This window comes from Notolepis coatsorum, assembly GCF_963971535.1.
Source record: "Notolepis coatsorum genome assembly, chromosome: 2".
Taxonomy (NCBI): domain Eukaryota; kingdom Metazoa; phylum Chordata; class Actinopteri; order Aulopiformes; family Paralepididae; genus Notolepis; species Notolepis coatsorum.
In genome coordinates this window covers 203,209,980-203,354,158 of record NC_140166.1, presented here as the reverse complement: position 1 = coordinate 203,354,158, position 144,179 = coordinate 203,209,980, and the positions used below count along the sequence as shown (strand labels likewise).

The window sequence follows — 144,179 nt, the reverse complement described above, 5'->3', positions numbered from 1 at the left end:
TTTCTTAGATTCTTATCAGTTACTGTGCTGAGGTAGTCTGCCACAGTATACTGTCTGTTTAGGGCCAAATATGTTTCTAATTTGTGTTGTGATTGTGTGAGTTGATTCCAATACGTAATGTATTTATCTTTTTCTTTGGTTATAATTTGGTTAGGTCTTCTGAGGCTGGCTAGGGTTTGTGATGTCAGAGTGTGAGATGTCAGCCAGTTTCATTATGAGTTGACAAAAGGGGCTCTTTGTAAGTCTATCTCTCTCTCTCTATAATTGACAGTTGACTGTATCATGCCCAGCCTCGGGCAGCGCTATTATTTAAGAATATGTTGACTGTAAAAAATATATATATATATATATATATATATATATATATATATATATATATATATATATATATATATATATATATATATATATATATATATATAAATATAATTTTTTATTTTTATTTTTTTACTTTTAGGGGGGGGGGGCCCCGGGGGGGGCTCGCGTTTAAATCTCGCACAGGGCCTCGCATTTCTCTCAGGCGGCCCTGTGTGTGTGTGTGTGTGTGTGTGTGTGTGCGTGTGTGTGTGTGTGTGTGTGTGTGTGTGTGTGTGTGTGTGTGTGTGTGTGTGTGTGTGTGTGTGTGTGTGTGTGTGTGTGTGTGTGTGTGTGTGTGTGTGTGAGAGAGAGTGTGTGTCATAAAAGTGTTCTGCCCAGGAACCCGCTCAACCAGCTCAGGCAGAGACCAGCAGTGCCCCCTGTAGGCAGCCAATGGCACCTGTTGCTGCAGGTGAAGCTTCTGTCTGCAGCCTGGTTCTCCTGAACCTTTTTCTTTATTAATTCATCCAAAAAAGAAATGGGGGGGGCTCTCAAAACACAGAACACATTGCTAAGATGTATGCCCGATTATCACATGTCCTCCTCACAACAGGACGATAGGATTCAGGTAAAAAGAGTAGTCAAAATGCCCCTTAATCAAATGCATCCGTCTCGAGGTCAAACTATTACGCATCCCTTCTCATCTAACGTTGATTAATCCATGCATCCTGCCTGCGTCACCCAAACGAGGGTCTGTCACCTGCTGATGCCAAGCCCCCGGCCGCTCACGTCAGAGCTGGCGCGGCTGGAATGAGAGTGGCCAAAGAAGGCGTGTGCCGGAGCCGTGGGTCTAGATAATGAGCACTGAGAGACGTTACATAAGGAGATTAGGCTGAACGCATGGCAGCATCCAGATACAGTCAGCCTGGGCAGAGCATCTGACATGGAGAGAGGAGGCGCTGCAGGGCCAAGGCTAAGAGAATAGTCAAAGACTCTATAGCCACCCAAACAACTGCCTCTTTGCACTGCTGCCGTCGAGATTTGCACTATATCTCTACCTCATTTGAGCATTTTGGTTGGATTCTGTACTTTAGTTTGTACTTCAGTTTGTATATTGTACATTGTATATTTTGTTTGGTCTTTATTATTTTTTTTGTATGAAGCACAATCTTCAGAGGCTCAACCAAGCATTTCACTGTAATGTACATGGACCTTATATGTGACAAATAAAACAAAACTTGAACTTGAACTTGAGGTCCATGGAGGCAACATTGTTTTTCTGCTCTGCTCTGTGCGTGTGTGTGTGTGTGTGTGTGTGTGTGTGTGTGTGTGTGTGTGTGTGTGTGTGTGTGTGTATCTCTGTGTGTATCTCTGTGTGTATCCCTGTGTGTATCTCTGTGTGTATCCCTGTTTGTATCTCTGTGTATCTCTGTGTGTATCTCTGTGTGTATCCCTGTGTGTATCCCTGTGTGTATCCCTGTGTGTATCCCTGTGTGTATCCCTGTGGGTATCTCTGTGTGTATCTCTGTGCGTATCTCTGTGCGTATCCCTGTGCGTATCTCTGTGTGTATCCCTGTGTGTATCCCTGTGTGTATCTCTGTGTGTATCCCTGTGTGTATCCCTGTGTGTATCTCGGTGTGTATCTCGGTGTGTATCTCTGTGTGTATCTCTGTTTGTATCTCTGTGCGTATCCCTGTGTGTATCTCTGTTTGTATCCCTGTGTGTATCCCTGTGTGTATCTCTGTGTGTATCTCTGTGTGTATCCCTGTGTGTATCTCTGTGTGTATCTCTGTGCGTATCCCTGTGTGTATCTCTGTGTGTATCTCTGTGTGTTTGAACTTGAACATGGTTGTGATGTGAAGGTGGGAGTGTACAGCGTGATGGTGGACCAGTGGGATCTCCATCAGTGATGTGTGGCAGACAAGGCTCAACTAGCACTAAAAGCGGCACCAGGCTGTGTGTGTGTGTGTGTGTGTGTGTGTGTGTGTGTGTGTGTGTGTGTGTGTGTGTGTGTGTGTGTGTGTGTGTGTGTGTGTGTGTGTGTGTATGTGGGCGGCACCGGCTGTTGGACGGGCCCCGTGCCCAGGAGGGCCTGGCACCGCTCCTGGGGCAGACGGAGGAAGTGGCACTGAGGAGGGAGGAGGGGGGCAAGACCATATGCCCCAGAAATGCCCCCCTGATCACAGATGTGCACGGTTGAGATTCCTAATGTAAGGCGCTATATAAAATTAATTTATTATTATTATTATTGATTATGTGCCCGGAGCAACGCATGCGTTTGTGTCATCAGTCTCGTACTTTAGAACAGTGGCTTATCGACCCTTGAAGCGACTCTGTTACTGTGCTGTCTTCCTCATCTTCTTGCATGTGTCAACCTGATCAGTGTTAACCCTTTGTAGTGTGGTAGTGAAAGGGTTCATCTTATGTAGTGTGGTAGTGAAAGTGTTAACCTTCTGTAGTGTGGTAGTGTAAGGGTTAACCTTCTGTAGTGTGGTAGTGAAAGGTTAACCTTCTGTAGTGTGGTAGTGAAAGGGTTAACATTCTGTAGTATGGTAGTGTAAGGGTTAACCTTCTGTAGTGTGGTAGTGAAAGTGTTAACCTTCCTTAGTGTGGTAGTGAAAGTGTTAACCTTCTGTAGTGTGGTAGTGAAAGGGTTAACCTCCTGTAGTGTGGTAGTGAAAGGGTTAACCTCATGTAGTGTGGTAGTGTAAGGGTTAACCCTCTGTAGTGTGGTAGTGTAAGGGTTAACCCTCTGTAGTGTGGTAGTGTAAGGGTTAACCCTCTGTAGTGTGGCAGTGTAAGGGTTAACCCTCTGTAGTGTGGTAGTGTAAGGGTTAACCTTCTGTAGTGTGGTAGTGAAAGGGTTAACCCTCTGTAGTGTGGTCGTGTAAGGGTTGACCTCATGTAGTGTGGTAGTGTAAGGGTTAACCCTATGTAGTGTGGTAGTGTAAGGGTTAACCCTCTGTAGTGTGGTAGTGTAAGGGTTAACCCTCTGTAGTGTGGTAGTGTAAGGGTTAACCCTCTGTAGTGTGGTAGTGTAAGGGTTAACCCTCTGTAGTGTGGCAGTGTAAGGGTTAACCCTCTGTAGTGTGGTAGTGTAAGGGTTAACCCTCTGTAGTGTGGCAGTGTAAGGGTTAACCCTCTGTAGTGTGGTAGTGTAAGGGTTAACCCTCTGTAGTGTGGTAGTGTAAGGGTTAACCCTCTGTAGTGTGGCAGTGTAAGGGTTAACCCTCTGTAGTGTGGTAGTGTAAGGGTTAACCCTCTGTAGTGTGGCAGTGTAAGGGTTAACCCTCTGTAGTGTGGTAGTGTAAGGGTTAACCCTCTGTAGTGTGGCAGTGAAATGGGAATTCGTTTTCTGCAGTCAGGAAAGAAAGTTTATTAGAAATAATGCGAGTTCTGCAGGACATTGATGTTGTACAGCACAGCTTTTAGTGAGAATGTATGTAGGTAGGAGAGATGGAGAGATGGAGAGAGAGAGAGAGAGAGAGAGAGAGAGAGAGAGAGAGAGAGAGAGAGAGAGAGAGAGAGAGAGAGAGAGAGAGAGAGAGAGAGAGAGAGAGAGAGAGAGAGAGAGAGAGAGAGAGAGAGAGTGTGCAGGCCTGCTCTATCGTATGAAACCTCTGTCCTCTGGTCCTCGGCCACAATCACAACACTTGTCCTCGAAGCCTCCAGCAGACAGCGGACACTTTCTGAAGAGCCGCCCACCTCCCACTCGTACGGCTGAGTGACAGGCCTGACGGGGGTAAGCATACATACGCTGCCCACGTGCAATTATCAGCTGATGATCAGCACACTCGCCTGGCGCACGAGACGGGCACAACACTGTCCTGAACACCTGTGGCTCCTGGTGGCGTTTCATCCCTGTGCCGTTGAAAAGGACTGGATGATGCCGGGAACGAAAAGGTCAGCGTGAGACAAGCTGCGGACAGAACGCCACAGTGGGCCGCCGGCTTAGGCAAATTGTTCTTTGCTATTCTGGTATTTCTGCACACTGTCTCGATCATAATGCCAGCGCCGGTGCCACTCCTCGTAACGAGAGCGCGGTGAGCACGTGCAGGCTGTGAGCACGTGGAGGTCAGCGGCGAGCGCTAAACCTGACGAGGAAGGTGACCGCTCGCTGTGACAAGTAGCTTGGAACATGACCGGAGAGGAGACGTGTGTGTGTGACGTGAATGCTCGGTAAATGGTAAATGGTAAATGGTAAATGGTAAATGGCTGCATTAATATAGCAGCTTTTATCCAAAGAGCTTTACAATTTGTTCCTCACATTTGACCCATTCACTCATACATTCACACGCCGACAGTGGAGGCAACCATGCAAGGTGCCAACCTGCTCATCAGGAGTGTTGCTCAAGGACACTTCGACACGCTGCTCGGTCTGACGCGTGGTGTGTGTGTGCGTGTGTGTCTGTGATCTTAAGAAAATGTAGAAGAACACCGGGTCTGGTCACTATGGCAACACACAGGGACACATGCAAATGAGCCCTAAATATACACACACACACACACACACACACACCGCGCGTCAGTCGTCAGACCGAGCAGACTCAAACCTTTATAATCAGCACAGCGATAAAAGACAATCAAACTGACTGACTGGTTCTCAAACTGTCTCCTCCGGAAACCCTGTCCTTTTAATCACCCGCATCAGATGGGCCAAGATAATAGTCTCGTCTACAGTTGTCTTTGCAGTTGAACCGGAATGCAGATTTTCTTTCTTTTTTGGAGGAAAAACTCACTAAAAACCTAGCAATAGGAAAAAAGCACCACAGGCAATGTGGAGGAGAGAAACCTTAGAAGGGATCCCCCTTCTTGGATGTCGGTGATAGTAGTGTTGCTATTGATGATCGATGGGTGGGGAATAAAACAGGCGAAATAGTTGGTATATATGTACATATACGTGTAATAAAACACAAATATATACATGCAATAGCAACTGGGGTACATAAGATTTTTTTTTGAAATATTTAAATAGAGCCAAGAACAACAACAAAAGAGAAAGCATAGGGAAGGGAGCGCTAGTATGAAAATAGCATAAAGGCTAAATGTCAAGGCTCGGAGCTCAAAATATCAGAGTCATCATCAGAGAGGTCAGAGTGCAGAAGTGACTGCAGTGCAGAATGCCTGGAGCAGTTTGGAATTCTTGCACGTAGGCAAAGAAGATGCAATACCAGGCACCCCTCAGAGCACCAACTCACAGCTGGCATACACCCTCCTCCTGTCAGTGCCAGGGATCAGGAGTCTAATTTAGTGTACCCTGGTACAATCCTGCACAATTAGCCCTGTCCTATACTATATTCTATTTTTATTCAAATTTTGTTTATATATTCCATTTTATTTTATTCCACTTTAATTGTCTGTTAATGTTGATGCACCAAAAGACCAAAACAAATTCCTTGTATGTGCAAGCTTACCTGGCACTAAAGACATTTCTGATTTCTGATTTTCTGATTTCTGATTCTGATTCGGTCACTGATTGGCCTTTTTCCTTATCCTTCATGTGCTATTCCCTGTTGCCACCACCACACGCATTATTTCAACCGGCACCAAGTTGATACATCCTCTACATGGGGCGACAACATGACCTCAGAGGTCAACTGTACAGTAGCATAACATTTAGGAGGGTTGTCACTGATATGTCTGACACTTCGCTGGCTTCTCTCGTCTGAGTGGGAGGGAGAGGACTTGGCATTGGTCACGCTGTTTCTTCACCAGGATCTGCGAGGAAGTAAGAGGAATGGAAGAGGAGAAGGGCCGGGCGTGGGGGCGTGGGTGAGATTGGAACAGTGGGAGAGCACTTGACTGTCATCTGGGGGCAGAATGTGGGTCAGACTGGAGGAGGACACACTGGCTGGTTTGTTTAGTGTTGTTAAATCTGCTCCTTCGCCTGCTGAGGTAGCAGTGTCTCGCTGTTACTCCCTGTTACATCTGCCCTGACCTGACATTTTGACATCTCTGCGTTCGTGTGCGAGTGTGTCTGTGTGTGTGGGTGTACTCTGTGTGCATTTGTGTCCCCTCAGCATGTCTATGAAAGACTTTAATCAGTAATTTCCCTTCCCTGTTATGCACTGTTCTTCCCTTGTAAAGGGTCAGTATGTTAAAACGCAGACCTCGTAAGATAAGAGCAAAAACCTTAAGTGAGCTACAGTACGTGACGTACATCATTGTGTACTGCAAACTTTCCTTGAACCACATTCCTATGTGATCCCCTGATGAAGACGTTTGATGAAATTAAAGGTGCACTATGCAGTAGTGCAGTATATTCTTAGAATTGTTCTATCTTGTGTTATCATAAATGAAAACTAACAATTTTTTAAGCACTATTTCAAATGACAGCAATAATATGGTAACTTTTCAGGTAGCTTTCTAGCTTCAAACAGTGTTCCAGGGATCCAATTTTCCTCTGAACCCAATTTGTTTATTCAGTTATAAAAATATATAACATAGAAATGATTCACTTCTCTGACTCATAAAACGACCTATCATCTTCGTGATTGAGAAATGTTTTTGTTTTGTTTTTGTTTTAGCTTGGAGTCACATTGAGCCATAAACAAGTATGAGTCAGCCAATGATTAGCCCTGTAACCAAAACAGCATGCCTCGCAGGGCGCAGGCTGAATTATAAGGGATATTGTGAACAAATTGCGGACACGCCATGTTTATTGGTTTTACATTAGGGCTGTTTCTATTCCTGATGCCTTCCAGGTGAGAGGTGAAAAGAAAGATTTGAGAGTCAACGTGACTACAAATTCTGAGGGACCGGCATATCCTTGGCAGGAAGTTGTGCTTTCACTCCTGTGTGTGTGTTCTCTTGGTGGATTGCCATGAAATTTCCCATGACCCCATGATCCTGTGGATTTAGGTGATTCAAGACCATAGAACTATATTTCCTCTAGTTTGTTGATGAACGTTTAACACCTACATTTTGTTGATGGACTTTTAACGTTATAGAATCCACGCACATTAATCATTGCCTACTTGGGTGAATATAAGGGTTATTACAGTGAGAGGGTGAATATAAGAGTTATTACAGTGAGAGAGTGAATATAAGAGTTATTACAGTGAGATAGTGAATATAAGAGTTACTTATTACAGTTAGAGAGAGAATATAAGAGTTATTACAATGAGAGAGTGAACCCTTATGGCAGGAAATTGGGCCGCCAGCAATAATATCTGGCCCCTCCGATTATTTTCAAATTTTATAGTTTTTAAATTTTTTTTACCAACTAGGCTAGGCTATATGTTAGCTATAACGTCCAAATAGAGAAACTACCACCACCTAAAGAATGCTTATTATACTTTGTTTTATCCATGTTGAGAGTGAATAACAGGTAGGCAGCGAGGTACAATGTAGCGCTTGCTCAACATGAAAAAAGACGGTGGACAGCGCCTGGTGCTGAAATAACAAACAAGCAGTGTGGTGTGAAATTAAAACACCAGTTCAGTAAGTCATTCAAACTTTATCTTTACTTATATGACTGATGGCACCACACATGTGAACAGTAACAATGCAATTAAACTGAAGTCAAATCAGAGCAAAAAAAGCTGAATCTGCTTCAAGAAGATGCGCTACATTATGTATATAAGGAATTACAACAAGACATTTATTAACTAAATAAAAAATACAATTAGGCTTTTAACCCTCTAAAGCCGGGCGCAACACTAGACATGTTTTGTAAAACATTAAATATCTTTGTTTGTGATAAAGACTTGCTTTATTGTATCGATTGTCATCTAAAAATTGTGTGCATCTCTCAGAGAATCTTGAAATATCTAGATTGGTTGTTTTCTCTGGACTGCATCTAATCCGCTGTATCTATCCATTTATCATATATCTATGTCTGTCACTATAGCCAATGGAAATGCTAGAATTGGTCACGTGGACTGGGAGAACCAATGGAAGATTCCTATTGTTTCTCAATAGTCCAGTGCGCTCCACAGAAAGGGCTGTCAGATAGACGGGCTGGTTGTGCGTAATGTAATGTAAGGTATAATGTTCAGTGCAAATGTGTATGTCGTTTACAGTTTATTATGCCACCTATGCAGCTAGTTTATTTTGCTTCTGCCACAAATGTATGTCTTATAAGGTGGTTAGTCACAGAGTTAAAATCTTTTCACTATCAATATATTAAATTAGCAATTGTTTTTGTTTCCGGCCCCCCATACAATGGCTTGGAAAAAATTTGGCCCTCGGCCAAACTTAATTGAAGACCCCTGCCTTATGGCATAGCGGTGAAAACCAATTGACTGTTTGTTAATTGTATTTATGTTGATGGCAGTGAGTGCTGCTCAGGAAGCACTATTTACTCTATTTTAATTATTTTATTTTAATACTTTATACTAATAACAATATCTTGTACAATATCATCCTTAACTGAGGATGAGATTGTTAATTATGTTGATGATGATGTAATTGATGATGTAATTGATGTTGATAATGATGTAATGTATTGAATATTGTTGTATTGTTGTAAGTGCCGGACCCCAGGAAGAATAGCTTTTGTCAAGTGCAAAAGGGATCCTAAATAAACATAAACATAAGAGTTATTATAGTGAGAGAGTGAATATAAGAGTTATTCAATTCAATTCAAACCTTTATTTATTCTCCAAATGACAATTGAGGTCACCCTCATTTTCGTTGAGACTTACAAATGCATAATTTATTTTTTACAATAATAAATATGAATACGTTTATCTATAGAGCACTTTTCATACATGGACCGCAGTCCAGAGTGCCTCACAGCAATTAGTATAAAGTGAACATATAGGCATAAAATCTGCATATAGTTGACAGAATAATAAGAAACTATGCATAAATTGCAGACATAAGAATAGGTATAAAAGACAATAAAAGTAGTGCAACGTAAACGTGCAGACATAAGAATAGGTATAAAATAAGTACAACAGTTGTGGAATTCTAGATTAAATCATGGGGGTCCCTGGGACATAATCCTACTGTATTTAAACCGCTGCATAAAATACACCTTTTCTCCCTGGCCTTTGATCACAGTTAGCCACCTGTCAACTATGTTTGCGGTAACTTTTTAATCTATTTTATGACTTCTTGTCTCTTTTTATATTGCACTTTGCTCTTGTTTCTTAGTGTACTATACTTATTTACTGTAATTTAGTGTATTTTATTTGTTAATGTACTGTACGTGTTTTTTTTTATTGTGTTCTACCTGTAAAGCACTTTGGGTGGCTTTTAGTCATTGTAAATGTGCTAATAAAGCTGACTTGACAGGAAAAGGTTTGAGAACCACTGTTATTATCCTATGGTATGATTTAATTAAATTTTTATTTAGTACATACAATTTATACAAAAGTATAAAAACAAGGGGTACAAAGATAACATGTGAAAGTCTGTCGACTTGTTTCCAACATGGTCCCAAGAAGAATACAATAAATCACAAAGAAAGAGTTAAGAAGATAAGATAAATACAACAAGTAGATAAAATAGACAACATCATTTTCTGAAAGAGCCTCATTACAGCATGTCATGTTCCTGTTCTTCAAGAGTGGTGGCCAAGCACCCACTGCAACCTATTGTTGCAGATGTCGCTTCACACCCCTCTTGAAGACAGCAATACTGGGGGAGTTTTGGATGGCCCTGGGCAGAGAGTTCCACAGCCGGCAGGCTGTAGACAGAAAGCCATTCTGTGAATAGGAACCCTTTCTAGGCTCATAAACTGAGAACTGTCCAGACCGTAACTGTCGTCCGTGGACCTGGCCACGCAGGACAATGTGAGAGCATAAATAACTGGGGGCAGATCCATTTGACATTTTATACATATGTCCCAATTTCAGAAAGGAGACCCTCTGCTCCACAGTCATGGCTCAATATGGGTTCGAGGTAGCAGATTTAGGACCAATCGTATGGTCTTATTTTGGCTGGTTTGTAGCCCGTGTTTACTTTCCACTGTAACACTATACCAGTACGTACATGCATAATCATATTGGCTGAGGATCATGTAGTTGGCAAGCAATATCAATATAGCTTGAGTCAAACTGTATGACCCCAACAAAGATTCACCCAGTATAATGTTTGAGTAAGATAAGATAAGATAAGATGATCCTTTATTAATCCCCTTGGGGAAATTCAAGTGTCAAAGCAGCATGAAGGGGGGATACAGAGCTTCACAGTCCTATACAGTCCAGTATCTATAATACACTATAGATACAATATAAAATATAAATAAAAATACAATATAAAAGTATAAAATACAAAAAAGTGGATATGAGTTCTCACATCCTGAGTTCTGACAGCGATAGTTCTGTGTGCTATTACAGTAACAGCAAAGTGGGACATTGCTAGGCTTTGGTGGAGAAAGAAAGTTGCGTGTTTATGTGAGTGAGTGAGTGAGTGAGTGAGTGAGTGAGTGAGTGAGTGAGTGAGTGAGTGAGTGAGTGAGTGAGTGAGTGAGTGAGTGAGTGAGTGAGTGAGTGAGTGAGTGAGTGAGTGAGTGAGTGAGTGAGTGAGTGAGTGAGTGAGTGAGTGTGTGCACGTGTGTGTGTGTGCGTGTGTGTGTGTATGGGTTATATAGGGTTTCAGATGACCAGACAACCACTCTACCTCCTGAGCCACTGTCACCACAACATCTCAGGCATCTGTGGGTCTATGCTAAACTGTGCCACAAAGAGAGAGTGAGAGAGTGAGAACGTCAACATCAGTCAATGTCTTTTGATATTACGTAGGTTAGGATCCTCATAAACCTCCCATCATAATTACGTCTAATCAGTGTATCATTGATTCTTTTCACATTCAATTGAGAATGAAAGAACTATTTGTTAATTTGTTATTCGTTTATGAGTCCTGTTTCTCGTACTTTCGATTTTATGCTAAAGTCAAAAAGAAATTGGGCCGATACGTTTTGTTAGCCCTGACGACCAATCAGTTCAGAGGAAATAAACGTCCAGGGAAGACGACACAACAACTCAAAGAACCGGCAGGATCTTCCAGGTATTGTAGTTTAGTCAAATAAAAGATGTCATTTATTGCATATTTATTGCACATTATTATTATTATTATTATTATTATTATTATTATTATTATTATTATTATTATTATTATTATTATTATTATTATTATTATATTATATTATATATTATTATTATTATCGCATTTATTGCAAAATTGCACAGACGTTATATTGTGGTGAAGCCCTTCCTTCACTGTTCAGGTTCCATTTGAAAAGGTATCAGTCTCTACATCGACGGCCACTGTAGCCCTTTCGACCTCACAGTAAGGGGGCGTCATGAGTTGCCTGGCCAGAGGATCAGTGGTTGTCCACCAGCACCTGCTCACGGGTCTGACCATTTTGCTCAGCTGGTTATTGCAGCCGCCTGTGGATCCTATGGTCCCAGGTTCAAATCCACTCGGTTACATTAGTGTGTAACACACAGCCTTACCCGCCTTTACTTCCACCATCCACCCAGTGCTGCTGTGGGTTCTGCTGCCACCTCAAGGGCTTCTGTAGTTCCAAGAGCCACCACCCATCATGGCCAAAACATTCAAAAGGAGACCAAATAAACCTTCCAAACTCATTTACTTTCAATAACTGTCAAAATAAATTAATGTGTACAAAATAAGAGCTTTTGGACGTGTGTGAGATTATGTGGCGGGAACGTGTGGCTCAGGAGGTAGAGCGGTCTGTAATCAGAAGGTTCAATTCCGGTCTTCCGGGGCAGTGCGTTGAAGTGTCCTTGAGCGAGACACTTAACCCCTAACGTGAGCAGGTTGGCACCTTGCATTGTTGCCCCCGTCGGTGTGGGTGAATGTGAGGCATAAGTTGCAAAGCGCTTTGGATAAAAGTGCTATATACTGTAAATGCAGTCCATTTACCGTTATGTGCATATACATATATATTTTAATTAAGGCTGTCAAAGTTAACGCGGCAACGCACAATTCTGTTAACGCCCCAATTTTTTTAACGCACAATTACAATTTGTAATTCTTTATTTACATTTTTTTTAGACTTAACTCAGGTGTATTATTGATACTCTCATTGATACTATGTTTGTTTCTGACTCGAAGTGTGTGTGTGTGTGTGTGTGTGTGTGTGTGTGTGTGTGTGTGTGTGTGTGTGTGTGTGTGTGTGTGTGTGTGTGTGTGTGTGTGTGTGTGTGTGTGTGTGTGTGTGTGTGTGTGTGTGTGTGTGTGTGTGTGTGTGTGTGTGTGTGTGTGTGTGAGAGAGATAGAGAAAGAGAGGGAGGGGCAAGAGAGAAAGAGAGCTGGGAGAGTGTGTGTGAGAGAGAGAGAGAGAGAGAGAGAGAGAGAGAGAGAGAGAGAGAGAGAGAGAGAGAGAGAGATGGGGGGGTGAGTCCTCAGCCCTTGTGTGGGTGAATGTAACAACTTCCTAACGTTTTCTTTCCCCTATTATTTCATACACACTTTATTCATTGTTTTAAATTATTATTTTCTTTTAAGTTATTTTGTGCATCACTCTGTTTTGAATTTGACGCAAATTTGCAATGCATGAGGGTCATCCTTTTGTGTTAAATGGCTGCATAAAGCAAGCATTTGTTGACTCATGTTGATGAGAGTATTAAAACTTGAAAAAGATCCGTTTAAGGTAGAAATTTAGAAAAGAAAAATAATTCGATTAATTTGCGATTAATCGCGAGTTAACTCTTTCAGTGCCACTCACGAGATTTCTCGTGTTTTTTTATAGGTGGTTGCTAGCCACTCACGAGATTTCTCGGTTTTTTTTTTTTTTTTTTTTGCGATCCGAAAAATTATTGCATCACCCGAGCCTACCCGAGTATAGCCGAGGGGCGCCGACGATCACTGTGGAAAAAAGCGCCCCCTGTCGTCTCCCAGATGACATAAGTGATTTTGGAATGGACTCAATGAAAATGAATGGGGGAAAAAATCCGGTACTCCACATTTTCCAGTTCACTGATCCAGCCGGGGTTACCACAGTTCATTCTGGAGCCTCAGATCCCCGCGGATCATAGAGATCTACTGTGTCGCGTTGGATCCATACACTTATCGATTTTTTCGAATGGTGATCAGGAATTGGAATATACCAGTTGGATACCATCTGATGTCAGGTAAGGACTCTGTGTTATCAGTGGTAGGATAATCGGAGTAAGTTTGATGAAGTTATAAGCTGTTTTGTGAAATGTCTTCTTTCGGTTTCATTGTAAAAGTCCGAGAGGAAATCAACGGGGCGATTATCAGTGCGCGGCTGTAATGTGCGTGCGTGCACGTATAATATTGATCATCTAGCGTTTATTTGAAAACGATTCATAAAAAGGCCGACGAATATCAACGTTGTAGAATATTCCACTAAAAGACGATTTTCATAGAATGCTCCAGAATGAGCTGTTTTTTATATCAAAACGGGGGCTTTTCTAACTGCTCTGAAACGGAAACGACGCGATAAAAAAATAATCTGCCTTCACAGCACTGACTGGAAAATAGTATTTGATAATGCGATGGGCAGATTAGACACATAGCCATAATTTAAAACATAGATTAGGCGATATTAACGTTAACATTGGCGCCGATGGTGGCAATCAAGCGGTAAAACGGAAAACCAGGCATGGCATTGAAAGAGTTAACTATGGACAATCATGCGATTAATCAGATTAAATATTTTAATCGATTGACAGCACCTTCTCAGTGAACCCAACGAACTGCTCCTCCCAGAAAGCAAACCTCACCCACGGAGTCCCACAGGGTTCGATCCTGGCTCCCCTTCTCTTCAACCTCTACCTGCTCCCCCTCAGTCAGATCATCACTCGACACAACATCTCATTCCACTGCTATGCCGATGATACACAGATCTACTTACCACTCACCACAGATGACCCCTCTGGATTAACCCGACTAAAAGACTGTCTGGGAGATATCAAAGAGTGGATGTCACAAAACTGCATGCAGTTGAATGAGAGCAAAACTGAAATAATACTGTTTGGCACACCCACCTCTGTCACCAACAACATGGGCACTCTGTCCACCCTGATAAAACCCCAGGTCAAAAACCTGGGGGTCTTTTTTCACTCTGAGCTGAAACTCGACAGACAAGTGCGAGCAGTGGCTCAGTCCTGCTTCCTCCAGCTGCGCACCGTCGCAAAAATAAAAACATTCCTCTGCCCCAGCGACCTTCAAAGGGTCATCCTCACTCTCATATTCTCAAGACTGGACTACTGCAATGCCCTCTACTCTGGTGTCGCAGACAAATACTTAAACCGCCTCCAACTTGTCCAGAACGCAGCCGCCAGGCTCGTGACGGGCACCAAGATGAGGGACCACATCTCCCCAGTCCTTGTACCCCTACACTGGCTCCCGGTAAAACAACGAATACATTTCAAAATCCTCATGTTCACATACAAAGCCATAAACGGTCTCGCCCCAGCCTACATAAAATAACTCCTGGTCCAATCAACCAGCTCCAGATTCCTCCGTTCAAACAACCAAATCTGCCTAAAAATCCCCCACACAAGACTGGTGATGAAGGGAAACAGGGCTTTCGCAATCGCAGCACCGAACATCTGGAACAAGCTCCCACTCAACCTGAAATCTGCAAGCACTCTACGGACCTTTAAGGCCATGCTCAAAACCTACCTTTTCGCCATTAAACAATCCATGAGCTAGTTTTTTGTATTGTTGTATGTGTGGTGTATTATGTCTGTCTGTGTTTTCTGTTTTTCGTATTGTTCCTGTCTTTTTTGTTTCTCTTTCTCTCCCGAGATGCGCCCCAGGCCGATGTAACTATTATAATATATGCGCAATATAAATAAATGTCTCATATCATATCACTATTTTTTTTTCTTATTATCTTTTCCCCCCTTCTTTTTTCGTTTTTCTCCCCTCCCAATGTTAGTCGTTATGCCAATTCCCAATCCCCTTCCTGGTCGTTGCGCACTCTACCCCCTACCGTCGGTCTGGGAGGGCGGAGACTATCACATGCTTCCTCCGACACATGTGTAGCCAGCCCACCACTTCTTTTCACCTGGCAGCACGGACTCTCACTGGGAGAGTGTAACGTGTGGAAGGTCACACTACCTCCCTCCAGATCCTTCCCTCGCTGTGCAGGCGCCCCGACCGAACTGTAGGAGTCGCTGTTTACAACAACCCGGACCCACCCACCGGCTTCCCTCCCGCTGACTCTGCCAATCGAGCCAGTATGTTTTTAGCTGCAGGGGTCTCCAAACGTTGGCCGGAAGGCAATAATTGATACTCCAGATTTAGGGGGTGAGAGCTGTCCGCTCTAATCGATGACGCCTTCCTGAGCACCTGCTCGTCATATGACCCAGACAGCTGAATTGTACCCCTACAATTTTGCTTGCCCCCCTCACAATCCTGTTAAGGGCATTCTTCTGTTTAATGCCAAGGTTTCCGTACCAACTAATGGCAGCAAAGGAAACAACAGACTCTATGAAGGCCCTATAGAACAAGATCATCAAGGACTTATCCACCTGAAATTTGGCTAGCTTCCTTAGACAGAAGAGGCGCTGCTGATCTTTCTTACAGACCATTTCAGTGTTAAAATCAAATTTCAGACAATTGTCAATAATGGAACAGATATATATAAGTGGTCACCAAATCCACTGTCTGGCCATTAATGACACCATGGTTACCATGGTTATGTGCTGCTTTGTTGAAAGAAAGATTCCAAACTATGAAAGGTTGACAGACAAACTACACCTCAAGTAAGAAAGTAAAATTTTAGATAAGTTCTACTAAAGTGAAATATCCCTTTAACACTGTCCTTCCTGGCACAGCCAGCCCACAACACATCTCAACCTGCAACAAAACTTGTGAATGAAAAGCATCATCCTCGGAGGCCGATCTGTTTCCAACACCTCTGTTGAGCAATAGCCTTATTGTGTGTCCAACCACTTCAGTCTTATAGGAAATGCATTAGCATGGCCTGACTGACTGATTGCTACGTGGGATTTTCCACTGCCGTCCTGTTGCACGTAACACACTGACCTACTTCCAGGGCCGACGGAGAGAGAGGCTGCGGTCTCCTGTGACGTGTCTTATCTACGCGAGCCTGAAATGGACTGTAGTAATGGTCTGCAGCTATAGGCGACGGGATATGGTGTATAGATGGATATACAGGGACGTCATGATTACACATAGGAGGAGACAGCTATCCTCCTCCTGTTTTTTTTTTTTCTTTTGTGTGTGTGTGTGTGTGTGTGCGTGTGTGTGTGTGTGTGTGTGCGTGTGTGTGTGTGTGCGCACAAGCGGGAATGTGTATGCTGTTATATGTGTCAGTATGTCAGGAGAGAGAGAGAAGTTTGTATGCCGTTATGTGTCTGTGTGTCAAGAGAGAGAGCAGCGTTTATGCTGTTGTGTGTCAGTGTCAGGAGAGAGAGAGAGAGCAGTGCCAGTGTATATAATGTTATGTGTCAGTGCGTCAGAGAAGCCCCCCCCCCCCCCACACACAAAGTTCCTTCAAATTAAAGTACCCATATACCTCATAACAGTAGTTGAGAACAGCACTTGAGCAAAGGTAGCCAACATAGTGACTTGCTGCCCCTGATCCTTTGTAAGAGACGGTAAACCCAGCCTGGTTCTTCAAGGAAAACGTCACACCTACTCAAAAAGCAGGGCCTCTCCTCTGGCCTGATTCTCCTGGACCTGTCGGCCGCCTTCGACACGGTCAACCATCAGATTCTCCTCGCATCCCTCGCAGGAATGGGAGTGGACGGCTCTGCGCTGGCATGGCTGACATCCTACCTCGACAACCGCTCCTACCGAGTATCATGTAGAGGGACCCTGTTGGCACCACAGCCCCTTCAGACGGGCCGCGTCCCCCAGGGCTCGGTCCTTGGACCCCTCCTCTTCTCCCTCTACAAAAGATATCTGGGTAACATTATCACAGATACAGAGTAACAGGTGGGGATGGCTGGCTAACGACTCAGGCAGACAGACAGATACAGAGTAACAGGTGGGGATGGCTGGCTGACGACTCAGGCAGACAGACAGATACAGAGTAACAGGCGGGGATGGCTGGCTGACGACTCAGGCAGACAGACAGATACAGAGTAACAGGTGGGGATGGCTGGCTGACGACTCTGGCAGACAGACAGATACAGAGTAACAGGTGGGGATGGCTGGCTGACGACTCAGGCAGACAGACAGATACAGAGTAACAGGTGGGGATGGCTGGCTGACGACTCTGGCAGACAGACAGATACAGAGTAACAGGTGGGGATGGCTGGCTGACGACTCAGGCAGACAGACAGATACAGAGTAACAGGCGGGAATGGCTGGCTGACGACTCAGGCAGGAACAGACAGAAGACAGCTAACTAGCAACTAACGAGTAGCCGCTAGAAACCATACAGACTACAGAGACAGACGTACGAGCACTGGCCGACTGGGGGGGGAAGGAACACGAATACACAGGGGAGTAATGACTAATAGATAACAGCCAGGGATGATGACAGATGACGAACAGCTGGTGAAGGACTGGGACACAAGGAACATACTGAGGACTTCAATCTGCTGGATCTACAGGGGGGAGAGGGGGACGCAGGTTCAATACTGGAGCTGGACTCCATGAACAGCCGTGACACGCAGAGGCACAATCCACTGGAAAAGTAGGTCAACTCAGTTCCGGCGCAGACATATAGACCACTACACTTCCGCGTTACATTGAAATCGGGGAGGAGATAACGGGGGGAGCAAATTAATGAATGTGGATGAGAGCCGTGATGTAAGTGGTTGAGGATACGGCTGTGGGGGTGCTAGAGACATGATCGAATAGACGTTTATGCGCCTCAATCTCCTCAAACACGGCGCGACCCATTCCTAATCGATCAGAACTAAATCGGCAGAGAAAAAGCCCATTTTAAAGCACCTATTCCGCATGCACATGCGCAGATTGCCCATGGAGTCTGGACGACGCGAGATGACGCACGAATGAATGTGGACTGTTCCATCAGAGGGGGGAGCTTCGGTGGCCAGTGTCCTTTCAGCCGAACAGGATAATGAAAAAATGATCCCACTAAATGGCCAGACGCGTCTTATGGCGACATTTACAATTACCTCATTGAGTCTCCAGATAGACTAATGTTTATATTTAAGTGCAGCGGTCTGTAGCCACTCACACTGGCCACCGAAGCTCCCCCCTCTGATGGAACAGTCCACATTCATTCGTGCGTCATCTCGCGTCGTCCAGACTCCATGGGCAATCTGCGCATGTGCATGCGGAATAGGTGCTTTAAAATGGGCTTTTTCTCTGCCGATTTAGTTCTGATCGATTAGGAATGGGTCGCGCCGTGTTCAGGAGATTGAGGCGCATAAACGTCTATTCGATCATGTCTCTAGCACCCCCACAGCCGTATCCTCAACCACTTACATCACGGCTCTCATCCACATTCATTCATATGCTCCCCCCGCTATCTCCTCCCCGATTTCAGAATCCCGGAAGTGTTGCGGTGGTCTATCTACTGTGACTCATCCGTTACGGTCTTATCTCTCGTTTTCACGAAGGAAGTCGGTTAAAAAAAATCAATTATCATCAGAATTGTTTTTAATCACGAGTCACTTGAAGTTGTTTATTTTTTCACATGTCAATATTTTGATCAATATCTAGACGTTGGAAAAAGCCTCAACTCACCTTGGTACATCCGGTGCAAACCGGCCTCAATGAACACAACGCTGAACGCAATGGCTTCAATGAACTGAATCACGGAAGTGAGATGACACACAGACTTAATTGACAGAGAGAGAGAGAGAGAGAGAGAGAGAGAGAGGCAATGGCTTCAATGAACTGAATCACGGAAGTGAGATGACACAGACTTAATTGACAGAGAGAGAGAGAGAGAGAGAGAGAGAGAGAGAGAGAGAGAGAGAGGAGAGAGAGAGAGAGAGATTATATATATCTGGGTCAGCGTCCCAATAGACCAGTATCATTATGTCCTCACAGAGAGGGAGCACCAGAATTATATCCTTTCAAGAGACATATTGTACTGCGATGTGTCTTAAAGGAACACGCCAACTTTTGGGAAATTTGCTTATTTGCCATCTACCCTGGAGTTAGACACGCAGATAGATACCCTTTTCTTCTCTGTGCATGCATTAGGCTTAGGGAACAGCCACACCATTAGCCTAGCTTAGCGTCATTCTCTGGAAGTAGGTGTGCCATAGTTGACGTTTTTTGAAAAACGAGGCAGCAGTGGTTCGGCAAAAAATTGTTCAGAGTACCTATATATCTGCGTAGAAAATGAAAATGTCTAATACATTTTTTTTTTTTATTGTATTTGGAGTGTATTTTGTGACTGTTGGGAACTAGGCTACACTGGCACACCTACTTCCAGCGAAGTATGCCCGACTATGTGGGAGCCTTGGGTGTAGACAGAGACGGTCTGCTGGTATATCTCGCTGTTTGTTCATTATGAGTCGACAGGCTTCCCGTAGCTTCAGATGGACCTCCTACAGTAAATCCATATTACATTTTCATCTTCTCTCGCACGGCCGGCCTCATGTCGCTCACATGATTGAAAACCTGGCATATGTACAAAGAAAGCGGGTCAAGACGTTTTGTGGTTGCATGTTTCTTGTGTCTGAACTGCTGGCAGTCGTACCTTTGTACTGGGTTCAAATTCAATTATATTTTTTCAACATTTAAGACCCGTCAACCTATCATCTAGGTTAGGTGTTCTTTTTCTTTTAACCACCTTTGCAAAGAGCGCAAATAAAAGTCTCCATTCACTAAAACAAGAGTCAATTAAAAAATTATCCCACTTTCCACCCCCGACCATGCCTTCTCAGTGGTCCTCATCAATAACGAACTGAAGGCTAACCTCCCTGTCATCCCTTTATTTTGCGGTTATCGTTGGTCAATATCAGATCCCTCCCGTCGCCAAGTCCCAGCCAAACCAAGGAGGATTGGACCTGTGGGGTTGTTTACCTGTGAACTGACGGGGGCCATTGAGATGCTGTTGACATTCTGTGCTCCAGTCATAAATGGGGTAATTTCTATCTAGACATTTTTGTGTCACAAAACCCTTGGTAATCAATTACAGCAGCACAGACAGAGCTGAGATTGTGTGTGTCTATGTACATGTTCTGTTAATATTAATCTGTTTATGTGCAGTGTGCACATAAACACATGTTAGTTACCACACAAACAGCACAGGCCAGAGCCTCAAATTATGACGTGTATGTGTGCATGTGTTTATGGTGAGTCTGGCTCCTCCAAACGCTGAGCTCGCTTTTGATTTATCTAGCATAATGATTTATTTAGCATAGTAGGTATATAGACATATTAGCATAGTAGGTAGTAATATAGACATATTAGCATAGGAGGTAATATAGGTATTACCACAGTGAGCTGTGGTGTTCCACAAGGAAGCATACTAGGACCACTACTGTTCCTAATTTATGCAAATGACATGTCGTCAGCTTGTGACTGCAACTTGTTCTTGTTCGCGGACGACTCAGCCCTGCTGGTCTCTGACAAGAACAAGTTACAGGTTGAAAAAAAACCTCAGCTCAGAACTAGGCAGAATCTGCACCTGGCTCGCTGATAACAAACTAGCATTACACATGGGCAAAACAGAGTCCATTCTCTTCGGTTCAAATAACAAACTCAGCAAGACCGACGGCTTCTCAGTTACAGTGGGTGACAATATTGTCACAAGGAAAGATGAAATTACATACCTAGGTTCCATCCTAGAGGCAAATCTTTCCTGTGACAAAATGGCATCCAAGGTAATAAAAAAAAGTCAACCAACGAACTAGATTCTTGTACCGGATCTCCTCTCTGGTAAACAAGAATACCCTGAAGACTCTGGCAGGAGCACTCATTCAAGGGTACTACGACTATGCTTGCACCTCATGGTACCAAAGCACCTCAAAGGCGCTAAAAACAAGATTACAAACATCACAAAACAAACTGGTCAGACTACTACTTGACCTTACTCCTAGAACCCACCTCACCCCTGCCCACTTTGACTACCTAAGATGGCTTAGAGTAGATGACAAGAGTACAGCAACTCGCAAAGGGGCCTGGTCTACAAGATACACTATACGACTAAGGTACCCATGTACATGTCAAAATAATTCCCAAAGGTCAGTGAATACCACGACCACAACACCAGAGGAAGCTCAACAAATCATGTTAAACCCAGATTCGGCTCAAACAAGGGACTAAACACATTTCGCAATTATGCCACATCAACGTGGAACGCCCTACCCAAAGCTGTAAAGGAATGTGAATCCCTACCCACATTCAAAACCGCTCAAGCACCTACGGGAGGCTGCAATTCGAAACTGGCCACCGTAAATGTCCAAACCCCCCCACCTAATAGACAGTCTCCTCCCCACCGTATATTCTCTCCCCACCGTATGTATATTTCTCTCCCACCCACCCACCCCCTCCTAATGTACAGTCTCCTCCCCACCGTATGTATATTTCTCTCCCACCCCCTCCTAATGTACAGTCTCCTCCCCATCATATGTATATACTCTGTCAGGATCTATGGGTAACAGTACTGTATATTTGCATAAATGTCATGATGTCATGTATGTTGTGTATGTCATAAATGTCACTATGAATTGAAAATGGGGGACCCTGATGTGAACAAGACAAACGTCTTTCTCTGGTCTGCAACCCCTTAACAATAATGTATTGAGCCGTACTGTATTGTACCCATCTGTTAAAGTTTTCATTCATTCATTCATTCATTCATTCATTCATTCATTCAGTAGCCTTCTGCTTTTACACTGGTTTTAACAGTCAGTCTTATCTTTGACTAGTTTTTTTTGTACTTTGAATTTGATGTATTGTCCTGGAGTCTAAGAAAGGCACTTTTAGATTGAATATTATTATTCCCTCCTGCCAGTTCCCCTCTTCACAATAGAAGTTCTCAGATATATCCGAGAACTTGTGACAGTTCTATAATTCAATAGCACCGTAAGAGTGTCTACTTTACCTGAAAACGGTGCACCTCATTGTGTTTCAAAGAGTTTGAAAGTATTTCAATTGCCAACAACAATTGTGCCTGGTGAACCCAGAGAAGTAGGTCAGTCTGTAGGCCGAGATACGCAGTCTTCCCACACGTCGCTCGGAACAGTATTCAGGGTGTTTGTTTTGTTCAAAATTTGGACAAAACTTTCAATGGTTGATTTGAATTCGGGCGGCTAGGTAGCGCAGTGGGCAAGGCGCTCGCCACCAACGCAGGAGATGCTGGGTTCGAGCCCAGCTCTCGGCGTTGCTACCAGCTTGGCTGGTCGTTCATACTAATACAATTGGCAGTATTAGGGGGTGGGAAGCTGGTGGGTGGGGATCGGATGTTGTGGACAGCGACTCCTACAGGTCGGTTGGTGCGCCTGCGCAGTAGAATCAGGAAGTGACGAGGGCGGCGTGTCCCTCCCACGCAGACCCTCGCCGCTGAGAGATTGCGCTGTGCAGGTGAAAAGATGCGACTGCTGCCTTCTCGAGTACCGTAGGGGACACGTGATGCAAGGCTTCGTCCACATTGCAGCCGGCTTGTGGGAGGCATGGCCTAACAGCGTTCGAGACAGATTGGGGACGGGAGAAAAATAGAAAAATGGGGAGAAAAAGTAGATAAAAAAAAATTGTTGATTTGAATTCCAAGGACTTTTTAAGCACATTGTTAAAAAGTTTGCCGTTTCCAAGGAATTCCAGGCCTCGACTTCTTTTAGTAAAAAATCAAGCACTTTAAGCACATCAAGGACCTTGTGCCAACCCTGGAGCGCAGTTCAAAGCTGGCTTTTCCTGATGCATACTGACTGCATGTCTGAGATGTTCATGCATACTGACTGCTAGGGTTGCACGATACACCGGCACTAGAAAAGAGAAAGAGATAGAAAGAGAGATCAATATGGAACGCCACGACAGGTGGAAAAAGAAGGCTATCCGCCAATACTGTGTCGACATGAATCTGTGTGCTCTGGAGGTTAGATCTTTTCTACTTCACAGAAATGTAAGACAAAAGACACACAAGCCGGAGGCCCCAGGATTTGAATTCTTGGTCTCTGCGGTGGAAGTGATTGCTTAGTCCACGACACTGAGCCTCCCCATGACAAGAGAAAGTTACCAGTTAGTAACTGAGAGACAGGGTATGTGTTATTTTATCCAGGATTATATACATATAATAAATCCACACCATTAAGAGTACAATCAATACTGTTGTATTTCATATAATTTATTTAGCAAATATGACAAATATACCTTTTCACGGCGAACACAAATATAACAAAAACAATTTCAAATAATATATAAAAGTATTCTCTGAATACAAAAAGGCAGGTGTACTGAATCTGCCTCAGAAAGGGGTGACACATAGATGTCACTTGTTTTGAAGGTCGTCGTCGAGTTTGAGCTCAAAAGAAACGGCTCGCAAGTGCATGTTGGTAAATATGGAGAGCTGCTTTCAAGTGACTTGCTTAGTCTTGAGGAAAACATGATGCCGCGGAGTCCTTCGGTTGACTGGAGGAGCACTCTCGTCTATTCGACCGTCTCTGAATGCAGCCATGCGCCGGGACAAGCAGCTATTGATCTCGCGGAACAAGCATTGTACATTACCACCGATACCGCAGAAGACCGCCTTATCAACACCCAAGAGAACACCGCAGACACAACCGCGAGACTTGTGAACTCGTTCTCAGCCACGTGATTACGAAACCTAGCCGCATTTCTCGGAGACGCTTTCTGATTGGCCGACGCCTGTTTCTACACTGGTTAAGCTTAGGCACTCTTCGAAGTTGGTTAAGGTTAGAGTTTGTCTTAGAGCGTGATGGCAAGTTCTTTCGACGGTTAAGCTTAGGCACTCTTTCGAAGTTGGTTAAGGTTAGAGTTTGTCTTAGAGCATGGCGATAGAACGCCAGGTAGTTTGCAGGCTGTTTGACGTGGAAATGGGCAAAGACACAGCTCGTCACGGATTGGGCAAACGCGTCAGTGGCCAATCAGAGAGCGTCTCCGAGAAATGCGGCTAGGTTTCGTAATCAGGTGTTCTCAGCCACCTTGCATCTGTGGAGTGCACTGGGGTAATAGGAGTGGATGGTAACTAATCGTGGTGGTAGAACTCGGGAGTATCCCAGTGTCCATCTCTTATTACTGGATTCAGTAACTCCCCATCTGCCCTAGAAAATATTAGTTGAATTATTATCAATGGAAAGTACACCGACATGAGAGTGCTTTCGTAATCACACGATCCGCACGTAAATGTGCAAGGGGTCGGGGATATTGTCATCACTCGTTTGTGTGCGATCGCTGCACGCAACCGTGATCACTAGTGCATTTCTTATCCGATTTGGATCCAACTTGGGATGACGGGTTGACCGGAGGCCAACGACCCGCGGTATCTTCCTTCTAAACGGATTGTAAAAGACCGACGGCGCTGCTCGAGGTGAAGGTTCTAGCTCTAGCGCACATAGTGCTGGAGTCGACTCGGACCAGGCGGTCCACTTCTAGATACCCATGAGGCCGTGGGGACGGTTTACAAGGTGGACGCGTAACGAGGTCGTTGCGTTGGCTCTTTTGAGCTCCAATAGCTTTCAAATGGTTTGCCCGACGACCAGATCGCAGCAGACGACTGCGTCTCGCCCTCGGTCCGTGGAGTTTATTGCTAGCGGAGTGTTAAGTGTTGAGCGCTCATTCCAAGAACTTATCGCTCCATTTCCCGGTAAATGAGATGTACGGGAAGTAGAGTCTCGTGCTTCTCTGATCTGAAAAGGTGTGTGTGTCTGTGTGTGTGGGTGTGTGTTGTAAAGAAATACACAGTAGGATTCAATATTACGTTTCACTGCCCTTTCCAGATTCCTTCAATGGTGCAGCAGATTCAAGCTCTTTGTTTTTATTCTGTGTGTGTGTGTGTGTGTTTCACCTCAGATCCATTCTCCCCATCGCCCAATGATGAATATTGACGTTCGCTTTGAACAGTCCGTCAGTTCAGTGAGCACAGTAAGAGAACTCAAAAAGTGGGTCATATTGTGTGCAGACAAGGCTCCTGTGTGTGTACGTCAATGCTTTGGCCTTGGGCTGTGAATAACTGCCATTATCATTAATACTAACCATTCTCTAACCTACTTTGCACTACTTTTATACCTATTCTTATGCAATTTATACAGTATTTTTTATTCTGTCAATCTGTGTGCTGATTTTCTCATTTTATACTATATAGATAGTTATTAACATTTATTGTTATATTGTGCATTGAAATGTCTGTAAAGTCTCGACTACATTGAAAATGAGGGTGACCTCAATTGTCTTTTCGAGAATAAATAAAGGTTGATGATGAACCATTCTCTAGCCATTCTCTAGCTGTTCTCTAACCATTCTCTAGCTGTTCTCTAACCGTTCTCTAACCATTCTCTAGCTGTTCTCTAACCATTCTCTAGCCGTTCTCTAACCATTCTCTAACCATTCTCTAACCATTCTCTAACCATTCTCTAACCATTCTCTAACCATTCTCTAACCATTCTCTAGCCGTTCTCTAACCATTCTCTAACCGTTCTCTAGCCATTCTCTCAACACCTTTCTTCTTTTTCCTTATCTATTTTATTTCCCTTCGCTTCTCTCGGTAGAACAGGTCTGAATTGGACCAGCGCCGGTCTGTCAGGCGGACTGGTGGAGTGCAGCCCAGCAGAGGTAAACGAAAGCCTGCAGGGTTAGGAGCGGCCACAGTTTAACATAAACCAACGGCGAGGAGAACCTGGAGCAGCAACAGGAGTTCTACTCCCCGTAGTGTGTGAGAGCGGTGCCGTTTGAGGTTACGATGCATCATCGAAGGGTGGCAATGAATAAACGTTAGCCCCTAATCAATACAGCGTCGGTTGAGAGTGGCTACAGAAGCATCATCTACAAATCAATAGCTACATTTACGGTCCCGCAATGTCAGTTACATGTAATGTGTTTCTAGCAGTTATACGTTGGTCTTGAGATGGTTAGCTCTGGGAGCTAGGCTGCGGAGTAGAGCGCGAGGATTGTACAGTAGGAGGTTAGCCGTTTGTTGTTGAACTGGTCATACATGTGAGCCGCCACTAGGGGCAGAGCGGCTGACGAGTGAAGGAATTACTGAATGAATGCTGTGTATAGTCATCTATCTGCATATGAGCTTTAAAATAGTGCTACTTGGTAGTAGGAAAGTCAATGTCATTTTTTGTGCACTCTCTCCCCAAAAACTATTTTGTACCAAAGTCAATGAAAATGACAAGAAACAAACAAATACATGAGAAAAAAACAAACATTAATTCTCCATATAAGCTACATTCTTATAGTACATTACTTTCAGAAGGGAGTGTTGAGCATTGTCCTGCCTGGATGCGTGAAGATTTTCCCTAATGGGGTTGTACTTCCGCATTCGGTTTGCGCGATCTGATTGGCCACTGACGTTTCTGGTCATGTGACATGTGCGCCAATCGTGTGACGCCTAGTTCTATCACCGGTTAAGCTTAGGCACTCTTTCGAAGTTGGTTAAGGTTAGAGTTGGTCTTAGAGCAGGGTGATAGAACACCAGCCCTGATTCCAAACTCTAACCTTAACCAACTTTGAAAGAGTCGCCTAAGCTTAACCAGTGATAAACTAGGCGTTAGGTAGTTTGCAGGCTGTTAGAGCCGGAAATAGGCGCAGAACTAGGCGTCACACGATTGGCACACATGTCACATGACCGGGAAAGGTCAGTGGCCAATCAGATCGCGCAAACCGAACGCGGAAGTACAACCCCATTAGGGAAAATCTTCACGCTGCCTGGATGCATGAGAAGCGAAGCGACAGTTGCCCTCCTGGCCAGCAGGGGGCGAGAGAGGCTAGAGACTATAAGTGGTGTGGAGTGCAGTGGAGCAGGACAGCTGCCCTAAAAAACTGTCTGCACTGGACTTCCAATTCAAACAAGAATGATTCTCCAAGTACATTCTCTCCTAACCAAGCAGCAGCAGCGTCGCTTCCTGCACCGGAGTTCGAGCCGACAGGCAGCTCAGTCGTCCAGTATGGGGGTGTTACAGGCAGCTCAGTGGTCCAGTATGGGGGTTTTACAGGCAGCTCAGTCGTCCAGTATGGGGGTGTTACAGGCAGCTCAGTGGTCCAGTATGGGGGTGTTACAGGCAGCTCAGTCGTCCAGTATGGGGGTGTTACAGGCAGCTCAGTCGTCCAGTATGGGGGTGTTACAGGCAGCTCAGTCGTCCAGTATGGGGGTGTTACAGGCAGCTCAGTGGTCCAGTATGGGGGTGTTACAGGCAGCTCAGTGGTCCAGTATGGGGGTGTTACAGGCAGCTCAGTGGTCCAGTATGGGGGTGTTACAGGCAGCTCAGTCGTCCAGTATGGGGGTGTTACAGGCAGCTCAGTGGTCCAGTATGGGGGTGTTACAGGCAGCTCAGTCGTCCAGTATGGGGGTGTTACAGGCAGCTCAGTCGTCCAGTATGGGGGTGTTACAGGCAGCTCAGTCGTCCAGTATGGGGGTGTTACAGGCAGCTCAGTCGTCCAGTATGGGGGTGTTACAGGCAGCTCAGTCGTCCAGTATGGGGGTGTTACAGGCAGCTCAGTGGTCCAGTATGGGGGTGTTACAGGCAGCTCAGACGTCCAGTATGGGGGTGTTACAGGCAGCTCAGTGGTCCAGTATGGGGGTGTTACAGGCAGCTCAGTCGTCCAGTATGGGGGTGTTACAGGCAGCTCAGTGGTCCAGTATGGGGGTGTTACAGGCAGCTCAGTCGTCCAGTATGGGGGTGTTACAGGCAGCTCAGTGGTCCAGTATGGGGGTGTTACAGGCAGCTCATTCGTCCGGTATGGGGGTGTTACAGGCAGCTCAGTCGTCCGGGATGGGGGTGTTACAGTTCCCATGGTAGATGTACACGGGCCTGTCGCAGCGGAAGTACAGCTGGAACACGTCTCCGTAGCCGTGTTCCCGCCACCAGGTGCACAGCTGGCGGTTCCAGCCGCAGGCCAGGGGGTAGAACAGTCCGGGGTGCTCCATGCCGATCATGGTGAAGAAGTCCTGGTCCCCCAGGTGGCCCCGGAAGCGGTACTGGTCGGCCAGCTTGGCCACGTTGCTGGGCTCCAGCAGCTGGTTGTAGAGGGAGGAGGCCCGCATCGCCCCCAGGTCCAGGAGCATCACCCCGCTGTTGAACCCCGGAAGGCCGTCCGGCGGTGGCTCCCCGACCTTGGACTGGGGGTTTTCCTTCCGGTACTGCCAGAAGGTGTGTCTGCAGAGGAGGGACACACAGAGAAGTGGTTACCGTGAGATCCACTACAGTAAGTAGAATAGGGTCATTACTGGTGAAAACCTGGTCACCTTTAAGAAAAAAACAAACCTTATTTGAACACATTCCCCGCCAAAAACGAGTTTACTCGTTATTGGCCACCAATAGAATAACGCCAATAACGAGTTTACTCGTTTTTGGGATCGTTATATAGTTTATTCGCTATTCTATTTCATAATTCATAGCTGCAGCCTCTGGTATCTTCAGAACCTGTCTGAGCTGGCAGACGGTCAACACCGCCCTCTACTGCCAGGCGGAGCTATTGCATCTCATTGAAAATGGGCTTGTGTCTTTTAGGAGGCGATCTGAGCCGGGCGGGCGGGGTTTAAATATTCAAGCGAGCCACTTCTATACAACAATGGCATCAGTAACTCCGCCCACCCGCCCGTCATTGTGAAACGGTCGGTAGTGTGGTGCGGACCGCCACAAGCATTATTTGGAATTGCGATAAGATATTTGGACTATCTCTTTTGCATTACATCAGATACAAGGTAAGAACATCATATATGAATTTGATCGTTGATCTGACATTTATTTCTACCCCAATCACAGCTATCTGTGTGGACCGTGTATGCCTGTTTACCGTTGGCTGCAGTGGGGGGGGGGGGGGGGAGCGCCCCGCTACGACGGTAATTTCATGTATGGACGAGGAAACAGTGATAATCTAGCGTTGATTTCAGGATGATTAGATAATCAGCCGAAAAATTACAACATGATGACTGGATTACAGTAAAATGCATTTTTCTCGCCTTTTCCTAGAATTACTGAAAAAACGGAAATGTACAAATGAAAAAACAATCCGTCTCTGCAATGTTGACTAGAAGCAGCTCACTGAGACCCGACGGTGTTATTAGACCCATAGATATAATATAAGATATATTTTAAGCACTCGCAAATGTCACAGTCTAAAACTATATCCATTGAATAAAGACCTGGCAATGAATGGGGTATCAGCGCCCCCTGCTGTGGCGGTCAATGTGTTAAGATGGACAACCACTTATTTTTTAAAGACATCCAATTGATCATTAAGGGTTTCATTGGTCCTAGGCTTTAATGATGGAAACATTAGGGGGTGTAAGGGACACACATATGCAATTCTGAGGTTGATTCTTTATGCGTTAAAATGTATTCATACTACAAAGCTCTAATTGGTTGTTTGTTTGTTTGATGTGTGTTTTAACTATTTCCCTTACCCCTGATGTACTGTATCTTTTCCATTTTATTTTATTACATTCTTTGTCCCCTTTCCCTGTTACCTTTCGAGAGGACCTTTTGTCCACTCACCAGGCCGTCATTGTAAATAAGAATTTGTTGTTAATTGACCTGCCTGGTTAAAACAATTGTAGATTACATATTACAGCGCTTGGTTTGGCTCAGAAAAATACACATTTAATCTCAGTCATAAACAATGAAAACGAGCCTTGAACATCATGCTAATAGCAGTAGCCATACCACCAGTTCAACTGAGACAGAAATTAGACCTAGGGAAGCAAACAAGAGTTTTACATTTCAATACACTGTATCAAACCGTTAAACGTGCAACACTGCCAGCTTGCCAATTATGTCTGTCAACTCCCTATAAGCCTGTGACACTGTATCTAGAAAGGGATATATTAGCCTTTGAAGTCTCAATTTTGACTGAAAATCCGCCAAGCGCCTTATTCCCTTGCTTTACAAATACCTTCCTTATAGGGATAATGAGCTACCTGAACAGTTTGACAGATGCATTATTCATTTGGTTTAGAAATATCCACATTAGTAGCTAGAGTCTCTGTCATGAAGTACAGCCACTGGTAAACAGACAACACCAGAAGTCTCCAGACATTGCGGTAAACTTGTAGATCGGTAGCGAAATGTCTCATTCAGATGCATGTTTGGGCCGACCTGTGGTTAGTCGAGTGAAGGGCAGCTCTGTTCCAGTTCCCAGGTCTGCTGAACAAACAGCACTCTGGCCCAAAACAGGAAAAGAGCCCGTCCAGGAGCAGGACGGAGCGCCAGATGCCCGTGCCAACTCAGCATGCTGCGCTGCCAACATACCAACTCCCAAGTACATGTACCTACAAGACTGTGGGCGCAGTGCAAGGCTTTCCTTTACTGTCAGACAGACTACAGTAGAACTACACAAGTAGAATAGGGTCATTACTGGCGAAAACCTGGTCACCTTTTTAAGGAAAATAAAAAAAAATTATTTTAAGATGGACCACCATGCATTTTTAAAGTCATCATTGGTCCTAGGGTCCCATATTTTTACATCTACCCAGTGTTTTATTAAGTCTTGCTATCCACAAGAAGATATTTTTGTGGTTTTAAGTACCAAAAACGATAGTTTTACAATCTCCTCTCTTAAACTTCTCTCTGGAGCTCCACCAAGAACAGGCTGTTTTTGTGTCTGTTTTTAACCCTTTCACTACCACATTATAGAAGTAACCCTTTCACTACCACACTACAGTTAACCGTCTGTAGTGTGGTAGTGAAAGGGTTAACCTTCTGTAGTGTGGTAGTGAAAGCATTGAGAGGACTACCGCTCAAGCTACCGTGGACAGGGTGAGCAGCTTCAAGTACCTGGGGGTCCACATCTCAGAGGATCTGACATGGACAACACACATAGACTCAGTCGTAAAAAAGGCAAAGCAGCGCCTCCACCACCTGAGACAGTTAAGGAAGTTCAGAGTATCTGGGAAGATACTCCAGTCCTTCTACTCCGGAGCTGTAGAGAGCATCTTGACTGGAAACATCACTGCCTGGTTTGGAAACAGCACGGCACAGGACAAGAAGGCCCTACAGAGAGTGGTACGCTCAGCCGAGCGTACCACGGGTATTGCACTACCACCCCTGCAGGTCCTATATAACAAGAGGTGCAAATCCAGAGCCTGCAGAATAATGAAAGACCCTCACCACCCCAACAACAGCCTGTTCAAGCTGATGCGGTCAGGCAAACGCCTGCGAACACCAGCAACTAGGACAGAGAGACTTTGGCTCAGCTTCTTCCCCCAGGCCATCAGAGCCTTGAACACTGAACTCTCCACACACAACACACACTAGCAGCCACTTTAACATGAGCACACACACACACTCATGCTGCACACGCTCACACTTATGGTCACTTTACAAAAGGAAAGGTCACTTTAAGAATAGTATAGTATAACTTGAGATTGTATAATATAGAATTGTATAGCAGTGTACATAAAGACCCAGTGCCTCATCCGTAGCTAACAGTGTATTGCACTATCACAGGACCTAGCATGTCCTAGGCAAAATCTGCATATGGCTCGCTGATAACAAACTATCATTACACATGGGCAAAACAGAGTCCATTCTCTTCGGTTCAAATAACAAACTCAGCAAGACCGACGGCTTCTCAGTTACAGTGGGTGACAATATTGTCGCAAGGAAAGAAGATATTACCTACCTGGGTTCCATCCTAGAGGCAAATCTTTCCTGTGACAAAATGGCATCCAATGTAATAAAAAAAAGTCAACCAACAAACTCGATTCTTGTGCCGGATCTCCTCACTGGTAAACAAGAATACCCTGAAGACTCTAGCAGGAGCACTCATTCAAGGGTACTACGACTATGCTTGCACCTCATGGTACCAAAGCACCTCAAAGGCGCTAAAAACAAAATTACAAACATCTCAAAACAAACTGGTCAGACTACTGCTTGACCTTACTCCTAGAACCCACCTCACCCCTGCCCACTTTGACAACCTAGGATGGCTTAGAGTAAACTTGCAATGGGCCTGGTCTACAAGATACACTACATGACCAAGGTACCCATGTACATGTCAAAATACTTCCCAAAGGTCAGTGAATACCACGATCACAACACCAGAGGGAGCTCCACAAATCATGTTAAACCCAGATTCGGCTCAAACAAGGGACTAAACACGTTTCGCAATTATGCCACATCAATGTGGAACGCCCTACCCAAAGCTGTAAAGGAATGTGAATCACTACCCACTTTCAAAAACACTCTCAAAAAACACCTAAGGGAGACTGCAACTCGAAACTGGCCCCTGTAAATGTCCGAACACAACCCCCTCCAATGTACAGTAAATTACCAAGTATGGTCTTGTCAATAATCCAATGTACAGTTTTGTTTGTACAGTTATACAGTTTCCCCCACCCACCCAACCTCCCCCCCACTCCTACCCAACCCCCCCCCCCACCCACCCACCCAACCACCTCCAATGTACAGTCCCCCCCCACCCCCACCTACCCAATCCAATGTACAGTTTCTACATCAAATGTATATACTCTTTTTTCTGGACTCTTTTTTATCACAAACAGTACTGTAATTGCAAATCTGGTATGTCATAAATGTATAGATGTAGCAGTACTGTCTATCTGTATGTTATGTATGTCATATATGTTACGATGAATTGAAAATGGGGGACCCTGATGTAAACAAGACGAAAGTCTTTCTCTGGTCTGCATCCCCTTAACAATTGTATGTATTGAGCTGTACTGTACTGTACCCATTCTGCAATCTGTTAATAAAGTTTTCAATCAATCAATCAAACCATGCCCTGTAAAAACTCATGTACATATACCGATATGCCCTACTTTGATTACTTGTATTGTTGCACAATGTCGTTCTATTGGATTCTTATTATATTATTATTATTGTATTATGCACAATCGTTGCAGGCATGTCACTGTATACTTGTATGCCGTGACAAATAAAACTCTTGACTTGACATTAACCATTTGTAGTATGGTAGTGAAAGGGTTAACGGTCTGTAGTGTGGTAGTGAAAGGGTTAACCGTCTGTAGTGTGGCAGTGAAAGGTTAACCTTCTGTAGCCTGGTAGTGAAAGGGTTACCTTTGTAGTGTGGTAGTGAAAGGTTAACCCTTTGTAGTGTGGTAGTGAAAGGTTAACCCTCTGTAGTGTGGTAGTGAAAGGTTAACCCTCTGTAGTGTGGTAGTGAAAGGTTAACCCTTTGTAGTGTGGTAGTGAAATGTTAACCCTTTGTAGTGTGGTAGTGAAAGGGTTAAGGCTCATTCCTGACATCCAACAACTGTGCAGCATTTCCTCAAAATTGTCTTCCATCTTGTAGCTTACTAGCTCTGGGACGGAACGCCTGCTTGGTGTTTTCTTCTGCATACAAGGTTGGCCGCGCTGAGGGCCGACGTATGCAATGAGTGTTTGTATGAAAGTATTCTGTACTTCTGTATGACAACTATTAAAGAAACTTGAAACTTGAAACTTGAAACTTGAGTGTTTTGTTGTTATTATAGAGCGTAGGCCTCAGGCTTGGCAGTAAAGCCATCAGGGATTTCTTTCCGTCAATGTCTCCTTGGCTGAGATCTGAAGTTAGGGCACTTTCTTAGCATCCCATCTGACGTCTACAATACAGTCTCCCTGCTGGTTAGTATGATGTAAACTAAGGCTAACTTCAGGGACAGGCAAGATTTCAGATAAGTGGCCCAAATACAATACAATGAAAATTGAAAACCAATCTGGACATCCTGCAAATATTGGCTCCAGCATGTATTTGTGAAAAATATTACACTGTAATCATAACTACCTACCTCAACCAATAGTGTACCCATATTACTGTATGATAGCCATGCACAATAACACTGTATATACTGTATATACATTTATTTATATTTGTATGAATATATCTGCATATATTCCTGTTTACATACCTATATACAGTACATACCCACTCTGTGTACTGTACACATGGTATATACTATATCTGTATATATATCGATTACCTACTCTTATTTCGTTATACTACTGGTAGTATATCAGATATAATCACTTGTTACACTGTATGCACTTCAGTGTCACGTTGCACTCTGGTTAGATGCCAACTTATTTTCGTTGTACTGTATGTGTGCTGTACGATGTCAATACATTTGAATCTAATATGGTACACCATAAACTCTCTTAACTCATTCAGCGCCAAACACGAGATTTCTCATGTTTGAAATCCAAGCGCTGAGCGCCAAAAATGAGATATCTCGTTTTTAGTTCCCTTTACCTTTTTTTCAATTTTCTCATACTAAGCACTCGAGCGGGCCTTGTGAGTGTGGATTGGACCTGCAATGACGATTGAATCCTGCCATGTGGCAGTATCGCATACCTTATGAACATGCATGGGCCAGCTTAGTGTGGGTGGCCCCACAGCACCTACTAGTAGCGAGCGAGCAGCAGTGATCAGGACACGTTCGACAATGGCGATCGCCAAGACCCTAGAGCAGGGGTCTCAAACTCAATTTACCTGGGGGCCGCTGGAGGTAGAGTCTGGGCCGTATCAAATATTCCACACAAAAAAAAAGTACAACTGATCCAATCTTCTCACAAACTCACTAAAACCTCACAAACACCAGCAACTGAGCATTCTCTGTGGTGTCATTGGACTCATCCACTGCTATGGAAATGCACTGTGCATTTTCTTTTTATTCTATCACAAAGCTGTTTAATCAAATCATAAGCCAGTATTTCAGTTATTCTGGTTGCTGTGCTATGAGGAGGATTTGCTTTTGTTTGCCTTCAAACATGGTCTCCATCACTTCAGTCATACATTATTTTATTATTTATGCATCAGAGAATGGCTTCTTGCGTTTAGCCAACACCCATGCCACTGAGTGAGGACTTTGTTGCTTTTTCTCGTTGTGACATAGCTTTAACAATAATTCTGCGTGCAGCTTGATATGATGATTTCATTCCATTTATTTTGTGGTTCTTAGCACTGAATTTTGAGGAAAGGCTGCATCAAAATAACTGTGTTTTGTTTCGTAGTGGCGTTTCAAATTGCCACTCTTCACAAGAGCTACCGTTTATTGGCATATTAGGCACATTGGTTTGGTGCTGGGAGGATGCACGCATATTTTTCAGTCCATTCACCTTTGAATTGCAGCGATTGTCACGATCGACTTTTCTTTTACTGGCCATCTTTGAGCATGCCATATTTTTCTACTAACTGCCTGCTGGCGAAACTAGGCTACTAGCTACATTTATCTCATGGAGATAAAACTGGGAACGAGGCTACTAGTTACAGTACCTGCAGATTAGACTACCTGTCAATGCGCTGTCAACTCTCGCTCTGACTGACCCGTTGAAAGACAACACGCATTCCGTGAAGACCCGCCCTACTCTGCTCTGATTCGCAGACTATGGGTGGGGGGGGGGGGGGGGGGGGGGGGGGGACGCTGATGGGACGCTGAATGTGATTGGACCAGAGTAGCCAGACAGACACAGACAGGCAGAACACTGCTTGCAGAGGAGACAGCGGAGAATTTCGAGGATGCCTGCCATACGCACTGGATATATTTTCCTTCCACTTGGTATCACTCCGAAATCACGTTTCAACCAAGTCACTAACGTAACGTTGCTGTCATGAGCCTGCACAATGGTAGCCTACAAGTGATCAAATAAATAAAACATCCAACTCGCACAACGACGCGGCAAAAAGTTGCGAGCGGGCCGCACTAACACTAAACTTTGATGTCAAGTAGGGGGCCGCAAAATATCATCCAGCGGGCCGCAATTGGCCCACGGGCCGCGAGTTTGAGACCCCTGCCCTAGAGCGAACTATTGGATATTATGAATAAGACAAAATGGATTATATGGATGATGATTATGGACGATAAGGTGCATTTCCACCAGACTATGTTGGACTATGTTGGACTCAGCACTTCTGGTAAATCATAAAAATACTATAGTCAAACCGGCCGATGAGGAAACCTATTCGGCTCCGTCAGCAGACTATAGTATAGACGAAGAAGACAACGGATGAGGGCCACCTAACGTTATATGTATTGATCCTGTTCTGATTCAAGACACTTGGACTCGGAGCGAGAGTGGAGTACCTTCTAACAAAGGTAACGTCTATTTTACGTCTACTTTACTGAACCCCATCCTAAAACATGCTTTTGTAATGATCACAGCGTCGGAAAACGACCCCCCCCCCCCCCCCCCCCCCCCCCCCCCGATGCCTTTGTGAAGAAACATATGGTTGTGTACCTTTTTACAAAGGTAACGTCTATTTTACGTCTATCTTACCGAACCCCCATCCTAAAACATGCGTTTGTAATGATCGCAGCCTTGGAAAACGACCCCTCCCCCCCGGCTTTGTGAAGAAACAAGGTCATGTGTTTACCTTTGACCTGGCAATAATATAGGTTTCAGGTGAGCAGCCGCAAGATTTGCGCACTCACTGCACAAAGCACACTATATCTCACAATCTAGAAAACCAGCCTGGATTATTGTGAAACGGGGCGATGTTTAGCATGGTATAGCGCACAAACAAAGGTATGTAGAAATTAACTGTTTTGTCCCTGTTGGGACTATAAATAGTGCCTGTCAAATGAGCCATACTATTGTCTCCATAGCTATAATATAGAATATACGATGGGTCCGCAAACATCGTGAAAATGGTCAATAACGCTGGCGCCAGGGAGTAAAGATGGAAAAACAGGGTGGCAGTCAATGAGTTAATGACTCTAGTTTCAGGGTGTAAAGGTTCAATGAGGTCATTTTATACAGTGAGGCCAAATACCTCAGCTTGTTGTCAACACATTGAAGGGTCTAACAGGACTACTCACATCATTACACATAAATACTATTGCACTCATTCGATTCACAAGAGCCATGGCATCATAACTCAAATAAAAATATAATAAGAAAAACCTTTTTGTGACTTGTGGTTCCAGTGAGCCCGATTTCATTCAGATATCTTTTTTTTTTGAACAAATGATTTTTATTTTCCCTTTTTTAACATAAAACTAGACAAACAATACATTAATAGTAGAAATCTATGATAAATCACAGGACAATGATCGACATAATAATAGCAATAATGACAGTCCAGTAATTAAATAAAAATAAATGTAGATTAAGACATAAAAATAATAAATACAATACAATACATATGCTCTTGCTCGCTCTTCCTCACTCTTTCCTTCCCCTTCCCTCCCCCGCCACCCCCCCCCCCCCCCCCGCCCCCAGGACCCCTTTTGGACTATACATCCACTATTCCGTTTAACATCAGGGATTACAAGTTCATATGCTACCCTTTATCTTCTCCACCACATCTAACCAGATTGCTATGCTGGCTTCATTAACACCTAAAATTCGTGCGGTAGATATCTCTAGATAAATCACATCGAGATAGGTAAGAACCCATACCTTTCGGCACATTTTATCCGGTTTAATCCAGCGTGATGCTATACATTTTTTGGCAGCCGTAAGATCGGACAAAATTAGTCTCTTTACATGTACAGAGGTTGATAACTGAGAAACATCATTCAACAACAATACAGAAGGCAGTACAGGTATGGTCAGAGATAAAAATTCTGATAATTGAGTGGTTACTTCTTCCCAGAATATCTTAACAGGAGGGCATTCCCAATACATATGCATAAATGTACCAAGAGCACCGTTTAAACACAAGGAGCATCGAGGGTCTTGTCTGAGCCCCATTAGGTGCAACCGTCTAGGAGTCAGGTAAGTCCTATGAATAAAATTAAGATTAATCTGTTGATGATCCGGGTTGCGCGACGACAGCCGAACGTTTGCCCAGACTTCATCCCAATCAAAATCTACTTCCAAGTTTGGGATATCCTTCCTCCAAACTGAGTCTAGGGGAAGGACATCATATCTTCTTGCTGTCTTGTCGCACAGAACTTGTAAGTCGCTTTGGATAAAAGCGTCAGCTAAATGACTAAATGTAAATGTAAATGTAAATGAAGACGTAAGTAAGTGACGATAAAAGTCAGAGACGAAGCCTCTCGATGTCTCCTTTTCATAAAATAATTTGTAATATCTGTGGTGCTCAAGTGGAATCTGTAATGGGACTCCGTGAGCCTTTAAAGCTGCTCTTATTTGTAGATAGAAAATATGACTGGAGCTGGTGAGGTTAAATTTGTTAGATATATCTTGATAGCTGCAGATATCCCGGTCGTCGAAGATATCCCCCAATGTATGTATGCCCTTCTTTTCCCATTTAGGAAATCTGATAGGTTGTTGTGCAATAAGGAGTAAATTGTTATTAAATAGGGGAGAATGACTATGCCATTTATGGTGGTTAGTGCACTTTTTCTGTGTGTCACGCCATATCCGGATAACATGTGTAATAAGAGGGCCAAATTTCAAGTTGCATTGCTTAATTGATAAGTTGGTGTACACTATATCCTGCAGTCTATGTGGTGCCACTATGTTCTCCTCTAATGGTCTCCAGGATACAGATGCTTGAGAATCAAACCAGGTGATCAGTGGTCTTAAAGAGAACGCTTTAAAATAATAGTTGAAGTCTGGAAATGCTAAACCCCCTTCGGCTTTATTTCTCTGTGCAGTGGATCTTTTTATTCGTGGAGGTTTGTTGTTCCAAATAAATTTATATGCTGCGGAGTGTAATTTTTGCCAGTAACCAACAGGGGGGGGGGGGGGGGGGTGGTAGCGGCAACATCGAGCTGAAGAAGTTAATTCTGGGTAAAACATCCATCCTAACTATTGATGCTCGGGCCTGTACTGAGTTTTTTAGTTTTGACCACCTGCCGAAGTCATTTGTGATCCTATCTAGGGAGGGAGGTAGCCTTCGCAATCACATTGAGTGGAAGGAAGGCCGATTTTGGCCAGTTTATCTTAAATCCCGATAGATTGCCAAAATCATCTATTACTTTGAGAAGATGAGGTAGGGAGGTGGTAGGGTTTTGCATGAACAATATTACATCGTCCGCATATAAGCTAATATGATGCTGTGTGCCCTTAATTGAGATCGGCTCTATAGACTGGGATTGTCTTATGTACTGTGCCAAAGGCTCTAGGGATAGAGCAAATAGTCCGGGACTAAGAGGACAACCCTGTCTGGGCGAGCGCGACACAGGGAAGTGTGGGGAGATGAATTTACCTGTTAAAATCATGGCCAATGGATCTGTGTATAGTACTTTGATCATATTAATGAATCCATCTCCTAACACCATTCTTCTAAGTACTGCCCATAAATAAGACCATCCCAACCTGTCAAAGGCCTTCATCGCATCCAAGGATAATACAGCTGTAGGAGGCGCGGCATCCTTGCTGGAATCTATCACATGCAGTAACCGTCTAATATTATCCGTGATCAGGCGGCCTCTTATGCAGCCTGTCTGATCAGGGTGAACTAAAGATGTCATATGCTTTTGAAGTCGGATGGCTAGTACCTTAGCGTACAGCTTGAGATCGGATCCGAGGAGGCTTAAGGGTCTATAACTACACATTCAGATATCTTGAAGTTAGAGGTCAAGTGGCTCCGTTGTAAATGGCTGTACTGATTTATTTTCCCAATAAAATGGAGCAATTGGAGCTAATTATTTTCTGGTAAAGTAGCATGTAAGGGTTGATATCTACTAGGGTCGGGTACCGAACTTGGTACTTTTAAGGGTACAGACCGAATTACATCAGTACTACAGAGTACAGATCAATCGGTACCAGATTACGGTACCTTTATATGTTTAGTATACGAGTGTAATATACTAGACAAGAGGGAGCCTTTTCCACAAATATATATATTACTGTCTCGTCTCTTGGGTCTTTGGAAAGACCAGATGAGCTCAAAGGAGTTTGATAGTAATTACTGAGGATGGCCAGATAATGTTGATATTTAAACACAATACATGATCATGCAATTTATTTTGTGTGGTGTTACAACAACAAATAACAAAATGTTCTAAATAAATAACAATGTTGAAATTAAGAAGTTTGGACAAATTTCTTTACAACTGAAATTGTATTTGTTATTACAGAGAGATTCAAGATTCAAGAGTTTATTCATCACATACATACCAGGGCATACAGTGAAATGCGGTTTGCCATGCCCGCTACGATTGTGCAATAAAACAATAGTAATAGTAGAAATAATAATAAGATAACTAGAATAGACATGAACTAGAATAGACATAGGCCTGTTTGGCCTATGCCTAGAGCCGGTCCTGATTGATAATCTTACAGGGATTTCTACAGCATTCTCAGTGCCCAGTGCGTTCTCCACCTCTTACCGCTAACTTAGGAATGTGAGGCAAGACGACTGGTAGCCAGATTGTGTTTGCTCAGCTGTGGTTAGCCTGAGGGACCAGACCAGGCAGAGACTTTCTTCTGTTCAGCTCCACACTGTCCTCTCTACGTCAGAGAGCCTCTACGAGTTCTTTACCATCAGGACCCCACATAGGGTCCCCTCACAGTATGAGAATGGGATCCCTAGAACATTTCCGAATCAAACAAAAATTACTAATAACTGAACCCTTGCACTGAACAAACATATAACTTAAATTAAAAATACATTTTGGCCACACATGTATTTGCAATTGTAAAACGAATTAGAATAGATTCAAATGTATTATCATCGTACAGCACAAGTACAGTACAATAAAAAAAACTTGGCATCTAAACAGAGTGCTAGGTAACAGTAAGTGCATTAACAATATACAGTGTAATCAAATGTAAACAAGCGATTAAATGGAATATATATGATAAACTCCTGATGTATGTACACTACAGTATTAATTATGTACAGTGACGCAAATATAAATACATACCTGAGGGACCAGACCTCCTTCTGCTCATATCACTTGGAGTGTGAATGTGCTATATCATTGTATTTAACCTCAACTCTCTAACCATGAATGAACACAACACAACAAATGGAATTATAATGGTTCTTTGTCAATTTATGAAAGACCTTGCTAGCCTATACAAGGTCGACATTGACCAGCTCACAATAGCAGCTGGATCTTTGTCCCCAGCTGAGATACTGGTTATGCACAGGAATGTGTCACTGTCTATGCATTCAGTATGACAGGTAATCGGCACAATGTGAACATGTGATTTTCTTGTATATTAAATTCTTAGGTCAAAGGAGTTTTTTCCCACCTCATTACGGGGTCACCTTACTAGATTTGAAAGGGTAGGGTAGGGTTCACTAAATCGTCTTGTATGCTCTTGAGGAAGAGGCTCTGTCATCTTGAGAACTTAGGTTGGTAAACTCTGGTATGTTTACAGGGATGTTCACGCTGACAGAAGACACACATCAGCTCTGTCGCGTGTCGGCTGAGCTACAAATATTCTGAGGACCGTTATCAAAAGAAGGCTTTGTAAACACAGTGAAGAAGAAAAACAGCATGTTCCTCGTATGCTCTCGCTACGCTCTCCACCTTCCCTCCTTGCCAGGTCTCTCTTGCGAAAGAAATCCTTGACCTCAGCGAGACTAATCTGGTTAAATAAACACATTCTCTTGTCTGTGTTGTGAGCTCCCTCTCGTCACCAGAAAAAGGTTGTGAGGATGGAGCTTCAGAGCAGCGGTTAGGCTCTCAAGTGGGGGATGCACCGATCCAGAGTGCCGATACTGATACCTAGGTTTTGGGTATCAGTCGACATCGGGTAACGATCCGATTACTTTTAATGAACAGTGTAGCTAAGGGGCTACACAACCCTGACTGTATTTAAATGTTTAGATTAGACCACTACTAGAATATTAATTAGCCAGACAATATAGGTACACAAAATGGCGGACACTCCATTAACTGCGAGGGGACAGTGATACAAGTTAAACAATTACTTTAATATTAATGCCAGAACATACATAGCATATGAACACAGATCTCCTGTTATTACTTTAATATCAATGCCACAATGTCCGAGGTAACGATAGTTCCTATACTACGGGTACCTGACCGTTGGAGCTCTGAATGGAGTAAGGCGGAGCGAAGCAGCACAGGGAAAAGCAAGATGGTGGATGGAGACTGTAATTCTCTCTGGAGCTCCGACTCCAGAGAACTGAAGACTGGTGGGATAATCCTGTCGTCGCTGGGGAAGAGGGTCTCGTACGGACCGGTCCTTGTATTCCTAGCGCCCGATGGCAGGATTAATAGCTATTAGTCCAAAAGCCCGTTGGCATGGGTGATAGCTAGTTAGCCCCTTTGCTAGGCTAACCCGCAGGAAGTCTTCAATAAGTAGTTATATCCAGAACGTCGCTGGGTTCAACTATAAGTCTCTCCACGTTACTTCGCTTACACAAGTCACTATACTGTACCAATAGTGGCTCGACAATATTATGGTTGTATCTAATTAGCCGTTCGGCTCTCTATAACGATACGTTGCCTTGCCGTCTGTTTACAACTGCGCCAAACGTTACTTCTCTCTCACTCTGTGTTACCTGTGGACTGAGCCTGTTCACCCACACAGATCAATGCGCTCTCTCTGGGCTTGCCTGGGCATGTTCTGAACATGTCTAGAGGGGAGCGCGCTAGCGCCTACAGCGTTAAGAATGGGACATATACAAAAGGCGAATGATAAATACTGGCACGTAAAACAGATGACGTGAAGATATATATCTTATATATATAAACAATATATAAGTTATACAAAATAATAAACGCAGACTTTCAGTGTTAATCTGGACCTTCAGAACAAACAGTATAGACTTGGGCCGTCATTTTGGGGTCATTGGACAAAAATTGGGATATGATCATTTTTTCTCCATTAGAGAGAGTTAACGTGTCAAATTCAGCAAATCAAGTCACTTTGCTTAGATTTCTGGAACGTTAGACGTGTTTCTTGGTATCCGATTTAGTATCGCAGAAATCTTCAGATACCGATATTCTATCTTAGCCCGGTAACGGACTGATATCAACTACCAGTATCGGTATTGGTGCGTCCCTAGTTCCCTACTCTCAAGGATATTGGAGTTTTTAGTTGGGGAAACAAAAGCCTTCACAACATGGGGCTTTCACTGGGCCGCATGTGACATAAATTTTGCTTTAAGAGCTTGAGAGCCTATTTCAAAAGCAAAGATGTAGGAGATGAAAGCAGGGAGCCAAGAGCAATCCTCATGTCCAACCGCAGGTAGCACTTTGTAGCAACAACAGATAAACCTGCAATTTTCTCTTTGGTTTTCCGCTTCCACTCTCCTACCATCAAATCAAATGCCAACCTTACAGAGATGAAAGAGGAATACGTTGTTTTGGAGAAAGTCTGAAAACCTAGCGAGACTCATTTGAAATAATCGGCAGAGTAGTCTTTTTAATTCCGGTATCCGTCGGAATTGCCGATCAACTGGGGTCTTTGAAGTTTGTTTTTGCCAAACAGAACCGTGCAGACACCATCCACAGATGATGAGTGGTAACTACTGACGGTACAGAAAGAGACATAATGACTGTGTCAACATCATCTGCAAGCGTGAGGCAAGGCTCTACTATGAAGGAACGTAAACTAGCATGAACAGCCACGTCCCAGCAATACAACCGTCGGTCTCTGAGCGTAGACCAGCGTGAATTACCACGTTGTGAAAAAAAAAATGAGGACACAGATTTTAAGAAAAAGCAGGCCAAACACAACGTTGCCTAGGCCGGTGATTTTCACATCTTACTCGTGACAGTGAGTGTTCAGGATGTCTCTGGCGAGACCCTGGGGTGCGTAAATCACTGTGCTGTGGGTGTGACTTCAGCAGTTTTTTTCTAGACTAGTGTTCTTTTCAAGAAAGTACAAAATGCTCTGTTCCATGTGCTGACTGGCTAGCGGCCAATGCAGTATGATCTTTTTTTACCCCTTCAAAACTATGAATTGCTCAAGCACACACACACACACACACACACACACACACACACACACACACACACACACACACACACACACACACACACACACACACACACACACACACACACACACACACACACACACACACACACACACACACACACACACACACACACACACACACACACACACACACACACACACACACACACACACACACACACACAAAGTGTCTTCTTAGAATCACACACACAAAGTGTCTTCTTAGAATCACACACAAAGTGTCTTCATAGAATACCAGTAAATCAAAGCATAAGTCTCTGGAACTCCTTAAGAACTTCTACTCATGTACAATAGAGAGCATCCTGACTGGCAACATCACCTCCTGGTTTGGGAATAGCACTGCACAAGACCGAAGCAGACTACAAAGAGTGACACGTTCAGCAGAACGCACAATTGGAGGGGGGCTTCCCACCCTCCAGAACATTTACAACAAGCGGTGCAGGGGCAAGGCTAAGAGAATCATCAAGGACTCCAGCCACCCGAACAACTGCCTCTTTGAACTGCTGCGGTCAGGCAAGCGATACCGGAGTCTCAAGGCTAGCACAGAAAGACTCAGAAGAAGCTTCTATCCCCAGGCCATCAGGCTGCTCAACGAACAATAAACACTATGCAACAACCATCAAATGCACACAGCACACACATCCACACGCACACACTCACTTTAAACAAACAACACACTGCAGCACCCACTCTCCACACTTTAGATCACCTAAACACACTTTATATTTATTGGTAAAGGATTTGCACTACAACTCGTACACCTTACTGTAAATTGTACCTCATCCCATTTCTGCTTTGCACTATATAGTATTGCATATTAGTATATTGCATAGTATATTGTATGGTAACTCAGTTACTTCTAGTCTGCATCGAACATTGTACATATGTCTATACTGAACACTGTGACCTCTATTTTTACATGCTACTTTATTTTATTTCATACTTATCTTTGCCTAGCACAGTCTCTGGAGCGTAACAGTAAGAAGCATTTTGTATAAAAGTATTCTGTACTTCTGTATGACAACTATTAAAGAAACTTGAAACTTGAACTCCTTTGAGCATGTAAATGCTCAGCCTTGAAACACATGGGGATGGAAGACGGATTTTACGGTGCAGCCGAGGCTGGCAAAGCCTGTTAACGGTCAGCAACTTCCATAAAGAACCAATCACCACTTAGTCATCCTGGTGCTAAGGAGAAAAGCATGCAGATGCCCTGTTCTAAATGCTAATTAATTAGCCGGGACCCAAATAAACATTGATGAGAAGACAGTAGAGACAATGGCGATGATGATGATGATGATGATGATGATGATGATGATGATGATTGTATGCTCTTCCTCAGTCTGCAGCTCATTCAAATCTACTGGGTGTGACGGCCTTCTTTTGTCATGCTACTTTTTTCTTTTCTTTTTATTGCCGCTCTATAAATAGTAGCCATGAGCTCAACTACCTGTTCGCACAGCCTTGAGCGGCCTGTCGTAAGGTCGCTCGGTTTGCAAACTGGGGAGTTATGGTTATGGCACCTCATCGTTTGTCTCTCTTAAGTAAGGGTCTACGTGCGCAGAAACACATATTTAGGGCGAGCGCAGCCGCCGGCAAGGGTAACATTTACACAAGCCTTGTGTAAAGCCAGTCTCTTGGGATATGTGACTCCAATACACTATTTCTGAAGCACAAGTTAAAATGTAATGACATTCATTCAAATGTAACTACAAATCTTCACAGAACCTCAATCTGGTTAATACAATGAATACGTTTTGCATCTTTCACTACAACATTTAATTTATGGGATACAAATTATATATACGTTTATTATTATTAAGAAGGATGTTCCAATTTCCATGCAGTACCGTTGGAGAAATGAGACGCACTGAGAAACTTTGTACAGTTTCTGAATGAAAATATCCTATAGAGATGACTTGCTTTGATGTCAGACAGATCTACTCTCTTCTAGGCAATTGGATGAGGTGCGAGGGTCCCGATACAAAGAGAGCACAAAACGGACCGCGAGCTCTTTCCCTGAAATGTGAAAAGGTACAGTACATTTCACTCAAGAGTAGATTTAAGTAAAAGAGGAGAGAGGTTCTTTAAGCGTTCAAATCTCAAGACAATTAAGCAGGTCTGGATTTTAAATCTTGATGACATCATTATCATTACTCGTCTCTGGTCTCTGGCTTTGGGAAGAGAGTTGCCCATAATTATAGTTTGGATGTCTCTGATGAATTGAAAATGGGGGACCCTGATGTAAACAAGACGAAAGTCTTTCTCTGGTCTGCATCCCCTTAACAATTGTGTGTATTGAGCTGTACTGTATTGTACCCATTCTGCAATCTGTTAATAAAGTTTTCAATCAATCAATCAAAACCACTGGTAATAACTAACCGTCAGAAAACCTTCCTTGTGAATTGCACCCTTGAAGGGGCGACAGTGGCTCAGGAGGTAGAGCGCTGGTCTGGTAATCGGAAAGATCCCGGTGTCGAAGGGTCCTTGAGCAAGACACTTAACCCCTCATTGCTCCAGAGCAGGTTGGCACCTTGCATGGTCCGCCGTCGGTGTGTGAGTGAGTGAGTGAATGGGGGAATGTGAGGAACACAATTTAAAAGCACTTTGGAAAAAAAGCGGTTATATAAATGCACCATTTACCGTTTATTTACCATTTTTAAACAATGCAATGTAGCCATTATCGCAAGGCTGAAAGCGGTCTCCTCCTTTCCTCTCCTGAAGAGACCATATTAAATACTGTAGACCAGATCAGTAAAGGCTGCGCGCCTCTCGCCCCGGGTTCATCTGCTCAGTCTCTCTCGTGGAAAGAGCGGAAAAGCAGAAAGGGTAATATTCTTCGGGGTGCATCGCCAGCGCAAAAATGCACAGAAGGAATATTTCTAATAACTATTATATAAAGGAGCATAAGGAACCGCTTAAAGGAGTGACTGCGGGCCGGACGATGACGCATGTTTCACATCTACTGGCGTATCAGAAACACTGCGCGTCTCACTCCCCCCCCCCGCCCCTCCGCGCATCTCACCCAGCTGTGGTCAGAGACTAGAGAGATACAGAGATAACAGCTGTGGTCAGAGACTAGAGAGATACAGAGATAACAGCTGTGGTCAGAGACTAGAGAGATACAGAGATAACAGCTGTGGTCAGAGACTAGAGAGGTACAGAGATAACAGCTGTGGTCAGAGACTAGAGAGATACAGAGATAACAGCTGTGGTCAGAGACCAGAGACTAGAGAGATACAGAGATAACAGCTGTGGTCAGAGACTAGAGAGATACAGAGATAACAGCTGTGGTCAGAGACTAGAGAGATACAGAGATAACAGCTGTGGTCAGAGACTAGAGAGATACAGAGATAACAGCTGTGGTCAGAGACTAGAGAGATACAGAGATAACAGCTGTGGTCAGAGACTAGAGAGGTACAGAGATAACAGCTGTGGTCAGTCTAGAGAGATACAGAGATAACAGCTGTGGTCAGAGACTAGAGAGGTACAGAGATAACAGCTGTGGTCAGTCTAGAGAGATACAGAGATAACAGCTGTGGTCAGAGACTAGAGATGTACAGAGATAACAGCTGTGGTCAGAGACTAGAGAGGTACAGAGATAACAGCTGTGGTCAGTCTAGAGAGATACAGAGATAACAGCTGTGGTCAGAGACTAGAGATGTACAGAGATAACAGCTGTGGTCAGAGACTAGAGATGTACAGAGATAACAGCTGTGGTCAGAGACTAGAGAGGTACAGACAGGGAACAAACTTAACTTTTTGACTCACCAGCCATTTGGCTGGTAGATTTTTAAAAGTACCAGCCGGGCAGATTTTTTACTAGCCAAAAATTATAAATAGCTTTTTAGTATATCGCCATGTGTTATTATTACATATAATACTCTCATATGCTATTTTCAATTAATATCATAAACAACATAAGGAATATTAGCATAATTTTGAGTGAACTGAAGGAATGAGTCAGTGTTAATAGTTTTAAATGCAAATAATTTATTGAAACATAGAAGTGGGGTCGGGACACACATTTTATTTCTATTTTTTAACTGTTTTAACCATGTAGTGTAGCACTTTGGGATCCCAGTGAACAAAAAGTGCATTACAAATCCAATCTATTATTATTATTATTATTATTATGTGTGGCTGCCACCCTGGCGGACATCTGTGCAGCGCTCCGTGGGCATAGATGTCCGAGGGCTTGCAGCAAGCCAGAGTTTAACACAGTTTCAATCAATCAATCAATAACAACATTAACCAGACTCTCGTTGCGTCTATTCTGCCAACGCTAACGTTACCTCTCATTGTGTATTCTACCAAGCAAACCCGGGTTTAACGTTACCTCTCTATATCGGCTGACTGTAGTATTAGGCTAATAACAACAACAAACTTAACACATCAGCGATCTTGTTGTGACACTAAACTCTCCGCTCGTGGTAAATTGGGTTGATGTCGGTTGTTTCATCAATAAATAAGGCTTCTTTTTTGTTTATTGCACTTGGTTCTGTCGCAAACAAATCCTGAATGAAATGCATCCTTAGCGAGGCAGTAAAGATGGCGGCGCGGCGTTCTGTTCAGAGGCTACAAAGTGTGACGCGTCGAGTAGGGGGTATCTGCAGAGCCGCAGAGCCAGGCTGGACCAATAGGGTCGCTTGGAACCGAGTAGGGTATATCTGCAGAGCCGCAAGCCAACTTTATTATTATGATAAAAAACAGCGGTGACGCGGTATTCAGCCTAACTCTGCGGTGAGCGTGATGCAACAGCGATCGCGGCAGCTCTAGCCGACGCATGCAGTGGATTTTGTTGGCCGCCAGATGGCGCCCAGGCCTTAATTTATGACGGCCAAACATTAAATCTACAAGCCTGTGGCGGTCGGCGTGTGACTAATTTGTACCCTGGGTACAGAGATAACAGCTGTGGTCAGAGACTAGAGAGGTACAGAGATAACACTGTGGTCAGAGACTAGAGAGATAACAGCTGTGGTCAGAGACTATAGAGCTACAGAGATAACAGCTGTGGTCAGAGACTAGAGAGGTACAGAGATAACAGCTGTGGTCAGAGACTAGAGAGGTACAGAGATAACAGCTGTGGTCAGAGACGAGAGGTACAGAGATAACACTGTGGTCAGAGACTAGAGAGATAACAGCTGTGGTCAGAGACTAGAGAGATACAGAGATAACAGCTGTGGTCAGTTACTAGAGAGGTACAGAGATAACAGCTGTGGTCAGAGACGAGAGGTACAGAGATAACACTGTGGTCAGAGACTAGAGAGATAACAGCTGTGGTCAGAGACTAGAGAGATACAGAGATAACAGCTGTGGTCAGTTACTAGAGAGGTACAGAGATAACAGCTGTGGTCAGAGACTAGAGAGATACAGAGATAACAGCTGTGGTCAGAGACTAGAGAGATACAGAGATAACAGTTGTGGTCAGTCTAGAGAGATACAGAGATAACAGCTGTGGTCAGAGACTAGAGAGGTACAGAGATAACAGCTGTGGTCAGAGACTAGAGAGATACAGAGATAACAGCTGTGGTCAGAGACTAGAGAGATACAGAGATAACAGCTGTGGTCAGAGACTAGAGATGTACAGAGATAACAGCTGTGGTCAGAGACTAGAGAGGTACAGATATAACAGCTGTGGTCAGTCTAGAGAGATACAGAGATAACAGCTGTGGTCAGAGACTAGAGAGATACAGAGATAACAGCTGTGGTCAGAGACTAGAGAGGTACAGAGATAACAGCTGTGGTCAGTCTAGAGAGATACAGAGATAACAGCTGTGGTCAGAGACTAGAGATGTACAGAGATAACAGCTGTGGTCAGAGACTAGAGAGGTACAGAGATAACAGCTGTGGTCAGAGACTAGAGAGATACAGAGATAACAGCTATGGTCAGAGACTAGAGAGGTACAGAGATAACACTGTGGTCAGAGACTAGAGAGATAACAGCTGTGGTCAGAGACTATAGAGCTACAGAGATAACAGCTGTGGTCAGAGACTAGAGAGATACAGAGATAACAGCTGTGGTCAGTTACTAGAGAGGTACAGAGATAACAGCTGTGGTCAGAGACGAGAGGTACAGAGATAACACTGTGGTCAGAGACTAGAGAGATACAGAGATAACAGCTGTGGTCAGAGACTAGAGAGATACAGAGATAACAGCTGTGGTCAGAGACTAGAGAGACATTATATCGGGTGAAACTACCCTCTCTTGTGTTGCTTGTTCTGTTTGTCGAGTAGATTAAGCCGATTAATAGTGCATTGGGTTATCAATTAATTCACTACAATACAAAAATGTGTCAATATAATCATTCATTTGTTGGCGTTATATGATAACATCATAGCATTATTCATGTAAAATCGTCATAAAATATGAAATTATTCAAATGGAATATGATCATCAAAAGAAGTAGCTTGTGTACCCTATTTTTATCATATGTTATCAATAGAGAGGTCTAAATCATATCACAGTGTACAGGTTGTTCCATGTCATATTGCCCGTTGGTCATGTCCTTGTAACTAGGTTTGGGACAAAGCATCTGAGGCGCGACTGTAGAACTGGCCATCCCAACCTTCTGAGTACTAATGACATTTCGGCAGTTGGGAAACGATGGAGCACTGTTCCCTTCAGTTCGCCGTCTTCATACAATTTACTTTTCTCTCCCTTCGTCGACACGACTACAGCCATAACGTTTCTTAGATTAGTATTCCTCCACATATCTCTCCCTCCGGGCTTCCAGTTCAAAGAGCGGCCACCGCCTGCTTCCTCTCATGCTTTCGTCTGGCAACCACTCAAATGAAGTGTCTCCCAGACACTTGAGAGGAGAACAGCGAGCATTAGCAGGTCGTCAGGGACAGTCTGTATCGCTACCCTGTCCAAAGCTGTCCCCCTGTTCCTGTTTTCAGAACAAGGAACAGCCTGGTCTGAGAAAGATGCATCGACACGAGCCCCTTTCACGCTTCCCAGGGAATCTTACCCCATTATGCGTGCATGTCGTGCTGTGTGAAAGGTAGGGGGGGGGGGGACGCAAAACATTACGTCGTCTTCAGGTATGGTGAAATTGCCAGGGTGGTTTCGCACCAGCATCTGTGTGAAAGGGACTGCCCCGCATTGTGGGATAGGGGGTGGGGTTTTTACGATGTGGTTAATTTTGTAGTGGTTAGCTTGTAGGTCATATCGTAAGTAACCACAACTGTTTTCACAGGGTGGAGCACCACCACCACGCATCACCAACCTGCGGGAATATTGCTTTGTCCATGATCGGTGGGATAGAATAAAGGCTGACACTGCATCATCTACTTAGGGATAAAGCAATTTTTGAGACATTGAAATGTAGGGTTTGTGAAATAATATGTAATGAGGGCAGGTGTAATGCCTGGTATGCACTAGAAAATGCAAATCCTAATTATTGACATGGTGGTGGACCCCACACATAACGTTAGAATGCATTGGACAATTTTGCCAAAACGGAGCACCATGCACTTGAAGATTACACGCAGGTCTCTATAATCTTTCTTCTATAATCTTTTAAAGCAGACTACATTTTCAAAAGCCCAGAGAAAGCTTGTCTTAACTAATCACCATGAGTTATGCATGTCAAATTGAGAATATTTTTTATCTAATGCATACGCCTTTGGAGACCTATTTCATAACGCACTACGTTACTCGGGAACACGGCATCACTGCATTCTGTCTGAACACACACGATGATGGGGGCAACAGTGGCTCGGGAGGTAGAGCAGTCGTCTGGTAATCCAGAGGTTCCCGGTTCGATTCCCGCTCCTCCCGGGCAGTGTGTCGAAGTGTCCTTGATGAGCAGGTTGGCACCTTGCATGGTTGCCTCTGCCGTCGGTGTGTGAATGTGTGAGTGAATGGGTCAAATGTGAGGAACAAATTGTAAAGCGCTTTGGATAAAAGCGCTATAGTATAAATGCAGCCATTTACCATTTACCATTTATGATGGCATAATGCCGTCTTTGCTAGGTTCAGTGTGGACAAACCAAAGCCGCCAGATTAGGGGTAAAGGGAGATTCTCCATTGTGGCATTATGACAGGATTTCTGTGTGAAAAGGGCTAACAATTGGGCCTGTGTTACATAGGTAAGTTGACCATTATTATTGTTGTATTTATAATACCATGTTAAACATCAGGTTAGTATAGGTAAGTCATTTTGTATTTTTATATAGTATGGTGCTAGCCACCTCCTGCACTCAACGGTAAACAGCCACACACACACAGACAGCTTCGATTGCGGTAGAAAGAAATATCAGATCAACGCAAGATTTTATATATAGAGTCCTTACCTGGTCTCTGATGTAATGCAAAAGAAATAATCCAATTATCTGATTGCCATTCCAAGTACTGCTCGTGGAGGTCCGTCCCACATTGCCCGGCATTGCATATGAAGGGGGGGGGGGTGGGGGGGGGGGCGCCAGCATCGCAGATGTAACGTTGTAAAGGCTAGTCCTGCCGGAGTATTTAAACCCCGCCCGCACAGCTCAGATCGGCCCAGAAAAGAAACTACACCATTTCTAATAGAGTGCAATACCGGCTGGAAGGCGTAGACAGCAGTATTTGCCCTTTTGCGAGCTCAGACCCATTCCCAATGATAACATCAGGCTGGATGGATGAAAAATTAATTCATATAGCTAATAAAAGAAATACAGATTAAAACCCGACTTTACTCGTGATTGGCGCTGACCGGTTGGCGAGTTAACCCGACTGTACTCATGACTGCCGCTGAATGAGTTAAGGGGCGAGTGGATAAAACCTGATATTCCACAAACATTCAGAAAATCTCAAAGTCTTCGGCAGAGAGAAGAGGGGGGGGGGGGGGGGGGGTGGAGGGAGTGAGGAGGGAGGACATGGTGCCGTGCAGTTACTTGAGACTACTTGACCCCTTCCTCTGGGGTACGTTTACACAGTATCATATAATAATGATATGAAAGATTAAGAGATTGAAAGATTGTTATTGCAGTGCAGAGTACACAAATATTTTATATTCCACGTCTGACACAGCTTTAAAAAGTCACGGGATGCTCAAAAGCAAACATGTGAAATCACAAGAAACGCAGGCCTGCCTCGGCCTATTGTCTCTCTCTCCTTGTGTGTCTGCATTTCTGGCTGCAGATACTGCTCTTATGTAAGCAGGCCATGTCTGTTCTGCTTCTCGGGTTTTAAAACATTAAGGACTCGAGTCACGCGACTGCAGGGAGGCAGCAGGAAGAGATTGGGCATCTTCTCGAATAATGGACTTTTCATTGGTGGAACATGTCCTGAATGCGGCCGGTGGGAGGATGCACTCCCCTGCATAACGCTCAACCCATTAACACCGAACAAGAAGCAGAGAGCCCTCTCTCCACTCGACACCACAGAAACTATCTCTCACACGCCGAGATTCATACTCAATAATATATTGCAAAATGTCAAGTAATTTCACATGTATTGGGAATGTTTCTTTTAAGATCCAATATTCATATTCAACATCTGCTGTAGAGGAAACGATATCTAAATTACACTTTATTGGATATATACCACTACACAAGGCATTCTCATTGATTTTACCACCAAGCTCCTAAATGTGCGTTACCATCAAACAACACAGTCCACTAATGTGTTTTCACATTCTGTGCAAACAGGCTGGCAAGGCTATCTGGGTCTCATGTACGATCGGGAACAGGGTCGTGACGTAGGGTGTCGTCGGGATCCCCGTAAGCGCTGACTAGCCGGTGAGTGGTAAGTGACGCGAGGTCGCATTTGGCTTCCGTGTGTATGTTTGTCGAGTATGTGTTTGTGTCTGGGCAGACGGAGTGAGTATCAGCAGGGGTTTCCCCTTTGGACGGTGGCCTACAGGACAAGTAGGCGTGCCCACATCACCCCCATTTTATCCACTCTACATTGGCTCCCCATTAATTATCGTGTCCATTTTAAAATTCTTGTTTTGTTTTTAGGACTGACATTTATGTTGCACTCATATTTAGTTATTGAATTTACTTATGTTATGCCTATGCTTACATTGTGTCAGAATTGTTTTATGTGTAGTGCGTTTATCTCTATGTAACTGCTATGTTTTACTTCTGTGAAGCACTTTGTGATTTTATCTGTGAAAAGGTACTTACTTACTTACTTACTTACTTACTTACTTACTTACTTACTTACTTACTTACTTACTTACTTACTTACTTACTTACTTACTTACTTACTTACTTACTTACTTACTTACTTACTTACTTACTTACTTACTTACTTACTTACTTACTTACTTACTTACTTACTTACTTACTTACTTACTTACTTACTTACTTACTTACTTACTTACTTACTTACTTACTTACTTACTTACTTACTTACTTACTTACTTACTTACTTACTTACTTACTTACTTACGTACGTACTTACTGAGCAGCTACAGTGGCAGGACCATGGAGGAGGCCGAGATAAGGATCTGTTTAGAGGGAAAACAGGAGCCCTCTGAGGCCAGCTAGGAAATCTCTGGCTATATCTCTGTCTCCGATCGCTTCTCCGAACATCCAACCTCACCGTCAAAACCGCATTCCGCTGTGTGCGTACGCACGCACGCTCAAAACAACAAGCACACGCCCTCACACACACACATACACGGGAAGTCTGGATATTAGGTGTGTAGACTAATCAAGCCGGTCAATTTACATTTAGTCATTTAGCTGAGGCTTTTATCCAAAGTGACAATTCAGCAGGAATGGTACAACTCTTTCAGCAGATTAACAATGTTCATCAAAAAGTGTTGAAACTTGGGTGTTGCAGTGTTGAGTGCATAGTAGTAGAGACATATTAGTAAGTAGTAATATAGGTAAGGCAGATTATTTAGTGGAAGAGTGCATGATAGTAGAAGATCGAACGAAGGTTAGTAGTTTCTTTTATTTCTAGTGTGTTTTTAGTCGACAGCGAAAGATTGGTCAGGTTTCCACTGTCCTTGACTGTGGACATACTAGACTAGTGACCATAGTGGCTCTAAAAAGAAAGATGTCTATCTCGCACGCCTACTAGTGTACACGCCCTCGAGTAACCGGCATAATGACTATCATGGGGATAGCGGTTGATTCCGAAGCGTGTCAAAGTCTCAGGAGACTTGAGAGTAAAGTGTTGAGCCTCGCAGGAAGTCTCAGGAGACTTGAGAGTAAAGTGTTCAGCCTCGCAGGAAAAAATAAATAAAACTTTCACTGCACTAATTTACATGAATGCATGCATCTCCATGCATTTGGGTCCCTTTTGAAAGTAAAGCTACTGAATAGCAGAGGGGGCTTGAAGAACATTCATCTTACCCACGCGGGCACCTTGGCCTTGGGAGGGGAGAGGGGAGAGGGGGGGGGGGGGGGGGGGTTGAATGCAAAAACAGAAACTGCTTTGAGAGCACTTGCAGAATTGATGATATGCAAGGCAGGCTAAATTGGATTCCGCCGCCCCCACACGCTCCTTCTCCTGCATTACGTTTGCATTACTTTCTGTCCCCGGGAAGAAGGTCCTCCTCGGGGGGAGATTTAGAACAAAAGGTTTAACACGGGCTGAAGGAGGTGCCCTCGCGACAGTGACTCCAGTCTCTCTTCCATTGCTAATTAGCCAACTGGAAGAGGCGGAGGTTTGTTTCCAAAATAGACAGAGCACACCCTGTCTCAAGGGTCAGCTAATACAATATTCGCACACCCACTACTAACTGAGCTGTGTGTGTGTGTGTGTGTGTGTGTGTTAGGGATGCACCGATCCGATATTGATATCGGCCCTGATATGACTAAAATAGCTGGATCGGGTATTGGCGAAACATTTTATTATTATAATTTTTTATATAATTAAAAATAATTGGTTATTTTATTTGAATAATAAATAACAATTCAGTACATTTATATCTATGTGTTAATTTGTTACATTTTGTTTCACTAAGTTAGGAAAGTAATGTTTTAAGTCAAGCCTGATGTTGCCTTGCACAAAATAATGATCCCAGTCTCTTCCACACAGTGAGGCATACAGTTTATTAAATCAAGAATGGGTATCGGATCGGTACTCGGTATCGGCCGATACCCAAAGACCAGGTATCGGTATTGGGACTGAAAAAGTTGGATCGGTGCATCCTTAGTGTGTGTGTGTGTGTGTGTGTGTGTGTGTGTGTGTGTGTGTGTGTGTGTGTGTGTGTGTGTGTGTGTGTGTGTGTGTGTGTGTGTGTGTGTGTGTGTGTGTGTGTGTGTGTGTGTGTGTAGTGGTAATGTCTTAAATGGTAAATGGACTGCATTTATATAGCTATTATTCACCCGTTCACTCGCACATTCACACACCGACGGCAGAGGTGACCATGCCAGGTGCCAACCTGCTCATCGGGAGCAGTTCAAGGTTAAGTGTCTTGCTCAAGGACACTTCGACACGCTGCCAGGAGGAGCTGGAATCGAACTGGGAACCCCTAGAAGAAAGTGGTTCCTAACCAGAAAAGCCAAAAGGTCTGAAACGACAAAGCAAGTGCCTCACAGGCGTTCATGTTCAATTAATATGTACCCCACCCCTCTTTTAAATACCATATATAGGCTCGGGCGATATGACGATGTAATTGTGCACATATTGTGCACTTGGCCACAATAATGGCCCTCACATGTCCCTGATAAAGGGATGATATTATGCAACGCCTGTTGTGAATCTTGCGTTATAGTCAGTGTTTCTCTTTCCCTTTCTCTCTCGTTTTCTGTACAAATCTCTGCTCCAATCTTAAAAAACAACCATCCAACAGAATCCGCATGACTGCCACAGAGAGTAAGTGGCCCAAAACTCCAAAAGCAACCAACCCTCAATTGTTGGGACTTTCACAAAGGCCACAACATATAAACATGACACTGGTGGTGAGACTGTACCCGGGCAGTTACTAGGTACATTGGGAAAGAAATGGTTTCCATCCATACAGTTGAAAAAGACAGTTTCAAGGAAATGGTAAATACATTGGATTCCCAATATGACTGAGCTGCAGTATGTACTGTATGTCATTTCAGATGTGAAAAAGGCAGTCAGGGTTGCAGAGTTCTATGCAGTGAAGTGTTAATTCACACAGCTATAATATCCATCACTAGGGTTGGGCATCGTTTGGATTTGAACGATTCCGGTTCCGATTCCGATTCTCCGTTTCGATTCCTGTTCTAAACGATTCTCAATTCCGATTCTTTGAGGTGCAGGTCAAAACAGGTCACAGCTTATTTCACAGGAGATTTAATTTTTTTGTGAAAAATCTTTAATTTTTTTCATACTATTCACACTGTCAGTTGACTTGATACAGTTTAATTTGGTTGCTGTACTGTAACTAGGATATTAATTAACATAGTAAGATTTTAATTTTTTTTTTAAGAATCAAAGAATCAAAATGCAAATATGTTACTTCCGGTTCCAGAACCGGTTATTAGAACCGGTTCTCGGTGCCCAACCCTCCGCCCACTTCTGATTGGAAGTTGGAATCAAAATGCTTGAATCTTTTGAGATGTGCAGGGGTTGCAACATTGTAGCAAAGGCCTGTGAGCAGCCTGCGTTCCACTAGCAACTACAACAATAAGACTTACACATTTTTCTAAATAAAAGCTGCAACATGAGTCTTTTAAGCTTTTTTTTGGGATGATAATATCTTATATTGTGGTCTTTCGTAAAGCATTATTGTCAGTACACATATTATAATATATATGAATTGCTGCTTTTTTAAATATGATGTGTATATAGTATTTTTTTAATTTAATTTTTTTTTGATTGAATTAATACATTTTTATTACAAACACACCAGCAGATTATTTGTCTTAATTACAAACAAATTAATTAAAGCCTGGAGTATACCACCTGGTTGTGTGTGTTTATAACTGCTCCACAAATCTTTTGTATTCACGCACACACACACAGAGAGACTGTCTACTCTAAACGCACCAGTCATGTTTGTGTTAATACCTCGGAGCAGAACATAACAGCTGTGGAACAAAAGAGACAGGTGCTCATGGAAAGGCCAGACACAAAGCAGATACTTAATAAACATACACACAAAAACAAAAACATGTACAAACACATTTACTTAGGACAAACCTGGGGACATTGCATCGACTTACATTCATACCCTAGCGTCTCGCCATAACCAGATGCAGCACATGCCTAACCTTAACCTTAAGCCATAAAAAGCATATTATGTTCTATTGGAAAAGCTATTTTATAATTAAGTCAGGAACACACACAATCAGGAAATGAAGATCCCTGCTATGGGCTGCAGTCCAAACCGATGTAAATGACTCAGTGGATGAGCATGTTTTTTTCAGGTATCTCCGCCAAGACCGGTCATTTACCAGAAGTCATTAAAGGTCTCCTCCACCTAGTTTTCTGGCATGCCTTTAACTGTATACAGATTGTTATTTGTGCAGAACCCAGGGGGGGGGGGGGGGGGTGAGCTGCCTGTGTGACGCAACTAATCCTGAGAAACTATCATGGACGCCCAGCTGGCCACATTATCATCCATGCTAACTAAGGTGGAACTTGTATTATTTATATTATGTATACTGTATATGTTACAACAAGATTGTTGTGTTTGGGTGAAACACATTTCTGACTAACCATTTAGGTGGAAAAAGATAAAGTTACCCAGCTTGGGGGACGTGAGGGAGGAAGGGCGGGGCTTCATAGATCCTTGCATTCTCAATGAGGGCAAAGGGAGGCTGCTAAGACATTGGCAGTAGTTTATTGAACACTTTTGGTGGAAAAACGATATCAAAGTAATTGTTATAAGTGTTATAACCAACAAACTGGGAGGCAGTCCAGCAGGTGGAGAGAGTAGATTAGTTTACTTTAGTAGATAGTTTTAAATGCCTTGGCAGTGGCACCACCCTTATGTGATCATATAAAGTGGGAAGTTAACACCAGCCACATAATCAGCAAGGCCCACCAGATGCTCCACTCTCTGCGCCAACTTAAAACGTTTGGTGTGTCCAGGGAGGCGATGCTCAACTTCTATAGAGCCACTGGAGAGCGTCCTCACCTTCTCAGTGATGGTGTGGTATGGAAACACAACCGTCCATGATAGGGGACAGCTAGAAATAACTCATCGACTGTGATCTTCCTTCTGTGACCTCTATATATGCCGCACACATCAGGCGGAAAGGGGAGAAGGTGATTGGTGACCCCTCTCACCCTGGTTACTACTACCTCTTTAACCCCCTTCCCTCTGGTAGAAGACTCCAAAGTCTCAGGTGTAGGACATCTCGTTTTAGGAATAGTAAATATTCCGAGGTTGTCCGTCATCTGAACTCAAGCCCTAATGCACAGGCATTTTGTACTAGAATGGCTAGCACTAGCCGACAGGCACTTTAAGGCAATATGCACTTTAAAGGAGCACTGAGCTTTTATGCACTGTAGCACTGTTGCATTTTTAGGAATCCGTGGGTCATATGAAATATTTCTTCTACTTCAGGGATTGCATTGTATGTATTCTTGTATGTTTTTTCTACTGTATGTTTTTTTTTTTACAGTTTTATGCTGAAATGAGCATTGCATCGAGACAAATCCCAATCAACCATGTGTTGAAATGGCAATAAAGTATCTATCTACTGTATCTATCTAAACTGATCACCCAACCAGAGGCACACATACTACAACTGTCAAGAGTATGAGGTCCGCAGAACCTTCAAGAAGGTGAAAGCAGGGAAGGCAGCTGGCCCAGATGGAATTTCACCCTGTGTCTTTAAGACCTGTGCGGTCAATGACTATCGTCCGGTGGCCCTAACACCCATAAAGTGCATGGAGAAGCTGGTCATGACGCACATAAACAGCATCATCCCAGACTGGCCTAGACCCACTGCAGTTTGCCTATTGACTACAGCTCGGCCTTTAACACCATCGTGCCTGCCAAACTGGTCCTGAAGCTGAAGGACCTGGGCCTGGACACCCCCACCTGCAACTGAATTATCGATTTTTTTTTACAGGCAGGCCACAGGTGGTGAGGATTGGTGACAACATCTCCGATGGCTGCTGTCTTAGCCCTGGGCTGTACCCTCTGTTCACATGACTGTACAGCCACACACAACAGCAACAGGATGATCAAGTTTGCAGACGACACCACAGTCATCGGACTGATAAACAGCAATGATGAGACGGAGTACAGAGATGAGCTGGTCCAGCTGAGGTGTCGGTGCAGGACAACAGCCTGGCACTGAATGCCAGCTCATCGTGCTTCCAGTTCCTAGGGCTCCAGATCTCCGATGACCTACAACACGGCGGTCATGCTCAAGAAGGCCCACCAATGCCTCTACCCCCTGCGGTGCCTCAGGAAGTGTGGCATAAGCACGCAATGGCTTGTGAACTTCTACCGAGGCACCGTAGAGAGCGTACCGACGAGCTGTATCACCGTGTGGTATGGCAACACCACCACTCGGGATAAGAAAGCCATCCAGAGGGTTGTGACTGTGAGGACGACAGAAAAGATCATCGGGTGTTCACTGCCGGCCATCGAGGAGATCCACAAGTTCAGGTGTCGGAACAAAGCCATCTCCCTCATCCAGGACCACAACCACCCGGGACACCAGCTGTTCTCCCCCTGCGATCCGGTCGCCGGTACCGCAGCATACAAACTAATACAAACCGGTACAAGAACAGTTTCTACCCACAGGCAGTACGCCTGATGAACAGTTAATCCACTCATTACTGGACTCAAATGCTGCTACAGTGCTCAGCCACTTTACTGCACCCTCGTGCATCAATATAATGTGCAATTATTTTAGCTTGTCTGTGTACTTGTTTTTATTTGATTGTTTATTTTTATTTACTTATTGTACTTATTTTATTGCACATACGGCAGACAATTGATTGTTTATTGTATATAAATACCTGCTGTTGTAGCCAATTTGATGATTTTACCGTGGTTACTTTATTGTATGAAGGTGCTGTGTTATTGTGAAGGTGTTATGAGATTATTGACTAATTAGCTGGGCAGAGGCGGGGCTCAGATGATCTCGGGCACAGCTTATTTGTATGTGTCACCAGGTGCACAGCGGGAGGGAATTGGGAAACGCCACAGGGGAGCCACACAGTTTTTCCACCGTGCGTGTTTTGTTTGTTTTCAGTTGTTTGTTGTTCACCTTACACCTGCTTTTTTATTCTGTAAATTATTTATTTTTTTATTCCTTGGTGCTGTGGAGCAAACGGAGAGTATGAATTCCATTGTACTTGTTGCATATGGCAAATAAACATATTATATTATACGAGACATAAAATATCTGAATCTGAATCGGTTAAAAACATGTGTGGAGGGGAACTTTAACACAGTGGTTGCCAACAATGAGATTTCTGTGTGTGTGTGTGTGTGTGTGTGTGTGTGTGTGTGTGTGTGTGTGTGTGTGTGTGTGTGTGTGTGTGTGTGTGTGTGTGTGTGTGTGTGTGTGTGTGTGTGTGTGTGTGTGTGTGTGTGTGTGTGTGTGTGTGTGTGTGTGTGTGTGTGTGTGTGTGTGTGTGTGTGTGTGTGTGTGTGTGTGTGTGTGTGTGTGTGTGTGTGTGTGTGTGTGTGTGTGTGTGGTGTTAGGCGCTGAGCGCGGCACGAATAAATGATTTTTCAGCCTGCTTTTGTATCGTGCATAAGAACACAAATACTCTCGATAATCTAGCGTTTATTTGAAAACTATTCATAAATCAGACGGAAAATGACAACGTGTTTTGTGTATTCCAGTAAATGGCTATTTTCGCGGAATTTCTCTGAAATTACTAGAACTCTCCGAAACTATACTCGTATTCAAAACAGTATAAAACGGAAATGTACTGATGAAAAAACAATCTGTTTCGTACATGTTGACTGCAAGCAAGTCATAGATAAGCGACGGGTGTATTAGACACATAGCCATAATTTAAGATATAGTTTAATCGCTCGCAAATGTGCTCGTCCTCCCATTGATTAACGTGGTGGCATCCAAGCGATAAATCGTCATATCCGGCTGGCAACCTATGTGTTAAGGGAAGGGGACATGGGCTGATACGCAAGCGTAAGAGGGTGGAGAAATACAGGAAGCTGATTGTTGCTCATTCTCAAAATCACTGACTCAAAAATGGTTGCCACCGATTTGTGGGCGGCGTCGAGTGGATCACAAGTTGATGTCGCTGAATATCATCACTGACCTCAAAACAAAGTGGACGGAATGCTCACCAAATATATAAATGATAAATGGAAACTGCTTGACCGACGTGAGAGACTGGCGAGCGTTCATAGCCCTTCAGGGCTAGAGGCTTCATTGTTGAAGTGTTGACGAACATGTCTTTCAAGGATAAAACAATGGTCTGAGACTCAAGTATGCTGTCTATTCTTCCTTCAGAGCTGGCGCCCTGCTGCAAGAGGGGAGAGAGGAGGGAGGGAGGGAGGGAGGGAGGGAGGGAGGGAGGGAGGGAGGGAGGGAGGGAGGGAGAATGAAAGAAGTATGGAAGAGGGGGAGGAGAAGGGGGGCGGTTGGAGAAGAAGAAAAAAAACACAGGAACTGCAGACAGAGAAATTGGTAGTCTCCAGCTATGTGCTGCCACCTAGGGTCTCCTCCTGTCTTGCAGGCAAAGAGGAATCAATGATAGGACTGGGTATCGCCACTGATTTCCCAAAATTATTCGATTCCGATTCACAAGGTCCCTCAAGGAACCCTCTAACATGTTGCATTGTTAAAAATATCAATCTTTACATTAAGAATTGACTCAAGCAGTTACATGAATGTACTTTTTATTGGAACATTGCCTTTTGCATTTGTCACGTCTGGGTGATGTCTCAGTAAGTGGTTTCGTAGATTTGTTGTATTTCCACAATCATTATCTAAGTCTGTCACTATAGCCAATGGAAATGCTAGAAATGGTCACCTGGGCTGGGAGAACCAATGGAAAATCAAAATTCCTATCCCGAGGCCAAACTTAATTGCCAACCCCTGGTCTACATCCTCCCCAGACTGACAGTGGGGCAATGCGTGCAACGACCAGGAAGAGAATTGGCATAATGATAAAATTGGGGTATGAAAAAAAAATATATATATATATATACGTATATATTATTATAATTATTATTATATATATATTTTTTATCGATCTTGGCATTATGAATTGATAATCGCGCATTCAAATGAAGATTGATTTGAACCCAGCCCTAATCAATGACTTGGCTTATTATTATTATTATTAAATTTGTCAATGAACTCCTTCAGACCAGAGTGACCGGACATGGAGAGTATACTGTAGCATGCAACCCAAGTGAGAAAATCACACAAATGCATCCACAAGTGTTGTCGGGGCCAACAGTGGCTCAGGAGGTAGAGCGGTCATCTGATAATCTGAAGGTTCCCGGTTCCGTCTCCCCCAGGCAGCGTGTCGGGGACAAGTATTTCCCGACTCTGAGCGTCTCGACTTAGTCAGAGCTCAGCCAAATCCTCAAATATTGATCTTGCTTAAGGCAACCTTACGAGCAAGCCTCATTCACACCAGCTACTCGCAAAACTAATCACATCACAAGTAATTTCACTCCCAGCTGGTGAGCTGCTTCCAAAAGACTTTTTCTTTTTAACCCTTTCACTACCACACTACCAAATGGTTAACCCTTTCACTGCGACAATACAGAAGGCACTGCCACATGACAAAGGGTTAACCCTTTCCCTACACTACAGACCTTTCACTACCAGACTACAGATTTGTGGTAGTGAAAGGTTAACCTTCTGTAGTGTGGTAGTGAAAAGGTTAATTGTTCAGCTAATTGAATAATGTATCATTATGTATGACGAGCACTGCCCATCTGCCGTCAATCACGTTGTTTTCCAGTGGCTTGCTGGGGGATTAACACGGAGGGGTAAACACACCTGAGGGCGGAAACAATGACGACTGGAAACTCAGTCAGCTGTGTGCGTTGATGCAGACACTCCGGGACAATATGACGATGCTTCAAGTGTTTTTTTTATATGGCGTTGACCTGGTTCTGGGCGAAGTGGAGGACATGACTAGCACAATACTATATATATATATAATTTTTTTTGGGTCAATGTTGGTTAGGGTTAGGGTTACAATACATAATTACGTATGCAAAGTCACATACTCAAATATTCCATAATTTTGTTATCACTCTAAATGGATTGTGTACCACAATATCTACCACAATATCACGACAAATAAGCCCCTGAAAGATGATAAAAAAAGGATAATATTATTATTGAACAATATAATATAATTAAATTACTGCCTAAACCAACTCTGACCAGGAGTTTTGGCAAATAAAAAATGCTTTGAAATACCTGGTTAGAAATCACCACCCTCACCTTCCAGGAGTCCAATATCACTATGAGACCCAAAAACTTTGTCAGCAGCCGACGGTACAAGATTGTGGTTGTACCTCTTGACTGTGTGTGTGTGTGTGTGTGTGTGTGTGTGTGTGTGTGTGTGTGTGTGTGTGTGTGTGTGTGTGCGTGTGTGTGCGTGTGTATGAGTGTACCCCTCTCCCTCTTCCTGAAATTACACCAAACACAATACTACTAACAAACGAATGTACTAATATTGTGTGAGACAGAGAGAGAGAGAGAGAACGAGAGAGCGAGAGAACGAGAGAACGAGAGAGAGAGAGAGAGGGGGGGGCAGAAACAGACACACAGGGAGCAGCTCTAAGCTTCCTGTTGTTGCAGTCCAAAAAAACACCATGACCTTCAGAATGTTGCAGTTTCCTCTCCAGCCAGCAGCCCCCCCCCCCCCCCCGCCCTCCACAACCTCTCCCCTGTGCTCATCACACCTCCTCCTCCTCTTGTTGCTCTCCCTGTCCACCACACCTTCTCCATCCATACCTCCCTCCAGACCCAAATATATGCTTTCAATTTTAGAAGGTCTAGCAGCACAGTTCATACAGCTCTCTCTCTTGGTTACGAACCAAAAAACAATGTGGCGCACGCACACACCCACGCACGCACCCACACACACAGAGAGAATGTCACTGTGACTTTGATGGAAGAACTGAAAGCATCGGGCTGTCGCAAATCAAAAGGTGCCATCTCCTCCTCTGGGCTTTTAGTGGTGCTCCTACGGGCACTGACAGGCTGCGCGGCTCATATCGACCACCAGACCATCTCCAGCACATTTACAAGCCCTGTCATGTTATGCCCTTTTATTAGTAGTTTTCTTTCAACTACATGGTTTCATTTTTGTTTAAGGTTAAGAAATTATACTGGAGCTCTACCCTTGATGTCCTTATATTGTAGCTCTATCGGTGATGTCCTTACTGTAGCTCTATCTGTGATGTCCTTACTGTAGCTCTATCTGTGATGTCCTTACTGTAGCTCTATCAGTGATGTCCTTACTGTAGCTCTATCAGTGATGTCCTTATTGTAGCTCTATCAGTGATGTCTTTACTGTAGCTCTATCAGTGATGTCCTTACTGTAGCTCTATCCTTGATGTCCTTACTGTAGCTCTATCAGTGATGTCTTTACTGTAGCTCTATCAGTGATGTCCTTACTGTAGCTCTATCCTTGATGTCCTTACTGTAGCTCTATCAGTGATGTCCTTACTGTAGCTCTATCAGTGATGTCCTTATTGTAGCTCTATCAGTGATGTCCTTACTGTAGCTCTATCTGTGATGTCCTTACTGTAGCTCTATCAGTGATGTCCTTACTGTAGCTCTATCAGTGATGTCCTTATTGTAGCTATATCTGTGATGTCCTTACTGTAGCTCTATCAGTGATGTCCTTACTGTAGCTCTATCAGTGATGTACTTACTGTAGCTCTATCAGTGATGTCCTTACTGTAGCTCTATCAGTGATGTCCTTACTGTAGCTCTATCAGTGATGTCCTTACTGTAGCTCTATCAGTGATGTCCTTACTGTAGCTCTATCAGTGATGTCCTTATTGTAGCTCTATCAGTGATGTCCTTATTGTAGCTCTATCATTGATGTACTTACTGTAGCTCTATCAGTGATGTCCTTATTGTAGCTCTATCCTTGATGTACTTACTGTAGCTCTATCAGTGATGTCCTTACTGTAGCTCTATCAGTGATGTCCTTACTGTAGCTCTATCAGTGATGTCCTTACTGTAGCTCTATCAGTGATGTCCTTACTGTAGCTCTATCAGTGATGTCCTTACTGTAGCTCTATCTGTGATGTCCTTACTGTAGCTCTATCAGTGATGTCCTTACTGTAGCTCTATCAGTGATGTCCTTATTGTAGCTCTATCAGTGATGTCCTTACTGTAGCTCTATCAGTGATGTCCTTATTGTAGCTATATCAGTGATGTCCTTATTGTAGCTCTATCAGTGATGTCCTTACTGTAGCTCTATCAGTGATGTCCTTACTGTAGCTCTATCAGTGATGTCCTTATTGTAGCTCTATCCTTGATGTCCTTACTGTAGCTCTATCAGTGATGTCCTTACTGTAGCTCTATCAGTGATGTCCTTATTGTAGCTCTATCAGTGATGTCCTTACTGTAGCTCTATCAGTGGTGTCCTTACTGTAGCTCTATCAGTGATGTCCTTACTGTAGCTCTATCAGTGATGTCCTTATTGTAGCTCTATCTGTGATGTCCTTACTGTAGCTCTATCTGTGATGCCCTTACTGTAGCTCTATCAGTGATGTCCTTATTGTAGCTCTATCAGTGATGTCCTTACTGTAGCTCTATCGGTGATGTCCTTACTGTAGCTCTATCAGTGATGTCCTTACTGTAGCTCTATATGTGATGTCCTTACTGTAGCTCTATCCTTGATGTCCTGACTTTGTCCTTCCCCAGAACTGTTGAATGCGTTGCAGCTGAGGAGAACAGTATGATACCTTTGCAGAGCTGTCTGGTTGTCAGCCTGGGAGAGACTTTGGTAAAAGTATCTATTGTTTGAACATTGAATACATTTTCATTTCAAAATAGAATTTGAATATCGACATCTTTTTTTTTGTGATCAAATTTTTTTGAATATCGACATCTTGATTAGAGCAAAAGATATATTTTTGTTTTCTCTTTCTCAGTCTAACTTGCTTTTTAGGGGTGTAAAGGTACACGTATCCGTACCAAACCGAACAGTTTCAGTGTGTACCGTACCGAACGGCTGTGTAGTGTACCGAACGAATACAACGGTATGTTAACCACTAACGACCGTCCACCGGGGGCTGTTTTTTTCACAATCTAATATAATTATTATTATTTAAAAAATATATATTTACAAGTCGATTATTAATTTCAATATAGAATATTCGTTGACAGCCCTACAAGTACAATTAGTTACTGCACACTACATCACCCGAGTGGAACATGGAAAGCCAAACTTTCCCCCACTGTACCGAAAACCTGTACCGAACAGTGACTTCAAAACCGAGGTACGTACCGAACCGTGGTTTTTGTGTACCGTTACACCCCTATTGCTTTTACATGCCAACCATATAGGAAAGCAAGCTGCTTAACTTTGCTTTGACATGTTATACCTTGCTCAGATTTTAGTAAAACGATATTCTGTTTTAGCCTCGTATCGGCCCGATATCCGATACTAGCATGGAAATCTGTGCATCCGGTGCATGTCCTGCATTGAGCTGCCTACCTGTAGACTGGCTGCATCTCTCTGGTGATGCCTATGACGGCTCCTGAAGGGAAGTGATCAAACTCCTGAAAGAGGTCCCTAATGTTGGTCCTGTACTTCAGGTCCAGGTCCAGCTGCACGATGCGTGTCAGACCTGAAAGAGAAAACATCCGCATCGTGATGATTTCATGATGAAAGGGCTTCCAAAACCATCCATAACCTCGCTCATTCTCAATTACAATAACAATGTATGAAAAGATAACCAACTAACTCAACCTTGCACAGCTCCCTAAATGAGGCAGTATTAAGTCCTATTGTTCTCATAACTCCCTAAAGGAGGCAGTATTAAGTTGTATTGTTCTCATAACTCCCTAAAGGAGGCAGTATTAAGTCCTATTGCTTTCATAACTCCCTATAAAATTATGGAATAACAACAGACTGGCTACTGGCGGGACAGGGTTGATTGAGTGGGACACCATGACTATGAGACCTTGTGATGACAGGAGGAAGAAGTTACTGCATAGCCTGCAGCATAACAACTTGGTCCAGTCAGCTATAGGGCCATTTCACTGTCACTTGCCCCCTCCTTCCGAGGCTCTTACCCCTCCACCTTGCGGGTAACATGCCTTCGATGTCAGGTCGTTTATATGACTTGACTTTTATATAAGGAATTTCAATGTAAATGAAAGAAGCACTACCGTTAAAGACAAACATGATTTTGAAGACAGTGGTGACAGTTCAGGAGGTAGAGCAGCCGTCTGGTAATCGGGTGGTTCCCGGTTCAATTCCCAATCTTCCGAAGTGTCCTTGAGCAAGACACTTAACCCCCAACTGCTCCCGATTAACCCTTTGGAGGCCAAACCCGAGATACGTCGGGTTAACTCGCCATGCTCTGGGCGCCAAACCCGAGAAATCTCGGGTTTTAATCGATATTTATTTTATTCACTATATCCATTCATTTTTCATCCATCCAGCATGACGTTATCATTGGGAATGGGTCTGAGCTCGCAAAGGGCAAATACAGTCGCCTTATGTCTCCCGGATGGTATTGCACATCATTGGAATCCCTCTGGCTGGGGCCGTGCATCAATCTAAGAAGTCCGGTCCAGGTTTTCCTTCTCGGGCATGCAGTATCGTTATAACACATTGACTGGGGACACTCGGAGCAGCGTGGAGTATATGTTTTGGATATATAACGTTGGATCAATAAACGCAATCAATATTTGGAATGGCGATCAGGAATAGGATTAATCTTTTTGCAGGACATCAGATGTGAGGTAAGGACTTTATGTTACGAATCTTGGGTTAATCAGATGTTCCTTTCACCGCCATCGGAGCGCGCGTGCGTGCGTGCGTGCGTGCGTGTGTGTGTGTGTGAGGTTCGCGCCGACCAAAGTACGGAGAAGCGATTTTTCAGATCCCGCTTCTGTTCGCCCATGATGACACATATAATATCGATAATCTAGCGTTTATTTGAAAACGATTCATAAATCAAGCGACAAATGGCACGATTTCTAACTAAATACATTGAAGCTCGATTTGCTGGAGTTTAGTGAGATGAGACAGAACGCTCTAGAAATATATTCATATTCATCACGGTATAAAACGGAAATGTATGTATGAAAAAAATTATCCGTTTCGTGCATGTTGACTGGAAGCAACTCATTGACGATCACCGTGTTATTTAGATCTATTGCTATTATAATTTTGATATATTTTAAGCACTCGCAAAAATAAGTCCTATCCTACATTGGATAAAGCACTGGCGCTGAAGGGCCACAGCGGCGGACGTGTTAACAGGTCGGCACCTTGCATGGTCGCCTCCGCCATCGGTGTGAGAATGTGCGAGTGAATGGGGGAATGTTTGACCTGTCTCAAACCCTGCCCTCTTTTCTTGATCCTCCAATCACAACTGTCGCTTACCTCGGACAAACTTGGTTTGTCCGAGGTAAGCGACAGTTGTGATTGGAGGATCAAGAAAAGAGGGCAGGGTTTGAGACAGGTCCATTGTAAAGAGAGTTGGATAAAAGCGCTATATAAATGCAAATTCACCATTTACCATGAAGAGGAGAGAGTTCAATTCAGCAGAAAGTCCACACATATCGGTGACTGGTGGTCATTTGTTTTTTTTTGCGGATACATCATCCATCCATACAGTACTAGTTTCCAGGAAATACAGACCCCTCATCTGTTCATTGTTCTGGCTTCCTGTGTTTTGCTGGTTGGCATGGCGCTTAAAGGAACGGGAAACGGTCAGGGTGCTGGACTTGTGTGCCAGGCATGGACACACCGCGACTACCGTATCGGTGGAGGCGCGGTTGCTATGCCGACTGGACACAGGCACCGTCCTCAGCTATGATAATTTTGTGTGCGACAGACTGCCAGCAGTCACTCACTTCGCAGGAGAGAATGCACGGTGGGAACACTGGCAGGCTGGCAGGACCAGTGTCTTCAGAATGTACAGCTCAATCTGATGGAAGTGACTTAGTCTGAAGGGGTAGTTGCATTGCAGGTGTGTGTGTTTGGGTGGGGTTACAGTATCGTAGTGCTATTTTTGGAAGTGGGGGGAGCGCACTGTGTCGATTGAAAATACAATGTCCTTGTTGCAAATCAAAATCACCATTTGAAAAGAAGTGGGGGGCGCGGCACCCCCCAGCCAACCTGAGGCAGAGCGTGTGATTTCAAGCAAGAGCACGTATAAACGATTAACCGGTTTCCACTTTTTCCCCAGAGTCGACTGATGGGACGCATGCCGAGACTGGAAGGGCAGAAAAGGCGACGTGATGAGGGCCTGGGCGCGGGACCCGGCTATAAAAAGGGGCCAGACATCACAGACAAAGGCCCGAAAAAAATAAATGAAAACAAGACCTTGGTCTAAACTAAGCTTGTTGAAACAAGAAACAATAAAAGGGTGACGACGGCGGAGAAAGGCGGCGAGACCAAAGGCTGGGGGAGATATTTCAGGGGCTGCTTTCTGTTCAAACAAGAAGGGGAAAAAAATAAAACCTCAGCGAGAGAACGTCAGCCCGTTTTCTGTCCTCCTCTCTAAACACGGAAGTGGCCCGTCGCACAAAGCCTGCCGTGTGCTACGCCAACAGAATGGAGCCCAGAGAGGAGTCGCCCCCGATCCGTCGGCGCCGTCCCGTTTGTTCTGACAGGGCTTAACTGCCGGCGGTGCGGCAGGAAGAGGGTCTTTGGCTGTTACAACACCGCGGCATGCTGCGTTTGATATTATGGTCCCGCAGAGGCGAAGGATCACATGTCTGTACATCGCTCTCTCTCTCTCTCTGCGATGGCTGCCGTGACAACACGTACTGTAATGCTGATGCAGACAAGCTGGATGTGCTTTAAACAGTTGCACTGTTTCGTAATCTTGATCAAACAGGCGAGCCACGTTCTGCATTAGTGTTGGCTAAATGGTGAATGACATTTTGACCTTAATGGCGGTGGGGGGGGGTTGGGGTGGGGTTTGAGTGGCGCTTGCGGTTGCCATGGGGACATGGACACCGAGAATACAACCACTGTGTATCCGTGTCTTTGTGCAAGGCAAAGTGATGCATAGAGAGAAAGATAGGGTAGTCTCTACTGTAGATGACAGATAACAAGGCAAAGTGATGCATAGAGAGAAAGAGATAGGGTAGTCTCTACTGTAGATGACAGATAAGGCAACGTGATGCATAGAGAGAAAAAGATAGAGTAGGCTCTACTGTAATGACATAACAAGGCAAAGTGATGCATAGAGAGAAATAGATAGGGTAGGCTCTACTATAGATGACAGATAACAAGGCAAAGTGATGCATAGAGAGAAAGAGAGAGTAGGCTCTACTGTAGATGACAGATAACAAGAGTCCTACTTTCAGTAGGACCAACGATGCTCTAATAAGGGAAGATGATGGATTAAAAGCTGCACCAATGAGATGAAAATGGAACAGTTCCCGTTTCCCACTGGCGCTATAGAGAAAAAAAAAGCCACATTCTGCCAAAACCTCTCCATCATTGGGCTGAATGGAGCCTGTGCCGGCTCTGATCTCCTGCACTGAGGGGGCAGTGAGCCCGCTGCCAAGGCCACACCTTGTGTAGCTCACATAACACAGGAAATGAGAAGGACTTGGTTAGTCTCCCTTTCAAATGTCTCTGCTCATAACTTAGGTAGTAGTCCATGTCTGGAGGGGTGGTCTGGTATTTTATACAGGATTTAGGGATAAAAAAAATTAAAAAATACATTTATGACCTCATTTGTTAAAATAGGAACAGGCTAATTGTTTTGCTTTTTCTGGTAATGTTCCAGTTTGGCCCGGGTTCTCAGCTCAAAAACCCTGATTACTACGGTTGGGTATTTTCATTTCGGTACTTAACTCTCTCTGTAATAACAAAAGAATTTATTCAAAATTGTTGAAAATAAATCCAAATAAATCGCATGATTTATGTTTTTAAATATCAACATTATCTGACCATCCTCAGTACATATTATCAAAATCCTCTGACCTTGTTTGGTCTTTCTAAAGACCCAAGAGATGGGACAGTAATATATATATATATTTGGGGAAAAGGCTCCCTCTTGTCTAGCATATCACACACAAACATGTAAAGGTACCGAAACCTGGTATCGATTGATCTAGCGTGAATCGGTACTCTGTAGTACCGGTGTAATTTGGTCGGTACCCTTAAGAGTTCAGTACCCAACCCTACTTATCACATTATAGAATTTGTGATCCAGTCTCACCATTACAATGACTCATTTAGGATACAAATGTGTCGTCTAGGGCAGGGGTTCCCAAACTTTTCAGGCCAGGGCCCAGAAAATAAGGCGTCAGAGAGCCGCGGCCCAATGGACATCGTCAGGCTTTTTTTTCTTTTTTTTTTTTTGCCAGGTGACCGATTTTTTAAGCCAAATATCACTTCAATCCTATTAAGTTAGTTCAAGTTAGTTATTCATTTATATGTGCTATTTATGAGAGGGCTAACTTGTTGCAAAATAATAATGATAATAATAATAGCCTCATTAAAATACTATTGTTGCTTCGGTTGTTTTCAGCGTTTTATGTGCATAATCTGTTATTTAGTTTTTTGTTTATTTATTAAGTTAATATAAAACCATATAGTCACATTTTAGAATACAATAGAATAGAATTTTAGAATACAACTAGAAACACTGTCCTGGCCTGCTTCTAAGTTCAGTGGCTTGACAAAAAAAAAAAAAAAGATATATATATTTTTATTTAATTTTTTTAAATCATCTCGCGGCCCACCCGTGGCTGCTCGCGGCCCACCTTTGGGTCGCGACCCCGACTTTGGGAACCACTGGTCTAGGGTACCGTTAGTGGGAGACTTAAGAATCAATAGTGTCTTTCTATCTGCTGTAGCAGCCACAGGCCATGTCATCTGTGGTAAAGAGGCATTGGGGGGGAATAACTGTGTTAAATAGCTATGAGGTAGCTGGAGGCAGTGAGCGGATTACGCTGTTGTTTTGTGTCCGTCCCGGAAGACACAGGCAGTGGAGCCGGCATTAACCTGACATCACAACAACACCTGGCAGGGAAAGTGGGTCAACCTCGTTAAGACCATTACACCCGTCATAAAGGCATTATATTGCCTACCTGTTAAGTGCGGTGAGAAAAACCTTGTGGAGCACTGAAGAGGTGGTGGGTTCAGTAACAAGGGCCTGAATGACAGGAGCCGGTATGAAGGTTTTAACGATTTCATCTACACTTTGACCGAACCTTATGCGCATTATGAAAACTAAAATTAAGAAAAGAGTTGTGGCTAATCAAAGCAAAACATTAAATTGTTTAAGTCCATATCTCTACAAATACAGAGAAGAAGTATTCTGTTAGCTCTTGTTCTTGGCATGCACAGTGTGTGGTACTCCAATCTGGAAATAAATGTGTGCCAATGCCATTTGTATGCAAATGCCAGTGATTTCTACTAAATGACAATGCAACAAACTTTAAATGCAATAGATTGAAGAGGTTAGACCACTGAGAGATCATGTTGTACCAGAATGCTCACTATGGGGGTGCTGGGGTCAAAGTGACTAGATATGATTAATGAACTAAGCTGGGGCCTAATTTATAAAAGGTTCTTACACATAGTTTTTGTCCCTATGACCAAATCTTTTAAAGATAATTTTTTTTAGCATTTATTGCTTTTTACTACCGGGCAGTCCGGTGTAGATAGATAGATAGATATAGAGATAGAGATAGAGAGAGAGAGAGAGAGAGAGAGAGAGAGAGAGAGAGAGATTTAGATTTTATAAAAAAAACTTTATTCTTTACTAAAAACACTCAAGATGCAACATAAACTTTCAACATTAAAATACTCGACAACTCAAAACAACAAAAAACAAAACAAACAAACAAACAAAACAAAGAAACAACAAAAAAAAAAAAAAAAAAAATCACAACAAACAAATCAATTAGGGACAACACTGCTTAAACTGAACCAAATTGTCACTTAGAACTTTTCCCCCATAAGGAGGGGGGGGGAAAAAACTCTAAACTATCTAAAAGTCTGGGTGTATCAACGAGAGACACACCGGAGAGGCACTGCAGAAACATTAGTCCTGAGAAGAGCGTCTCTGTCTTCACCTTTCCCCTTTTGGTACAACACAACAGGCCTTTGTGTCTGACAGACTCCAGTCAACACCCATCTCGTGGATAAAACGAGCCGCTTCGACAGCCGACCCTCCTCCTTCATCCTTATCACGTAAGCTCCTACCGTCCACCCGTCGTATATCATATGGCCTTGATGATGTCAGGGGCCAAAACCAGAGCAGGGGGACCGAGATGCACTCTGGACCGACATCCTCAGTAGACAGTTTGTAACCCTCGCCTCCCCGTCCGAGGCCGCCTTTTCCTTCCCGGTCCAGAAGCCGCTCCAACCTCACCTCCCACACCCCCGTGCGGAGACTGGCAGCCCCCAGTGACTTCCCATCGAGCAGTCCGAGTCGCGAGCTCACAACCCTGATGAAGCCCATTCCAACCATAAGGTAGAAAAAAGCCAGCAAAGTCCGCTTTTCCATCACCCTCCGAGACTGAGCCAGTAAAATGTCTATACCGCCGTAGAACGTGTCGAGCCCCACAGTCATACCTTCCAACCCTTGAACAAGGTAACGGTGCCGGTAGCATAAAAGGACGGCAGAGACAACATCCCCCATGACAACTCTGAAGAAAGGCTTGCCGAAGGAGTCTGACGTGGCCGTCCCATTGGGCATGAAAACTATACGCTCCGCTCCTGTCTCTGAATCCACCATACTCCCAGTTTTCACACAGTTCCACAAATGCATACGAGTACATGAGATGATCAACCAAAGTCTCAGCCTCCAGGCCTCAGCATCAGGACACCATGAAACGTCAAGTCCTAAGTGACAACACACCAGTCCCGTCAATACAAAAACTCTCATATGGAAGAAAACAAAAAAGTTAAACAAGAAAAACCAAACAAACACAAAAAAAAAAACACTACACTGATTCCACTCCGTCCCCCACCATACCGGGGCCCTTCAGTACTTTTTGCACAACCTTCCTCAACCTGTATAAATCTGTGTCAACAAAACGACCTTCTCCTTTAAACCTCATATGTTTCTTTGCATTCAAAACAAACAAATCCATATCTGAAAAAAAAATTTCCACCTCCACTCCCTTCCTGTTCTTTGTCACCTGTAAAAACAGTTTCATCGCACCCAAAGAATAGGCAGCACCCTCTGAAGAATCATCGCTCCCATATTCCTCGCTGTCATCAAAAACCGTCTCTCCCGCCCATAAACTCCCTTGTGTACTCTGTGTACTGCCGATTTCGTCCGACACACCTGGCTTCTTAGCTTGTGATCTTGACAACCCAATTACTCCACCCTTTCTCTTCTGCCTAAACACCTCTACCCCCCCGTCCCCTTCTTCCATATCAATATCCTCCACTCCCTCCACCCTGACCCCCACAACTGAGTCCTCTGACCCTGCTCCCTCAATAGCTACAGCCCCCCCAGGCACACTCCCCTCATCCGAAAAACTCCCTGCCACCACCCCCCCCCCCTCATCTTCATCCCCTTTTCCTGTCCCTTGCGTCTCAACAGAACCACCCTCCACCTCCGCAATCCTTCCTGCCACGACCCCCCCCCCCCCCCCCCCCCCCTCATTTCCATCCCCAGCAACTTTCCGCAGTACATCAACAGGACCACTTGCCCCATATATTACAACAGGTCCCCTTGCCACCTCTGCAATCCCTCCTTCCACGACCCCCCCCCCCCCCCCCCTCATTTTTATCCCCAGCATCTGGCCTCTGTTCTTCAACCGGTCCATCTGTCCCACTAACGTCAACAATTCCACCCCTCACCTGGCTAACCAACACATCTTGGTTTACACAAGCTCCTACTACTACCACCCCCCCCCCCCCCCCCCCCCACCGTACCATCTCCACCAGTCTTTCCCCGTGTTACAATCCCCGCCGAAACCACCCCCTCCATTCCCTTATCACCTCCATCTGGTACCAAAACCTTCTCAGAAACCTCCCCACCACCCCTCATCCCCTGCCCCCTCCCCCCCTCAACCCCTCGATTCCCACCCCAAGCTGTTCCTCCTTTCGGCCTCGCACTTTCCCCATCATTTCCCCCCCTGCTCGGCCCCTCCCCAGGGCACGCTCGTCTCTGATGCCCCTCCTTTCCACACCCAAAACAGCGCATGTTTTGTGTTGTCGCAAAGATAATGTACTCAAACCAGTCTATTACTACTTTAAAATTAAGATCTAACTCATCATCACGTCTGTTCATTACAATGAACGTCTGCCTCCGGTGAGAAACCACATGCTTCAATTCCGGTGCTCTGAAACCTGAAGAAATTTTTTTCAACGGGGCCACCACCTTTCCAAACCTTGCGAGTTCCCTCAATATCAGATCATCGCTCACCAACGGAGGAACGTTTGCCAATGACACCTTTTTTGCCGGAGTTGTGAGCGGCAACACAGATACAAAAGTACCATGTATGACTAAACCGTCCGTTACCAGTTGATTAACCTTAGTCAAATCATCCAGAAATATTATAATCCCCCCATTCATACGGGCCGCTGATTTAACGGCCGCAGCTCCCACTTTCCCCGCTACCGCTAGACTACAGTCTTCCACTGAACACGGAAAAGACGGCGCGACCTTAAACCCATGCTTCCTAGTCAATTTCGCGAAATCCATGCCGCCGCGACAGCAGTCAGCTGCCAAAGCGAACACTGACAACGCTATTAGCCCACCATTAACACACAACCAGTCGAATTAAAACCCAGTCTAATTCACGATTTTGACAAACAAACCACAAAGATAGGAAAAGTATAGAAAAGACTCACACGTTCCGCTCAGCAGCACCCACTCAAACCACCCGCTCCGCCATCCACACGCATGCGCACAGAGAGAGAGAGAGAGAGAGAGAGAGAGAGAGAGAGAGAGAGAGAGAGAGAGAGAGAGAGAGAGAGAGAGAGAGAGAGAGAGAGAGAGAGAGAGAGAGAGAGAGAGAGAGAGAGAGAACAGGAGACAGAGCGGGGGGAGACATTCGACAAAGGACGCCGGGTCCTGGGAATCGAACCCGGGTCGGCCGCTTCGCGACGCAGCGCGTTACATGGTTCGCCACTTGGGCGCCCCACCTATGATTAAATCTAAGCCAAATGTGTTATTTTTTTTTTTTTGCCTTTTATCATTTGCTCCCATCCTCCAATTTAGTCATTATGCCAATTCCCTTCCTGGTTGTTGCACTACCCTACTGTCGGTCTGGGGAGGGTGTACATTACACCGTATTTTATCTATGTATTCATACACATTTGCACTACCTCTTCATTTCTACCAAATATTTTTATTTAGCATGTTGTACATTTCAGTTTTGTATATTGTATATTTTGCATAGTGTTTGGTCTTTTACTGTATGAAGCACAATCTTAGAAGGGTCATACAGAACCAAGAAAACTTGTAACTTGAACTTGTGTAGACCACCACATGCCTCCTCCAATATGATGTCGCCAGCTGCTTCTTTTCACCGGACATCTAGGAGTTTCACTGGGAGAGGGTAACAGGCACCATCTCCCCCAGATCCCCTCCCTGCTGAACAGGTGCCCCGACCGACCAGTATAGGAGTCGCTTTCCAATTGTGTTAGTCGGGGGAACTAACCAAGCCAGAGGGTCTCTGTGGTGGTAAGCGAGTGCTTAACCTTTACACTACCCAGCCGCACCTTTATGGTGGCCAGTTTCGAATTGCAGCCTCCCGTAGGTGCTCTTTAAGAGCGGTTTTGAATGTGGGTAGTGATTCACATTATTTTACAGCTGTGGGTAGGGCATTCCACATTGTTGTGGCATAATTGCTAAACGCGTTTAGTCCCTTGTTTGTGCCGAATCTGGGTTGCACATGATTTGTGGAACTCCCTCTGGTGTTGTGGGTGTGGTATTCACTGACCTTTGGGAAGTATTTCGACATGTACATGGGTACCTGTGTGGTGTAGTGTATCTTGTAGACCAGGCTCATTGCAAGTTGCTCTACTCTGTCACCTACTCTAAGCCATCCTAGGTAGTCAAAGTGGGCAGGGGTGAGGTGGGTTCTAGGAGTAAGGTCAAGTAGTAGTCTGAGCAGTTTGTTTTGTGATGTTTGTAATCTTGTTTTTAGCGCCTTTGAGGTGCTTTGGTACCATGAGGTGCAAGCATAGTCGTAGTACCCTTGAATGAGTATTCCTGCCAGAGTCTTCAGGGTATTCTTGTTTACCAGAGGAGATCCAATACAAGAATCTAGTTCGTTGGTTGACTTTTTTGATTACATTGGATGCCATTTTGTCACAGGAAAGATTTGCCTCTAGGACGGAACCCAGGTTATGTAATTTCATCTTTCCTTGTGACAATATTGTCACCCACTGTAATTGAGAAGCCGTCGGCCTTGTTGAGTTTGTTATTTGATCCGAAGAGAATGGACTCCGTTTTACCCAGGTGTAATGATAGTTTGTTATCAGCGAGCCAGGTGCAGATTCTGCCGAGTTCTGAGCAAAGGGTTTTTTCAACCTGTAACTTGTTCTTGTCAGAGACCAGCAGGGCTGAGTCGTCCGCGAACAAGAACAAGCTCTCGCTCTCTCTGTGCCGAGCGGACAGACGGCTGTATGTAGGTCAGCAAATGTGACGTTTTTGACTGCATCGTCCACTCATTGTTCACGGTGATGGGAGGCTGAAGGGCCAATTTCTCACTCCCCTTTGTACGAGATGACAAGAACACTTAAAAAAATTGCCAAAGTCCATCCCGATCACGAATGCATCCATTCATATTGATATGGCTGGGCGGTCCCTTTCTGGTGGACCAGTGTGCTGTTTCATCTTCAAAAAAGGTGTCGGTGATGCCAAACCAGAAATTAAACAGGTATGACTTGCCAAACGATTCTTAAGTCCCGGCTGTACTTGACAGGATCTACACACAAGTAACAAATACAAAAATGTTAAAAGATTGGTGCCAAAGCAGAGGCAAGAGACCCAAATAGGCCTAAACGAGGCCTCCACTTGATTCAGAAAATACATTAAACAAAAACATTATGTTATTACATAATGGCTCGGGAGGTAGAGCAGTCGTCTGGCAATCCGGAGGTTCCCGGTCCGATTCCCGCTCCTCCCGGGCAGCGTGTCGATGTGTCCTTGAGCAAGACACTTTACCCCTAATTGCTCCCGATGAGCAGGTGAGGCACCTTGCATGGTCGCCTCCGCCGTCTGTGTGTGAATGCGTGAGTGAATGGGTAAAATGTGAGTAACAGCTAAGCTAATGACAGCCTGGCAAAGCTATTTATAGCCTCGTCCGGTCCACAAAGTCAGCCCAGTGCAGCCCTCTGGGATAAACCTCGGAAAGGGTTCAATAGCTGGAACAAGCCCTGAAGGGGAGAGGGGTGATATGGGCAGACGGCCCCCTCCAGGTACTGTATCTGTGAAAATGCCTGGTGAATGTGATTTCTATGAGGTTCTCCAGAGATGGTGCTTTTGCCCATGTTCTCGAAAAATGTGAGCTCATTTGTGGCACAATAAATTAAATGCACTTTGTACCAACAGCTAATCAGCGGATCTTTCCTCCTAAGCTTAGAGTTTCACCAGGCAGTGATGTGAAACATTATCAATCCCACTGTCACTTTTACAGATCAGGGGGCCACGAAAACTAGGACATAACAACTGCAGGCGGGGACCAGCCTGACACAAGTTCAGTTCATACACAGCCAGAGACCAGCTACTGACACAACTTCAGTTCATACAAAAAAGAAAGAAAAAAAGATTTAGTTTGACTTTTTTGTTTGTGCTTTATTAAAAAATTAAATAAAAATGTATATACATTTATTATTTGAATGGCTTATAATATATGTACTTGATGTTTCTTTGTTATGTTGCATATTTGAAATAAACTTCAATCAATCAATACACAGCCAGGGACCAGCTACTGGCAGTTTCAGTTCATACACAGCCAGGGACCAGCTACTGACAGTTTCAGTTCATACACAGCCAGGGACCAGCTACTGACACAACGTCTCATTCAAGGACACACAGGGTGACTACTAGACCCCGTTCTTCAAGCCATTATCTAAGAGCCAACTTCGATTATGGTCCCCATTCGTTTTATCCAAATGACTACAATGTATCAGGCTAATGATACTGCACATAATGCCAGCATTTCCATTTGGGTATGAAAGTCATATAAGCCAATCATTCTGATAATATACCTTTATCTTTGCATTAGGGATGGGACAAAAAATGTATTCACTTAAAAGGAACATGCCAACATTATGGGAAATTCACTTTTCCAGAGTCAGGCAATAAGATAGATACCAATTCCTCTCTGTAGGATACCATCCGGCTACAAGCTAGCCTAGCTTAGCACAAGATAATGGAAGCGGATACTGAACACTAGCCTAGCTTAAAACTCCGGGAGAGGTGTTTTTGGCCAACAGCTAGAATAGCTGGTCCATATCCGCTTCCATTCATTTGTGCTAAGCTAGGCTAGCTTTTTACTGAACGCAGAGAGAGGAAATTGGTATTCATCTTCTTGTCTGACTCTGGACTGTATGCAAATGTCCCATAATGTTGGCATGTTTCTTTAACCCTTTCTGCGCCAAACCCGAGAAAAGTCGGGGTTTCGCCGCCAGCGGTTGAGCGCCATACCCGAGAATTAGCGGGTTTTGATCCTTTGATCTTTTTCCTTTGATCCCCGTTCTAGACACTTAGCCGGATCTCCCTATGTCTCGCTGGCACATCTGCCTACGTTGGAATTGCAATGACGATCGAATCTCGCCAGGTGGCAGTATCGCCTACCTTTTGAACTGGGCATATCACTTGTCTTCCAGTACTGACTTACCTCCGGCTGTTTCTGCCTAGGAGTGGATCACAACATAGCAATCTGTGGAAGATTTGGTGCCTCAGAGCTATTCTTTCCCGTATGGTAGCCATGCCTAATATACACGAGTAATTGCAATCGCCATGGGATCGACTGGGATTTATTCATTTTGGAGTACTTTCTGACTGAGGTAAGGTCTATCGTAGGTAACCTGCTGGTATTTTTTTTTACATAAAACATGCTTCTGTACCGATCACAGTGTCGTATTTTACCGGACGTAAAACATGCGTTTGGTAACGATTGCAGTTTCTAATTTATGGTCCAGTGTTAATAAGTGAACAAAAGTTGTGATAGTATTGAAAACTCGCAGGTTCCTGCCAATTCCAATCCCTACTTTGTCCCTAGTTGTGTAGGGAGTTGACAATGGAGAAAATATACACACACACACACACACACACACACACACACACACACACACACACACACACACACACACACACACACACACACACACACACACACACACACACACACACACACACACACACACACACACACACACACACACACACACACACACACACACACACACACACACACACACACACACACACACACACACACACGGGAGGAAATTAGGCACTTTACTGGCCAAATGCTAGTATTTTTTACGTTTGGCTGGTAAAAAAAATCAGATACCCGCCAGTTGGCTGGTAAGCCAAAAAGTTAGTTTCCTCCCCTGCTGGCGAGTATACAAAAAAATAAAAAATTCTGCAATCACTGCACTGGCAAACGGTGCGCGTCTTCTGAGTGTTCGCTTTAGTTGACAGTGCCACGAGAGCACTGCACAAGACCACCCGCGGACATATAATGTTTAATAAACGTTTGCGCAGTACTGGCCAACCCGCGGACATATAATAATAAAAGTCCCGCGGTACTAGGCTAGCCATCAGCAGCACTCGCAAACAGATAACGTTAAACACAGCAGAAGATGGAAAACAGACAGACTGACCAACGGGGAACTGCATCCAACCCTAGTACAACCCTCGAGTATAAGTTACTAAGGACACATTTAAATCACAGAGGTGTAATGTTAGTCTACTGGAACTGTATACAGTGGTTAGCTTCTAGTTAGCGTTTTAGCTATAGCTGCTTGCTAGCTAACGTTAGCCCCGTGTGCTCAAAGCAGCCAGCTAGGTGTATCTGTTATGACTATAATGTTTCCAAAAAAGCACCGGACTACGACGTAAGGTTAGACATTTTATTTCATGCTCAAAAGCCCCTGGCTTGCACATCGCAGTCACGAAAGGGGCTAGCTCAACCAGTGCACTGTGCACAACAGCACACCAACCCAACTGACGTTACCACAACACTTGACGGTACTTCACAGCACTGTCGTAAGACCACCGTGCTGTCTTAAGGCACAGTGTGCCTACCCAGATGCATACACAACATTGACGCGGCTTGACATACAAAGAAGTAATTATCACATTTAGCGATTTTTTTTGTCTGGTAAAAAATCTGTTTGGCTGGTAAAAAAAATCAGATACTCGCCAGTTGGCTGGTAAGCCAAAAAGTTAGTTTCCTCCCCTGCACACACACACACACACACACACACACACACACACACACACACACACACACACACACACACACACACTCAGAGAGGTCTTAAATGGCAGCAGTAGATAGTCAATCGTTATCAACAAAAGGTGACTTGGTGACGTGGAGAAGAGGTTCACTCAATCGTTAAACTGGGTAAACATCTCAAAACACACACACCTGTCCAATCCATGCAATTTGAATGCTCAATTGAAAAATAAACACAAAGCTTCACAATGGGGAAAAGCATTTGATTTGCACTCAACGTTCAATTGCTATTTCAAGAGGCTAGAACAACTCACTAGATCACAGGGCTGTGTTCTGAGTCCCCTCCTCTACTCCCTGTACACACACGACTGTGTGGCTCAGCGGAGTAGCAATACAATCATCAAATTTGCTGACGACACAGTGGTGGTGGGCCTGATCTCTGCCAACGACGAGAGGGCCTACCTGGAAGAGGTCAAGGTCCTGGCGGGATGGTGCCAGGAAAACAGCCTCTCCCTGAACGTCAGCAAAACAAAGGAGATGATTGTGGACTTCAGGAGGTCGGGGGTCAAGGACTACAGCCCCCTCAGCATCGACGGGGCACCGGTTGAGAGAGTCAACAGCTTTAAGTACCTCGGAGCCTACATATCCGAGGACTTGACATGGACCACACACATTGACAATGTTGTGAAGAAGGCACGACAACGCCTCTACTTCCTCAGGCGCCTAAGGAAGTTCCAAGTCAGTCAGAAGATCCTTAAGAACTTCTACTCATGTACAATAGAGAGCATCTTGACCGGCAACATCACCTCCTGGTTTGGGAATAGCACTGCACAAGACCGAAGCAGACTACAAAGAGTGACACGTTCAGCCGAACGCACAATTGGAGGGGGGCTCCCCACCCTCCAGAACATTTACAACAAGCGTTGCAAGGGCAAGGCTAAGAGAATCATTAAAGACTCCAGTCACCCGAACAACTGCCTCTTTGAACTGCTGCGGTCAGGCAAGCGATACCGGAGTCTCAAGGCGAGCACAGAAAGACTCAGAAGAAGCTTCTATCCCCAGGCCATCAGGCTGCTAAACGAACAATGAACACTACACAACAACAACCACCAAACGCACATAGCACACACATCCACACGCACACACTCACTTTAAACAAACACACTGTAGCACCCACTCCACACACTTTATAGCACACACCCACTTTAAACAAACACACTGTAGCACCCACTCCCCACACTTTATATTTATTGATGAAGGATTGCACTACAACTCGTACACCTTACTGTAAATTGTACCTAAATTGTACCTCATCCCATTTCTGCTTTGCACTATATAGTACTGTACATTAGTACACTGCATAGTATTGTATATTATATGGTAACTCAGAACATTGTACATATGTCTATACCGAACACTGTGACCTCATTTTCTTCTTCTAAATTACATGCTATACTATGTTATTTGATACTATCTTGTCTAGCACAGTCTCTGGAGCGTAACAGTAAGAAGCATTTTGTATGAAAGTATTCTGTACTTCTGTATGACAACTATTAAAGAAACTTGAAAAGAAACTTGAAACATTGAAAAGGTTTGAAAATCCAGGGTGAAAAAAAAGTAGGCCCCATTCTGCCCTAAAATAACATCAAAGTTAGAATTCAACCTCTGTTCGCCGAGACGGATTCCCAGCCAAGGCGCACACACAAATGCTTTATTGTGGACTAATGCCCAAAGGAATCAGCAATGATGCCATGTTGACGCACCAGTCGGGAACAACTGCCTCGATCCTAATTGAGCTACGGGTCATTTGACTGCAGTGTGACAAAGCTAACTGCTTTAGAAGTGAGATAGAAACGGGTCAAACGACCAAAAAAGCTCTTGCAAGGAAATGGATGAGTCAGGTGGTGCCGACGGAGGGAGAATGGATGGACGACGTGATCTATGTGATGGAAAGGTTGACGCGTGATCCATGATTTTATTGTATTATCCATCTGTTAATGTCTGTCCGCTAATGTCGCACCAGTAACGTCCAAAGCAAATTCCTTGTATGTGAAAAATATACTTGGCAATAACTTGGCAAAAGACCTTTCTGATTCTGATTCTGATGAGATCTATGTGATGAAAAGGTTGACATGTGATCCATGAGATTTATGTGATGGAAAGGTTGACACGTGATCCATGAGATCTATGTGATGGAAAGGTTGACACATGCTCCATGAGATCTACAGTATGTGATAGAAAGGTTGACATGTGATCCATAAGATCTATCTGATAGAAAGGTTGATGTATGTATTGAGACAACAGAGGGGAGGTTTGAGGAGAGGTGGAGGATAGGTGGGAGGTGGTGAGGGTCACGAGGCAAGACTTGGTGTGACTGTGTGAAATATAGAGAGAAATATGTTTTATTTTTGTTTATTTTGTTTTCCTTTTTATGAGTTGTTTTTAGTTTTGTTTATTTGACAATTATTAAAATACAGTACATGCATCCTAAAATGGTCAAGGATGGCACAAAAAGGTCAGACTTATTTCCATTGTAGTCCTTGGTCTCAGCAGCACATAGTATTTACATAAACATTATTATAATCATCATCATCATCCTACTACGGTATATTGCTAAAAGTAAAGTCTCCCGAGTTTTCTCTGGGACATTTTCTAGGAGCCACTTCCTAACATTCACCTTGAAACTAACATACAAAAATATTGTTTGTATGTTTTGTGTCACAAATTAAATACTCTTACTGCAGGTATTGCGTTTTGCTGTATTCTATCTTTTTTTGTGAAGCTCAGCCACACGTCCAAGCGCTTGCTGCTGTTAGCCACTGACCGTTGTTAGCCATGGTCAGCACAAGTTAGCCACTGTTAGCCATGGTTCAGCACAGGTTAGCCACTGTTAGCCATGGTTCAGCACAGGTTAGCCACTGTTAGCCATGGTTCAGCACAGGTTAGCCGCTGTTAGCCATGGTTCAGCACAGGTTAGCCACTGTTAGCCATGGTTCAGCACAGGTTAGCCACTGTTAGCCATGGTTCAGCACAAGTTAGCCACTGTTAGCCATGGTCCAGCACAGGTTAGCCGCTGTTAGCCATGGTTCAGCACAGGTTAGCCGCTGTTAGCCATGGTTCAGCACAGGTTAGCCGCTGTTAGCCATGGTTCAGCACAGGTTAGCCACCGTTAGCCATGGTTCAGCACAGGTTAGCCACCGTTAGCCATGGTCCAGCACAGGTTAGCCGCTGTTAGCCATGGTTCAGCACAGGTTAGCCACCGTTAGCCATGGTTCAGCACAGGTTAGCCGCTGTTAGCCATGGTTCAGCACAGGTTAGCCGCTGTTAGCCATGGTTCAGCACAGGTTAGCCGCTGTTAGCCATGGTCCAGCACAAGTAAACAACAGCTTCTGCTCACACGCTTTGCTGACGCAACCATGTAACCAGTGAAATGACGTTGGTCCAAGCAACAGGTATTTTTTCACTCAATGCAGCCACTGACCTATACAAAACAAAATGTTTTCCCCCAGTTCGCACAAATCTACTTTTAGTAGCGAATGAGAGTGAAACGTTTGCACTGTCAAGCCCTGGACGGAGGAGACTTCTAAGAGGAGAAGCGTGCTCCGATATGGATCACAAACCATGTCCGACTCATACCCCCCGGAGCCCCGCCCTGGACTGGGAGTGCGTCACACTGTCCGGGGAGCATAGATTCAGGTCTCTGTGTGCGTAAGTGCAGCGGCTGGTGAGAGGTGTCCTGCGGCTAGTATTGATTCCACCCACAAGACCCGGTTGACTTGCTCCATTTGCTGTGTGCTGCCCCACGCTGCACATCCACTGTGGTGTGTGAAAAGTGCTGGACCGCAGAGGGGAGACAGCCCGGCCCTGTACCGGTCACCCTCAGCATACACTGAGGGGATGTGGGTGGCAGCAATCGAACTGGAACACGTCCTCCCCGGGGGCCCCTGAAATGTGCCCAGTGTCTGGTCAGGTACTACTGGCCCCACGCCGTCTTTCCAGCGATGCGCTACTACTACCCTCGCTAGGAACCGTGAGGGAGTAAAGCTAAATGTGGATCGTCTTGAGAAGAGACTGAATGTGAGAAAAGAGGTGCAAAAGTTCCCCTGCCATAGTTCACAATTGGCTTCCACCATAGAACTTGATTGATTAGGTCTCTAAATCAGGGGTTCCCAAACTTTTCAGGCCGCGACCCCCAAATAACGGTGTCAGAGAGCCGTGACCCCCACTATTATAGGAGGTAAAAAAAAAATAATAATAATTACATTTTTTATTTTTATTTTATTTTTTATAAATGGAAATGTATGGTTGAAACATGCACACGTTCAAACGCACACACACTAATAAGCATTGGAGGCTTTTAACCAGGGCCGGACTGGGGAAATCATTCAGGCCAGGAAATATAGTGCAAAATATAGCCCCAGTCAGGCCACTTTTTAAGCAGGGGTTCTGGGGGTCCCCCACCAGGAAATATCTTGTTACAAAGACTTCATTTCCTGCATTCTGGTGCAGGATTTTTTTTATTTGTACCCTTTAAATGCCAGTGTTTGTGATGGCATCACAAATTATTGTTAAAAAACAGGCTAGCATATGTATGGTTAGCAACAACACTGATTTTGATGGATTTTCTGTTTTTTTGTAATGTCAGATTGAAAATAATACAATCTTTTATTCAACTTCAGCCCTGATCATAACACCACATATTTATTTTATAATTCTAACCCTTTAAATGCCAGTGTGTGTGATGGCATATATTTGCAATGTATCAAATGCAAAGTAGATTTTTCTGGTGGGGATTATTACAGGCTAGCATGTGTCAATGATTAGCAACAACAGTTTTTTGTAAGGGTCCCGCCTCCACCAATCACATGCGGCTCCCTTTGTGTGTGTGTGAGAGCAAGTAACCTCGTTCCCAGCTTTATCTCGAGAGATAAAGCCTGGTAAAGCACTACGGTCGAAAGTGGGAATCGGGTAGGAAGTCCCGCCCCTGAAATCACGACAGGGGCTCGTGAAAATGCACTCCCCCCAGAAACAACCTTGTTATCGCCTCCCTCGTACGAGCGTCTGCTTGTTGTTTGTTTCCCTGGGGACTATAAACAGATCAGGGGGTGCCCGGAAACCGGAAAGCCTGTAGCCGGTATTTCTGTATTTCCGATTAACACTTTAGGAGGCATAGCTTTACCAGCCTAGAGAGCAAGAGAGAGAGAGAGAGAGAGAGAGAGAGAGAGAGAGAGATAGTTCTCCAACTTGTGTGAGTTGCAGTGATCTCCTGGTTGTTCCCCACCTAGGTTATCTAACTATTGCGCTGCTGCAACTAGAAACACTGGCCTGGCCTGCTTCTAAGTTCAGTGGCCTGACTGCATAAAAAAAATTAAAATTGAAATCATCTGGCGACCCCCACTTTGTCACAGCGCTTACTGAAGAAACCTCTACCGTCTACCACAACACTCGTTTTCATAGTGCTCGACTCCCTCTGCACACATCCCTTTGGAAGCCAACTCAAATTTGAATATGTTTAAGCTTAGATTAGTCACACATATTCAAGCGACGCGATAAATATAGGAGTCGTAAATATGGACACAACTGATCAAATTGTACAAATCTGGAGTGAGCTCGCTCCGCCAATATTTGCTCAGCTGGCCTGACTGAAGCGCTAGGAGAGACGACGGCAGGGCTTACCCTGCGGCATGATGTGGTGCATGGCGACGGACAGGAAGAAGATAGCGTCGCTGTAGTAGGCCCCGGAGCCGGCACTGAAGTGCTTCTGCATGGCCTCCACGATGGGAAACAGCTTCTGGGTGAGGACCCCTACATCATGAAACACCACCTGCATGGGAGCAGCAGACATATCATTATTAGGGGTTGATGACTGGATTACTGAATTACAATAAAATATTGTTCAAAGCTTCTTATATAACCATACAATGCCCTGTAGAGTCCAATTTCCAGTGCTTTTAATTTCATCCATCAACACATTTTAAAGAAATTCCACATCACTTCACCTTTCATTCTTTTAAGGTATGAATACAGGAGAGAATTAGACTATAGCTACAGTAAGTAGCTACAGTAAGAAGCATTTTGTATGAAAGTATTCTGTACTTCTGTATGACAACTATTAAAGAAACTTGAAACTTGAGTAAAGTGATTCTAAGCAATGCAGAAGATTTTAGTTGGGTCCCAAGAAATACAGTATATGATTAGGCTATGTTATCTGACAAAACCGATTGATTGCATTTGATTTATTGGTCTTTTAAAAAGCACACCTTCGAACACATCATCAAAACATCCCATTGACGGAGTGCAGAAGGGTTTATCATGCAGCCTCATCCTCCTCTCCAACCAATGTCTCTCCAAGGAACCCCAGCGTCACTCATTCATGCATCCTCTTCTCAGTGGGTCACTGTCACAGCTCCCCTGACCATCGCCCCCTGCCCCCCATATGAGCCGTAATCCCACGATGCACTGCTGGATTTGTCTGCAAAGCCATCAGCTTCTGGTCTGATCATATGGATCCCTCTCCAGATTAAAGAAAGAGGATTGGAAAAATAATATACAGTAAACCACTGATTTGCCCATTAAAGCTTTCATTCCTGCAGAGGAAAATATGTTCTGGGTCTTTATAGATTACATGCTGGGCTTCTCTGGTTAAAAGCAACAGACTATGTGTTAAAGGTTTTGATTAAACATGGTTTAATGTGGATGGCACATTTTCAATCATGCCCACATGCCTAAGATGAGCAGAAATTAATAGATTAAAAGGAATTGTATTTTGAAATCAGCTAAATGTCCAGGGGTCTCATTTATAGAACTGTGCAAAGAATCCACACTAGAAGTTGGCGGTGTGCCAAGAAATATTCAGATTTATAAAACCTAGACTACATACGCAAATACTCTTTATGAGTCCCACCCCGTTAACTCCCACAATTAACCATAAATGGCTGTTGAAACGCCCCATACACACCTGTTTTGCATCTGATAGTTCATTTAATTTTATAATTTTTATTTCAAACCTTTATTTAAACTTGAACGGCAACTGAGGTTTCCCTCATTTACAATCGTCACATCGAGTGTACATACAGAAATAAGCAAAAAAATATATAAAATCACACAGCATATAAAATCATAACAATAAGACAACAAGGCGAGGCAAAAGTAAGGATAACAAATCAATTAAAACACGTACAACTTGATTGACAAAGGTTTTAAACTCTGCAACAGAGGGGAGAATATCAAGCTTTAACCCTTTCACTACCACACAACAGAAGGTTAACCCTTTACTATCACACTACAGATGTAAAGGGTTAACCTTCTGTAGTGTGGTAGCGAAAGGGTTAACCATTTGTCGTGTTGATAGGTATTTTTCAGTTCATTAATATCTAATATCTTACATCCAGCTCCTCTGGTCAACCATGAGCGCATAGGTCTCCCCAATCTGGAATGTGGCCGTGGGGTCCGGTAACCAAGCCAAGCCAGGCACCCAGGTTTAGACTAGAAATACTTTGACCTGATGACCTGTGTGACCTAATGACCAGTGCATGCATGGCTGTATCGGGCCTCCGGCCATAGGCCAGTGAGAGGAGCAAACCAGATTCATCCTTAGACTACCTTATATGCCAAGCCTGTCGAATCATCCATTATTAACCAGTGGCTCCCTATATTTGGAACTCGCAAGAGTATATAATGCCATGGTTGTTATCATTCTAGAGCCTCTCAGCCCGTGGAGGGCTTTGGACTCCAGGACTGTTTCTCGTTCTCTGTGTGTTCCTGTCAATAAAGACCATCGATTGAAATTCACCTGTGTCTCCTGAATCTCTGTCCAGCTGGCTCATACATATCAATCCAAAGAACTCAGTTTTAATACTATCAGTGTGGCAGTGAAAGGGTTAACCTGCTGTATTGTCGCGGTGAAAGGGTTAACCGTTTGGTAGTGCGGCAGTGAAAGGGTTAAGGACTGTTCAATCCATGAGCTAGAGGGGCATCGTAGTGAAATGCAGATTTACCCTGTTCTGAGCAAACTGGACCTTAAGAACCAGCCAGTCACTAGAACGGGTTCCATACGTTCAAAAATTCCATTCCAATAATGATGTAGTAGGCCTATAGTGGATAGCTTTAAAGCACAGCTCAAGACCTATTTTTATACTCTTGCTTTTAGCTGATTTTAATATCCCTGTTGTAATTTATGCTTTTTAGCCATTTTCTTAATCATGTTTTGCTATTTTTTATTTGTGGTTTTAAACTCCTGTTTTTCTTTTTACTGTCAAATTTCGTGTTTAAATTTTTTTGCTCTGCATGTATGAAAGGTGCTATATAATTAAAGATTATTATTATTATTATTATTATTATTATAAGGAGGTAGCTTACCAATAATGATATAGTATAAGGAGGTAGCTTACCAATAATGATGTAGTATAAGGAGGTAGCTTACCAATAATGATGTAGTAGGCCTATAAGGAGGTAGCTTACCAATAATGATGTAGTATAGGGATGTAGCTTACCAATAAGGTCAGTCAACCTACTAATACTATTGACAAGAAGCCATAGTGGCAGTAAACCTCTGAATCAATGTCATCATCCACTTTATATCTGAACCATAATCGTTAAGTGAATTTTAACACATCCTGCGCCAAGAACGAGTTACGCCGTTTTTGCCCGCCATGCGTTGAACGCCAAGAACGACTTACGCCGTTTTTGGGATCAATATTTCATTTTTTCGCCATGGCATTCATAATTCATCCAGCCAACCTCCGGACTGCAGTGGGACCCTGTATGAGATTGCAACGCCTCAATACCGCCGCCTGGTGGATGGTCGGGCGAGTTACACTCTCGCCAAAACCGGAAGTGCCGATCGGTGCGTCGAGGAAATCCCTCCGGCAGAGATATCTTATTACGTGGATCCAGACAAACACTATAGTGCATTTGGAACGCTTTCTAAACTTAATCATCTATATGATTTCGGCGTTTATTGCGCCATACAAACCGGAAATGGATCTAGGAGATCGGCGTCATCTTTTTCCTCCAGTCTCATCGGCGAACGGTAAGAGGACAGTAACGTTATTTTCAGCCTGATTGTTTATTCATTTCACTGCAAACCATCTGATCAATATATCAACCCATACTAAATAAAGCCGTTACTGACGATCAAGGAATTATAAACGACCCCCCCCCCCCCCCCCCGCGATCATATACATTTTAATTTTTTAATATAGCGCGTATAGGAAAGAAAAGCCAATCGATAATCTATCATATGCTTCAGGGCCTATAACTACTGTTTTTGGAATTACAGCAGAAAAGATTAACCCATTCTCTGCCACCACTTTGATCATCCTAAACCATCCTCTGCCAGCGCTATTTGTCTATGGAGATGTTCACCTTCTTTGCAGGGCTATAACTTTTTTAATTGTATTGCTAAATTGACATTACTATGGCCCATTCAACATCAATTATCTATCGTTCAGGATGTAGGAACGTTTAACTTTTTCATTCACACATTCATACTAAAATACTGTCTAGTATAAATGTTTTTATCGTTTTCTGCAGTATTTCATAAAACGTGAGATATAGGCATACATGCATATATTAGATTATCAAATGCAGTTTGATACCGATCCATGCTATATTAAAAATTTCAACTGTACATGGTCCTAAACGTCATGACTGATCATCTGCGGGTGAACGGAGGGGGGGGGGGGGGGGGGGGGTCGTTTATAATTCAATGACCGACGTTAAATGATTTATGTAGTATGGGTGATATATTGATCAGAGCAGTTTGCATCGAAAATGATAAAGAAAAACGCTGAAACTCACGTCAGTCTCCTCGTAGCGTTGGGCGATGAGAGTGGAGCAAACAGATCCCAATTATGTGATGTTGATCGATGCGATCCATTTCCGGTTTGTATATTACTAATACACGTCCAAATCATGTTGATTATTGAGTTATGGCAAAGATCCATATCCACAGTGTCTGTATTGAGCCCCGGGACGATAAACGAGTGTCCGGACGAAATTAGGGGACGGACCGAGCTCCCAACGGGCACTTCCGGTTTGGCAACTCGCCGATCGGCCACCAGGTGGCGGTATTGAAGCGTTGCAGAGTTGTGATGGCTCAGACAGCATCAGCCAAGACTCCGTGGGTGAAATATGAATACCATGACGAAAATATGAAATACTGATCTCAAACACGCCTTACGGCGTGATTGGCAGACAACGCATGGCGGAGAAACCCGCCTTAACACGTGATTGGCGGAGAATGGGTTAAAAACATACTTATATTCTCGACGCTATTAACACAACAATGTATGAATGAAAAAATATAACGTTCCCACATCCTGAACGATAGATAATCGATGTTGAATGGGCTATAGTCTCCCCATCCACCTGAGAGCACCACAATCCGTTGAGGCTTTTAAAAGGGGCCTAAAACATTTCTTTTTAACGTTAGGTTATGGCTATAACCAAGTTCTGTTAGTTAGGGGTGACGCTTGGCATCACCTACTGCACTCCCTCGCGTACGTGCACGCGTACTGAATAACATTCCACAAATATACCTTTAATACCAGTATTAGTCTGACCACACCCCTCATCAGCTTACCTTCATAAGCAGGTGTGTGGTCACCTGCTCTCCTCCTTCCCAAGCTTTCACCACAAGGTGAGGTCAAGGGCTGCAGCGGCCGTCTGATGCCAAGCGTCACCCCTAACTAACAGAACTTGGTTATAGCCATAACCTAACGTTCTGTTTCGTTAAGGGGCTCTGCTTGGCATCACCTACTGCACAAGGGAGGCCAAGCGGAGCCGCTGGCTGACAAATACACCCCGCTGACAGCCCCCCACAACCATCAGAACAGGGAGGGCCGAGCCCCCCCGACCCCCCCTAATGGAGGGCATCCCCCCTATTAGGGGCTTCACGGGAGGGCGACGGACCCGACCGTGCGAAGAGGCACTCAAGCAACCCAACGCACAGGGTGAGCAGACCGTGGCTTGACCCCACGACTACACCCACGCACAACCCGCATGCCACCCGGGAACGAACGTAGGAACAACCTCGTCACTGCCCCCAGAATCACGGGGTCAAGGGCAAACCCAACCCCGTGGCAAGGCCGTAGCAGCGGAGCGCGAAGGAAGACCCAGACCCACCAAAAGGACTGGACTCCCTGGAATGGGGGCCCGGAGAAGTCCATGATGCCAGCATCAAGACCCCACCAGGGGGGCACCTAGTGACCCCGCCCCCCACATCGCCAGCGTATCCGGACAAAGGCCCCTCAGCCGAGCGGGCCCTGTCCTCCCCAACAGCACACCGCCTGGAACACAGGCCCTGCAACAGGCAGACAGTACGGTCATAACACACAAGAGTTAACCAACGGAAGCAGGCAGTGCACCGGGGAAAAAGACCAGGCAACAGGCTGTCAACCCAAGCCTGGAAACTGCGGACGAGGCAGGCGCCAGAAAGGACAGCTGAAAACAGCCGCCCCGGCGGAAGGGGCGTATGCTGGCGTTGTCGCATAACCAAGCTTTCAAACAGCACGTCAGAAGTGGGATCCGTAGACCACTCGGCCCCTGACAGCTGCCCACAGAAAAAGCCCATACGATCGGCAGACGTCATGAACGTGCAGGGGCACCCTCAACCGGAGAACCGGGAGTTGACACTGCAGCAACACACCAGAGAACCAACCACCCAGGCATCACCCCATGCAACGGTTGGTCCCATAACCCCTCAGGAAAGAAACCCCAAAACACATCTGCGGCACCGCCGCAGCCCGCGTTCTGGTTCCCAACAGGGCTATCCCGGGCCTACGGGTCAACGAGCATCACCCCGGACCGGGCCCGGTAATACGGGGAGCACAGGGTCCCCCGAGGAGGTTAAAACCACCCAACAGGCTCCTCAGCGCCAAAACGCAAGAGAAGAGCGTAAAAATGGAAGACCAGCCCCAGCACTCCGCACTCGGTATTCCCAGGAGGTCACCCAACCAAGTACCAACCAAGACCAACCCGTACAGCGGCCGAGATCCGACGAGATCGGACGCGTACAGGTCGGCACGGCCGTAAGCCATTACGACAGTGCAGAATACAACGCACCCAACAAGGGTCCCATAACGCTCAACCCTGTGACACCCGGATCGACCTAGCATTTTTCCCCCTGAAAAAACCCCAAGTCCCTCAGGGTACCAGAACAGCAGATCTGCATCCCCAGCGGACAACGGGTGCAACTGATCTGGACCAGCGCGACCAGAACCAGTCCCGTGCCCTAATCACGCCGACCTGCCAACCCCAGGAGAAGGGGCAGATATGCGCGTTTGATCCCAACACAAAAAAGAAGGCGCCACCCAGACGTGTCGGTATGAACCGCGTCCGGTGGCCCACCCCTAGGGCGTGAGACCCTTCCCCATATGTCCAGACCCATTCCGTCATCATCCCCTGACATGAACGGGAACCCATCGACAACACACAGGATGTCGGAAGAGGAAAAAAACCCCATCCCAATTGCTCCATAAAAACGCTGTTTCACCCAAGCAAACAAGGCGCGCCAGTCAGCCAATGGCCCAAAAGCACATCCTGAGCCAGCACTATGTGTGCGTTTGGACATACCCACATCAACAATAGGCCGTTTAGACCACCATATTGAATCCCCAAGACGCCCAGGGAAACGACAAGAGGGGCGAGATGCAATCAACTCCATGAATGAATGAATGAAAAAAATTTACCCAACAGACTGCAGTACAGGAATACACACAAAAAGATAAGGGGAGGCAGACCTGAGAAAGACGTTAGTCTTGTTTCCATCAGGGACCCTCATTTCCAATCCATCAAGACACATTCAACTCTTTATAAAAATAAAGAAAAGGCATCACCCGTATGACCCAACTGCACAGCTGGGAGTAAAAACCCTGTTTTTCACATGATTTTAATCCAGTCACTCCTTTTAATCAGAGTGTAAGACCAGACCCTCCCAGAAACACCTTCCCACATGAGACTACGGTCAAGAAAAAAGATATGTAAACTGTGAGACACGTGACCAATAGACTCAAGTTTGACACATAAACCGGGCGCAGCAGGCCTGTAAGCCCTGCGCCCAACCTCGACATCTTTAAGACACCAGCTCATGGAAGGCGTCGCCATAGCAACAACGCTACAACGGGCGGGGAAAACCCACCGGATCCTGTCATAACAGGAGTCGGTAGAATACCCCTTCCCCCCCCCCCCCCCCCCCCCCCCCCCCCCCCCCCCCGCCCCCCCGCCCCCCCCTGTCAAGCACTGGCTTGGCCCTGACTGGCTCAGCAGAAAAGATCAAAAATCCCCTAAACCAATCAAGTGGGAAAAAGGAGGGGTTTATTCGACACCCCCTCCCGAAAACACACCCTTTATCCCTACACACAGAAACACAACCGTAGCCATCTTGAAAAACCTCCGGTAGAAAACAATGTATAGCATAAGCTAATACAATGCCTGCTACCCACAAAAAGTGTAAAAGGTTTTACAACAAAACACAAGTCGCCTGTGCGTGAATCCCATACCCGTTGCCTATGTCATACATAGGAAAGAACGCCGAACGAGAGTAACGGCTAGGAGTGCGTACGAGCATTACTGCAACTAACAACACAGCATTGTGAAAACAGTGCACATATACTTAGTTAAAGCAATGGAATAACACCAGTTCTAATTGCATGTGGAGCATCAAGCTAAATAGAACCTATTACCGAGTGTAAGTTGCAGACCTTGCTTAACCTCGTAACACAACACAACTCACCCCCCAACGTAAACAGGGTAGATTCATATATACACAACCCCACCATATGATTTGTATGAAGAAACACACAGTTTGTTCGGCCAAAACACAGTCCCCCTTATGTCGGGGAACTTTTTTTATTAAAAACTAATAAAGTGTAAGGCACAATATCATAGAGGGGCCGGGAAGGGTGTAGGAGAGGGGATACAGAGGGGAAAAAGTCACTCCTAACGGCGTCTGCCACCTCGCGCCGCTCGAGTCTTGCCACCCCGGGGAGCCCCGGAGGGACGGTAGGTTACAGTCTGCTGGACACAACGTTCCCTACCGTCTCCTCCGGTCTGGGATGGGCCGGCGGTGGCCGAAGCGCCGTTTCGTCCCCTGGCCCTCTTGGCAGGGCCAGCAGCGGCGGCGGAGGCAGTGGTAGCGGCGACGGAGACAGCTCGACGTCGCGGAAGCCTTCTGCCCCCACCGGCAAGGACGGGAGGCGGAAAATGGGGTTGGAGGATGGATCTCTCCTCTGCCATTTCTCTGCATGTTGAGGTCATCAATTGCAGGGCCTTCCCGAACAGGCCAGCGTCGGAGATGGCGACCGTCAGAAGAGGGGCTCTCTTCTTCTCTGGCACACGGGCCTGCTCCAGCCAAAGGTGACGCTGGCCCAGGGTGGCCAGGGCGCGCACTTTCCCCATGGCTATGGCCAGCACCTGGGAAAGGTGCAGGACAGCTCCCGCAGCCTGGGTGATCTGATCGCATTTTACCTCGTTCAGATCCGTGCCGCCCGTCATTATCCCCGATACAAATCTAGCCAGGTGGGCGATGTTAGACGCCGCAGCCAGCGATTGTGTACCAGCGATGAATGACTGGTCACCCCAATAAGCCAATCGCCTAGCCGACTTCCCCTGGAGGACCGGCTTGCATAGGGGTTCCCACACCATATCCGGACAGAGGAGCGCGGCCATCGGATTGTCAAGCCGAGGCACGCCCTCCCCCATACCTTTGACTAACCCCGACACCCGCGTAACTGGTACGTAGGCGGGAGTTAGTCCCATGATGTTGGACACCGCCTGACCCCGACGAACATAGGCCCCCATCGATGGGAAAAATGGGTAGACAACGTCCACCCCTCTCACTGGGGGACGCTGCCAGGGATGGCCTATGAGGTCATCAGGGACAGGTGCAGGCAATGGCAGCGGCAGCGGCACACCGTTTGCGGTGGCGGCTACCGCCATGAGCTCGGGAAACAAGGCCCGCAGTTCCCCCTGCGAACCTTCCTCCACCGACCCCGCATCCCTCGCATACAGCAGGCTGCGACTGGTCAAGGAGCCACAATCCGATGCGGCCGACAGTAGGGCATCCTGCTGATGAGGCCAAGGTGGTTCCTCGACATCCTCGAACAAGGCGCCCCATGGAGCCATTTCTCCCCCCTCCGGGGTCTCCGGAGGAGGGATACTCTCCTCCACGGGACCATCATACAAGAATCCGTCCGCCTCTTCCATGAAGTCCTCAGTTTCCATCAGAAATCCAGAGTCGGACGCATCCTCGCTGGTCTCCAGCAACTCCCCAAACCCAGGCCGTTCGCGTCTGCACGCCACCATCTTGCAACGCGAGCAAGCAGACGCGAAAAGTTTGCGTCGCAAATCCTCCGGCTCCAAAACAATCCCCCGTTCATCTACGGGCGATTCCCCAGAACCAGAGGAACCAGAGTCGAGATCAGGCCATCGCCGGAGCGACGGCACCGAACCCTCGGCTCGTCGGTGAGGAAAACTATCCACCGGCAGTCTCCCGGGCTGGGTCGGCAACCACGAGAGTGGCAACAGCCCAGCACCGAAGCGCACGACGGAGGCGGGAATGGAGAACCGGTGGTGAAGAGTAGGTCTAGCGGGTCTACTCTCCGCGGAATACATTATGACCCAAACCCTTTCTTATACAACAAAGTGAGAGAAGAAAAGATTAAGCACAATGTAAACCAGTCACAACTCTTTTCAACTAACAACACGTCAAGTGGGGTACTACCGAAGGCACTTCCTTGTGGTGAAAGCAAGAAGGAGGAGAGCAGGTGACCACACACCTGCTTATGAAGGTAAGCTGATGAGGGGTGTGGTCAGACTAATACTGGTATTAAAGGTATATTTGTGGAATGTTATTCAGTACGCGTGCACGTACGCGAGGGAGTGCAGTAGGTGATGCCAAGCAGAGCCCCTTAACGAAACAGAACAAGGCTTTTGCCTGAATTTTTCTTTTACTTTTATTTGTATTTCTATAAAATTTTTTTCATTATTTTAATCTATTTTATTTTTATGTTCTTCCATTTCATTGGTTGTTTTATTCATTTTAATTGTTTTATTCATTAAACTTTTTTTTTTTAAACTTTTTTTTTTAGCGTTTATCGCTTTCCTGGTCAAGCATGACCGACAGTTGTAGGGTGAAACGGGAGAGAGAGCAGGGGGAGACATTCGGCAAATGACGGCGAGTCCGGGAATCGAACTCGGAGTCAACCAGATCCGTGACGCAGCACGGAGTTCCGCGACGCAGCGCGGTAACATGGTGTGCTACTGGAGCACCCCTTCATTAAACTTTTTGTCTTTATATCCTGTAGCACTTTGAGATTTTTACAAATGTAAAGTGCGGTACAAATTGAATTTATTATTATTATTATTATTATTATTATTATTATTATTATTATTATTATTATTATTATAGTAATGTCAATATAGCAATACAATTAAAAAAGTTATAGCCCTGCAAAGAAGGTAAACATCTCCATAGGCTTTCAACGGTGGCAGACTGGGTACTTTGATGGGCACAACCCCCGGCACCCAATGTGTTAAGAGTAATCATAATCATAGTATCAGTGTGTGGGAACTGTAGTATAACAGTCAGTGAGAATAGCTTCCCCACAACTGCAATAATTGTTGGTTCAACTCCCAGTCGCAACATTCGTTTTGGACACTTTTGCAGTAAATATATTATGGTGTTACTTTGAAAAATATTACATTTTCCTCATCAAAGTAGGCATACATCTCCAACAGTGCTAAAGTAGTCCCAGACCCAGACCGGTGCATTATGCATTCCCTGTGAGGTCAGTTAAATGTGAGATTTTAGGCTTATCTGGCATGTTGGATCATAAACCTATTCAACTTTACCTTAAAAAGGACCGTACTAATCTTTTTGACATATGGGTTACATGTAGGTAGGGCTGGGCGATATGGCCTAAAAATAAAATCTCAGATTTTTTATTTTTAAATCCGATTTACGATTTTAATCGATTTTTTTTCTCTTGAAAACTAGAAACGCCAAGGAAATCATTCAAATAACCTTTGTTTTTATTCGACACAAAAAAAGTATCAAACCAAGATGAATTTCCCTATTGGGATTGAAGTGCAAACCTAACTTTCACCAATCTTCACTTAAAACAAATAAAAGGTGCCTCTTGATCATCAAACAAGAATGAATTTCCCTATTGGGATTAATAAAGTGCAAATCTAACTTTCACCAAACATTACTTTTTGTAAAATAAAAGGTGACTAAAAAATATATTTTTTTGTTTATTTTTATTTTTTTTACTCGATTTTAATTTAAAAAAATCATCCTAAATCATTAATTCGAATTAATCGATAAAATAGATTAATCGCCCAGCCCCACCCTATTGAAGTATTCGAATGAAGCTTCGAATGTCTGTTGTCATATTTTATGACATAATCCATTCATTAAAAATAAAAAATTCAAATGTTGATTTAGAATTTGAATGTCAACATTATGAACGAAGCTTTGAACTATTCGGTACAGCCCTAGTTACATGGCATTCTTGCCTTGAAAAGGCACCCTGCTTTTTTCATAGTCTTTATATATTTCATAGTCTTTCTTCCAATTTGCCACTGCCGTAAGCTTCCATTGTTTCTGGAAATGTGTCTTAAACACCACATAAACCCATGCAAGTTACCACATTGGACTAAAGTTTCCAGCTTTTTATTTTTATTTTAAGTTGCTCTATTGTGCCTTAATACAACGTGTAACGATTCGACCCCACAACGATTCGATTACGATTCTTCAGGCAACAATTCAATGCATCATGAAATCTCTTCATTTGACCACAATTCGATTAGATACATTTTCGATCAGTTAACTACCCCAAACAAATTTAATACACAAACGTGGCTGGGGGAACTGATTCACTCAGCATGAATGGACTATAGGTCAACAATAGGGGTGTAAATATTTGACCCCACAACGATTCGATTCGATTACGATTCTTCAGGCAACGATTCAATATTAATTTTACCACGATTCGATGCGATTCGACCTTAGGATCGATGCATTGCGATCCTACAAGTGACACATTAGACGTTAGCAGCATGGCGATGTAGTAGAATGTGGTGACTTTCTTAACTCATTCACGGCCACTAGCTTTCGCCATCTGCACTGTTTGGCGCCAGCGATGTTTGCAGACCCATTGTGTGTTCTGTATTATAGCTATGGAGACAATAGTATGGCTCATTTTACAGACATTGTTCATAGTCCATTACTGACTAATCAGTTCATTTCTACACACTGTAGTTTGTTACACGCTACACATCGCCCCAATTTCCAGTCTTTTTCCATAGATATGACGCGTTATATGCAATAAGCCCAAATCGTTCTGGTTGATCCCTTGAAGCCCCAAATACTCCCAAATCAAAAGGTATATATGTGTCTTCACAAAATCATCAAGGGGGGGCCGGGTCGTTTTAACTCAAAACTGTGATCGTGTTTGTCGAGCATGTTTTACGTCCGGTAAAACACAAAACTGTGATCGTTACAAAAACATGTTTCAGGTTTGGTAAAATAGACAGACTATACCTTACCTTAGCCAGAAGGTATTCCAAAAATAATAGTTCCAAGTGATCGCATCGGCATCACGATTACTAGTGTATATGTCTATACTCGTTTATATGGGAAATACGCTTCAGGCAACAAAATTTCGAGGCGATCGCTGTGTATCTCTGTTCAGGCAGGAGGAGCCCTTGCCAAAAAAAATTTAATAAAGGAAAACATGTATCCACACCAAGCCATTCCAGTTCAAAAGGTAGGCGATACTGCCACGTTGTGATATTCGATAGTCATTGCAATTCCAACGTAGGTAGATGAATCAAAGACACCTAGATGGCTCCGGCTGACCGTATAGAACGGGGGTTATGTGGTGTTAAAGACACATTTTCAAATGTTCTAATTTTCTAAGCTAATGACAGTGGTGAATCAGAACAAAGTAACTATTATCTTTCATGTTACACGTTAAAAGGATTATAAAAAAAGAAGGGAGCCTTGATTTTTTTGTATCAAGGCAACAATAACTTGTAGCCCACATGTCAAAGAGACCCTAACCTTCACCTCACTGGTGACGCCATGCCTAGCCTTCAAATAAAACACAGATCACTTGCTGAAACATTTAGTCGTCGACATCCACATTTATTTCAATTATGACTATTCATCATGGACGTCCTTAGAAGGACTGTGACGCCACTCTGACACACACTGACTCCTTTCACATTCACCGACCTGATGGGGAGTCAGGCTTGGGCGATGTCTACTGAACTGGCATATGACGATGGCCACAGTGAAACATCGCAATCAATGTTTTGAGGGGGCTGTTATGGGCTACTTCTAGAAAAGGTACTATTGTGTCTTTTTATATACTTACTTTCTTTACTTTTTCTTTCTAGCAATAATCAAGAGGGCAGAACAACTTAGGAGGAAGAGGAGGAAGAGAAAGAAGAAGGAGCGACAACATTTTATAGGGATCCATGTACGTTTGTTAAAGGAATGTTCAGCCAAGGAAAGGGAGGGGAAACTCAAAGCTGTCCCACTTGAGGGATCATTCTCATGGTCAACTCACATGAACAATATCATTGCCAAAATGAGTAGAGCCATTTCCATCACCAGAAGCTGCGCTTATATGTTAACGAGATAACAATCAAACAAGTAATACAATATATTACTTATCTTATCCCACCTAGACCAGCAATCTGGTCTAGTGCTTTAAAACAACTAGGGGGAGGAAATTAAACCCAAGACAGGCAGTACAGGAAGCAGAGGAAGCTCTTAGTAGGGCTGAGCCCAAACGTTTGAACCTTCGTTCGTTACGTTGGCATTTGAATTCTAAATCAACATTCGAATTTTTAATAAAAGATATATATACAGTATAATATATATATTTTTTTTTTCATTCCGTTTAAACCAATGGGGATTTTCTTCACAGTTGCAGATAAAGATTAGGCTACACTAATATTATAGTATTAAAAACTGATGAGTTATATTCATTAAAGAAAGTTGATTCAATTGATTTAGTTGGGCTGGGGCTTCTTTGGGCCCGTCCGAGGACGACCTAGATAGAGATAGAGATGGGGCTTCTCCCTGGGGCTGGAAAATTGATAAAAAAAAATTAAAAAATACTAATTTAATCAGATTAATCACTTTATTCAAATTGAGGATTTGGTTTGAGGATATTTAGTAAAAAAAAAATTATATATATATATATATATATATATAGTTATAAAAAATGAAAATATTTGAAAATAAAAAAAAGGGTTCGAAAAACCCTGACGAAGTTCGAATCCCAAAAACAGGCTTCGGGGACAGCCTTAGCTCTTAGGCATACAGATATTGTAGGTAAGGTGCAACAAGGCTGGGGGGCCTAGGGCTCAGCTCAGGGAAGCCAGTATAGAGTAAAGCAGGTCCCACAGAAAGGAGGAAGCTGGTAGCAGGTATGGCTACAAGAGGAAGTAGTAAAGCCTAAAGGTGTACAAAGGCTGTGGCCCAGGCTAAGCAGGGACAGTGGATCAACTGGGAAAGTGTAGAGAAGAGGAAGATTAGCTGGAAGGACCTGTGGAGTATGGAGTAAAATCCTATACAATTCCTAATAGGAGCTACTTATGATGTGCTGCCTTCACCACAGAACCTAAAACAGTGGGGACCCGTCGTGTCCACTGTGTTCAGATATAGCAACTTTGAGGCATATTGTCTCAGGCTGTAAAACTCAAGGCCGGTGTACATGGCGACATAACCGGGTTTGAAAAGTTTAGTGGCAGGAATTGAAAGTAGAAGAGTACAGGTGAATTCAGGATGTAATCGGATGGAGGGTGCAGCCATTCAATTTGTCTGTGAGGGAGAGAAATGTAGGAGGTAGGTTTTTAGGCAGGCATCCCTATCCCTATCCCTACACCCCTTATCCTAAACCAGGTTCATATTGATTGATTGATTGAACATTTTATTAACAGATTGCAGAATGGGTACAATACAGTACAGCTCAATACACACAATTGTTAAGGGGATGCAGACCAGAGAAAGACTTCCGTCTTGTTTACATCAGGGTCCCCCGTTTTCAATTCATCATAATATACATGACATACAGATAGACAGTACTGCTACATCTCTACATTTATGACATACCAGATTTACAAATACAGTACTGTTTGTGATACAAGAAGAGTCTAAAAAAGAGAGTATATACATTTGACGAAGAAACTGTACATTGGAGGAAGTTGGTAGGTAGGAGGTTGGTAGGTGGGGTGGAGGGGGGGTTGGGTATGTGGGGTGGGGGGGGGAACTGTAGGTGGTGGGGTGGTGGGGTGGGGTTGGGTAGGCGGGGTGGGTAACTGTACATTGGATTATCGACTAAACCTTACTTGGTCCCAAGAAGAGGGTCTCGTGTATTATTGGGTTTAATAGGACATTTATTGTACATTGGAGGGGGTTGCGTTAGGACATTTACAGGGGCTAGTTTCGCCATATCCTATTCCCTATCCCCCTTACCCTAAACCGGATTGGTATCCTATTCCCTACCCCTACACCCCTTACCTTAAACCGGGTTCGTATCCTATTCCCTACCCCTAAGCCCCTTACCCTCAACAGGGTTTGTATGGACGATGCTATGGACATAGAATTCCAACGACCATTGAGTAGAATCTGTTTTTATCCTCCCCACAAGGGTTACAGCTGAGAGTGCACATTAAACATTTATAGGACGTGTATTTTGGGATTTATCTTGTATGTTTTATAGATGATGTTCTTTTTCATAAATCATTCAAAGAGTAAACATGGCTGAACCAAAAGTTCAACAACCTTTACACAATGAATAATTCAAAGGTCCCAAGTCTATTTCCAATTTCAACCTCGACTTAGGTTAATGGAGCAAACGTTTTGACATACAAGGTGTGAGAGGAAGTTACATCTTCCCTGAGATAATAGATGGCTGCATTTTTATATAGCGCTTTTATCCAAACCGCTTTAATTGAAATGTATTTATTGAAAGGATAAACCCCTGGAGATGAACCATCTCGTTTTCGAAGGGGTCCTAAAATGTTAGGAGGCTTTACAATTTGTTCCTCACATTTGATCCATTCACTCACACACCGACGGCGGAGGCAACCATGCAAGGTACCAACCTGCTCATCAGGAGCATTTGTGTCTTGCTCAAGGACACTTCCGACACACTGCCCGGGAGGAGCGGGAATCGAACTGGGAACCTCCAGATTACCAGACGACTGCTCTATCCCGAGCCACTGTCGCGGACTACAGTGTGAAAGACGGTTCTGATAGGTTCACTTCGGGCTGGGCCTGGGTCTTTGTATCTCTCTAAAGTCTGGGATATTTGTATAAATTAAACCTTTGAGATTGCAGATTAAATCATTCATACTAATGAGAAGTTAAGCCTCCTCTATACACAAAGCACAGGGATAACTAAAGGAGAAACGGGGACATTAGCAAAGCTAACGTCTCTATACTGACAGGAAAAGCTGACAGGTATTCAGTAAAGGCTTCCCTAAGAGTATGCCCAAGGTCCAAAACACTGACTGACCTCACACTTGCACCATTTAAGTCCAGTAGTCTTATAGAATTTTAAACAACAGGTTGGAACAACAGGTTGCAACCAAGTCATTTGATTGGACAAGAGGATTTCCATGGGTGCCGATATTCAGTATAACAACACTGGGACTTTTAACTAAATGTATCACTCCGCTGCACAGGTGTTCGATTAATAACCATTAATTATGCAACATTAATGGTTGTTATCTAGACAGAGCACAGTTGTGGAACTATTTGTAGGCGGAGCTAAATACATGATTAAATAAACAAGCAAATAATAATCTGTTGTCACTTATTACTGTTAACTAATAAATGGCTATTGTAGAACTGTTGTATAAAAGCAACATCACACTGAGGGGTCTCCAACTCAATTTACCTGGAGGTAGAGTCTGGGTGAGGCTGGGCCGCATCAAATATTATATATGATTTTTTATTTAATTTTTTTGCAAAATCAACTCTGCCTCTCTTTGTTAACTACAACAACCAATGCTGTTTGTTATTTAAGATGAGGTCGGACTCGGCACTGACATATTTGTGTTCATTGTGCTGCTTTTATAAAGCCTCAAATGACGGCTTACAATATTTCATGAAAGCAAAGTGTTTTGTTTGTCTAAGATTTAAAAAGGTTTAAAACTTTACAGCACTGACCAAGTTGAACAAAGTGCTGTACAAGTCCCACAACATTAAAAAAAAATTATAATAATTTAAATTTATTTTTTGTACTTTGATGTCAAGTAGGGGGCCGCAAAATATCATCCAGCGGGCCGCAATTGGCCCGCGGTCCACGAGTTTGAGACCCCTGCACTAGAGGTTGTGCTGTTATACGGAATATCAGCACAGCTGTGATTATCTTTGGTACAAGGCCACCTATGACAGCCGTGCTGATCTTCAGTATACGAGTACTCCCTTGAGTGTGATATTGTAAGTATAAGTATGCTCCAAACAGTAACTCAGAGAATGGATGCAATAAGGCAGGAAGAACATTACATTTTGCCTACAGGCTATGGCTGTTTTAGTAGGTATGAGATTACAATGTCATTCTTCATTAGGTCTACAATGGACACAAAGGGAATAACAAAGGAATAATGTTTCAGTTTGGTATTGATGAAAAAACTAAAAGGACATGGCAAGGCCTGGCTGAAAAGTTAATTCTAGTCACTGGTCAGTGGAAAAACCCTAGCCCTATTCCATATATATATTTATTCTCACCACATATATATCTATCCACACCTGTCAGTACCTGCACATAGTCCTTTTACATATCTGTAGATACTATACCGGTATCTATATATGTACATATATCCTACTCTTACTAGTTACGCTGTTGGCCAGTATGACTACTACCATACTGTCTTTATACTATCACTGTACATATTATACTACAACTCTATACACATCTGATTACCACTACACTCAGTACTAATTTGTATATTTTGTACCTAGTTTAATCACCTGTACATTGTATATTGCACTTTCCTGCTACATTTGCACTCTGGTTGGATGCCAAACTTATTTTCGTTGTACTGTAATTGTGCTGTATAATTATGACAATACATTTTAATCTAATCTAGTTCCCTACTCACTGATGATGTTGTTGATCAGTAGAGTCCTTTCTCAGCAGAGTTACAATACGATAGTATTGCGATTTTAAACATATTGTGATAGAGTATTGTGATATTTCGCGATTTATTACCATTTTTCAACTGGAAATGATGTCCTCAAAGGAAAACTGTGTCTGTTAAAACATCCGTTTTATCTAATAAAATTAAGTTTTCAGTCTGTTCATCTCACTTCAATCTTTTTTATTGCAGCAAAATGGGATTGAAAGAAAAACATTATAAAAAATTTTTTTTTAAATTGATATCGCCTCTGTGTATCGATACAATATCACCAGTGTTTCCCCTACCATTCTCCGCCAACGGGACCCCCTGCCCCTCCTTTAAGTGAATTTTTATTTTTTTTAAACAGTAACTTTAGCTAGCTAGCTAAATTATACATAAATCAATCCTCACTCCAGCACAGTCTACGGAGACGCAGAAAAAAACTAACAAATCCATTCCAAGACAACAGAGCACACAGTGCGCGCTCCACAAGTCACTGACTAGTCGCGCGTAACGAGTCTCAGGGCTAGATCCACAAAGAATGGATTGCACGGAGCAAGTTGCACCCTTACTTACAATTCATTATGAATTGAAAATGGGAGACCCTGATGTAAACAAAACGAAAGTCTTTCTCTGGTCTGCATCCCCTTAACAATTGTGTGTATTGAGCCCTAGTTAAGGTGAGTTAATAAGCCATACTGTATTGTACCCATTCTGCAATCTGTTAATAAAATTTTCATTCAATCAATCATCGTGCAGATTGATTGATTGAATGAAAGTTTTATTAACAGATTGCAGAATGGGTACAATACAGTATGGCTCAATACACACAATTGTTAAGGGGATGCAGACCAGAGAAAGACTTTCGTCTTGTTTACATCAGGGTCCCCCATTTTCAATTCATAATGAATTGTAAGTAAGGGTGCAACTTGCTCCGTGCAATCCATTCTTTGTGGATCTAGCCCTCAGTCTCTCTCCCTCCTTCAAGTAGTCAAACGTTACACTATAAAAACGAACTGGATAGTTGACTTAATGATATTCTAAAATCATTAAATCTGCTTAATGCGCGCACACACACAAACACACACGCATGCACTTTGAAAAGACCAAATGGGGTCAGAGGAGTTTGATAGTATTTACTGAGGATGGCCAGATAATGTTGATATTTAAACTTAAAAAAATATTATAAGGAGAGAAGCTTCAGCAAGTACAAAACGCTGCTGACCGACAAAAGAGAATCCCTCTCTGAGGAAAACACAAATGCCTAACCATCATGTATCACAATGGTGATGTCAGCCAGAGATGGAGAGAAGCATGAACCTTTAAAGGACATCTCTTTGAAATAAATTACATTTTAGTTTTTTTCTGATTTCTTTTAAACAAATTATTATTTTGTATTATTTAACTATTTAATTATTATTTAGTTATTGCACTGCACTGGCAGTTGAACTGCATTGAACTGAACTGAATTGAATTGAAAAAAAGAAACCTCATAATTTAACTGGCACTTAAAATGTAACTGCACTGGCACTGTTTGCAGATGTGCTGTTATTAAAGTTAATTAAAAACATAATTATGTATTGTTTTTTTTTGGTTAAATCCAAAGGAAAAAATATTAAATCAGAGAAATCCGAAAACAAGAAAATTAAAAACCGAGAAATCCGAAAACAGGAAAATTCATATCTGAAAACAGGAAAAGATTAAATGTATTTCATAGGGCCCTAGTTAAGGTGAGTTAATAAATTCACTCTGAAAATCTGCTCCGCTCTGATAAACTGACTCTTCGATCAGAGCGTCCAGTGTGCACTCTGAGCCCTCAGAATTTCCAAACAACTAGAGTGCACTCGCTCTGACACTGGTTGTAAATAGTTATGAGTGTATGTGACTCCCTGTAGTGTAAATAGTTCATATGTGTGTTGTCACTAATTGTAAATAAGTTAATTTATGTGTTGTAAATAAATATTGTTCATATTTATTTACCTAATTTATGTGCAATCATTTAATTTCAGCTCAGTGTAGAGAAATGCACCGATACTAACAACGCCTTAGTTACTATGATGACACTGTTGACCACGTATCCGTGACATGCACGCCCCGCGACAACACTAGTAGTTTCGGGGGGCCTACCACCCTCGCTGAAAGAAATCCTAGGGGAAACCACACAAATATTGCAATACTATGCTGTAATGTTTTTTTCCCCCACCTCTATTCAGGAGCCACTAGCTAGTTGTTGGCTGTTTGAGGGGAAACCCACGTTGAGGAACATTTCCTTTTGTCTTTTCTCTTTTCCTGTCTGGCTTGGCTGCTGGAATCTCCACTGAACAGGGGATGAGGAGAGGTCGAGGGTCATGACCACTGACCTTTATACATCATCAGATCATGCAGAACAGACCTGTGAAGCTGTGTGTCTGTACCTCATACATCAGCATGGGGGCCACCGTGTGTCTATACCAGGGAGGGGCAACTGGCGGCCCGCAGGCCGCATGCGGCCCTCACCGACGCTACATGCGGCCACAGGCCAATATAAAAAAAAATAATAATAATACTTTTTTTTTTTGCATTCGAGTAAGAAGAGTTGGCAGTCGACTATGGCTCCTTTCGATCGATTTGTCGACTATTTGACTAATAGGGGTCAGCCCTAGTGTGGACATATTCAACGCTGTTGAAAGTGCCGTGCAGCAATATGGGGAGTTTGATAAACTGTCCGCTGTTGTTACCGATGGAGCACTCGCAATGAAAGGAAAACACACAGGATTCGCCGGGCTTCTAAGGCAGAGTGGCGTTGAGTGTCCAATGCTGCACTGCATTATACATCAGGTAAGTTCGCTAACATAATTTCCATCTATTGTGGGTCACTAATAATCAGGGGTGCAGTGGTCATGCCACGCGGTACCACGCCGTCCCAGCACTTTTCTGAGCAGAAGTACGCACACAAAAATGAAACGTTATGGGCGGTCAGGTGGCGTAGCGGAGATTGCGTTCGTCACCAACCCCGGATACGCTGGATTCGCCTGTTCGAATCCAGCTCACAGCTCCGGGGTTGTCACCAGCTTGGCTGGCCGTTCACATACAATTGGCAGTATTAGAGGGTGGGAGAAGCTGGCGGGGTGGGTCCGGGTCGTTGTAAACAGCGACTCCTACAGTTCGGTCGGGGCGCCTGCTAAGCGCGGATAGGATCTAAGGGCGGTAGTGTGATCCTTCCACACGTTACACGTCGTTACACGCTCTCAGTGAGAGTCCGCGCTGCCAGGTGAAAAGAAGAGGTTGATTGGCTAGACGTGTGTCGGAGGAAGCACGTGATTGGGGGGTAAGTGCGCAGCGACCAGGAAGGGGATTGGGAATTGGCATAACGACTAACATTGGGATGGGAGAAAATCAGAGGAAAAAGGAGGGGGAAAAAGATTAAAAAAAAAAAAAAAATTAAACGTTATTTCATCTGATGCAGATCGCATGCACAAACATTGAAGTTGACATTCCTTCTATTGTGCGCCAACAGGAGAGACCAGAAGTGTCTCATTAAAGACAGAACCATTATTGACCCACTGTGGGGGAGGGTGAATGTCATGCCAGTTTGATAAAGGGTCAATGGGAGGCATGTAGAATTGCACAAAAAGGAATTCATTATTCTGATGAGTATTGCACTTGGCTACTTGTTTACTTTTGTAGTGTTCAGATAACACTGAAATGCATGTTATGGATATGAAGCACTCAGGAATGTTTTGTTTAGTAGCAGGATAAAAGTTTATACATTTAACAAAATCATTTATTATTGCACTTTTGATTTACTGTTGTAGTGAAATGCAGCAGGAATGCTGCTTTGTGTTTGTTGAGCAGTGGGCTTTAAGTTCATACATTTATTTTAATAGAAGCCTTAATTATAAATTTGTCATTTTTGTATATATTTGGGTTACACAGCAATACTTTCAAATTCAGCTGTATTTATAAATTCATAAAGTTGAAATTAAGCATTACTAAATGCGTTTGAAATGGAATAAAAACAAAGTTACAACAAATTATAATAGTTTATATGCCTTAATTATCACATCTGTGACTATTATGGGCTATTTGAGTGATGGGGTACTACTGGCGGGACTGCCGATAAACAATGCAGCCCCCCAGATTGAGTGTGGTCCTGTGGAAATTTAGTGGCTCTCACCATATACAAAGTTGCCCACCCCTGGTCTATACCATACATCAGAATGGGGGCCACTGTGTATACCAGTGGTTCTCAAACTATGGGTCACGAGCGAAATTTGGGTTGCGGGTAGGTGACAGTGCACGTTGGCAAGTAAAAAAAAAATGGATAATAAATTCTTATTTTTTTTTATGTTCTGGTAACATAGTTTGGCTAAATATGCCTCGTTTTATAAATGTGTATTGATAACATAGTGCTGTAATTACATTTTCTAATAAATATGCATGATCAAGTTCAACAACGTGTGCTTTTATTTTGATATTCCTTAATTCCATGTTGAAATTACGCAATACATTATTAAGTGTGGGGTCCCCCAAAAAAATCCTAAATAAAATGGGGTCGCGGTATGAAAAGGTTTGAGAATCCCTGATCTATACCATACATCAGCATGGGGGCCACAGTGTGTCTGTACATCACATCAGCATGGGGGCCACTGTGTGTCTGTACATCACATCAGCATGGGGGCCACTGTGTGTCTGTACATCACATCAGCATGGGGGCCACTGTGTGTCTGTACATCACATCAGCATGGGGGCCACAGTGTGTCTGTACATCACATCAGCATGGGGGCCACGTGTGTCTGTACATCACATCAGCATGGGGGCCACTGTGTGTCTGTACATCACATCAGCATGGGGGCCACGTGTGTCTGTACATCACATCAGCATGGGGGCCACGTGTGCCTGACTGTACATCACATCAGCATGGGGGCCACTGTATCTGTAAATCACATCAGCATGGGGGCCACTGTGTCTGTACCATACATCAGCATGGGGGCCACCGTGTGTCTGTACCACAGATCAGCATGGGGGCCACAGTGTGTCTGTACCACAGATCAGCATGGGGGCCACAGTGTGTCTGTACCACATATCATCATGGGGGCCATCGTGTGTCTGTACCGGTTACCACTGTTACTTCCCTGTCAATAGCACCACCACAGCACAAAAATAACTTTGACTGGGGGACTATTATGACAATGGTACATTTCATAAAGCAACAGCTTGCATGCAGACGGGAGACAGTTTGTCGTAATGAGTATGAGTGTGATGAGCACTGCCCACTCACAGCCTCGACAGCCCATCTGTCCTCCTTACACCACGAGGGTCTCTCAATTTGCCACGGTCAGGAAGTCATGTCCCATTCTTGCATAACTACTCGCAGACGAGCCCGTCAACATCACAGTTAGTCACAGTCCGCCCAAGGGACCTCTGTCCCGTTAGTGAAATTGGCAGGGGTGCGTGTGTGTACTTTGGGAGAGAAAGGGAAACGGCTACACTGTTTCTTCATTCTTTCACGTAACATCGTCTCTAAACTCTTGTGTTTCAAGTTCAAGTTTTGTTTTATTTGTCACATATGAAGTACATGTACATTACAGTGAAACGCTTGGTTCTGTATGACTCTCCTGAAATGATGCTTCATACAGTAAAGAGGTAAAATAATAAAGACCAAACACTATACAAAATATACAATATACAAAACTATAGTACAAAATGGTAAAGAGGTAGAGCAAACTTCAGTAATAAATAGATCAAATATGGCGTAGTGTTTAAGTGTCTAAAGTGAATGTTGAAGGTGAATGTTTAAAGTGATGTGGATGGGTTAGTGTTTGAAACTGTTGGTCTGGAATGGCACCATGAGAATGATTTCTTAATGTTGATTAGAAACACCCGACAATGAAACAGCTCAGATGCACGGTGCACAGAGTGCAACCGTTACAAGGCAGCAAGGTGTAGTTGAGAGTTGCGAGCAGTTTTAAGTTTCCTTTAGAAAAACCCCTCTTTCAGAAATCCCACAGGACTTGGTTCAGTCCTCTCTGTTACCCCGCAGACAGAGAACAATGTCCCGGGGTCTCACCACACAACTCCATCACATGGGCTTGCATAACCCTAAAACATAACCCTTCTTACTGTCCTCTACTATCATGCACTCTTCCTAATATATACTAACATATCTCTATTACTATGCAGTAATAGCAGTATGCACTCGACACAGCAGCACTCAAGTTTCAACAATGTTTGATTACTCAGCTGAAAGAGTCGTTCTCGTACCCTTCCTGCTCACTTGTTGTACAGAACTTGTAAGTCTCTTTGGATAAAAGCATCAGCTAAATGACTAATGTAAATGTTGCCTGAGCAGCGTAAACCCACAGTCAGTCTCTAGCAGGGACGTGCACAGGACTTTAGAGGGGCAGGTGCTCAAAGGCTGAAAAGGGCAGTACACTTGTGTGTATATATTAAGCGAGCGCGCGTGAGCACGATTTTTAAGGGCCCTTTTCGGGCGGGGGGCCCCCTTTTTATGCTTTTTGGGGGTTTTTGGTGATCAAATATTGAATATTGAACTATAATAATCAGTGCAGGAGCTTACTTATCCTTGAAAGACACTTTTATCACTGACTTAAAAGGCCCATACATCTCCATAAATGTTCAGGGGGGAGGGAATAAGTGCTTACCCTACAGACCCTACAGTCTTGGACTTCCTGACGGGCAGACCCCAGGTGGTGAGAGCAGGCAACTGCACCTCCTCATCCATCACCCTCAACATAGGGGCCCCCCAGGGCTGTGTTCTGAGTCCCCTCCTCTACTCCCTGTACACACACGACTGTGTGGCTCAGCGGAGTAGCAATACAATCATCAAATTTGCTGACGACACAGTGGTGGTGGGCCTGATCTCTGCCAACGACGAGAGGGCCTACCTGGAAGAGGTCAAGGTCCTGGCGGGATGGTGCCAGGAAAACAGCCTCTCCCTGAACATCAGCAAAACAAAGGAGATGATTGTGGACTTCAGGAGGTCGGGGGTCAAGGACTACAGCCCCCTCAGCATCGACGGGGCACCGGTTGAGAGAGTCAACAGCTTTAAGTACCTCGGAGCCTACATATCCGAGGACTTGACATGGACCACACACATTGACAGTGTTGTGAAGAAGGCACAACAACGCCTCTACTTCCTCAGGCGACTAAGGAAGTTCCAAGTCAGTCAGAAGATCCTTAAGAACTTCTACTCATGTACAATAGAGACCTCCTGGTTTGGGAATAGCACTGCACAAGACCGAAGCAGACTACAAAGAGTGACACGTTCAGCCGAACGCACAATTGGAGGGGGGCTCCCCACCCTCCAGAACATTTACAACAAGCGTTGCAGGGGCAAGGCTAAGAGAATCATTAAAGACTCCAGTCACCCGAACAACTGCCTCTTTGAACTGCTGCGGTCAGGCAAGCGATACCGGAGTCTCAAGGCGAGCACAGAAAGACTCAGAAGAAGCTTCTATCCCCAGGCCATCAGGCTGCTAAACGAACAATGAACACTACACAACAACAACCATCAAACGCACATAGCAGACACATCCACACGCACACACTCACTTTAAACAAACACACTGTAGCACCCACTCCACACACTTTATAGCACACACCCACTTTAAACAAACACACTGTAGCACCCACTCCCCACACTTTATATTTATTGATGAAGGATTGCACTACAACTCGTACACCTTACTGTAAATTGTACCTAAATTGTACCTCATCCCATTTCTGCTTTGCACTATATAGTACTGTACATTAGTACACTGCATAGTATTGTATATTATATGGTAACTCAGTTACGTCTATAATTCTGCATCGAACATTGTACATATGTCTATACTGAACACTGTGACCTCATTTTCTACTTCTAAATTACATCCTATACTATGTTATTTGATACTATCTTGTCTAGCACAGTCTCTGGAGCGTAACAGTAAGAAGCATTTTGTATGAAAGTATTCTGTACTTCTGTATGACAACTATTAAAGAAACTTGAAACTTGAAGACCCCAAGAAGTGCTGTATATTCTGTATTGTTTAATATAAATGCATTTTTTATTCCAATCCCGATTTGTATTTGAGATTCCCAAATCCCATCGGACTTGACTTCTTTGTGTCCCTCAATGAGTGTAATACCAGCATTCAACAGCGGTTTCTATCATGATCATCATCACCACCCACGCTATGCATAAAATATATAGGTCCGCGGAGAGGCATGCTGAGGAGGCCGTGCAAACTGCAATGGAATATGGGGCATCTCTCTCTCTTTACCTAATATTTTGATTCTATCCTGACATTTTTCAGTTGGAAGGGCAGTCTATATGCGTAACAGTAAAAAAATAAAAAATAAAAAAAGGGCACTTTTTTGATGAGGCTCAAAAAGGCAGGTGCTCAGGCACCCCTTGGCCTCTATGTGTGCACGTGCCTGGTCTCTAGAGCTATAATGATGTTCATCATTATATTACATTACACTGCATTACACAGTTCAGCTGCGGTGGGGTCAGAAGCAGGGTTGGTTGGAGGGTAGGGAGGGCGAGATGAAGAAGGAGTAATCCGACCTTTTGGCTACCAACTGCCTTGACACTAAGCCGAGCAAACCTCGCACTCCTTCCAAAAGCAGGCCGGGGATCAGCCTCAAAGTAAAGCAGAGCTCTCCGAGTGGTTATCAGATGAAGATGATGATATATTGCTGGCGGGGAAAAGGCTGTCAGGCAAGGGGGGACTTGGCAGGGAATGAACGAGTTGTAAACAAGTTTGTTATCTTGTGCTCTGAAGCGTGCAAAAGAGGGAGGACGAGCCAGGGCATCACAAATAGACAGTGTGCATGAGAGGAGACAAAATCCTCTCTCACGGCAACAGCAACAGGGGAGGGCTAGCTTCCACAGGCCAATACTGCTCCCAAGTGGTTCAAAATAAAACTGCATCTCAAAAGAAGGAGTACTATGTTTCGGCCATTCAACCTTCACCAGGCAGGTAGATAGATAACAGAGGTCGGATGACCAAAATGTAGTCCGCTGATTTTAAGTGAAGACAGTGTGTGGGACTTACGCTCTTGATGCAATACCATTACCTACTCCCTTCTGACACACTTGTCCAAGACATACAGGTGTTTTTATTTAAATTTTTTTAACAAACAACATGCAGATGCTTTGGTGCCATCTCCAGCCAGCATGTGTTCCTGCAAGGGTTTATCAGGATGAGGTCTTGGGTTGGGTCTGTATTTAAAAAAATGTTATCCACTTTTTCTCCTCCTGTTTTTCTGTGTTTTTCTCCCATCCCAATTTAGTCGTTATGTCAATTCCCCCCTCCCCTTCCTGGTCATTGCTTGCATGTGCCCCCCACTGGTCGGTCTATGGAGCCCTGAAGTCTATCAGATGCTTCCTCCGAGACATAGGAGACAGCCAGCAGCATATTTTCACCCGCCAGTGCGGATTCTCATTGGCGAGGTGTAACGTGTGGGAGGTCACACTACCCTCGCCATCTCCCTCCCTCGCTGTGCAGGCCAGGCGCCCTGACTGACCTGTAGGAGTCGCCGTTTACAATGATCAGAATACCACCCCACCGGCTTCCCTCCCGCTGACTCTGCCAATTGAGCCAGTATGACGGCCGGCCAAGCCGGAGGCAACGCTGACAGCCGGATTCGATACCAGTGTCTCTTGCGCTGGTGAAGAGCACAATGTCCGCTGTGCCACCCAGCCGCCCGTCTTGGGTCTTTATTTACCAAACCCTGAATTAAGACCGGGCCATTCAAATACATCAAGGAGACTACATCACTATACCACAAAAAAGAAGCACTTCAACAGACCCACCTCGTGCTGGAATGTTGCGTCTAGTAGAAGTTCAAAGAGCATCCTCTCTCCCAGTTCTCGACTGGCCTGGTCGCTCACAAAATGCAGAACGAGAACCTCTCCGTCCCGGAAGTGGCCGTGCTTCACCATGGACAACATGGCCACCCTGAACTTTTCCTGCAGGCTGCGGCTCTTGTCCACCTTGGTGAACATCATGAGAATGTGGAAGCGCTGGTCGCCCACGACTCCGCTGTCCTCTCTCCTGGACCTGCTCTCCTCCTCCACCTCCTGTCCTTCTCCTTCTCCGTCTCGCTCCTCTCCCCCTTCCACTTCCACTTCGTCAGGATGCAGCAGCCTGGTGTCCAAAGACAGGTCTGCGTCGTTCCTGTTGGTGTTGTGGCTGGCCTGGGTCTGCTTGATCCGCTTGGTGGTGCTGGAGAAATTCTGCTTCTCTGAGCCAACATAGTAGAAGGCGACAACAGCAAGCGCTGCAGCCAGGAGGAGGACGAATTGATAGGATCTGAAGGTACTGATCCTGCCCATTGTGCTGGCTACAATTCTTAGGATGCCCATATCTTCCACCTGTTGATGTCATGGGATGGGGCAAGTCATTAGGAATACAGGCGCCATGCTGTGTCCTAATTCACACGTCAGTTTTCAGGCGTGATCCAATTGTTTTTTGAAAGTATTAACAGACACAGGATAACGTTTGCAAAGTCCTTTTTTCTGTAAGAAAAAACAACAACATTGTCATTGTCGGTCAGTTCACATAAATCACATCAAGTGATGGCAAGTGCATGAGTCATGAGTGTAACGTTCCTCAAGTAGGTGCAGTAGTTTTACGTTTCAAACACTACAAAATATACAATATACAAACTAAAGTACAAAGTAAAGTACAGAATGCAAACAATGAAGTACAAAATGCTAACTTTTTAAAATGCTAAATGCTAAAATTAGGTATGGATGTAGTGGAAGTCTTTTTGCAATAGATATAAATGTGTAGTGTTAAAAAGTAGGTGCAGTAAATGAAACTTACATTAGCACTGTAAATCCACACATCATGAAGCATATTAATTTCAATACCGGACGCAAAAAACACTCACCTGGTTCGAAGTCAACAGTAACGTTACTGACTTCAGCTTGACAGCTTGGTTGTAGCTGTTTATTATTAGCTGGCTAGCAGCTTACACTTTAACGTCAGTCAACGTTAACGTTAGCATATAGAAGCAACAGGTTTTTCATGATTAACGTTACACTGCAATGCATTTCATAAGCATTAAGTTCAATGCATATGAGTACACATAACGTCCGCATAGACAAATATCGATATAACATAAACCACTGTTAGAGATGGACAGGCTAGGCGAGCAACGGCTGACAAGCGAGCGACAAGAATGGTTTAGACTTCCGGTCAGACATTTTTCAAAATAAAGCTCTCAAGTCAGAGAAATAAAGCATTCCTGCAAACGAAAATCAGCAGATATATCATGAAAATACTTCATATTTAATGCCAAACTTTTGTTTCATGGCTAGCCTCTTATGTGTTGTTCATGTTTTAACTACCTCTATGCCCTGAGTTGCTCCACAACGCACACTGGCAGTGAACACGCTTTTTTCAATGCTCTGACAAAACGCAAATCAAACTTGGTAGAGAATACATCATATTTCATGCCAAACTAACTGTTGTTTCATGGCTATCCTCGTAGAATTTGTTTCTTTTAACGATTAAACTTCATGATAGGTAGCTCTCCAAAATACAGCTTATTACAGTTAATTGCTCAAGGGGGGCACTGCATTCCTCCATGATTGTCAGCCATCAATTCAGCATTTGCATTGTATGTGGACAGACATCCCATAATAATAATAAACATTTGGTGAACATAAATTGCTTATATAATAATAATAATAATAATAATAATAATAATAATAATAATAATAATAATAATAATAATAATAATAATAATAATAATAATAATAATAATAATAATACATTTGATTCATATAGCACACTTTAAACTCAATGAGATCTCAAGGTGCTTCACAGCAAAAAGGAAAAATAAAAGGTTTAAAACATAAAAACATTCAAATGAATACAATTTAATAAAAAACATAAAAATATAGGAGCAGTAAAAAACAGGCCCTAGTGGAAGGCGGAGTCAAATAAATGGGTTTTAAGGCTGGCCTTGAAGGCAGCAAGGGAGTCTGAGGCCTTGATGGATCCTGGCAGCTGATTCCACAGGCGCGGCCCCAGTGTGGAAAAAGCACGGTGCCCCATAGTTGACAGCCTAGTGTGTGGGATGCCGGGGAGGTTTTGGCTGCCAGACCTGAGTGACCTGGATGCAGGTTGAGGGGAGTGGAGGTCCTGGAGGTAGGTCAGGCCGGTGTGATTTATGGCCTTGTAGACCAGCAGGAGAACCTTGAAGTTGATCCGCTGGTTTATTGGCAGGGAGTGGATGACTGGGGTGATGTGTTGACTTTTCCGGGTTTTGAACTCCAGTTTGAACAGGCTGACTCTAGAGGTATGTGGCAGGGGCTCAAAACGATGACAGACTACAAAGGCGCCTCCCTCAAACTGAACAGTGACATCTCCTTAGCAAATGACCTCAATACCTTCTATGCGAGGTTTGATGCTGGTAATAACAACACCAGCCCACAAGCCACGGCAATGGGGGGGGGGGGGGGGTCGGCTGCTGATGGAGACGCAGTGTTCAGGGTAACAGAGCATGAGGTGAGGCGGACCTTTAAAAAAGTGAATATCAGGAAGGCAGCAGGTCCGGACGGCATCCCCGGCCGCGTCCTAAAAGTCTGTGCCGACCAACTGGCCCCAGTATTCACTGACATATTTAACCTGTCCTTAGAACAGGCTGTCATCCCCACCTGCCTGAAGAAGTCCACTATTATCCCTGTACCCAAAAAATCCAAGCCTGCTTGCCTCAACGACTACCGCCCTGTAGCTCTCACCTCCATAGCCATGAAGTGCTTTGAGAAGCTAGTAAAGGGCTACATCTGCTCCTCCCTCCCCATCAACATGGACCCCCTGCAATTTGCATACCGCCCCAACAGGTCCACGGAGGACGCCATAGCCCATGTGCTGCACACAGCAGCATCACACCTGGACAAGAGGCAGGGGAACTATGTGAGAATGCTATTCATCGACTACAGCTCGGCATTCAATACCATAGTCCCCTCCATACTCATAGCCAAGCTCAGGGACCTGGGCTTGAACTATGACCTCTGCCAGTGGGTCTTGGACTTCCTGACTGGCAGACCCCAGGTGGTGAGAGCAGGCAACTGCACCTCCTCATCCATCACCCTCAACATAGGGGCCCCCCAGGGCTGTGTTCTGAGTCCCCTCCTCTACTCCCTGTACACACACGACTGTGTGGCTCAGCGGAGTAGCAATACAATCATCAAATTTGCTGACGACACAGTGGTGGTGGGCCTGATCTCTGCCAACGACGAGAGGGCCTACCTGGAAGAGGTCAAGGTCCTGGCAGGATGGTGCCAGGAAAACAGCCTCTCCCTGAACGTCAGCAAAACAAAGGAGATGATTGTGGACTTCAGGAGGTCGGGGGTCAAGGACTACAGCCCCCTCAGCATCGACGGGGCACCGGTTGAGAGAGTCAACAGCTTTAAGTACCTCGGAGCCTACATATCCGAGGACTTGACATGGACCACACACATTGACAGTGTTGTGAAGAAGGCACGACAACGCCTCTACTTCCTCAGGCGCCTAAGGAAGTTCCAAGTCAGTCAGAAGATCCTTAAGAACTTCTACTCATGTACAATAGAGAGCATCTTGACTGGCAACATCACCTCCTGGTTTGGGAATAGCACTGCACAAGACCGAAGCAGACTACAAAGAGTGACACGTTCAGCCGAACGCACAATTGGAGGGGGGCTCCCCACCCTCCAGAACATTTACAACAAGCGTTGCAAGGGCAAGGCTAAGAGAATCATTAAAGACTCCAGTCACCCGAACAACTGCCTCTTTGAACTGCTGCGGTCAGGCAAGCGATACCGGAGTCTCAAGGCGAGCACAGAAAGACTCAGAAGAAGCTTCTATCCCCAGGCCATCAGGCTGCTAAACGAACAATGAACACTACACAACAACAACCACCAAACGCACATAGCACACACATCCACACGCACACACTCACTTTAAACAAACACACTGTAGCACCCACTCCACACACTTTATAGCACACACCCCCTTTAAACAAACACACTGTAGCACCCACTCCCCACACTTTATATTTATTGATGAAGGATTGCACTACAACTCGTACACCTTACTGTAAATTGTACCTAAATTGTACCTCATCCCATTTCTGCTTTGCACTATATAGTACTGTACATTAGTACACTGCATAGTATTGTATATGCGGCACGGTGGTGTAGTGGTTAACACTGTCGCCTCACAGCAAGAAGGTCCAGGGTTCGATTCCCGCTTGGGGACCAGGTTTCCATAATGCCAGGTACCCAGGTGGGGTATCTCCCAGGCCTTTCTGTGTGGAGTTTGCATGTTCTCCCCGTGCTCGCAAGGGTTTCCCCCCGATAAGATAAACCCAATGGAAAAACATGCACAACAACAGATCGCTAACGCTGTGGCGTCCTTGACGAAGACGGACAGGAGCACTTGGATTGGTCCCCTGGCGCGGCTCACGTTGACGCCTGTCTGCTCCCGGCTGCCCTTGGGGGGGAAGGACGACGGGATGGGTTAATCGCAGAGACGAATCGCATCGGCGATTCTAAAGAGACAATGCATGCGTGTGTGTTCTGGTGTGTGTGCTAAAAACTAACCGATGTGTGTACCGCTAAAACATTGAGTGTCGTTGCATGCCGAATAAAGACCTCTGCAACAGGTCCTGCATTATTATTATTATTATATTATTATATTATATGGTAACTCAGAACATTGTACATATGTCTATACCGAACACTGTGACCTCATTTTCTTCTTCTAAATTACATGCTATACTATGTTATTTGATACTATCTTGTCTAGCACAGTCTCTGGAGCGTAACAGTAAGAAGCATTTTGTATGAAAGTATTCTGTACTTCTGTATGACAACTATTAAAGAAACTTGAACTTGAAACTTGGTGAGGACACGGTTCTGAACGTACTGTAACCTCTGGATGGTTTTGGAGGGAAGACCTGCCAGCAGAGAGTTATTTGCCAGTTACCCAAGTGGGGTATCTCCCGGGCCTTTCTGTGTGGAGTTTGCATGTTCTCCCTGTGCTCACAAGGGTTTCCCCCCTCCTGATAAGATAAACCCAATAGAAAACATGCACAACAGATCGCTAACGCTGTCGCGTCCCTGACGAAGACGGACAGGAGCACTTGGATTGGACAGGTGTGAGTCAGGGGAGGTTTTGTGATAAATTTGGGTGTCATCAGCATATGAGTGGAACTTACATGGGATGACCATACATTGACAATGTTTGTGATTGATTCCTTAATAAAAAATTATTCACTGGTGAAAGTAAATTGACAGTGCTTTGTGATAGATTCTTTAATACTTTTTTGTCTTTGGTGAACATAAGTGCATTATTTCATTTTCTCAGGGCATTGAACATGTTTATTGCCATTGTGCTAAGCCAGTCCGGGCACAGCATGAAGCCTTTCATTAAAACATGAACACTTAATTCTACGAGACTAACCACAAAACAACAGTTTTGCATTAAATATGAAGTATTGTCCTACATATATCTATTTGAGTACTAGTTTGATTTGAGTAATGCTTTATTTCATGTTATCAGAGCATTGAACAAAGCCTGTTTACTGCTATTGTGTCATCTTATGGAGCCACTCCAAAATGACACAATATTATAGTAGAAATGTCATTGACACTTCTTTATCCATGCAAGCATTTAAGTCAGGTTTCTCTTATACATAACCGCTATATATTTCATTATTAAAAATGACATTTGACATGCTTTTATTTAAAAGTACAAATCTATAACCCGGGGGCGGCTGGGTGGCGCAGCGGACATTGCGCTCGTCACCAACGCAAGAAACACCGGTATCGAATCCGGGTGTCAGTGTTGCCTCCGGCTTGGGCCGGCAGTCATACTGACTCAATTGGCAGAGTCAGCGGGAGGGGAGTCGATGGGTGGTAGTCTGGTCGTTGTAAACAGCGACTCCTACAGGTCAGTCAGGGCGCCTGCACAGCAAAGACAGGAAAATGGCAGGGGCAGTGTGAGCCTCCTACACGTTACTCCTCGCCAATGAGAGTCCACGCTGGCAGGTGAAAAGATGTGACTGGCTGCCTCCACATGTATCGGAGGGGACATGTGATGGGCCTCTATCCTCCCTATGACCGGCCAGTGGGGGGCACATGCGAGCAACGATCAGGACAGGGGAGGGAGAATTGGCACGAGAGGTAAATTGGGATGGGAGAAAAATCACAGAAAAAAGAGGAGAAAAAGTAGATAAAAAAAAATCTATAACCCGGAAGTTATTCTGTTACGTGTTGCTGCCTTGCTGCTAGCTAGCATCTTCTTCTTGTTGACTTTTTAGGGAGGTTGGCATCCAGTATCGGTGCATTACCACCATCTTCTGTGAATCTGTGTAGATTGGAGCAATTAACTAAATCTTATCCCACAAATTGGTTTCCTTTATGAAGTTTTAAGATAATTATTTCTCTGCTGCCGTATATATTTTTAAAGTCACTTTCCCTCTTCCCTCAGCTCTTCTATCATGATCTCCTTTTCTCTTTGGTACCTGGCTGCTAATGGCATGTTGCACAGACACCACCTTGTGAAATGCAGTTAATCAAACTTTTTAAGCTGTTTTGAATCTTTAATAGAGGCCTTGCACATAATGTTTGGGTAGTTATGTTTCTTCCAGCATGGCTGCATGTTGCTATGTGTTGATATATAAGAAATGACTGGATCTTGTTAACAAGTCACAGTAGAATAGTAATACTTTTTTCAACCTACTCTACCACTGCACAGAAATGAGGCATTTTCTTTTGAAAGTGGTTACCAATGGTTATGTCGCGAGAGGTTAAGCGTTGGACTGTGACGTCAGAGGAGATACTACAGGTTGCGCTGGATTGCACAGACTGGAATGTGTTTCGTGATAACACAGACAACCTCAACGAATACACTGAAACGGTGCTTGACTTTGTCTGTACTCTGGTAGAAGAAACAATCCCTTCTACCACAATTAGAATTTACCCAAATCAAAAGCCTTGGGTAGATAAATCCGTCCGTGAGGCTCTGAAAGTGCGCACCTCTGCATACAACGCCACGCCACAGGGCTGTGTTCTGAGTCCCCTCCTCTACTCCCTGTACACACACATGACTGTGTGGCTCAGCGGAGCAACAACACAATCATCAAATTTGCTGACGACACAGTAGTGGTGGGCCTGATCTCTGCAAACGACGAGAGGGCCTACCTGGAAGAGGTCAAGGTCCTGGCGGGATGGTGCCAGGAGAACAGACTCTCCCTGAACGTCAGCAAAACAAAGGAGATGATTGTGGACTTTAGGAGGTCGGGGGTCAAGGACTACAGCCCCCTCAGCATCGACGGGGCACCGGTTGAGAGAGTAAACAGTTTTAAGTACCTCGGAGCCCACATATCCGAGGACTTGACATGGACCACACACATTGACAGTGTTGTGAAGAAGGCACGACAACGCCTCTACTTCCTCAGGCGCCTACGAAAGTTCCAAGTCAGTCAGAAGATCCTTAAGAACTTCTACTCATGTACAATAGAGAGCATCCTGACTGGCAACATCACCTCCTGGTTTGGGAATAGCACTGCACAAGACCGAAGCAGACTACAAAGAGTGACACGTTCAGCGGAACGCACAATTGGAGGGGGGCTTCCCACCCTCCAGAACATTTACAACAAGCGGTGCAGGGGTAAGGCTAAGAGAATCATCAAGGACTTCAGCCACCCGCACAACTGCCTCTTTGAACTGCTGTGGTCAGGCAAGCGATACCGGAGTCTCAAGGCGAGCACAGAAAGACTCAGAAGAAGCTTCTATCCCCAGGCCATCAGGCTGCTCAACGAACAATAAACATTATGCAACAACCATCAAATGCACACAGCACACACATCCACACGCACACACTCACTTAAACAAACAACACACTGCAGCACCCACTCTCCACACTTTAGATCACCTAAACACACTTTATATTTATTGGTAAAGGATTTGCACTACAACTCGTACACCTTACTGTAAATTGTACCTAAATTGTACCTCATCCCATTTCTGCTTTGCACTATATAGTATTGTATATTAGTATATTGCATAGTATATTGTATATTGTATGGTAACTCAGTTACTTCTAGTCTGCATCGAACATTGTACATATGTCTATACTGAACACTGGGACCTCTATTTTTACTTCTTTTTACATGCTACTTTATTTTATTTCATACTTATCTTGTCTAGCACAGTTATTCTGTACTTCTGTATGACAACTATTAAAGAAACTTGAAACTTGAACTACAGACAGCCATACTGGAAGAATGAGAGCTACACAAACATTTTATGCATTCTGTAGCAGATATGTTCAGCATGGCTGATCAGTTTGGGTCAGACTTTTATCATGTGTGCGTGGTTTTTTTTATACACCTCAGCTGGTCCATTTACTCAGGGTTAAAACTGAATAATATAAGTAATTAGACATAGAATGGGAGTTCAAACATTATGTCTTGTATTTATTGAACAGATCTAAATCATAATAAAATGTTTACGTTGAGGTGGTCCATGGAGCAATTCACAACAGACATCAATGACAAGACAGCGGAATATGGTGAAAGATAGCAGGAAGTAGAGAAATAGAAGAATAGTTCAAAATAGTAGTAGATGGAGAGAGTAAAGATAGAAAGAGAGTAGCAGCTAATGCCCTCGCTCTCAATCTTATACTCTCCTCTGTCCATAGGCATATTCCCCTGCTGGCCAATCCTAAACACGACATCTGTGCATTTCCCCAGAAATTCTAGGTGGCCTATGTGTTTTGGTTGACGTGTCTCTCCCATACCCCATCTAGCTACACGTCGCCCAGAGATAACAAAAATGCACATGTGCCCTGGACTAAGGAGAGTCCTGAACAAACTTACGCCATAATACACACTCAATATTCTACAGTATATCAATAATGATTGACACGTAACTTTTAACTTAGATAAATATACCCAATTTAATAAAGTAACTACAAAGTAATTTAGTGTGGAAATATCTACCACATATGCTGTACCAAAGATCATTGACTGTACGGCCTCAGGGCGATAGATAGCCTCAAATCTGTCATTGAGTGACTGAACTAGCTGACTTTTCCATGAGATATGAGAAATAAACACAGTCTTTATCACTTGAGTTTGTGTTAAAGGGGACATATTTTAGTCCTTTTCAGAAAGTTAATACAGGTCTTTGAGGTCCCCTAAGCATGTATTCTATGTTTTTTGTCACAAGTTCACAAGCGCAAACTCTAGATTTTGAGACAATGCCCCCCCCCCCCCCCATTCCAATTCAGTCAGTTCACTCAACACAACACATAGGTATGGGGCATCACATTTGCGTGCTATCGGCTGAAGATAACTTCAATCAGGGGGACCCTGATGGAAACAAGACAAACGTCTTTCTCAGGTCTGCATCCCCTTAACAATTGTATGTATTGAGCCGTACTGTATTGTACCCATTCTGCAATCTGTTAAATAAAGTTTTCATTCATTCATTCATTCATTCAATCACGCCTTGGCCCCAATTGGTCTAGTTCAGGGAGGACCCGCCCCCACTTTGTCATACAAATGGTAGCGTGTGCGTCGTTCCACTTGCCTGGAGGAGAGGGTAGAGATAGAAGCAGCACCTGACGAGGAGGGAGACACACAGGTAGATGCAGCAGGGAGGCGGAAGGGGACTGGCGGGAATGCCAGAGAGTTGGGAGGAAGTGTGTCGGCGGATGGACGGGAGGATGCTGGCGCGGAGTTTGGAAGTTGACAACAAAAAGTTATGCAGAGATATGGAGGCGGCTCCAGCGTAGAGGGTGGGATCCCGCTGTCGTGCTGTGTTTTCGGGGGACGGCAAGGAGTATCCGGGGGTTGTTTCCTGGATCGGAGATAAAAAAAAAAGTGCCTGGTCAAGTTTGACGGCTATAACGGAGACGAGGCGATGGATGTGTCCACCTTGCTGACCCATGGTGAACTGCTTTCGACGTCGGGAGCTAAGGCGGGTAGTGGGAGTGAGGGAGATGACGATAGGGATGGGAACGGCCATGATAGGGGAAAGGAGTCGGATAGTGGCAGTATGGAGTGTGGTGCGGGGGGTGAGAGCGGGGGAGAAGGGTGGAGTAAGGTGGAGAAGAGGAGCAGGGAAAGTGGGGGGAAGGGGCTTAAGAGGAGGAAGGGTAGGGGAGATAGCTCGAGTGGGTCGGATGGTGAGGGTAGACTAGAGGAAGTGATATTGCAGAAGTGATTCATATAGTGGTTAGGTTTGAGGGGGAGGGGGGAGTGAGGAAAGTAAGGATGTTCGAGTTGCCCAAGCTCATAGAAGAGCAGTTAGGTGAGGTAAAGTTTGTGAATGTGTTGGGAGATGGGAATCTGATTATAGAGTGTGTGAGTGTAGAGCAGGTGGAGAAAGCTAGGGGAATGAGGAGCATTGGTGGAGTTAGTATAAGTAAAGTAGTGAGAGTAGGGGAGAAGAGGGAGGGGGGGTGTAAGGGGGTAATAGCTGGGATACCGGTCGAGGTTAGCATGGAGCAGCTGGTGGGAGAGTTAGGGAGAAATGTGCGTAATAGGAAAGTTAAGAGTGCAGAAAGTATGAAGAGAGGAGCTGATAAGATAGAGACGGAGACAGTAGTGATTCAGTTTGAGGGTGAGGTTGTTCCTAGTGAGGTGTTTGTAGGGTTTATGGTGTTTAGGGTTAGGGAGTTTGTTCAGAGTCCAATGAGGTGTTATAGGTGTCAAGAGTTTGGGCATATAGCCGTTGCATGTAGGAAGGAACAGAGGTGTGCTAGGTGTGGCGGGGAACATGACTATGGGAAGTGTGGAGAGGGGGTGAAGCTGAAGTGTAGTTGTGGTGGGGAGCATAGTGTTGCGTTTAGGGGTTGTGAGGTGATGAAGAGGAAGGTTGTGGTTCAGAGAGTGAGAAGGGAGGGTAAGTTATCGTATGCGGAGGCGGCTAGGAGGGTAGGACGGGGGAGTCAAGATAGGGTGCAGGGGGTTTTAGAGAAGGGCATTTGTCAGAGAGGGTAGGACAGGAGGATAGAGAGAGGGTGTGGGAGGAGAAATTTAGTATTGTGGCCTTTGTGGCAGGGGTGGTTAATGCTACGGCGATGGTTAAGGGCAGAACAGAGAGGATAAAGATGATTGTTAGGGTAGCGGTTCAACATTTGGGCATGGAAGTGTTACGTCTGGTACTCTAGCGAGTGCCAGCACTTTAACTAGTGTTCTAACTATTGCGACAGTGTCGTGTTATTCTGTTGAGTTTCACGTTACGGCATATGGCCATACGTGACGTTGACGTTGATGTTCTGGTGTACGTTAGAATGCATGTGTCTTGAGTTGAGTAAACACCGACATGCTGAAACTACGTGTTGTCTGATTCTTCCAACATAACATTGGCGACGAGAGATGGCTGAATTATCTATCCCACCCCCTCCACCCTTCCTACCGCTGCCCGGTGAGCCGCCCGTCCCGTGGGCGCGTTGGATTTCCTCGTTCGAGACGTATATCCTGGCTACCGGTTTGGACTTGTCCGCGGTGAGAAAACGTGCATTACTACAGCACTGTTTAGGCGTGGAGGGACAGCGTGTGTGTGAAACGCTCGGCACATTAGACAGTGACACATATACGTCGGTGGTGGCGCTCCTAAAGGGACATTTCGCCACTCCACAGACTGCACTCCTCCGTCGAGTTGTGTTCCGACGGAGACATCAACGTACTGGCGAGTCAATAACACAGTACGTCGCGGACCTACGGGGCTTGGCTAGCTCATGCAAATTCGGGGCATTACAGGATGAAATGGTGAGAGACCAACTCATATTGAACACTGACAGTGATAAAATCAGGGAAAGACTACTGTTGGAAAATGACGAGCTGACATTAGCAGTAGCTATTAGACTAGCAGTGCAGGTGGAATCTGCTATGAACTGTGCAGCTAGTTTGTCTACCTCCCCCCGCCCCAACACACACATGCCAGTAGAGGCTGCGAGCACGCTCAGCTCAAGGGTGTCCCTCCTCAATGTGAGTGCAGACGACGGCGGGGACAATATACTGCTAGCCTCCCAGTCACGTGACCGCTCACGCCAGCCGTGCGGGAATTGTGGCTCCCTTTCACACAACTCCAGAGCCCAGACCTGCCCTGCCCGTGGCAAAGCCTGCTCCAACTGCGGGAGGCTAAACCACTTCCAAAAGGTCTGCAGGTCAGCCCCAGCTAGCGCTTCCAAGCCACCGACCACTATCATCCATAATGTCAGCTCAGGACGAGTGCCATTCAAAACATGTTCATTGGTGGTTGGTGACATCACACTGCCCCTCCTCCTCGACACTGGAGCCACAGTGTCTCTATTGAATTGGGCGACATACTCTCAATTCTTCTCCCACAAACCACTGGGCCCGCCCACCACCACCCTGCGAGGCTACGCCGACTCCAAGATTGACATCGTTGGCTCCCTCCAGCTGCCGGTGAGGTACGGAGAAAGGACACTGCCTGCCTTCAATTTCAACATCGCACGCCGAGGGACCAACCTCCTCGGCCTCGACCTCTTCAGTGGCCTCGGTTTCTCTCTGCTGGACACCACAGGCTCAGAGATCCACACCGTCACCGCTGTCTCCTGGCAGCAACAGTGGCCGGCACTGTTCAACGGCGTGGGCTGCCTCCAGGGTTTCGCTCACCAGCCCCTGCTAGACCAAAAAGTGACTCCGGTCATCCAGCCCCTTCGCCGCTCCCCCCTGGCTCTCCGTGAGGGCATCGCCACCGAGTTACAGAAGATGCTGGACAACGACATCATCGAACAGGTGAACGCGTCACCCTGGATCTCCAACTTGGTGGTAGCAAAGAAGAAGACAGGGGACCTGCGACTCTGCGTGGACATGAGAGCGGTAAACAAGGCCATCGTCCCTGATAAATACCCCCTGCCAACCACAGAGGAGCTCACCGCCCAGTTCCACGGGTCCAAGGTGTTCTCTAAGCTGGACCTTCGTCAGGGGTACCTCCAGGTGCCACTACACCCAGAGAGCCGCAACCTCACCGCGTTTATCACCCACAGGGGGGTCTTCCGTTACAAACGCATGGCTTTTGGCTTAAGCTCCGCCCCCAGCTGCTTCCAAAAGATCATGGCCTCTGTCTTCGCCGGGATCCCCGGGGTGGCCATCTACCTCGATGACATCGTGGTGCACGGGGCCAACGCCGAGAGTCACGACGCGAGCCTCCACAGTGTCTTAAGTGCGATGGCGAAGCACCACCTCACACTCAACGGCGAGAAGTGTGTCTTTGCCACCACGACCATTGACTTTGTTGGGTTCCGCCTCTCGGCTGACGGCATGTACCCGCTCCAGTCAAACACAGAGGCCATACACAGTGTCCCAGAGCCCACCTCAGCGGCCCAGGTGGCCTCTTTCCTGGGCATGACGGCGTACTACCTCCGCTTCCTGCCACACTACTCCGACACAACTGCACCGCTGCGGAAGCTGTTGAAGCAGGACGAGCCCTGGCTCTGGACGCCTGCCTGCTCGAAGGCTGTGCGCCTCCTCAAGTCCCAGCTCACCTCATCACCAGTCCTGGCGTTTTTCGACCTAGACAGCACCACCCTCGTCACGTGTGACGCCTCCGCCGCAGCCGTGGGCGCGGTACTGTCACAGCTGCACGGGGGTGTGGAGAGGCCGGTCGCTTTCGCTTCACGGGCCCTTAGCCCCACAGAACAGAGGTACTCAGTGGGGGAGCGAGAGGCCCTGGCCTGCATCTGGGCATGTGAGCGCTGGCATATGTACCTCTACGGCCGCTCATTCACGCTTAGGACGGACCACCAGGCTCTCACTACCCTCCTCGCCACGTCAGGCACTGGCCACAAACCGCTCCGCCTCCACCGCTGGGCTGACCGCCTGCAGCAGTACAACTTCGGTTTGCAATTCACGCCGGGCCGGGACAACGTAGTAGCTGACCTACTGTCACGCGCCATCCCCAGTTCCCCCACGGCCCCGCCCTCGACTCCCGATCGGGATCAGGCTGAGCATGACCTGGTCCAGCTCCTCCACACTCCCCTCCAAGAGACAGTGTCGCTGCAGGAGCTCCAGGACGCCTCGTCTGCTGACCCTGTCCTCTCTGCGCTCTCAACCTACATCAGGCAGGGTTGGCCGGCGAGGACACCTGACGAGCTGCTTCCCTATAGCAGACTCCGGGACGAGTTGTCATGCTGGAACGACTCCTGCGTCACTCGTGGGCTCTGTACTGTGGTCCCGAGTGTCCTTCGGGCGCGTGTCCTTGCTATGGCGCACGAGGGCCACTTGGGCATAGTCAGGCTCAAACAGCGGTGTCGTGACTTGGTGTGGTGGCCAGGCATCGACAGGGAAATCGAGACCCTGGTCAAGGACTGTACTGCCTGTCTTCTGAGCGGGAAGACCAGGGCCCCAGCCCCGCCCCCACCCATGCAGCCATTGGACTGGCCGTCCCAACCCTGGGAGCACCTGCAGCTCGACGTCTGTGGTGAACTGCACGGGGTACCGCATCACCAGCGTTTCCTCGTTGTGATCTACGACCTCCACTCCAAGTGGCCTGAGGTGGCGCCCGTGGGCTCGGTCACAGCCGGGGTGCTGATTGAGATTCTCGAGTCCCTGTTCACACGCTGGGGCCTGCCCAAGAGGATCACGACAGACAATGGGCCCCAAATGATCTCCCACGAACTGGCCTCCTACCTGGGGGGTAAGGGGATACGTCATATCCGCACGTCGTTCTACAACCCGGCTGCGAACGGGGGGGTGGAACGGCTGAACCAATCCCTGAAGAATGGCATCAGGGCCCACCTGGCACAAGGGTGCACATTCATCAACGGTCTCCAACAGACGCTCCTGCACTACAGGGCCACTCAACACGCCACCACAGGCGTCTCCCCAGCCTCCCTCATGCTAGGGCGCGAGTTTCAGCTGCCCCTGGACAGGCTGCGCCCTACTCCGGCTCAGGCTCCAGCCCACCCGCTTCAAGCCACAGTCAACGCACGCCAGCGCCGGATGAAGGACCGTTTCGACAGGACCCGACATGCGAGACCACCTACCATCGCCGTCTCAGACTGGGTCAGGATTCGGCGACCCCACCGGGACAACAAGCTCCGGTCATTCTGGTCTGACCCGGTCCAGGTCAGACAGCAGCTTGGCCCGGCCTCATTCAGGCTGGCTGATGGGACGCGTTGGCATGCTGGCCGACTGCGCAGGGTGCAGGCTCCCGCTGCCCCGGGACAGGGTGTGCCCGCGGCTGTAGCTCTGCAGGACAGACGATTCAATGACGTTGCAGCCCCAGCACCCGCGGCTATAGCTCTGCAGGACAGACGATTCAATGACGTTGCAGCCCCAGCACCCGCGGCTATAGCTCTGCAGGACAGACAATTTGATGATGTTGCAGCCCCAGCACCCGCGGCTCAGCCTGAGGCTGCGGGACCTCCGCCGTTGGCTGTTGCAGTGCCCGGGCCCCGCCCACTCCGAGCGCGCAACAGGCCTGCACACCTGAATGACTTTGAGACTGAGTATCACTCCTAGGTTGAGTGAAGGGGGGGGAAATGTTACGTCTGGTACTCTAGCGAGTGCCAGCACTTTAACTAGTGTTCTAACTATTGCGACAGTGTCGTGTTATTCTGTTGAGTTTCACGTTACGGCATATGGCCATACGTGACGTTGACGTTGATGTTCTGGTGTACGTTAGAATGCATGTGTCTTGAGTTGAGTAAACACCGACATGCTGAAACTACGTGTTGTCTGATTCTTCCAACATAACAGGAAGGTCTGAAATGGGAGGAGGTGGTTAGGGAATTAGAGAAGGGTGTTGTGAATATTCAGGAAGTCCAGAGTCAACCCTTAGGGGGCAAGGAGTGTGTCACAGAGGGGGGCTTAGTCGGGGGGAGCAGCATTAGGTGCACTTCATGATGGGGGTTACGCTGTAGGGGATTAGGATACCAGATTGGAAGTCAGATAGAAAGTTGAAATACACGTGATTCAGAGAGTGGGGGGTATATAGTATAGTGTAGATGGAGGTTGACGGGGTGGATGGGGAACAGTGTGGTTGTAGGGAGTTGTTTTGTAGGTTAGGTAGTTAGAGTCTGGGTTAGAGAGGGGAGACTGGAGACTGGCCCGATCCCCGGGTCGGTAGGTGCCCCAATCATGGTGGCCGTCCGCCGTAAAACACCAATAAGAAGAAGAAGAAGAGTTCCACTTGCCTGCATCTTTTCTTTAAAACATAAACCAGGATAAGTAAATCCAGTAACAGGACCCCATGCTACTTTCTCCTGAGACCCCCCCCCCATCACTTTTGGTTCGGTCACGGAGGATGTTATTGGGGCTTGGTCTGACCAGTCAGAATCAGTTTGGTGAAGGCTAGGATTCCAGTTCAAGAGATTTTAATGGTAAATGGTAATGGTGCATTTACAGTATATAGCACATTTATTCAAAGCGCTTTACAATTTTTTGTTCCTCGCATTCACCCATTTACTCACACATTCACACACCGACGGCTGAGGCAACCATGCAAGGTGCCAACCTGCACATCGGGAGCAATTAGGGGTAAAGTGTCTTGCTCAAGGACACTTTGACATGCTGCCCGGGAATCAAACCGGGAAGAGCACCTATGGGAGGCTGCAATTAGAAACTGGCCCCCGTAAATGTCTGAACCCCCCTCCCACCCCCTCCTACTGTACAGTTCCCTCCCCCTCATATGTATATATTTACTGTTAGGATCTGTTTAACAGTACTGTATATTTGCATAATCTTGTATGTCACAAATGTAACTACTGTATATCTGTAGATGATTAGATTAGATTTGTATATCTGTATGTTGTGTATGTCATAAATGTCATTATGAATTGAAAATGGGGGACCCTCATGTAAACAAGACAAAAGTCTTTCTCTGGTCTGCATCCCCTTAACAATTGTGTGTACTGTACTGTACTGTACCCATTCTGCAATCTGTTAATTAAAGTTTTCAATCAATCAATCAATCAAACCAGATGACCGTTCTATCTCCTGAGCCACTATCGCCCCCGTTCTGCCTGAGACAAAAAATGCTCTCTGTACACTAGACTCCTAGTAAGCTGGTTTATCATAAATCAATGGAGTAAAGGAATAGTACAAGAAATATAGCTTGCAAGGTACAAATTATTTAAGAGGGTGAACATGTTAGTTCCCCCACCCCCCTGACACACATCTCTTGACCGCTCTGGAATGTGTCGTCGGGATGATAGACCCGAGCCGTGTCAAATCCCTGCAGGCTTGGAATAAACACAGGTTTGTTGTATGTATATCAAGACACACCTGTTGCGCCCTCCACCAACACCACAGTGGTAAGGAGGAAGAAGTAACAAACCTAGCTTTGTGTCTACTAGCAGAAACGCGTGTACCCTCTAAACACGGTCAGATTTGTTGTGTTATCAGAATGTTGTGTGATGGCTCAGACAAGGGTCCTCACATTGGACTTGTCTCACAAAAGCTCACAAATACTGTTCATGGTTGTGGATTTTCATGTAACCATTCCCCCTACCATGTTACAGCCGGTAAGCACATCATCTGTCCTCAGAGTCAAGCTCAGTGCGGTTACACAAACCGGTAGCCGGTAGGTCTCTTTGCTGTTACAAAGTTAGACTCTGAGCTTTCCCATTGCCCCTGTGTGCAAAGCAATCCCTGTTTGTCCCGTTGTGAACAAAAAAATAAAGATTATGTCCCAAACAAGTCAAGTCAAGAGTTTTATTTGTCACGGCATACATACAGTGAAATGCGGGTGGTCATGCCAGCAGTGATTGTGCAATAATACGAGTAATAAGACATAACAGGTATACTGTACATAAAAGCTTTTCAAATGCATGGTAAAAGACATGCTAAGGTCCTGCGATAGTGCAATACAGTGTTAAGCTACGGCCTACGGATGAGGCACTGGGTCTTATGTACACTACAATACTATACTATACAATATACAGTTATACTATATATCCTTATGCTATCTTGCTATATCCATCTATTACTATACAAGAACCACTCCTGTTCTTTTTTTAAAGTGACCTTTCCATTGTGTAAAGTGACAGTTGAGTGTGAGCGTGTGCAGTGTGTGTGTGTGCGTGCTAAAGTGACTGTTAGTGTGTGAGCGTATACAGCATGTGTGTTGTGTGTGTGTGCTCATGTGTACTTGTGTGTGGAGAGTTCAGTGTTCAAGACTCTGATGGCCTGGGGGAGGAAGCTGAGCCGAAGTCTCTCTGTCCTAGTTGCTGGTGTGCGCAGGCGTTTGCCTGACCGCAGCAGCTTGAACAGGCTGTTGTTGGGGTGGTGGGGGTCTTTCATTATTCTGCAGGCTCTGGATTTGCACCTCTTGTTATATAAGTCATGCAGGGGTGGTAGTGCAATACCCATAGTACGCTCAGCTGAGCGCACCACTCTCTGCAGACTGTAGGGCCTTCTTGTCCTGTGCCTTGCTGTTTCCATACCAGGCAGTGATGTTTCCAGTCAAGATGCTCTCTACAGCTCCGGAGTAGAAGGACTGGAGTATCTTCCCCGATACTCTGAACTTCCTTAACTGTCTCAGGTGGTAGAGGCGCTGCTTCGCCTTTTTTACGACTGAGTCTATGTGTGTTGTCCATGTCAGGTCCTCTGAGATGTGGACCCCCAGGTACTTAAAGCTGCTCACCCTGTCCACGGTAGCCCTGTTTATCCACAGTGGTGTGTGTGTCCCCTGCTGTGTTCTCCTAAAATCCACGATCAGCTCCTTGGTTTTACCAATGTTCAGGAGCAGGCTGTTGTCCTGACGCCAGCGTGCCAGTACATCAACCTCCTCCCGGTAGGCCTTCTCGTCGTTGTGAGAGATCAACCCCACCACCACTGTGTCGTCCGCAAACTTCACTATGGAGTTGGAGCTGTACCTGGCCACACAGTCATGTGTGTACAGTGAATACAGCAGGGGGCTGAGAACACAGCCCTGGGGGGACCCGATACTCAGGGTGATGGTGTTGGAGGTCTGACCCCCCACCCTGACCGCCTGAGGCCTTTCACTCAGAAAGTCCAGTATCCAGGCACCTCTCAAAACATTTCATGACCACAGAGGTGAGTGCCACCGGTCTGTAGTCATTAAGGCCTGCTGGATAGGATTTTCTTGGTACAGGGATTATAGTGGACACTTTGAAGCAGGCGGGTACCACGGACTCAGCCAGGGATAGATTGAATATGGTGGTGAACACTGGGGCTAGCTGGTTAGCACAGGACTTAAGTATACGTCCTGTTATCCCATCCGGGCCTGCAGCTTTCCTGGTGTTCACCCTCATAAATGTTCTTCTCACACTGTGTTCCGTCAATGAGAGTGTGTCGTCGTCCCCCCGCGGATGCCCCCCCCCCCTCCACGGCGGCCGGCGCGTCAGTGACGTCGTTAGCCGGTGAGCTAGCGTCGCCACTGTTTGCACCAAACCGCGCGTAAAAGGAGTTGAGTTGATCCGCGAGAGAGGCGGTGGCACTCCCGATTGAGGGGCCGCTGACTTTGTAGTCAGTTATCGTCCGTAGTCCTCGCCATAAACCTCTTGTGTCGTTCTGGGCCATTTGTGCCTCCATCTTGCCAGCATATGTCCTCTTAGCAAGCTTTACGGCCTTGCGCAAAGTATAGACTGTAGCCTTATACTCATCCATATTTCCTGACGCTCTGCCCATGTTATAAGCAGCGGTGCAAGCATTCAGGGCCACTCGGATAGTATTGTCAACCCACGGTTTCTGGTTTGGGAAGACCCGAACCGTCTTTGTGGGTACAATGCTATCTGCTAGTGTTGTTATAAAACTAACAACAACCTGAGTGAACTCACTGACGTCACTGGAGTTCGACCGAAACATCTGCCAGTCGACGTCATCCAGTGCGTCATGTAGTGTGGCCTCTGATTGGTCGGACCACTTCTTTACCTCACGTGACACGACAGCGTCACGTGATCTCTGACGGTAGGCAGGGAAAAGCAATATGGCATCATGATCAGATGTGCTCATTGATCCAGCTAATAGAGGGGCCGGTGCTGCCGTGTAACCGGTTCTAAACGGGGTGTAACAATGATCAAGCGTATTTCCTCCCCTGGTGGTGCAAGCGATGTGCTGGAAGAAGTTTGGCATCACTTTCAGTTTCTTCGGATTCGCTTGGTTGAAATCGCTGGCTATGATCATGGCTGCGTCTGGGTTTTTAATCTGATGTTTGTTTACATGGTCCTGTAGATCCGCCAGGGCCCTGGCGGTATCCGCTTGTGGTGGAATGTACACCGCTGTCATGATTATGGCGGTGAATTCTCGGGGGAGAAAAAACGGGCGACATTGAATGGACAGATGTTCCAGGTCCGGCGAGCATAAACGAGAAAGGATCTTTACCTCTTTGGGGATAACCCAACTGTTGTTTGTGAGGAGACAGACCCCCCCGCCGATACTCTTGCCTGACTCTTCTGTACGGTCCGCTCGGAAGACGGAGAAGGAATCCGACGGAGAGAGACTAGCCTTGACCGCGCCATCTCTCGACAAGGGTCGACAAGGGTGGGGAATTTAGCACCCCTCATAAACCCTGTAGGAGCTGCCCCTCACAAACTCACTGTGTGCAGCCTTCAATGGCACGCATGCACAGTAACGCTGTGGGTCCAGCCTCCAGGGGATGGTAGAGTCACGGTACAGACTGCAGTTGGCATCCCGTCCTTCCCCGTTTATGGGCATTTCAAAATTAAGCACTGGGAAACTCAGCTCTGGCTCTGGGAAATTAAATAGCCTCTCTATCAGAGAAACAAGCTATTCAAACAAAGACGGTGGACTTTGCCAAATACTGGACCTGCGTTTTCGAAACGGGTACCTCAAAGAATTCACATTCACAATGTTAACCGTTGTTATGAGCAGTGTGTCCCCATGATTGGTTCACCACTATAGATCTCAAGGATGCATACTTCCACATCCAGATTTATGGCACAGGAAGGTTCGCCTTTCGGCCTCTCATTGGCCCCTTGCACATTTTGCAACGTGGCCGAGGCAGCTCTCACTCTACTCAGGGAGGAGGGCTTGCACATTCTGAACTATAACGATGACTGGGCTGTATTAGCTGTGTCACGGGACCAAGCAGTGTCTCACAGTCACATGCAGACTGGTGTCTCACAAGCCGAACGTTTTTCTCTGGTCTGCATCCCCTTGACAATTGTGTGTATTGAGCCGTACTGTATTGTACCCATTCTGCAATCTGTTAAATAAAGTTTTCATTCATTCATTCATTCACACGGTGTTGGGTGTGGCCTAGAGCGACAGATGGAGAGTCTTAGTGGAACTCACTTATCCGGTGTGAATAGTACTACTATTCAAGGTATGTGGTTCTTGTTCAGGTTCTGCTATCTTCTGGCTAACTCATGTCCATTCTGAGCTGTCCGAGGAGCTTTAGTATGTCCCCATACCTATGTTTTGTATTGATTGAACTGACTAAAAGGGAACTTTTGGTTATGTATATAAACCCCATATACAACATATTGGGGCCTCGTCCAGCTTGTGGTGCTCGATGAAGAGAGGTTTTTAGAATGAGCTGTTTGGTCTAAGCCAGTGGGTGGGGGTGGGTTTGATTGAGTGATTGATTGATTGAAAACTTTATTAACAGATTGCAGAATGGGTACAATACAGTACGGCTCAATACACACAATTGTTAAGGGGATGCAGAACAGAGAAAGACTTTTGTCTTGTTTACATCAGGGTCCCCCATTTTCAATTCATAATGACATTTATGACATCATAGACAACATACAGATATACAGTTATACAGTTATATACAGGTATACAGTACTGTTACATTTGTGACATACAAGATATGCAAATATACAGTACTGTTAAACAGAGATCCTAACAGAAATAGAAACAGAAATTGATTGATTGATTGAATACTTTATTTTGACACAAATCGTAGGACAAAAACATTTTAAAAGACAAGACAATAACAGTGTCAACAACGCTGGTCAAAAATGGATAAAACACAATAAAGCCAAGGCTTGTTTCCATTGTGGTCCATACATGGAACATAAAAAGGCACAGAAACACAAATGGACATGTACACTAGACAGGACACATCCTAAAAATGTGTATAAAAACACCTAACCTGACAACTCATACAGTTAACTAATGTTAAAAGAAAATCCGCAAACCCTTAAAAGCAACTCATGATAAAAGAAATAAAAGCCAAGTTATGATAAAAGAGATAAAAAACATTTTAAGACCAATTTGAGTTGCTGCTGAGCCATGTTTTTAGGGCGGATTTAAATCCGAGAGGGGAGTTCAGGAGTTTTATGAATGTTGGCAGGGCATTCCACATTACCGTAGCCAGGGGTGCAGTCGTAATATGGGCGAAGGCCAGCACTGCACCCCTGACCGTAGCCGAGTAAAAAAATGCATCTTTCCCCATGCATGTCCTGACTCTCGGCGGGACCAAGTCCGTGGGGCTTCCTCTTGTGGCGTGTTTGTGGACATCTCCTACTTTATTAAAATAATTTACTAGGTACTTGGGGACCGTTTCTTTCAGTACTTTAAAAACCAGTAGCATTTTAAGCTGGTGTACCCTTTCTTCAACCCTAAGCCATCCCAGACTGCTAAAGTAATTGCGAGTTAGGTGAGTCCTAAAGTGAAGGTTGTGCAGGAGTCTTACTAGTTTGTTTTGGGAGGTCTGGAGCTTTGTCTTCATTTGTTTTGATATGTTGCTGTACCATGAAGTGCAAGCATAGTCAAAGTGACATTGGATGAGGGCTCCAGCTAGGGTCCTCAGAGCGTTTCTATTTATGAACGAGGAAATTCTAAATAAAAATTTGGTTTTTTGATTGACCTTAGTAATAATTTTTGTGCCATTTTTTCGTTAGTAAGTTTGTTATTTAAAATAAAGCCCAGGTAGGTGACCTCCTCTATATCCTCAATAATGTTTTCACCTACTCTAATTTTAAAACCCTGGGATTTCTTTAGGTTGGCGTTTGACCCAAAGAGTATGGCCTCTGTTTTTCCCAGATGTAGAGACAATTTATTGTCACTGAGCCAAGAGCAGATCTTTTTCATTTCACTGCTCAGGACACTTTCCACTTTAGACTTATCCCTGTCAGAGACCAGGAGTGCCGAGTCGTCAGCAAACAGGAACAGGTTGCAATCGCATGCCGATTTCATGTCATTAATATATATTAAATATACATGCGAGGGGGAGGAAACTGTACAGTGGGAGGGGGGTTTGGACATTTACGGGGGCCAGTTTAGAATTGCAGCCTCCCGTAGATGGTCTTTGAGAGCGGTTTTGAAGGTTGTTTGAGCCGAATCTGGGTTGAACATGATTTGTGGAACTCCCTCTGGTGTTGTTGTCGTGGAATTCACTGACCTTTGGGAAGTATTTCGACATGTACATGGGTATCTTAGTGGTGTAGTGTATCTTGTAGACCAGGCCCATTGCAAGCTGCTGTACTCTGTCGTCTACTCTAAGCCATCCTAGGATGTCAAAATGGGCAGGGGTGAGGTGGGTTTTAGGAGTAAGGTCAAGCAGTAGTCTGACCAGTTTGTTTTTTGATGTTTGTAGTCTTGTTTTTAGTGCCTTTGAGGTGCTTTGGTACCATGAGGTGCAAGCATAGTCGTATACCCTTGAATGAGTGCTCCTGTTAGAGTCTTCAGGGTATTCTTGTTTACCAGAGAGGAGATCCTGTACAAGAATCTTGTTCCTTGGTTGAATTTCTTTATTACATTGATTTCCATTTTGTCACAGGAAATATTTGCCTCTAGGATGGAGCCCAGGTATGTAATTTCATCTTTCCTTGTGACAATATTGTCACCCACTGTAACAGAGAAGCTGTTGGCCTTGCTGAGTTTGTTATTTGATCCAAAGAGAATGGACTCTGTTTTACCCAGGTGTAATGATAGTTTGTTATCAGCGAGCCAGGTGCATATTCTGTCGAGTTGGAAATTACTCAATAATCAACTAGGCTGCAGTAAAAAAAACTTAAAACCAGATTCTCAAACATAAACATAAAGACGGACAACACGCTCATCACAGAAAATCTGGATGTAGCCAATTACTTAAACATCTTCTTCACAAACATAGCCACAACACTGGTAAACAAACTACCCTCCCACTCAGGGCATTATGGGGTAGAACACCTAGTAGCATACTACAAAAACCTAGGGGTCCGCAAAGACGACTTCAAACTAGAAATGGTAACAACCGATGAGGTACTCAAAAAACTGAGCGCCCTCCAACCTAACAAGGCCACTGGCCATGACAACATCCCCTCCAAATTCCTCAGAGACTCAGCAGCCGCCATCACCCCAGTCATCACACACATAATAAACCTCTCCATAAAACAGGGACACGTCCCCAAGGACTTCAAAATTGCGAGAGTGACCCCTCTGCACAAAAAGGGCAGCAAATTAGACCCAGGCAACTACCGCCCTGTTTCTCTTCTTACCTCCATCTCGAAAGTCATGGAGAAAATAGTCTACGAACAGGTCGAAAAGTACCTGGCGGAAAAAAATCTAATCTACGAATTCCAATCTGCATGGCTTCAGAACATCCCACTCCACTGACACATGCCTTCTCTATTTGAACGACCACATCAAACAAGAGGTTGACGCGGGCAAATACTGCGGCATGGTCATGCTGGACCTACAAAAGGCCTTCGACACTGTCAATCACTCCATTCTGATTGACAAGCTAAAAGCAATTGGTTTTGATAGTTTATCAGTGAGCTGGATGCAATCCTACCTTGAGGGGAGAGAACAGATGGTGGAGGTAAACGATACTCTATCCCCCCCTCTCACAGTGAGCTGTGGTGTTCCACAAGGAAGCATACTAGGACCGCTACTGTTCCTAATTTATGCAAATGACATGTCGTCAGCTTGTGACTGCAACTTGTTCTTGTTCGCGGACGACTCAGCCCTGCTGGTCTCTGACAAGAACAAGTTACAGGTTGAAAAAACCCTCAGCTCTGAACTCGGCAGAATCTGCACCTGGCGCGCTGATAACAAACTATCATTACACCTGGGTAAAACAGAGTCCATTCTCTTCGGATCAAATAACAAACTCAGCAAGATCGACGGCTTCTCAGTTACAGTGGGTGACAATATTGTCACAAGGAAAGATGAAATTACATACCTAGGTTCCATCCTAGAGGCAAATCTTTCCTGTGACAAAATGGCATCCAAGGTAATAAAAAAAGTCAACCAACGAACTCCGGATCTCCTCTCTGGTAAACAAGAATACCCTGAAGACTCTGGCAGGAGCACTCATTCAAGGGTACTACGACTATGCTTGCACCTCATGGTACCAAAGCACCTCAAAGGTGCTAAAAACAAGATTACAAACATCACAAAACAAACTGGTCAGACTTCTACTTGACCTTACCCCTAGAACCCACCTCACCCCTGCCCATTTTGACAACCTAGGATGGCTTAGAGTAGACGACAGAGTACAGCAACTTGCAATGGGCCTGGTCTAAAAGATACACTATACGACCAAGGTACCCATGTACATGTCGAAATACTTCCCAAAGGTCAGTGAATACCACGACCACAACACCAGAGGAAGCTCAACAAATCATGTTAAACCCAGATTCGGCTCAAACAAGGGACTAAACACGTTTTGCAATTATGCCACATCAATGTGGAACGCCCTACCCAAAGCTGTAAAGGAATGTGAATCCCTACCCACATTCAAAACCGCTCTTAAAAAGCACCTACGGGAGGCTGCAATTCGAAACTGGCCACCGTAAATGTCCAAACCCCCTACCCCCTCCTAATAGACAGTCTCCTCCCCACCGCATGTATATATTCTCTCCCCACCGTATGTATATTTCTCTCCCACCCACCCACCCCCTCCAAATGTACAGTCTCCTCACCACCGTATGTATATTTCTCTCCCACCCACCCACCCCCTCCTAATGTACAGTCCCCTCCCCATCATATGTATATACTCTGTCAGGATCTATGGGTAACAGTACTGTATATTTGAATACCGTTTATGTCGCAAATGTATCAGTACTAAATACCTGTATGTCCCTATGCCATATGTCATGTATGTTGTGTATGTCATAAATGTCAATATGAATTGAAAATGGGGGACCCTGATGTAAACAAGACAAACGTCTTTCTCTGGTCTGCATCCCCTTAACAATTGTGTGTATTGAGCCGTACTGTATTGTACCCATTCTGCAATCTGTTAAATAAAGTTTTCATTCGTTCATTCATTCAATTGAAAATGGGGGACCCTGATGTAAACAAGACAAAGTCTTTCTCTGGTCTGCATCCCCTTGAGCCGTACTGTATTGTACCCATTCTGCAATCTGTTAAATAAAGTTTTCATTCATTCATTCAGTTCAGACCCTGATGTAAACAAGACGAAAGTCTTTCTCTGGTCTGCATCCCCTTAACAATTGTGTGTATTGAGCTGTACTGTATTGTACCCATTCTGCAATCTGTTAATAAAGTTTTCAATCAATCAATCAATCAAGAGCTGAGGGCTTTTTCAACCTGCAACTTGTCCCTGTCAGAGACCAGCAGGGCTGAGTCGTCCGGCGAACAGGAACAAGTTGCAGTCACAAGCTGACGACTTTCTGAATGGTGTTGGAAACTAATGATGCACTAACAAAACAAACCTTTCAAACAATAATGTTATGCCTGTTTTTAATACAGGCCAAGTACAACTGTCCCCACAACAAAAGGCCTTCGACACTGTCAATCACACCATTCTGATTGACAAGCTAAAAGCAATTGGTTTTGATAGTCTATCAGTGAGCTGGATACAATCCTACCTGGAGGGGAGAGAACAGATGGTGGAGGTAAACGGTACCCTACCCCCCCCCCCCCCCCCCCCCTCACAGTGAGCTGTGGTGTTCCACAAGGAAGCATACTAGGACCGCTACTATTCCTAATTTATGCAAATGACATGTCGTCAGCTTGTGACTGCAACTTGTTCCTGTTTGCGGAAGACTCAGCCCTGCTGGTCTCTGACAAGAACAAGTTACAGGTTGAAAAAGCCCTCAGCTCGGAACTAGGCAAAATCTGCATATGGCTCGCCGACAACAAACTATCATTACACATGGGCAAAACAGAGTCCATTCTCTTCGGTTCAAATAACAAACTCAGCAAGACCGACGGCTTCTCGGTTACAGTGGGTGACAATATTGTCACAAGGAAAGATGAAATTACCTACCTGGGTTCCATCCTAGAGGCTAATCTTTCCTGTGACAAAATGGCATCCAATGTAATAAAAAAAGTCAACCAACGAACTTGATTCTTGTACCGGATCTCCTCTCTGGTAAACAAGAATACCCTGAAGACTCTAGCAGGAGCACTCATTCAAGGGTACTACGACTATGCTTGCACCTCATGGTACCAAAGCACCTCAAAGGCACTAAAAAACAAATTACAAACATCTCAAAACAAGCTTGACCTGACTCCTAGAACCCACCTCACCCCTGCCCACTTTGACAACCTAGGATGGCTTAGAGTAGACGACAGAGTACAGCAACTTGCAATGGGCCTGGTCTACAAGATACACTACGCGACCAAGGTACCCATGTACATGTCAAAATACTTCCCAAAGGTCAGTGAATACCACGATCACAACACCAGAGGGAGCTCCACAAATCA

At 44.8% G+C, this 144,179-nt stretch overlaps 1 protein-coding gene across 1 annotated transcript; it reads right to left on the bottom strand.

Moving 5' to 3' along the window:
• Positions 1 to 27,969: 27,969 nt before the first annotated feature.
• On the bottom strand, positions 27,970 to 117,719 carry xxylt1 (xyloside xylosyltransferase 1). Its single transcript, XM_084308813.1, has 5 exons — positions 117,501 to 117,719; positions 116,419 to 117,123; positions 88,140 to 88,287; positions 67,591 to 67,723; positions 27,970 to 28,427 (listed from the first exon to the last, which is right to left on the bottom strand). Exons 2-5 carry the CDS (start codon positions 116,968 to 116,970, stop codon positions 28,031 to 28,033), a joined length of 1,230 nt encoding a protein of 409 aa, XP_084164939.1. The 5' UTR covers positions 116,971 to 117,123; positions 117,501 to 117,719; the 3' UTR covers positions 27,970 to 28,030.
• Between the last annotated feature and the right edge of the window lie 26,460 nt (positions 117,720 to 144,179).

Coding starts and splice junctions, on each gene's coding strand:
- xxylt1 (XM_084308813.1), bottom strand. CDS start 116,970: ATGGGCATCCTAAGAATTGTAGCCAGCACAATGGGCAGGATCAGTACC. Junction 88,288..116,418: donor ACGCAACATTCCAGCACGAG/GTGGGTCTGTTG, acceptor GCTCCCATGCAG/GTGGTGTTTCATGATGTAGG. Junction 67,724..88,139: donor GCACCACATCATGCCGCAGG/GTAAGCCCTGCC, acceptor TTTCTCTTTCAG/GTCTGACACGCATCGTGCAG.